The sequence below is a fragment of the Schistosoma haematobium genome, chromosome 4 (genome assembly GCF_000699445.3).
Source record: "Schistosoma haematobium chromosome 4, whole genome shotgun sequence".
Classification (NCBI taxonomy): Eukaryota; Metazoa; Platyhelminthes; class Trematoda; order Strigeidida; family Schistosomatidae; genus Schistosoma; species Schistosoma haematobium.
Window position 1 is genome coordinate 29,794,609 of NC_067199.1, and position 144,179 is coordinate 29,938,787.

The 144,179-nt window shown below is 34.5% G+C and overlaps 2 protein-coding genes across 5 annotated transcripts in view; both read left to right on the plus strand.

Annotated features, from left to right (window-relative positions):
• The first annotated feature begins 19,903 nt into the window (after positions 1 to 19,903).
• Positions 19,904 to 65,835, plus strand: RPS3 (40S ribosomal protein S3). 3 transcript variants are annotated; one of them, XM_051216165.1, is made up of 6 exons: positions 45,773 to 50,672; positions 52,757 to 53,363; positions 53,697 to 56,001; positions 56,149 to 56,895; positions 58,524 to 59,116; positions 63,767 to 65,835. In XM_051216165.1, exons 2-4 carry the CDS (start codon positions 53,078 to 53,080, stop codon positions 56,618 to 56,620), a joined length of 3,063 nt encoding a protein of 1,020 aa, XP_051066728.1. In that variant the 5' UTR covers positions 45,773 to 50,672; positions 52,757 to 53,077; the 3' UTR covers positions 56,621 to 56,895; positions 58,524 to 59,116; positions 63,767 to 65,835. The 3 variants fall into 3 exon arrangements, with proteins under 3 accessions (XP_051066726.1, XP_051066727.1, XP_051066728.1); XM_051216164.1 differs by lacking the exon at positions 45,773 to 50,672 and adding an exon at positions 37,951 to 40,382 and having other exon boundaries at positions 53,571 to 56,001; positions 56,149 to 56,594; positions 56,783 to 65,835; XM_051216166.1 differs by lacking the exons at positions 45,773 to 50,672; positions 52,757 to 53,363; positions 53,697 to 56,001; ... (1 more) ...; positions 58,524 to 59,116; positions 63,767 to 65,835 and adding exons at positions 19,904 to 19,993; positions 20,032 to 20,571; positions 20,643 to 22,982.
• A 74,628-nt stretch (positions 65,836 to 140,463) lies between these two features.
• The window catches only part of BARD1_1 (BRCA1-associated RING domain protein 1), a 16,076-nt gene continuing 12,360 nt past the window's right edge, over positions 140,464 to 144,179 (plus strand). Inside the window, exons 1-2 of one of the 2 annotated variants that reach the window (XM_035732959.2) lie at positions 140,464 to 140,692; positions 141,605 to 141,920. In XM_035732959.2, coding sequence (XP_035589945.2) covers positions 140,678 to 140,692; positions 141,605 to 141,920 — 331 coding nt within the window. In that variant the 5' untranslated portion in view covers positions 140,464 to 140,677. Of the gene's footprint in view, positions 140,693 to 141,556; positions 141,921 to 144,179 lie in introns of those variants that run through there. The other variant, XM_051216167.1, reaches the window with a different exon arrangement.

Consider the following 144,179-nt stretch of genomic DNA (forward strand, 5'->3'; position numbering starts at 1 on the left):
CGTGAACATGATTCTCAAAGAAGTTAAACCCTTCCTATCTTAATTATTTGGAATCTGGAGGAGTCGAAAGATAATTACTCTGCTAAAAGATGTGCACACGAACTGCAGTTAGTGAAATCTGTAATCAGAAATGTTTCAGGGGTTTCAGGGGTACATATCACGAAAATAATACGACTTGGCAAATGAGTTGAAGGCGAGACCTAACCTAGAAGAACCTTGTGGTTGATACTCAGAAGTTTTGAAGAAAGCGATGTGGTATTGAATAACGCACTCAAAACTCGTGATTCAAATGTTTGTATCCGACCAGATTGGCCGCTTGAGGATCGGATCAAGTGGAAGAACTCGAAAGCTAAATGGCGAGATGAACCTTACGAGTAAGGGTTTTCGAGTACTCAGGTCTTGGAAGCCAATGCTTCAGAGACTTGTATGGGTTGAACGAATAACTCCCAAAACACGTTAATTGTGTGCTACACAAACTCCCATAGTCTTCGAGACAAGACGTTCAAGCTAAGTTTGATGGTGGATGAATTAAATTCCAATATAATTGTCGTCACAGACTGTTCTGCCATCATTACAGGCTACATCTGTATTAGAAGTGATAGAGTTTTAAGTCGCAAGAGAGGAGGCATAGTGTTATACGTTTGGGATCACTTTCGTATACGACCAATCATATCGGAGGCGCATGTTAGTGGTGCATCTGAGATAACATGTTGTAAAATTAAGTCTAGAAACTGGTTAGTGACTATAGGAGGAATATACTGTAGTCCGTGTTGTCTTGCTGACGACTTTATCTTAAGACACATCTGTTCTTGGAGTAAGACAGGATGTTGTCTTATCATTGGAGACTTCAAAGCACCGCATATCAACTGGATGGAGCTTACAGCTTCAGATGAGGGTTTCGATAGCGACCTTCTGTCAACCCATGTTTGGTAAAAAATACTAAATCACTTGAGTGTATTCAGAGTGTTGGAACGAAATTAGTGAAGGGTCTTTCTAAACTCCCTTACGACAAGCGTTTAAAACACTTAAAACTTTTCCCGTTGTCGTATCGTAGGATGCATGGTGACCGTATACTGGTATGTTGTATCTTAAATTATGGTTTGGGTGTTAATATATCTGGTATTTTTGCTCCCTCCAGCACTAATAATCTCGGAGGTTATATCAAGAATGTTAACAAACCGCGATCTAATAAACTTAAAGTGGGGTCCTGTTTTTCACATCGAGTAGCCTATCACTGGAACTCCTTACCCGAACAAATCATATCAGCCCCATCAGAGAATATTTTCAAGAAGAAGCTGGACATTCACTAGAAGGCAATCTGTCAGTGTAACGATCGAACTGCCAATATTCGGTTTGAGCCCAAAACTAGACCAGACCGCGTTCTTCTGCATAGCGTACGAAGCTTTTTTGAGTGGCTTGTATTAGATTATACCAAAACACAAACTCTATGCTAGATTTAAGCGGTTATAATTCAGGAAATAGAACAAGGTATATCAAAAATACAAAATACCTCAAATGGTGCAGCCTGTACTATGCAGTCAAAAGTTTCTCTAACACAAAGCAGCGTGCTAAACAACAGAGGAAGCAGTTAATACGAAAGAGTTCAATATCTTAGAATCAATAAAAATAGTTCCAACAAGATGGGATCACATATCCATCTGCAGGGATTCCAGCACTCTTTCCAAGCAGACAGTCATAAGTTAACAGTCACACACTGAACCACGCCGTGACCTTGAGCCTAGACAAACACGACCTTATTGACAATGGTCCGGCAAAACGCAATAGAAAATTAGGAAACTAAAGGTAAGTCTTCAATCAAAACCACAAAATAAAGGTCAAACGAGGAGGGCTGAAGAACACAAAATGTGGTCGAAAGAGTTCTGAACAAAGGTTAAAATACACGACAGGGAGAAGAAACAAATAAATGACAGTTCTGCTCAACAAAAATGTTGTGGAGGGATTTTCAACGTTTTGCTTCCGTTACATTCACTATCGAGGAATATGGTGAGCTAATTGTTCTGCAAATTTCCATTTTCTGAATGTCAATGAATAAATTCATCGTTCCAAACGTTGTCTCCATGTAATATCACGTCATACTACCTAGTTTTAAGTTTGACTTGATCTAATTAAGCCTGATCAAATATTAACAACAAGTTGAGGTGATCATTACTAATCGAATTAGTTTTTGGCTTCTCGTGCTTTAAAGAGCCGAATGATCATTGGTTGGTCGACATCCATATTGGGCTGTTAACGATTAAGACAATCTGGCTCTTACTCTTCCCTTGGGTGTAGTCGAAACGAAACTGGTAAACTGAAAAAAATATTGCTTTAATATGCTAATATCTACTTCCAGCGAATAAAAAATATGCTGTTATTCAATTATGTAAACCTTTCCTTTATGTATATGTAGAATTATGGTCTGCTATGATACTAGTACTGCTCTAATAATAGACCTAATCCTAAAATTGTAGATTTGTCATGATATAACTGACTAATCTATAAGACCTTACGTGGAAGTTACATCATCGTCTACACCAACTCACTGCACCGTAACAATTGCCAATACATGATGGAGAACGAGCTTAGGCTAGAGACAGAACAATATATTTAATGTGAATAAAAGACATAAGGTAAAATTAAGCATGGAACACGCCTGCAAGTTCGAGCCATGACATCCGATCAACTCGAATCAATTCAATTCACTGTTTCCACCTTTTCCATCGTCAAGTTTTTCTCCGCGTTAAATACTGAATATCTATTTTCCCAGTTGTCTCGTGTTCAGCTGCGAGGATTGTGTGCTTATGGCCCAATGCCACTACATATATACACATATTTGAAAGTGTATTGCAATATACATATATATATATATACATATATGTATATATATATATATATCGTTAGACGTTTGCTTGGTATATACACGAATGGAAGTTTGACACAGCCAGGACCAATCTTTTGATCCTCATTAGTCACAGCCAATTTTGGTTTGACTTACTGATGTGTCAGAGGTTGGTAGAATGTTGTACTGTCGTACAACATCGCCTAGTGGATGAAAAATCGAAATTTGAATTAGGTATTTTCATTCGATGATAACCATTCGCCATATATCTATACGAGAAGGTACGTGAACATGTTATGTATTTAGAGCACGTAAGTATTGGGGACACACATCATGTACATACATACAACACTGCAAATTTTACTTGTGTTTGTCAAATATATAATACGTAGATACGGTTTGGGGTGTGGCCATAAAACGAAACGACTACGTTTGAGGCACATATCCGTTTATTCAAATACACCTAAGTATACTACATGCATTGTATCGAAACCTTTGCTGCAACACAATTATGGCGTAGTATGAGAGTACTACTCCCTTCAAAATTTCCAAACATTTTGACGATCTAATTTCTTAAAGTCTCGTATATCTTTGTTTCATTAATTTTGCCAGGTCGTTTGTAACTGAGTCAGTCTCAGCACTCGATACGTTCTGCGTTACCTTACACCCTTTCAGAGATTCATTTTATACGTGAGTGTTATATCTCATGATAATGCTGTTTTCGTTTCGCTTTTATCCGGTTTAGATATGCGAATACAAAGTGAGTGTAAACTGACTTATACCGACTTCAAGTAATAGACTCGATACTATTTTCAGGTTTGCCTATTTCAGTATCAAACAGTCATTAACACGTAATCAACATGACAGACTACCTTACCTAACTATAATACAAATGCTTGACGATGTCCTACTGGAATCCTTACTGACAGGAAGTCCTATTTCTACTTTATTTGTCATTAACCATTACCACCATAAATCAGGTGAGCCATATTATACAGACAATATCGATCTAAATCATTAAACACTGTTATAAAAACCCATATCCCTTCCCTTATGTGGCTCATAAATTTCCGTTTGATTTTGGTTACCTAAATTAAACGAACAAAAATGTGACGGATAGTTATCATATTAACAGACAGGTGGCTAGTTCGTTGGACGGTGAAAATACTCAGAATGTTACATGTCATTATCAATTCCTCCCGTAGCTCAGGAAAAAAAATCATAAGTATCTATATCTGTCCTCGTATGGCTTGTTCCTTAGCCACATCACAAACCTTGTTCCTTGTCCTTACACTAGTTTCAGAAGATTTTTGTCTAACATGAAAAGAAGGGAGCAACTGCATTTTAAGTATTGAGCTGAGTCTGTACATATGCTTTGTGGTGTCAAAACCAGCTCTTTTTCGATAGCGCCAAGTTGTCTTCGCAAAACTCGAGGAGTTGCATTTTTTGGCTGCTTTCTAGCTGTGGTTTTCACTGACATATAAGCTCAGCTTTAATGACCATATATATGACTTCCGATGCATCATTTCTGATTGCTAATGAGATATACATTACGCTAATCATCGTACATAATTATCGAATTAATTCGCGTTGGAAAATAACGGAATTGAATAAGTCAAATACGAAAATGAATCTTTGAATGTGTATATTTTGTACACTCAGTGATTGGAAAAGACAGAGGGGCGTAGCGGAGAGGAGAGAGAGGTGCGAAACGACGTGTAGTAGAGAAGTTGTGCGAGCCAACTTGATTTAATGAAGCGTTAACCAATAGTTATAGTCGGGAAAAAGTACTCCAAAGATATGTGATGGGTGGGATAAGCAATCACCAGATAAACAATCATATAAAATGTCAGAATAAATAAGTCAATAAGTGACATAACCAAAATGTAGTCTAAGAAGAATGAATAGTTTAGCTTGTCCAGAAGATGGAATAGGCTACATGGTCTTAACATAACTCATGACTTCACACTACCTCTTCTTGAAGACTAGCATGATGAACGTAACTCTTTTTTGCCTCGTAAAGTTTGAGATATGATATTTGAAAAGGTTGAATCTCGACTCATCGTTAACCATTCAATTTCATAGCACTGTGAGGATCTTTTGGAGCTCGAGTGTGTCGTTTTTGTTTGCTATTAGCTTTTATATCTTGAGCAAATCTTGTCTATAAGTTTGTCAATGAAAATCAAAAGCATGGGTGGTCCTAAAACAGCTCACCATGAAACACTTGATGTGGAGTCCATTCAGTTTACGTGCACTGTAATTAACATAGTGTGGAGAAGAGAAGTGAGTTGGTGAGGTCCCTATTTATAACCTTTATTAATGGGAGTTTGTGTTGTAGAGTCGACTGCGGAAGGATACCACGTGAACTGCTATTTTTTGGCTCCAGCAAGTTGTCACGTCATCCAGTGATAAAACTCTAAAAGTTCAGTACTTACCTATTTTAAATTTAGGTTCGGATACACACCAAAAGTGTTTTCAATTATATATTCTCAGATCTGTTCATTAACTACCCCAGTCATAACAATTGACAGAGAAGCCTGTTTTTGGTATTTCGAGAGCTGCAAAGATTCGGTTTAGCATCTAAACAGGCCATATGATAGTAAAATGATGGCCTTGCAGAATTATGGTCTACTATGATATTAGTGCTGCTCTAATAATAGACCTAATTCTAAATTTGTAGATTCGTCATGATATAACTGCCTAATCTATAAGATCTTACGTGGAAGTCACACCATCGACTACGCCAACTCACTGTATCGTACCAATTACCAATACATGATGTAGAGCAAGGTTAGGCTAGAGAAAGAACAATATATTTAATATGAATGGAAGAAATAAGATAACATTCAGCAGGGACCACGCCTGCATAGCCGAGCCATGCCGTTCGATCAACTCTAATTCACTCAACTCATTGTTCGCGCCTTCTCCATCGTTAGGTATTTCTCCGTGTTAAATATTGAATATCTATTTTCCGAGTTGTCTGATGTTCAGCTTTGCGGATTGTGTGATTATGGTCCAATGCCACTACACTACTCCCCCACCAGAATCAACGTGGTGTTAGTTCGATACCAAATCGGATGGGATCGTCGCGCGTCGGAGGTTACCAAGACTAGTAAGAATCCCCGGGTAATGATAAGCTGAATGATAAATCAAAAGAAGGCGGCAGCACCTGGTCGAGAAATACATGTTCTGATCTGCGGCAGACTATTTATTTGTATTTATACTTGCTGGCTGATTGGTCATACAAGTTAGTTGCAAGTATGCAGTTTACCATAAGGCGGGATACGATTTAATTGAGATATAGTGGTTATAAGTTATTAAAATCAGTTAGGCCTGTGTCATATTACGAAGTGATGTGGTACTGCAAGATGTATTTAGCTAAATACGTTTTTACAAGATGATTAATAGTGAGTGATGCTCATGTGATTATCAGAGAGAACATAAGTTGTAACCAAGGGAGTACACTCCCAACTCATGTCTATGATAATGGCTTGAACCTTAGTCAGTGTTGGAGTAAATTCGACATTGATGTTTTCAGTTTGCAGGAGATTTGCTCGACTGCTTATACTGATTATTTGCATGCATGATTGTGTCGCTAAACCATCAATTAGACTGACAAGGTTTTGAGATATTTACTGAATGAGCAACTGAGAGAGAAACATACTGTAATCATCTGTGATGGATGAAGATACCAAGAAAACAACACCATTTAATGGTAATTATAAGTCAATTTGTTGACCGATTACGTTAATAGTTTCATTAATTTTATCAGTCATATTACGTGATTGTCAAGTTATGACAATGCTTTATGACGATATCCTGAAACTATTAAATTTAACTAGTTATAGTGTTGATTGAAGATTAGTCAGTGGAAAAATAGGTATTGTTGCTTTAGGTGATTCGAGATTATCAGAAATTTGTAACGTTGAAGAATCCGAGACGTCTAATTTAATTATAAATTTTAATTCAGAAAGATTCGTTTAGTGTTAATTCTAGTAGGCTACGGAGTTTTGATTTTAAACGTTTGTTTAGCCAACAGCTACCTGGGGATTTAGTTATTTTACTAGTGCAGTTGATAGTACCTAAATTTTTAATCTTATTATCTAAACTATGTTCGCATTTTAGGCTGCTAATATGATAAACCAATCCATAAACCCAAATATGATTAGCAACAACGACTATGATGGGTTTATTGATAAATGTTAAAGTCGATTCAGATGATTCCTAAATTTAGAAGACATGAAGATATAGTGTAACGTATGTGCGGGCCAGGTTAACAAGCAGGTTGTCGACGTATATGACAATTTAAAAATAATAAACACGACCAGATAAATAATTTCAAAGTTAAGACTGCTTGTGAAACTCCAGGCAGGAATATGACGCGCTATGAACCGCATTTAGCCTAGGGACACTTACAAATATATGGCAAGAGCAACTGGAAAACATATACATGTTAAGTATAAAAAATCATTAAGTAAAATAACTGAACTCGCCTGGGTTATTTTTGAAAATTAAATTATTCAGTGTACGACATATATAACGCCATTCGTAAGGAGTAGTAATGATCCAAAAGTATCCAGAATAAAACATGCAGTATGGCAATTAATTCCAGGGTGCTTGATGCTGTCGAGGTTTTTGCCACTCGCTCGGATCAGAACAATCGAATGAATCCAGATAATTGTGCGGTTGTTATTGAACGAGCCATCGTATGTTTTTGGAGAAGTGTCATACTTGTTGTTTAGCAATGGAACTCGAGAATATGAAATTAGACAGGCAGTGGTCGGAAGAAAAGATATTACAGGATAGTACATAGTTTAAAACAGGATGAGGTGTTAAGCGAAGGAACACTAAGAATTAGATCCGGATAACTATTCAATCCTTGATTGCATTGTTAGTCAATGTATACTTACGCTATTTACAGGTCATATTTGCTAGAGCTTGATGTTTAAACAAGTCTATGTTGCTGAGGCAGGTAAATGCTATTAAAGCTTGTTAACGAACCATCAAAGCTAATTAGTTAATATAGACGACCAGTTTTCATTATCGATTGAGCTAGTATGTCATAAGAACTAATCAATATAACATCACGGTAATACATGTGAGCATTAATCAGGACTGTTAGAATATTGGGTTAACATTAATACAAAATAGATCGAGAAATTTAGAATGGAAGTAAGATTAACAATCTTAGGATGCGTTTCTCTAGTCGGGCTTACCAATGTAGAACTATGGTCTACTATGATATTAGTGCTGCTCTAATAATAGACCTAATTCTAAATTTGTAGATTCGTCATGATATAACTGCCTAATCTATAAGATCTTACGTGGAAGTCACACCATCGACTACGCCAACTCACTGTATCGTACCAATTACCAATACATGATGTAGAACAAGGTTAGGCTAGAGAAAGAACAATATATTTAATATGAATGGAAGAAATAAGATAACATTCAGCAGGGACCACGCCTGCATAGCCGAGCCATGCCGTTCGATCAACTCTAATTCACTCAACTCATTGTTCGCGCCTTCTCCATCGTTAGGTATTTCTCCGTGTTAAATATTGAATATCTATTTTCCGAGTTGTCTGATGTTCAGCTTTGCGGATTGTGTGATTATGGTCCAATGCCACTACACTACTCCCCCACCAGAATCAACGTGGTGTTGGTTCGATACCAAATCGGATGGGATCGTCGCGCGTCGGAGGTTACCAAGACTAGTAAGAATCCCCGGGTAATGATAAGCTGAATGATAAATCAAAAAGAAGGCGGCAGCACCTGGTCGAGAAATACATGTTCTGATCTGCGGCAGACTATTTATTTGTATTTATACTTGCTGGCTGATTGGTCATACAAGTTAGTTGCAAGTATGCAGTTTACCATAAGGCGGGATACGATTTAATTGAGATATAGTGGTTATAAGTTATTAAAATCAGTTAGGCCTGTGTCATATTACGAAGTGATGTGGTACTGCAAGATGTATTTAGCTAAATACGTTTTTACAAGATGATTAATAGTGAGTGATGCTCATGTGATTATCAGAGAGAACATAAGTTGTAACCAAGGGAGTACACTCCCAACTCATGTCTATGATAATGGCTTGAACCTTAGTCAGTGTTGGAGTAAATTCGACATTGATGTTTTCAGTTTGCAGGAGATTTGCTCGACTGCTTATACTGATTATTTGCATGCATGATTGTGTCGCTAAACCATCAATTAGACTGACAAGGTTTTGAGATATTTACTGAATGAGCAACTGAGAGAGAAACATACTGTAATCATCTGTGATGGATGAAGATACCAAGAAAACAACACCATTTAATGGTAATTATAAGTCAATTTGTTGACCGATTACGTTAATAGTTTCATTAATTTTATCAGTCATATTACGTGATTGTCAAGTTATGACAATGCTTTATGACGATATCCTGAAACTATTAAATTTAACTAGTTATAGTGTTGATTGAAGATTAGTCAGTGGAAAAATAGGTATTGTTGCTTTAGGTGATTCGAGATTATCAGAAATTTGTAACGTTGAAGAATCCGAGACGTCTAATTTAATTATAAATTTTAATTCAGAAAGATTCGTTTAGTGTTAATTCTAGTAGGCTACGGAGTTTTGATTTTAAACGTTTGTTTAGCCAACAGCTACCTGGGGATTTAGTTATTTTACTAGTGCAGTTGATAGTACCTAAATTTTTAATCTTATTATCTAAACTATGTTCGCATTTTAGGCTGCTAATATGATAAACCAATCCATAAACCCAAATATGATTAGCAACAACGACTATGATGGGTTTATTGATAAATGTTAAAGTCGATTCAGATGATTCCTAAATTTAGAAGACATGAAGATATAGTGTAACGTATGTGCGGGCCAGGTTAACAAGCAGGTTGTCGACGTATATGACAATTTAAAAATAATAAACACGACCAGATAAATAATTTCAAAGTTAAGACTGCTTGTGAAACTCCAGGCAGGAATATGACGCGCTATGAACCGCATTTAGCCTAGGGACACTTACAAATATATGGCAAGAGCAACTGGAAAACATATACATGTTAAGTATAAAAAATCATTAAGTAAAATAACTGAACTCGCCTGGGTTATTTTTGAAAATTAAATTATTCAGTGTACGACATATATAACGCCATTCGTAAGGAGTAGTAATGATCCAAAAGTATCCAGAATAAAACATGCAGTATGGCAATTAATTCCAGGGTGCTTGATGCTGTCGAGGTTTTTGCCACTCGCTCGGATCAGAACAATCGAATGAATCCAGATAATTGTGCGGTTGTTATTGAACGAGCCATCGTATGTTTTTGGAGAAGTGTCATACTTGTTGTTTAGCAATGGAACTCGAGAATATGAAATTAGACAGGCAGTGGTCGGAAGAAAAGATATTACAGGATAGTACATAGTTTAAAACAGGATGAGGTGTTAAGCGAAGGAACACTAAGAATTAGATCCAGATAACTATTCAATCCTTGATTGCATTGTTAGTCAATGTATACTTACGCTATTTACAGGTCATATTTGCTAGAGCTTGATGTTTAAACAAGTCTATGTTGCTGAGGCAGGTAAATGCTATTAAAGCTTGTTAACGAACCATCAAAGCTAATTAGTTAATATAGACGACCAGTTTTCATTATCGATTGAGCTAGTATGTCATAAGAACTAATCAATATAACATCACGGTAATACATGTGAGCATTAATCAGGACTGTTAGAATATTGGGTTAACATTAATACAAAATAGATCGAGAAATTTAGAATGGAAGTAAGATTAACAATCTTAGGATGCGTTTCTCTAGTCGGGCTTACCAATGTAGAACTATGGTCTACTATGATATTAGTGCTGCTCTAATAATAGACCTAATTCTAAATTTGTAGATTCGTCATGATATAACTGCCTAATCTATAAGATCTTACGTGGAAGTCACACCATCGACTACGCCAACTCACTGTATCGTACCAATTACCAATACATGATGTAGAACAAGGTTAGGCTAGAGAAAGAACAATATATTTAATATGAATGGAAGAAATAAGATAACATTCAGCAGGGACCACGCCTGCATAGCCGAGCCATGCCGTTCGATCAACTCTAATTCACTCAACTCATTGTTCGCGCCTTCTCCATCGTTAGGTATTTCTCCGTGTTAAATATTGAATATCTATTTTCCGAGTTGTCTGATGTTCAGCTTTGCGGATTGTGTGATTATGGTCCAATGCCACTACACTACTCCCCACCAGAATCAACGTGGTGTTAGTTCGATACCAAATCGGATGGGATCGTCGCGCGTCGGAGGTTACCAAGACTAGTAAGAATCCCCGGGTAATGATAAGCTGAATGATAAATCAAAAAGAAGGCGGCAGCACCTGGTCGAGAAATACATGTTCTGATCTGCGGCAGACTATTTATTTGTATTTATACTTGCTGGCTGATTGGTCATACAAGTTAGTTGCAAGTATGCAGTTTACCATAAGGCGGGATACGATTTAATTGAGATATAGTGGTTATAAGTTATTAAAATCAGTTAGGCCTGTGTCATATTACGAAGTGATGTGGTACTGCAAGATGTATTTAGCTAAATACGTTTTTACAAGATGATTAATAGTGAGTGATGCTCATGTGATTATCAGAGAGAACATAAGTTGTAACCAAGGGAGTACACTCCCAACTCATGTCTATGATAATGGCTTGAACCTTAGTCAGTGTTGGAGTAAATTCGACATTGATGTTTTCAGTTTGCAGGAGATTTGCTCGACTGCTTATACTGATTATTTGCATGCATGATTGTGTCGCTAAACCATCAATTAGACTGACAAGGTTTTGAGATATTTACTGAATGAGCAACTGAGAGAGAAACATACTGTAATCATCTGTGATGGATGAAGATACCAAGAAAACAACACCATTTAATGGTAATTATAAGTCAATTTGTTGACCGATTACGTTAATAGTTTCATTAATTTTATCAGTCATATTACGTGATTGTCAAGTTATGACAATGCTTTATGACGATATCCTGAAACTATTAAATTTAACTAGTTATAGTGTTGATTGAAGATTAGTCAGTGGAAAAATAGGTATTGTTGCTTTAGGTGATTCGAGATTATCAGAAATTTGTAACGTTGAAGAATCCGAGACGTCTAATTTAATTATAAATTTTAATTCAGAAAGATTCGTTTAGTGTTAATTCTAGTAGGCTACGGAGTTTTGATTTTAAACGTTTGTTTAGCCAACAGCTACCTGGGGATTTAGTTATTTTACTAGTGCAGTTGATAGTACCTAAATTTTTAATCTTATTATCTAAACTATGTTCGCATTTTAGGCTGCTAATATGATAAACCAATCCATAAACCCAAATATGATTAGCAACAACGACTATGATGGGTTTATTGATAAATGTTAAAGTCGATTCAGATGATTCCTAAATTTAGAAGACATGAAGATATAGTGTAACGTATGTGCGGGCCAGGTTAACAAGCAGGTTGTCGACGTATATGACAATTTAAAAATAATAAACACGACCAGATAAATAATTTCAAAGTTAAGACTGCTTGTGAAACTCCAGGCAGGAATATGACGCGCTATGAACCGCATTTAGCCTAGGGACACTTACAAATATATGGCAAGAGCAACTGGAAAACATATACATGTTAAGTATAAAAAATCATTAAGTAAAATAACTGAACTCGCCTGGGTTATTTTTGAAAATTAAATTATTCAGTGTACGACATATATAACGCCATTCGTAAGGAGTAGTAATGATCCAAAAGTATCCAGAATAAAACATGCAGTATGGCAATTAATTCCAGGGTGCTTGATGCTGTCGAGGTTTTTGCCACTCGCTCGGATCAGAACAATCGAATGAATCCAGATAATTGTGCGGTTGTTATTGAACGAGCCATCGTATGTTTTTGGAGAAGTGTCATACTTGTTGTTTAGCAATGGAACTCGAGAATATGAAATTAGACAGGCAGTGGTCGGAAGAAAAGATATTACAGGATAGTACATAGTTTAAAACAGGATGAGGTGTTAAGCGAAGGAACACTAAGAATTAGATCCGGATAACTATTCAATCCTTGATTGCATTGTTAGTCAATGTATACTTACGCTATTTACAGGTCATATTTGCTAGAGCTTGATGTTTAAACAAGTCTATGTTGCTGAGGCAGGTAAATGCTATTAAAGCTTGTTAACGAACCATCAAAGCTAATTAGTTAATATAGACGACCAGTTTTCATTATCGATTGAGCTAGTATGTCATAAGAACTAATCAATATAACATCACGGTAATACATGTGAGCATTAATCAGGACTGTTAGAATATTGGGTTAACATTAATACAAAATAGATCGAGAAATTTAGAATGGAAGTAAGATTAACAATCTTAGGATGCGTTTCTCTAGTCGGGCTTACCAATGTAGAACTATGGTCTACTATGATATTAGTGCTGCTCTAATAATAGACCTAATTCTAAATTTGTAGATTCGTCATGATATAACTGCCTAATCTATAAGATCTTACGTGGAAGTCACACCATCGACTACGCCAACTCACTGTATCGTACCAATTACCAATACATGATGTAGAACAAGGTTAGGCTAGAGAAAGAACAATATATTTAATATGAATGGAAGAAATAAGATAACATTCAGCAGGGACCACGCCTGCATAGCCGAGCCATGCCGTTCGATCAACTCTAATTCACTCAACTCATTGTTCGCGCCTTCTCCATCGTTAGGTATTTCTCCGTGTTAAATATTGAATATCTATTTTCCGAGTTGTCTGATGTTCAGCTTTGCGGATTGTGTGATTATGGTCCAATGCCACTACACTACTCCCCCACCAGAATCAACGTGGTGTTGGTTCGATACCAAATCGGATGGGATCGTCGCGCGTCGGAGGTTACCAAGACTAGTAAGAATCCCCGGGTAATGATAAGCTGAATGATAAATCAAAAAGAAGGCGGCAGCACCTGGTCGAGAAATACATGTTCTGATCTGCGGCAGACTATTTATTTGTATTTATACTTGCTGGCTGATTGGTCATACAAGTTAGTTGCAAGTATGCAGTTTACCATAAGGCGGGATACGATTTAATTGAGATATAGTGGTTATAAGTTATTAAAATCAGTTAGGCCTGTGTCATATTACGAAGTGATGTGGTACTGCAAGATGTATTTAGCTAAATACGTTTTTACAAGATGATTAATAGTGAGTGATGCTCATGTGATTATCAGAGAGAACATAAGTTGTAACCAAGGGAGTACACTCCCAACTCATGTCTATGATAATGGCTTGAACCTTAGTCAGTGTTGGAGTAAATTCGACATTGATGTTTTCAGTTTGCAGGAGATTTGCTCGACTGCTTATACTGATTATTTGCATGCATGATTGTGTCGCTAAACCATCAATTAGACTGACAAGGTTTTGAGATATTTACTGAATGAGCAACTGAGAGAGAAACATACTGTAATCATCTGTGATGGATGAAGATACCAAGAAAACAACACCATTTAATGGTAATTATAAGTCAATTTGTTGACCGATTACGTTAATAGTTTCATTAATTTTATCAGTCATATTACGTGATTGTCAAGTTATGACAATGCTTTATGACGATATCCTGAAACTATTAAATTTAACTAGTTATAGTGTTGATTGAAGATTAGTCAGTGGAAAAATAGGTATTGTTGCTTTAGGTGATTCGAGATTATCAGAAATTTGTAACGTTGAAGAATCCGAGACGTCTAATTTAATTATAAATTTTAATTCAGAAAGATTCGTTTAGTGTTAATTCTAGTAGGCTACGGAGTTTTGATTTTAAACGTTTGTTTAGCCAACAGCTACCTGGGGATTTAGTTATTTTACTAGTGCAGTTGATAGTACCTAAATTTTTAATCTTATTATCTAAACTATGTTCGCATTTTAGGCTGCTAATATGATAAACCAATCCATAAACCCAAATATGATTAGCAACAACGACTATGATGGGTTTATTGATAAATGTTAAAGTCGATTCAGATGATTCCTAAATTTAGAAGACATGAAGATATAGTGTAACGTATGTGCGGGCCAGGTTAACAAGCAGGTTGTCGACGTATATGACAATTTAAAAATAATAAACACGACCAGATAAATAATTTCAAAGTTAAGACTGCTTGTGAAACTCCAGGCAGGAATATGACGCGCTATGAACCGCATTTAGCCTAGGGACACTTACAAATATATGGCAAGAGCAACTGGAAAACATATACATGTTAAGTATAAAAAATCATTAAGTAAAATAACTGAACTCGCCTGGGTTATTTTTGAAAATTAAATTATTCAGTGTACGACATATATAACGCCATTCGTAAGGAGTAGTAATGATCCAAAAGTATCCAGAATAAAACATGCAGTATGGCAATTAATTCCAGGGTGCTTGATGCTGTCGAGGTTTTGCCACTCGCTCGGATCAGAACAATCGAATGAATCCAGATAATTGTGCGGTTGTTATTGAACGAGCCATCGTATGTTTTTGGAGAAGTGTCATACTTGTTGTTTAGCAATGGAACTCGAGAATATGAAATTAGACAGGCAGTGGTCGGAAGAAAAGATATTACAGGATAGTACATAGTTTAAAACAGGATGAGGTGTTAAGCGAAGGAACACTAAGAATTAGATCCGGATAACTATTCAATCCTTGATTGCATTGTTAGTCAATGTATACTTACGCTATTTACAGGTCATATTTGCTAGAGCTTGATGTTTAAACAAGTCTATGTTGCTGAGGCAGGTAAATGCTATTAAAGCTTGTTAACGAACCATCAAAGCTAATTAGTTAATATAGACGACCAGTTTTCATTATCGATTGAGCTAGTATGTCATAAGAACTAATCAATATAACATCACGGTAATACATGTGAGCATTAATCAGGACTGTTAGAATATTGGGTTAACATTAATACAAAATAGATCGAGAAATTTAGAATGGAAGTAAGATTAACAATCTTAGGATGCGTTTCTCTAGTCGGGCTTACCAATGTAGAACTATGGTCTACTATGATATTAGTGCTGCTCTAATAATAGACCTAATTCTAAATTTGTAGATTCGTCATGATATAACTGCCTAATCTATAAGATCTTACGTGGAAGTCACACCATCGACTACGCCAACTCACTGTATCGTACCAATTACCAATACATGATGTAGAACAAGGTTAGGCTAGAGAAAGAACAATATATTTAATATGAATGGAAGAAATAAGATAACATTCAGCAGGGACCACGCCTGCATAGCCGAGCCATGCCGTTCGATCAACTCTAATTCACTCAACTCATTGTTCGCGCCTTCTCCATCGTTAGGTATTTCTCCGTGTTAAATATTGAATATCTATTTTCCGAGTTGTCTGATGTTCAGCTTTGCGGATTGTGTGGTTATGGTCCAATGCCACTACAGCCTCAAGCACTTTCTCAGTGTTATAAATTGGCTATCCTCCCATCCTGATGGCTTTCAATATTCGCAGGGTTTTCCGTTTCCCTCATTCTATCCGAGAAGTTACGCCAATGTTTGTGCAGTATTTAATACAAACCTGTTAAGTGCACACAGCTATATACTCATCTTTAAATACGACATCTTACTGAGCATGTGACTGTCAAATACATCAATTCAATTCTAGAGGTTAACTTGTGCTCAGTTTTTTGACTACTTAGAATATCGTATATGTTAATTAAATTACCTAAACAAATATTCGGGAAACTTTGTACTGCAGCTATCTCTCGCTTCATTTGCCCTCGTCCATCTAGTACAAAAAAAAACGAATACGCAAGCTTCTTAGACCTCAAAGAAGATATGTATTTCTCGTTTATAATAGATTGACTTAAACGTGTAGTGAAAGATATCTACCACTTTTAGGTCAGTTAGACCTCCATGATTAGGCTCCTCGAGAGCACAAACCCTCCGGTTTGTAGTTTTCCGTTGAGTCAGGAATCACTGGCGATATTTCGTACCGTCTTGTAATTTGATAGCCAAGTTTGTCATGAAATACCTTTGAACTCAGGACTATGACTCCCATATATTAATGAATTTATGTTGATGGGTTTATAATCGCACCCTAACAAGTTTTGCTCGCCATAATGTGACTCTCTGATCCATATGACCTTACATCGGTGTTACATGATTTTGTCTTCTGATTAGTGAAACTTTGTAGCTAGTGTGCACTGTTTTGCAATAATCTCTGAAGAGAAAATCTAGTCCTTCTGACAAATGTGGTACAGACCATGAAAACCGAAAAGGTACATAAAGTGACCACGCCCTTATAGCTATTTCGTGCAGATAATGATCCTGCGTCGGCTTTTGTTGACTCACCGTTTTTCACACAGAATCCAACTTCTAAAAGAGAATGTTCTGAGGTGGGATATACTTTATGTAAGGGACCGTATGTCTATGGTCTCTTATTCCACTTTCACATCAATCTCAATAACACGGTTGGCTGATGAAGTTTGTTCGTCAACCGCTTTATTTTGAAGCGAAGCGAGAACCATGATAACATGTGAAAACTGATGTAAGACGAGATATTGTAACAAGTTTTCATCGAAAGTTCATTGACATATGACTTCCATCATTCGTAGCTACACTCTTGTTGCAAAACAATTCCCAGTATTACTCAAGGTTCAAATTTTATCTATAACAGGTTTATTATATAAGTGTTGTCCACTAGTCGGTGTTTTTCTCAGTTCCAGGGCATAAGTCTTCCGTCATATAAAAACGCATAGTTTCAAATAATCTGTCTCTTGTTTATTTCGGAGAAAGATAAATAGGAGAACGTTACCTCCAAACTTATGTAACTTTTAGTCTCTGTATCCTCTGCGTCTTCTGGTGAAACGTTAGATACGCGGTCACACGAAAATTCAAGACACAAAGTTTGAGTTTGGCATTGTTCTGGCTACAAGGATTACAATTATGAATTATACAGAATGCTCAGATGAATGGCCCCACTTATTCCTGTTACCTCTCATGGAGGAGTATAGACCGCTCACCGGAATTCTCCATCTAAGTCTATCTTGAGCCCTCCTTCTCAGTTGTTTTCAGTTGCTATTCGTTCCTTTGATGTCCGTCTCCAATCTCCGGCACAATGTGTTCTTTTGTCTGTCACTACTTTTCTCCTAGAGAACTTTAAGTTACGCCCTGCCTTTCCATCCAGTTTGGTGATTTCCACAGTGCATACACTACCCATCCCCAGTGAATTTTTCGACACAGTAGGTTGCTGCATATAGCAGACGGCTGTACGAGGTTATGCAGCCCGAAAAGTTATTCGACAAAATGTTCAGCGCACACATATCTGAAATACGTCAGGTAAGTAAATTGTTAGTGGGTTGAAAAAAATATTTACCAGTCGTAGAGTGAATAGTGTTCATGAAAATCAAGGAACCCACATAGTGAGTGCTTCGGTCGAACCCACTCACCGTATAAGCAACCAACGTTTTTAACAGCAACACATGTTTCCATCAACCAGAAAAGGTGGTTTATATCCATTATCCAAATGAATCAGTCATACAGCAACAGTCGAAAATACGGTCACGCAACGTAGCAACCACCGAAATACAGTGACAGAGAAAAAGGTCAGGAAAGATAGTGCAAAACTACATCTGGGCGAGTAGCAGACTAAAAGATAAAAGTAAAACAAAAGTGTATTATTCTACTTTTATAACATCCAAAAATAGATAAATTTACAATGATGAATACATGAGTATTGTTAGCCCTAGTTTAAAGTAAAATAACGAGCATTCGTCAGATCGCACCACAAGCGGACGGATCTAACTGATTGCTAAGACAAGTAGTGGGAATGTTTGATGAAGCACCATCCAAGTATTGGCGTGAGGTTAATCTCACTATTTTCATCAATAATACACAACAAGTATCTCACAGAAAATAGCTTAACAAATGCTAGGTTTCCTTTGGAGTTTTCCAGTATTTTTTATGGAATTACTTTGTGAGCCGTCGTTTTATTTTGAAAATACCACGTCAAACTCCATAATCAGTCCTTTTTTATAATTTTGTCAGAGTGTATATTCTTCGCTCGCCTTAGTCAGTTGGTGTGGAGACGATTTATTACGTTACTTAATTCTATAAGTTGATTATTCAGCAGGAAAAACTACGCGCAACTAGTTTTGTTCATTTCTGACTTTTAAACATGTCTAATATGTTCTCTGATGAATTATATTGAGACAAAAGTCATTTCTGAGAACTATGCGCACTTAAATCAACTCCTAATTCTTTACAAAAATAAACAGAGTTTACCTAGCTTTTCAAACTACCAAAAATGATAACCCACCAATTTCCGAAATCATGTAGATATTTACCTGTGTAATTTTTCTGTAAAACTCGAATCGTCTTTTTAACAATGCCTGGTGGTTTATGTAAAACTTCTCTTTTAGAAAGTCACTAGATCTATGTGAATTGGCAAATGCATATTTATATCTACTTGAGTGAACATTTACCCCATCGACCATGCAGTTCTAATACATCTGGTCTCAATCAAAAGACATTTAGCCGTGATCTTAATGTAATGACATATACTACCCCCAGAGAACTGTAGAAAAATTCTAATAACACTTGTCCATTAGCAATGTTGATGATCTCTGTCAAATGATTCGGGGCCGTATAACACAGTCCAATGATAGGTCGTGGTTTATTCATACAAAGCATATAAGTTGAAGGACTAAGAACGGAACTCAGTACTGGTCTCCTCAATGATCGTTTAAAATTTACTGCTTATATTTGTTGATGAAAACATACATATACCATTAATAACTACCTGGTTCAATTGAGGAAAAACAGATCAGCTAACCTCAATATTTAATAAGTCGTCAAAACGATGCTTCATCACTTAAACATTTTTTCGACAAAGGTTGAATCAGATTCATTGACATAATTAAGCTGTACGTAGGGAAACAATTTCAATAACATGTATATAAATCTACGTTATATCTGTGTTAATGCATCAAAAGCACTACTGTAAAAACATTGTATATTCATGTGTTTGTTCGTCCTCATGTTAATAATGCGCACCACAATTAACTTCGACGTGACGGCGCGAATCAGCAGAGCAAGTCGTGCTTGAAGAATGACGAATGTTCCGAAAATATCTCTCAAGCGGAAGGTTCGTTCGTTTCTCCATGTCTTTATTTACCGATAAAGTTTATAAAAGCTGGAGTGTTTAAGGCTGAATTGGATGAGTTCCTTAAACGTGAATTGGCTGACGATGGTTACAGTGGTTTTCAAGTTCGTGAAAGCCGTAAATACACGGAAGTCATCATATTAGCTACAAAAACCCAGAGTGTCCTTGGTGAGGGCTCACGCCGTATCCGAGAGCTCACCTCAGTCTTGCAAAAGCGCTTCGGATTTCCTGATGGTACCTTGGGACTGTTTGCCGAAAAGATGACTTTCCGTGGTTTAAGCGCTATTGCACAGGCGGAATCGCTTAGATACAAACTGACATACGGGTTGCCTGTACGGAAGTAAGTGTGCATCTTTACACAGACTTTTGTAGAGCATGCTATGGTATACTCCGATTCATCATGGAATCTGGAGCGAGAGGTGCTGAAGTGATCGTTTCTGGTAAAATTAAGGGTCAGAGAGCTAAAGCTATGAAGTTTTGTGATGGACTCATGATCCATTCTGGAGATCCAGTTAACAATTACATTGACAAGGCCGTACGTCATGTTCAGCTTCCACAAGGTAAGTCTTAAGAGTAGTATTAGCTGTTAAGTAGACGAGAAGAGGTCTTACTGATCTATGTTTTTCTTTAGGTATACTAGGAATCAAAGTCAAAATTATGTTGGATCACGATAGTTCCGGCAAAAAAGGTCCACGGAAACCTTTGCCTGACACCGTCACAATTTTGGCCGCTAAAGAAGAAGTTTTACCAACTGCTCCATATTCTGAAAACAAAATGTAATTAATTTCACAATAAAGCTTGTAGTGGATGCTTTTGCTGTTCTGTAACATTCGCTAGTCGTCTCATTCGATTTTACATCCCCCGAATATTTTAAGGTTACTGTTTATTGTAAAAATGCTCAGCTGATAAAATTTTGTTTATTGTCTTTAATGCCCAACGAAAGCATATGAAATTCCACCGAATGGTGCCGTAAATATTCACACACGTATGTATATAAACATTATACAAGATTAACATATTTGTTTTTTCAATCAGCTTGGAGAATGTGTCTCAAATTGTTAGGTTTGTCCTTAGTAGATTATGTTCATGCGATACGTATCAGTTCTTGTATCTAGGACGTATAACTCAGTGTTAAAACAAGTACGAATGGACGGCCATGCATAATGTATTATGTTCCAGGTTGTTATTCGCAACATATGACTGTAAAACTGGCTTACTATTTATTGCACATTAGTTACCACTGTCCATTTAAAGGTCGATTCGCCGTGCAGCTTTCTTGTATTTGCTAACTTCTCATTATTTAGAACTATTGCTTTTTGTTATGTATAAGTGCTAATATATAAGGTATTGATGGACACAGGACCACAAGTATATTATATCTACTCATGAAGTGTGCTGTTAGTAGACTAACATTTTGTAGTGTGTATGCTGTCGTGCAGAAACAACCCTGTGTTCTCTTGTTTAACTGGTCATGGTCACCAAAGACCATATCTTCACTTTAAATCTCTTACTACACATGAGGCTGATTTTATATGTATTTGATGAAACTATCGGTCGGTTATATTTTATTACGATGTGATGTTAGCTTCATTTCAGCAGTATTTTATGAGATTGAAAAAACATAAATTATATGCTTTATGTTGTTCATTAGTTACCAAAGTCCTGTAAGTATATGCCACTCTTATCACCAAAGAACTTGTTAGTACATTCGTGTAAACTTTTCTTAACGCTTGATAATGTCGAGTACTAATGATCTGTTATCAATGATGATTTCAAACCATTTTGTTAATAGTTAAATTGCGCTTCACATGCATGTTACTCTACAATCAGTAGCTAACATATAATAGATGTGGGCATCGATTACAATCTACTAATCTGTAAGCGAGTGTTCGTATCATCAGTCAGACCATACAATTCGAATCGAACAGTTAGAGCATTTCCTTTATTCTGCAAAGATTACCCATACTTTGTCCAAAATTACCGGATGTGTCGAGAAGTAACTTACCATCTCGGAGTTGCAATTTGGATCATCGGGATTCTTTGGAATCGAAGGCTTGCCCGCTAGTATAAACATATAAGATGTGTGGTACCATAAACCTAGCTTGACTGATAGGTCTAGTCGTAAACTGCAGTTAACTGACTCCTAAGTGCAATAGATCACGAGACATGTGTGAATTACGATTGATTGTCCCCTATCGATGGGATACTTTTGAGTTCATCCTCAAAAATATATAGTTCTATGAATCGAAGTACGGTTTGATTTACTTCTAATTGCTTGACCGAAAGAAGGTTATGAGATTACTCCGTGTTACTTGGTGCACTCAGGTTTGTTATTTGTCGTTTAGACCCATCAGAAGTCTTTCTCGATAGAACCACAGCTCTTGAGAATTAACAGTTTTGGGCTAGTGTGGTAATGAGCATCTCGTGGTTGTATGTGGTAGAATCTTGTGATTTGCATATTAGTCCTACTTAATTCTGAATAGTTCCCTGAGTGAAAGCGTAACAGAATTAGTACATTAGTTGCTGTTACTACTTATTCTATTACTTAGTGTAAATAAACTACATTTCAGTCTGTAATTTGTTCCTACAGTTCGTAAGGAAAACGTTGAAAAGTTACGAACCAAAATCTGTGTACAAATACTTTATCAAGGTTATAGAAGATCGTCGGTTAACTGGTTGCAATTGCTAATTTTCATTAAACCCAGATATGATATTCGTTAGCTGGGACAGTGTTTCTGTTTTCATGTGTCCATTATGCTGAATAGAGGTGTCCAAATTCTAATTTACATGAATCCAAGGAGGCTCATTTTCGGATGTTTTTTGTCGAGAAAGTATTTCTGTCCGACAATGTGACACCAAGGTGCTATCGACGTAAAATATTCACTCTTAGTCCTCAAGCGTGGAGTCATACCAAGTTAAGTCGGTGTGATATCTTAATTTACCACATCGGCGAACACAATAGCTAACTAAAGTAGGTCAATTTTAAGTTTATTGGTACCTTACCAATTATAAATATCACATTAGTTTTGTTAGTTGGTAAAGACATTATTAAGTATAATGCTATTTATTTTCATAAATTATATTGCTGACTTTAATTTCTTAAGTCAGTATCATGGAGTTCGCTCTTCACCTCTAGTAATTATTAAGTTGGTAACTAGTGCCAATGTAATATATTAGGTGTATTGATTGCTAAAAGTGTTGAAGTATACATTCGTCCTTTAAACTTATCTCAACCAAATATAGTTGGAAATCATTGCTTTATTATTTATTACTACCATAGAGAATATTATTTGAAAGGTTTGAAGACTCATATACATCACAATAATAACTCAGTTCATCCCCATGTATGTGGTTTTGTCGGATTGTTGATGAATCATTGTGTTATTCGTAATTTAGATTTTTTCAAGAATAGGCTGGACGAGTTAATTAGCATCTTTTTTATTCGGCTTTTATTTGGAATACTATTTATGCTTATACTCGTTTACTCTTCCTTCATTGTCGTAAGATTCGGGGTAGTGTGGCTCAAAATCGGTCACTGACGCAGGTTCGTCCACTCCTGGTATTTTCTAAGCACCGAGTGAGATAATCTCCCGTTACTTGATTTTTTCTATACCCACTCTTTTCTACTATAGAATTTATCTAGCTATCCTGATGTGATGTAGCAACCTGAACTGACACACAAGTGTCAGATTCTAAGTTTCGCATAATTAAACTGGCTTCGTTCTCATAACCTGAAGTCTGTTTGTCATTACTTAAAAGTGGTCAATCGAAGGTAATCAATCCTTAAAAGAATCTTTTATACCTAGTCAGTGTCCTGCTACACTATTCTGTAATTATTCACAACAACTTCATTCATGTCTATTGGCACTGTCAGTATGAAGATGACAAGTACATTGAGTGCATATTCGACGACTGGAAGTAGACAAAAGAAACCCCCAAATTTTCATGCTATTTGGTCCTCTTCACAAGGCTCAATTGTAACCTTGAGGGTAGTGATACTTTTTAGTGGGTTTGAATTCGCATCATCCAGCTTCACAGTTTGAGGCGTTACTACCGAGGTATTCGGGTCTCAAATAAATTGTAAGGTCGAGACATTTATAATTGACTAACCACGAAGTAGTGACCAACATCATGTCTAATTCTTACAATTTGCTAATCGACAGAATTCTATCAACACTAAAGGATTATTCAAATGTAATACTAGTCACTACTCAGTGATAAATCAGTTGTATATGTCGGGTACATATTGTAAATTAATGCTACCCAATCCATCAATTAATGTGAAGCTTCTATCTAGTTAAACATTTTTGTATTATAATCTCTCATTGATGAATATTATTTTTTTTAAACTGTCAGTTGTAGATATTAAGTTTTTGTTTTATATTATATGACATACTGTAAATATTAATCCGCCGTCAGTAAAAAGATCGGCGTAAGAACAGGATACGTTATAAGTATATTGTCTAATACTATTTAATAACTCTCGAAATCCATGCAATTTGTGACTGACTGGTTTGGTCATCGGCGTTTGCTACTAATAAGTAATATATTTCATTTTACAAAATAAATAAGCCATTTGAAATTCTAAAAGGCAACGCAAATGTTATTAAGTTGTAATTACACTTATCTCAGTTGTGTAGAAATTACTTTCGTACAAATTCTCACCAGTATGTCAAATACATATACATTAATAATTACTAGAGTTGAAATTATGTTTGAACTTCATATCAAAATATACCTTAATTTCAGAAATATTTGATGTATTTTATCACAATTATTTTATTTTTTGTATATTAGAACAACTCCCAGGTTGTGATGATGATAATACATTCTTATAGCCTGACTTTTTTGTCCCTGACCTCCATAAAAAAGTCTCTTACCATTCCCCGGTTCAGAAGGAAGATTCACAATTATTTAGGATGCTATAGTAAAGTAATAATTGTACGTTTAGTGTCTGGCAGGGTCCCTGTTGAGTTAGCTGACTTGTATGTTTTTGCACTTCACAGACTTTGTAATAAACTGAAGTATTTACTTCTAATTCTGTAGCTTAGAGAGAGCTTGTATGATAATTCATTAATGCGAAACCGACTATTAATCTAACGAGAGTAGTTATTGTCTTTATTCTCATTGCGTTCATGTGTATCACCCTTCAATGACAAATCAAAAAGCAGCTATGTACATTATTTTATTACGTATTATATAGCAACACTTACACCGTACTCTTATTTTTTCCTTAAATTTACACGTTTTCATATGTATATTTCACTAAAACCATCCGCATATTTTCCCTCAGTATTTGTTTTATGGGCGAATCAGATGATAAAAATCCTCATAATATTAAAATTAACATAGATGGTCTAGATATAAATTTGGACACTACCAATCATTTTTTTCACATTTCCAAGGTCCTTTATTTATTCTCTCCTGTGTTTAATTTCGGTCCACAAAAGCATGCTTGCCTCGTATTTTGCTAACCCATCTTTTACTTCATCTAGTCCATAGACCGTTCTAGGCTTAAGGCTGACTAGATGGATCACAATTTGTTTATTGTTTAGATTATGTGGCAAATGAAAAAGGTGACTCATCGTTTCCTGATTGGTCTAAAGAATTATATTTCAAAAAGTATAATATTTCTACCCCCATTCATTATAACAGGTCAATTTGTTAGGCCTTGCAACCCATTCACATTGGCTTGTTTGTAAGCCTTGGCTTTACTCTATAGATAACTCGGGAATATCGGTTGTTTAAGGGAGAAATTACAGCTATTTGCCTTCTACATTTATGTAATGTCGTTGTTTTAAAACTCTAGTCACATCGCGTGAAGTAAATGCAGTTGGTTAGACGATATGGCATCATCGATAAGTGTAAAAATATCCGCAATACAGAAGGTTAATCACGATACTAGCGTCCCTGACTTCGTCATTGGATGATCTATTTTAAGTCCCTAAAATTGAGTCAGTATCTTGAGGATCAGAGATACGTTTAGCTGAGAAGTACCAATCCATATGAAAACCCAGAATCGGCTTCTTGTTAGTATCCTCCAACCATTCTTAATTAATTAATAGAACGATCGTCCAGTAATTGAAGTACTCCACTTTTTAACTTGTCTAACGTCTTCCGTCTATAATTCTGTTTGAATAATTGGTTTGTGTCACTACCCTTCATACAAAAGTCTAGCTGAAAGACAAGCACATATGTATGTACTTGATGAGTTACTTCTATTTTCATTAATTAACAGGAAATTTTACACATTCATTAAATTTCGTACTATGACTCAATACTGTTTTAGACGTTTAATTTGATCATAACAATCAGTCCACATATTATTAAATAAAACTCAGTCCAGGTTTACATTTATTTTCCAACAGATTCATTTCAAATAGTAATACGGCTATTATGTCCAGATCAATGATTAATGCGATATTTTTGTAATGATGAACAAAATTGGATTTTGTAATTCCTTAGCTTTTTGTTTTCTCGTTTAAATCTTTCTCATAATCTAACGATTTCCTTTCAGTCTCAATCTTTCATTATTGTCGTTGTAATGGGAAAATTCAATCTGGGGATTGATGTTATCCCTTGTAGTCGAATTATTGTTAATACCTTGGTGTTTATGTCTGGTGTGTGCGTGTGTTATACTTGTATCCTGTAGTAATGTCATATACGATTTTTTTGTATTTCAGACTATTCATTCTCTGTCTAACGTATGATATGATATGGTTATTATTTTTAATTTATAATATGTAGATGCATGACTCAGGCTTTATATTAGTCATGTGATTTTGACAGTTGCTCCTGTTCTAGCAAATATTGTAGGAAGTTGTGTGTATTTATTTTTTCGAGAAAAAACAACTAATCAGTTGATTTTTCTCTTGTATTTAGAATTATTTTGACATCTTTCTACCCCTACTGCATATATAATTAAATATAGTACAAATTGCAAAAATGCAACAACTAACTAATTTGTTTAATACAGAAATACAAGAAACGAGTGTTATATTTTTGCTGAAATATCAACACTTATGAATTCATGTTAATCGATAATGATATCACAATATGGATCAATAAATATGATCTAGTTGAGGTAATTGTATTCTTCTAAATTCCATCAATACTTGGAATTAAATAAAATCTGAGGTACTGGCTGGTTGAAGGTAGCCAACAGGATGCTCGAACTTTAGGAGGTATTTTACTGGTTGGCACTCTATAGCATGATGTACTTACCATCTTAGTGGTATTGACGCTTCTCATATGATTCAATTTATAATCACTTTATTCAGTTAGTCCTAATCAACGAACACCCTATCACAAATTTATTTATTTATTTGAACACATAAATATTGGTACAAAGGGCACCGAATACGTATGCGTCACACAAGTCAGTTGATTTTTGTGTGGGCTGTGATACTGCCCAGGTGCTCAAACCGAAGTAGGTAGTTTTCTTAGGGGACCACACCCGGAGCCTTTGACCTAAACGTCTGATCCACAAGGTAGTAGAGCAACGTGAGCAGATGCAATCCCATGGTAGCCGGTTACCAATCATTGGTTCATACTCCATTTGTTCTCTCAGGATACTGGAACCCATGTGGACCATTGGTTTTGAATGAGGGTTTTTCAACTGCCCTAGGTGGACTCTCCATATCCACCAACCCGGTTAAAATGCCGGACATTCGCTTTTCTTCCTCTTGATTTCGTAAACAACACCCCTTCCACGAGAAGGCAGTGTCCTGACCGTCTGAAGCGACAAAGATTTACAATCTGATCATTTTCTCTGACCAATATTCAATCTTAATTCGCTATAACATTGAACTAGTATATACCCTGTAGTTTGCTAATATTTATAAATGTTAAATAATTCTTTGTGTTTCTCTAAAGTAAATAACTAAATTTTACTTCTCACATTGAATAATGTTCACTCCAGCTCGATATCTATGTTTTTATATATGGTTAATATAATCAATAATGTTGGAAATAAAAGTGTCCGCCTGAATTTTAGTTATCTGAAGTGATTTAATCCAAATTATTATAATACTATATTATTAAGTACAATACATATATGACATCATCTTTGGGTTCATTCTTTTCTTTACGCAACTTATGGAACGTGTTATCTATTTATTTTATTCAATCTGTTTAAATAATTGTCATTTACACAATGATAGAATAGGCATAGTCATAGTGATAGCAAGTTATTTCCTACTAAGCGTAAACACTAACTGATATCGTCAATAAAAGATTCTCTCTTCATATTTTAGGCTTGCTGTGTGTTTTTTCTTAACAAGGTAACTAAAAAAAGATGTTTAAGCACATAAGTTTACAGTAATTATCTTCTTAAATTGTAACTAATTTATTTTTATACACTAACATGTGTTGTTATACTCGCAGTGAAATTGAGTGAGTACGTATGCTGAACACATCATTTTATAACTTATAATTCTCTATAGATATGTTCACGCATAGCATAAATAATTTTTAATCATAATTCTTTGTTACATATTTAAAAGTTTATTTGATTATAAGTAACTAAAATTGATATATTGTGACCGATAAAAATAAATTGTTAGTTTATAGACTCGAATGTTAACCGAACTTGTACCGAAGAGCTAAAGACGTCGCTGATCAACTGTTTCAGCTAACTACTGTCAATGCATGATTGTAACCTAACTTTAAATTGAGCGTATATATAATAGCTTAGTCACACGTTAGTTTTCAGAATGTAATCAGTTTATTGGATTAGTATATACTAATCCACACAATTTAAATATTAAAGTTTTTTATATGATAATAATTACAATAATTTAGCATTATTTTGTATATATTTATGCATTTATTTCATTCATTATTGTACTACTACTGGTTAATATCAGGCGTTGTTATTGTTTTGCTTTATCTATCACTAATATAAAAAAAGTTTAGACTTGACAACAGAATTACGGACAGTAAATTTCTTAACATTAACATATAATTTATTAATATGTATATTATTCACTTAATAGATAGATAATCAATATAAGATATCATCTAATGGAAAAGAGATCAGATTGTGTTATCTCATACGATTTCATTTTTAATGAGTATAAAAATATGGAATGAAAATAGTAAATATTGATTAATTCACAACGAATATATTATTATAATGAATAGCCATGTTATTTTATTCTGTTCTAATGATCACCAATCTGTTTATCAATGATTAACTGCTAGAATTTATTATCATTATTATTACATAAGAACAGAAATTGAACAATCAAAACGAAATCCATAGATTGTTGTAGGGTTAATACAATTAAAACCCAATCATTAAACAGTTACTAACTGATCATATGCATTATTTTGATTATTCCTCAGAACTAATCGAATTCTATTGACCAAATCTGTTATATGACAGAACATTATAATGAACTGTTTTATATTAGAAGAAATAATCATATTGTGAAATTATCCAGTCATCAATGTAATACTGATGTAAGTTAGTAGTGAAAATTAACTTCTAATTAAATGATATCTCAATAGAAATACCTCACTTAATAGTGATAATTCTGTGCTCACTATTGACTAGTCTTTAGATGAAGGACGTGATCTGTGAAGTCGACGAAATTCCTAATGTAATTGTAACTCACTAATGAAATGAGATCAGAATTGAACTAAATCAAGGAAACTTGAACCACTGAACTCCTGACTTCCTGGTTGGAAGATATCATTTTACCAGTGAAATTTTAAAGCTATGAGTGTGACCAAATCTGTATATAATATACCCTATTTACTTGTGTAGATCAATGTCATACAGCCATAGTCGCAATCAACTATCTTGTTAATACATGGTAAATTCCAATAAACCACTTGAAAAAAATTGTGTTATAGTTCAAATATCTGTCTAGGCCTTGAGAGCCAGAATAGTTTCGGATGCATTAGGGGTACATCTCAGCACCCATCTCTACTACGTCTAAATTCATCCGCCGCTTAACAATCGGACTTGACAACCATCAGTTAAGAAGAGCTACGAGGAAACTTTTTCTACCCTAATCCATGTATTAAGAATTCGAGATATACTTTCTTGAACTAGGAGTTGATTTGCCGATCAAAACCATAAATGCCAAATTATTTCTCAAGACTACCAAATCAAGTAAATTATTCACTTAACCCTGGTCAGTCACTACATATTTCTGAACACCTGTTAATACGCAAGAGTTGTTAATCTTATTCTTCTCAATTTAGCCTCCCACTCAGTCATTGTATTCTCTCTTTGAACAGTTATATCGATCAAATGTCGAATATGTATTAACTAAACCTCACATCAGTTCATCACGAATACATTAGACAGTCTTGAAGTGCAACTAAGATTCATATTCTAATTTAATGTTTTTATGTTAAAGTTATTCAATAGACATTTGTTCGCCTTGAATAATTTTCCCCTACTTATAAATAATCAACATTCTACTGTACCACTTATACGTTTTATAATACATAGTTAATTTGAGTTGTATATTATTACCTAATACATATATCAATAACATTTTAATTATTCACTTTTAATTTACATAAATTTTAACTCAACATACAATAAATTATCAATTTAGGTGTTTGATAAATAAATTTATACATAGTATAAAAATTAGTTTCCCTTTCATCTTGAATGTCGGTAAACTAGAACAATAAAGAAAAGCCCAGACGACACTTGAAAAACTTCTCGTTTTCAACAGTACATACTTTTTACAACACATAATGATCAAAGTAAGGATTTTGAAGATCTACCAGTTACCATGATCGGTAATCTTACAGTCTATATTTTTAAATTCAGTCAATCTGTAATCCAACATAATCATCATTCAATTTTATCATTGAGTTAGTGCCTCATCTATTAACTCAATCAGTTAGAGGTTCTGATAATACATTATTATTACTATTGGCAAGAATAGTCTGCTTTAGGATTAAAAAGAAATTAAATGCGAACCATGAGTAACTCAGAAACTATGTAAAATTAATACATGCATCCGATTCCCAGTAATATTTTTAGCAATAGATCCCCAGTTTCGTCTTCCCATGGCTTCTTCACTCTCTAAAAGTTAGGTTAGAAATTTCAAGATTATCCTCAACTTCAGCAGTATGATTTTTTTTAACCATATTAATTTAATGCTCATAGCATATCATATCAAGAGAAATATTCAAATGCCTGAAAAACCATTAAAACACTTATTGATTTCAGTCTTCAATGGTCTCAAAACATATTAACTGTAGATAGTCTTGTTCTAGTAAATAGTTATTCATTTGTCAAGTTGACATTATTGTTTATTCAAATGAATAATAATAAGAAAAATGTTGTCTTTATTCCTTCCAGAATCATTTAAGTTATTTCCGCTGGTAGATTAGATGAATTAAACAAATTGATTACAAAATTTTTTTTAATAAATTCATGTAGTCATTGATAAATCATGTTGAATTGATTTCCATGAACTGATCAAAGTGAGAACACCATTGAAAAATTGGAAGCACTAGACGATTATTTCACTGGCAGTGCACCTTAAATCGGTTCACGAAATTCAATAATCTCCAAAATCCTGTACGGATAATCATAGTTGATTAACTAAGTTTCTGATTACGTAATACTGTCGGATTGTTGAAATTTAATCGATAGAATGAGATTTAACCATGTTGACAATGTATTACTTGTGACAGTCAGTTGTTTAAATCAACTTAAGTCATGCATTAGTGCCTAATGTTACACTTCTCCTTTTTTAAGTCTGTCAGTTGTGTTCACTCTTTCAACTGTGTTTATAGTAGAATAGTCTTACCCTAAATTAATCTAATAATTCATTTATATTATTTCAGTCATTTACTGTTATACATTAACACTTTTTAGACTGTATTACACAAGTTGAAATAAATGTTTCCTTTAAATTAAACCGCTTGTTAATTATGTCAGCATCTATTCGTCTTCCTTGTTATTATTATTATTATTATTATTATTATTAATGATGAATATTTCTTAATCAAATGATAGTCAAGAATATTTTCTGTAATCACAAAGTGAATATAACTGAAGAACTATTAAACACTAAAGAGCATTGAATGATTATTTTAAGCAAGTCAAGAACCACTCATTACCAGTCCATGATATTGTAGATCCAGTTAGACTGATGGCCTCCAATTCTAATGGTGAGTGTGATGTTCAGTAATAAAGTTGGCATTCTACAGTTCATACTTTATAGATTTAGTCAGTTCAAACTAAAGCACTGACATCCCCTAATCTCATCGTCGGTTTACTTCGTCAAATTCAACTTAATATACTTCTACAAATCACATCTAACCAGACACTTTAGGAAAACCCTCTTGAAGTTAGCCATCAGTCTATTGTAAACAATTTTCTATTTTAAACCAAGTCAATAGATCGATCCTGCTTCGGTTTGGGCACCCGGGCAGTATCCCAGCCCTCACTTAGATCGAATGATTTATGTGGCGCATATCTATTTGGTGCCTCCTTGTGCTAATGTTTATATGTTTAAGTAAATTATAATAGATTAATATCATCAATTAATTAATAGTTATTACTTTGATTATTTCCTTAAATATAAAAATAGGTAGCGAACTTTTTGCATATACAAACTTATTCTATTGTTTTTTTTCTGAAATATATTTTGGAGTTTAATTACATGATGAATTAAATTCGATTATAAACCAGAGAGTACTGGATAGCTACTTAATCCTAGTAGATGACTCTTCAACAATATGGATACATACCCATCAGGTTCGAAATCGAACATAAGACTTCAGAGGAACCGTTTTGGTTTTAGAAACAACGGGTTGATATCCAATCAAGTAAATTTTCAACTCTAGTCAATTGGCAATATGATACAATCATTATTCGTTACCACACCTAGTGACTAAGTTAAGGATGTATATCGCTGAAGTGTCTAGCAGAGCTAGGTGGTGGCTAGCAGCGTACAAACTACTAGCTATCTGGACTCAGTAGCTAAGTGGATAGTGTGGTGACATTTAAAACGAATGGTACTGGGTTCTAGTCTCGGGGTGAACATCAACTCTAGGATGTAGGTACATTCAACTGACGACCTCCGAATATGATAGAACGTGTGTCCTCTATTCCATTGCTAGCCACTATATATCTGCTTAGAATGATTGATCTGTGTAGTAAATGAACGATATGTTTGTTATCAATGTCTGTGTATGATTATTCCATTCAGTGATTTCATACGTTGTTTTTCTTTTTTCTTTCAACTCATACTTTTTCCCAGATTTACTCAACTATGATTATTGATATAAGTTTGGCTTAATTATTATTATTATCACTATGTTACGCGTCAGTACTATAATTTATAGATGAACCAATAAGAAGTCAGATAGCGCTTCTTAAATTTCGGCACAAATAGATTCATTCATTCCCCTATAGTTGAACAACATTCTGGCATTATAGTTAATATCAGTTCATGATGAGAAGTTTAACTTCTAACACTGGATTCTAATCGTAATTCTTCACATTCATTTATAGTCCTACTTTAAACTTACTGATTAGTTGAAGTTTCTCAACGTTACTTTTGCATCGCTCAAAGGCCGTCGTTGTCTAGAAACAATAGTCACTCTGGTAGCTGCTATTGTTTAGTGTTTATGTTGTTGTCATGGCTGAACCATTTGAAGAGAAAATTATTCTTTCCATGCTGATCAATATTACTGTTTATTAGAAATCCTTTCAATTAAGCTAATTATGACAAGTTTCTGAAATAATGATCAACTGACCTTAAATATGTCTAGATTGAAACAGTTGCTACCATGAATGCTGAATGATGGTCATTTCATATCACATATTAATTGAAGTTGGAATTATGTTTCGTTAGATTGGAAACCATTTGTTTAACAATTAAGTGTATTCATCGCAAGACTTAAAGGTTTTAGGTTGGTGTATACTGCTGAAGAGTTCTATACTTACACACGATAGCTGCCCAATCCTAGTTTTTAATATTACAAACAGCTAAGATCAATTTGTGATGCTTATCAACATAGTTGTTCTTCCCTACCCCTGTTACCACTACTCTACATAAATCTAAAATTAATGCTTACCAAATGCACTGATCTTTGCAATATTATTTGATTGATATCATTTGATAATGTTGCTAAATGACAATTTAAATTCATAATACTGAACATTGATATTTTGCATGTCAATTCAGTCTTGTTAAACTTTTTTTCAAAGTACTTTTCTTGAATGCTTATTTGAGTTAATAAATATTGATGGATAATATACTAATCTCTTTAAATAAATTATGGATTAAATTTCTGAAAAGAAAACGAAGAATCAATATTTTGCGATAATAAATCAGTCTCAGGTTAACTTATAGTATGATTACTTTGTTCAAATCATAGGAATTTTAATCAGTTACTTAGTTAAAACTAGTAGACGATTGGACATATTTTATGAATTTTTGACCTTAATATAGAAGTTTTTCAATCTGTTTGATGGTACGGCGGTTCATGTCTAACCAAAATGTACTTTATATGCTAAGAGAGCATGAAGAGTAAAGTGAGTGACGAAAGTTGGAAAAGCTGAGTCGATGACCCAACAGGCTCACACAATGCACTTACATTCATCAAGGAAAACAATAAACAACATTGAATAATAACACAAGCCTCAGATTAAGACAATGTTGAAATCGAGACTAGAAGCACATATTGTGAAGTCCTTAAGCCGCTACAGATGGCAATTTTCACAAGGGTAATTTCTCATAAATTTAATGAAATATCATGACAGCAATTTACAACATGATCTTAAGTATACGATTTGACAATGTTTCAAACTGTCAGCGAAATTAGGCAAAATTGTTGAATGTCACTACTGCATCGTAATTTTCCTCATAAGTAGCATTCTAAGAACAATCATAGAGGAAGTACATGATGATGATGTAAATCAGATTGTGAGTGAAAAAACCTTGGTATCATTAAGTATTTCGTTTTACTGTGTGGCAGCATGAAGTCTACGTGAATCTAACTTAATCAATTGGTGATAAGCAACTGAAATTATTGTGTGCTTCATATTATCAAAGTGAGAACTACATTTTCAAAAACTGGAAACAACCTATATTTTTACTCTTGATTATGGTAAATCGTTGAAAGTAGTCAAGAGATTGTTTGACAGTTGTTATCATTATGTTCATTTAAAGTAACTTACAATAATTCATGTCAATCTCGACCATATAGTCGTAACAGTTCTAATTCATACTCTTGCACTGGTAAGTTCTACATTAGTATTATAAAAACTCTCCAGCCATTGCCTTTAATTTGATGTTTAACAAGTTTGTATTAGAATAGTCTTATTGTTGTTTCTGAGTGAACACACATTCGTTGATAAAGGTATTTGAGTGATTTAAATTAACTCTTTGTGAATGTTTACCCCGATAAATATATTTTTGAGAATAGTACCGAGTGAAAATGATATTAATATTGTTATAATAATCCAATGAGAAGGTTTTCAGAACTATGCACTGAACACATGTCTAAATGAGTTCGTAAAAACAAATCAACTCGAGTGGTTCAATAATATTACAGGATAAAATATATCTTCGTCCATTCCGAAACATTTGATTGTGACCGGTTATAGGGTTGATATTAAGTCAGTCTTTATGGTGTTGTGTAAAAACGTTAAAGGACGTATATTAAAGGTTTATTGAAGCCTTGGGTATACGAAAACTGAAACCCCTTTTATGTGTTCATAAACAGTGTGTACTTATCCTTAATCTTTAATGATACTAGTGACTTATTATTCAGATTGGTTTTCACATTGTATACTTTATTATTAGTACTGTCTGTGTTTCTTTTTATATCCTAATTTGCCTAGTTAACCATTTATTTTTTCAGAATATAATGTCCCATGCATATGTGTGATCACAATGTTTGAAATGCATTGTAAAAATGTACCATATAGTTCTCATAGCCTTCGTCTTCTCATTGTACTATCCAAATTTGTCAAAGGAATTAACTGTTTTAAAAACTAATAATATTCGTGATCCTAGAATCTATAGGTCAATAAATTCTATTTCTACATGTTTAGTAACATTCAGCTAAACAAAGGAAAGGAAATTTATTTACATTTCGTTTTACACTATATTTCAAAAGAATAAATGTTAGTACACAGCAAAGATTGATTAATTATTGATGATTAAATACATATATTGTTTATTATTATTATTTTACAAGCGTTTATAATGACCCCCTTTCTAGAAATTCGCTAATACAGAAATGACGAAAGTCTATTTATCATTAGTTTATCGACCATCACATATTATTGTTGTGTAACCGAGTACATTTCAATTAATTGATCGAATTATTAACAATTGGCCAATTTAATTATTAAAATAATTTTTTAACCATTTGCTAAAGTTTATTGATTTTATTTCTGAGCATTATTGCCATCAGTATTATTATTATTACTATTGTTATGAATAGTAGTAGTAGCAATAGTGCAATGTAAAATGTTATGAACATGTATATATGTTTATTGGAGTTGTGTACAATGAGCTGGATGACTTAGTCGTGAACTTTTCATTACCTTTCTAAACAAATTTTTTAAAACATCATAGACTATCATGACATTTAAAACGTTATATATTTGTAAGTTTCTCTAAGCTCCTGGCTAGAAAACTTAAGCTCTTGAGAAAATCAAGTCGTGAATGGTGAAGTTACTAACCGAAGGCATCAGATGATAGTTGCAGCGTATTGCAAGTTGACTGAAGTTGTAAAATGTTGTAAACTATCATATCTCATCTAAGTGGTCGGATAAAATTCATGCTTCTAGACATCGAAGCTTAGAACGAAGAGCGATTTTTGGGGTATTTACTGATTATTGGCTTCAAATTAACATGAAACAGCTGTCCAATTTACCTATGCTCAAGAAGGAGGATTCGAACTCATGAACCATATGACCAATGAGAAAATAGTTGTAGTATTGTCTATTTCTAACCCATAATGAAAAGGAGCATTTCCAGGCTTAAAGTCCTCTATATAAAATCTGTAAAATAGATTTAAAATGTACTCTTATGGGTTCATTGATTTGTTTTTATCGACGAAGATTTGGAGTCTAAAAGGAATGTATTTTCTGTAATTCCTTATTGGTCCGGAAGTATTTAATGAAGTTTAACATATGCAACATGATTAGGTACATCAAACTATTCTACAAATTTTCTATGGGGGACCTTTATCACACATTTTTTTGATTTAGAACTAAACATAACCAGTGTTAAAATGCTTTTCATTTCTTTTTTTGCCTCATGTTTCGTGGGTTCGAACCCCCACCTTTTCAGGCAATGCGCTGTATCCTAATTACTACCTACCATGGTTATTATATTTCGTTCAGAGAAAAGCCTACTACAATTATTCTTATTTATAGTTCACTATGTTTTGCTTGTTCACAAATGCATCTTAGTGTTAGATTCAAATGTCACAGAGAATTTTTAATTTCCCTCATAACGTTATTATGAAGGGTGATGATATGTCATGTTTAGTCAGTAAGGTCAGAATTAGATGAACGAAATTTACCTCTCTTACCCAAGTGTGTGTGTGTGCGTAAAACGCGCAACTAAACTGTGGGTTTATTTGTTCTATTTTATCATGTATGCAAATGCTTACATGCACATACATATTAAACTTAAATACAAAGCTTTGTTTGGCTTTACGAGTAAAGGCTTACAGTACTGATCAAGTTTTCGCAAATCGGTTAAATTTTTTTCATATCTCCACTATTTATTTATAGCGCGTCTATCAATTTTTATTTTACTGCAGATAAGTTGATACAACTGATCATTGTACTTATACACATTGATGCCAAAAGCGAACATGCGCGAAATATTTCAGTTTGTCTGCATAGACAAAATATTGATTCATACTTTGCGTTATGTCAACCTCCCCCCCACTAAATTAATAGTAAGAGACGTATCTTAGCTTAATAGGCTTCTAGCGGAGGCTTTCAACTGCCAATGTAAAAATGACCTAGACAATGTGGGTCAGGAATGTAGGCTTTAAATACACTATCTTACTCTCCCCCAGTTGGTAGATCAATGAAAAGGCTTAGCTGAATGCGAAGGTCAAATCGACCCCCAGCTTTTTGACATCCGTTGTGATAGAGAGTGTCGCTTGTATACTATATTATCAACCAATCATGAAATAGCAATGAGAATTTTGGTTGGTCTATTCTCAATCCACCCTGCCTGTTATTCAAGGCTAATAGTATATTAATGTGTTAGGTATATGCGTTCGCTAGGTGTGGTCAGTATTACGATGTGTTTGTGTAGTATATGTTTATTTAATTTCATTAAATGAAATAGATAAACACACCAACGCACGGACAATTGTTTGGTTGTCGTACATACATCTTAATGCATGATCTAATACCACCCTGTCTAGCTTGACTCTCATTCGTTAGGTCATAGAATGAGCGAATACGTATCTCTTCCACTTATTTAATTTAATCGCGTTGTATGCGTCGGTTGTACGTTTAGACTACGATTTGGATTATTACATTGTATTAATCAACCAGATTTTGGGGTTTCTCTAGTATTTCACTATTCTGGTTTGCTGCATGTCATTTAGCCCCACTAATTTGACACAGTTTCCAGCTATGTTAGCAACCGCACAAACTGGAGGTCCGACCGCGTTTGTTGCAATTAACAACATGTTTCCTGCCTCTCCATCTTCGTTGCCAAATTCTCCAGGAACAATATTGTCAATGCCAACAAATATGATGCCTTCAAATATTAGTTCAACGCAAACGTTAAACCCAGGATCATTTCTACTGCCACCTACTAACTTCCCTCCAAATCCGGCAAACCTTACATGTACAGTTCCGCTTTCGAGTCCACCACAACTCCAGACACCGATTCTTCCATTCTTCGCACCTACTTCTGGTAATCTTATGTCATCCAACTCTTCATCTCTATCTATGCCATCACCATTCGGTACTCCCATGTCTCATTTTGTTCATCCAGGACATAATAATTCACTTTCCACGTTTTCTTCATCTGTGTCTACATCTGGGAACCCATCTACACTCCCTGTACCTTTATTTCCATCTAATAATCAGATATCATCTGGCATCTTGTCTTCTCAACCAATGATGCTACCTACACTTCCTGTAGCATTTAGTAATCAAGCTCAAACGAACTCTGTCAGTGTCTTACCTGTTCCCATAGGAATACCTCAATCCCTGCCATCTAACTCAATAACGGAGACAACAAATTCTTTTCTCGTATCATCCTCCAACTATACAACACCAATTTACACAGCAACCTTATTCCCTTTAAATAATCCTACTATTTTACCGATCACAACAGTTGCCACTCTGTCTTCCAATCCAAATGCAACCACTTATCTCCCATCAGTCAATGGTGATCATGCTTCGACATTATCGTTCAGAAATGAAAAACCTCTTGTTTCAGCCCCTGCAAAAGTTGGTAATGTTAGAAATCTACAGGCTTTAGAAGCAGTTGACTTTCATCGAGATGCCATTTTGGATGCTATTGATAAGTTGCGTGAACGAAAAGCTCGACCTGATTTTGAACGTATCTCTTGTCTCTTAAAAAGACATCAAAACATAAATTCAGAACAAACTCATTTATGCCTTCAACGTCTTGCTGATGCTGGAGCAGTTGTATGCGTCGATTACAAAGGTAATTTAAGCTATCGGAATCCATCAAAATGGCGTAAAACAGCAGCGACTTCCGGTACTGGTAATACTAATTTGCCTAGTGTAAGTCATAAACTAGTTGATGCTATTCGTAGTCTCATGGAAAGTAATTTGTCAAGTCAATCAACACAGTCATGTACTAATTTAATCCCATTTTCACAACCAGGACCAAATGGTGGTTACAGTCTTTTTCAAGTTGAACGAGCTTTACAATTTTTAAGTGATTTAAATGGTTCACCTAAATCAATACCGGAGTTAACCGGAGCAACTCTTCGTGTCTGTCTCGATCGTGAAGCTACTCATGGGAAACTGGCTAAAACATCAGATGGACGTTATATATTAGACGAGACAGGAGAACATAAAAAGGCCTATATGAATAATAGTAATATGCATACACCACTATTGTCTAATAAAAAGCTACTTCCACCAAATACTTCATCCGGTGCTTACCAAACCTCCAATGGATCATGCACTAAAGTGACTAGCAAATCCGGACCAACTGACCGTAATATTACACCTACACGACTTCATCCTCTAGCAGCTAAACAAACTCCTAACACCACTATTGGAAAACCTGTAAATTTATCGCTTACACCTAATTTTTCAATGCCTCCATTGAGTTCCGGTAGAAGAGGACGTCCACCGGGTTCAAAAGCTAAGAAAATTTCTAGTGAGATAAATTCATGTGAAAAAGTAAGCGATTGTTATACTCATATTTACTTATTTCGTTGAGCAATAGTTAGCCTAGTCGTTTGTTTATTTTTACCATTGTTATCCTTTTGTCTCATTAGTAGGTTGTCTATTTTAGCTCAAAGGTTCATGCTTAGCCAATCGTAATCTCTTTAGCTAAATATATATATATATATATATATATATATATATATATATATATATCTGTCTTGGTGTGATAGACATGTAACCACTGTCCCTTATTCTGTTACTTTATTTCGCAGTCAAAGGAATTTATCTGCTGTTAGATGTTTATATCCCATATTATCGCTGTACATATCTTGTATAACATTGTCGTATGCCATCATCATTGTAACTGTGATTAGGTCTATGATAAGATCATCAGCCTTTAATTTTTCTTACTGAGTCAACATGGGTTTTATTCTATTACAATCGGTCGCCATCTTATATTAGGTTATGTGAAATTATTAGCGATTAAATTTAGTATCAAATTTTGCTCGGTAGAAAACATGAACATTGTCTTCGTATTTTCGAATCGACAGACAGTATATGATATTTGTCATTATTACTATACACAAACTGAATAATTAATTGATCTTCATCTAAATGATGTATTCTTAATGCACAAGTTACTGATGTTCATCATCACTGCGCATTTGTTTTGTACAGTTTTGAATTAGATTGTATTGTGATTGATGTAACAAAAAATAATTACTCTTCGTTTGTCTACCCCTTTGTAGTGCGTAGGTGTTGCTGGTATCATTTAACGAATAGAGATTGACACTGGTTAATGTTTATGATATCAAGTTCTACCCTCTACTGGTCTGACTCACTTAATACATTTATTGATTTATAACATTGCCTGCATCTAGCTTACGTCTATGGCATCCCTTCTAACTACTTTTTTTATCTATCCAACCAGTCAAAGGAGCGCTATATCATCAAGTGTGATTGTTCTAATAAAGGTGAAGATTGTTCGTGTGTCTTATGTTTCTTACGTGGTTTGTGCAACCTTGTGTTTTTGACATTTATAGCGCGATTTCTTATTTTTCGTAGGAAAATTCATATTCACTTTTAATTATAGACAGCATTCAAATACAATATATTATTTCAGACATACGGCACGGTAATTTGATTTTGTCACTCAAATTACTGGTTATCTGATTCGATTGAGGGGGCGATTAGCTGATAGTTTTATAGAACAGATAGATTATGGCTACTTGTGAAAACTCGTTAAAAATGAGTCTACGCGAATTTTACATGCGTTTTAAATTATTTATTACCTGAGTGTATTGTAGACAGTATCTTGTATGGTGGACTTCCGGATTGTTGTCATTTTGCGATATCGATTGATGACTCATTCGTGTGATGGTTCGACATTTATGCACTACTGAAACTCATCTGAATCATGATCGATTGTCTAATCAACGAAGAAGCGTACATGCTGGTCCAAAGTATCGTATCTGTTAAGAGTTTATGGCCTAAACTTTCATTTAATGGGTCATAGATCCGAACTCTGTTGAATGTAAAACAGTACCAATAGTTGAATAATAGTTTCCGTCGTCACAGCAATGTTGAGTTCATTGCACGAATCCTTACTTGAGTATGTAGTGTCAGTTATTATGCCAAGCCCATATACCTTATTCTAACTTTCGGACATCCCATCTATTCATTCTACTTGAGCCATACTTTGACCTTGTTATTTATTCGCTTATCAATCTAGACTGTTTTTTATATGAGCGTATATGTGTGTGCCCTTCTTATCCCATTAATCACATGTCTGTAGCTTTATTTTGTCTGCCTATAAATATTGAGTAATGCTTGACTAAAAGGGAGTTGGCATCCTAGCCATCTTCCCTGCGTGCCATTTTGCTTTGCTCTGTTTCATTCGCTTCATATACAAAATATATGTATTCTCAAGTCAATTCTCGTTATTCGACTTATTTAATTCCGTTATTGACTAACGCGATTTAAGTCGACGATTATATACGAGAATAGGCGATAACAAACATTCGTACGATCTAAATAGGAGTCAGATCCATCGGGCCACTAACAGTATTAAGTTGCATTGTCACTGCCCAGCTGTTCAAACATGATTTTGTAAAGTGGGATTCGAACGCGCAACTCAATAGCTATAAGCAATTCACTTCCAAGCTACCACTCCATGTGTTATATAATCTCAGACTTATTGTCCGACTGATTCGCTCACTAAGTTATATTTACCATATTCTTGTTTAAATATGTATTTGTGACCTCACCTTTACTTTATAAGGATAGTTTTCCCACTTAAATATACGTAAATTTATACCAGTATGTAATGTCAATTCTTCTTTTATTCTTTTTACTGTCTCGTCCCAAACTTTCGGCCTGAATTTAACTGGAGTATGTCTATCCTTTATTTTTAGTCTTATTTTTCGTTGTAAATTTAGTCTGCTATAAGTAGCATTGAAATAGAATGATGAATTCAATTCGTTCAGTTAATCATCTTATTTTTACTTTTTTTTAAATCTTCAAGAGAACCAGATGTGTGAAATTACTAACATAGTCTTCAGTGTTTTGGGTTCCACGAATTAAACATAACAATAGAATCAGGTTTTTCTAATTTATTATTTCATTTGACTGGGTTTGCATAACTGATTGATATTTGACACCTATCGTCACGACATTAATCAAATTACTGAGGAATTTATTATAAAAAGTATTGGTCCTCACTATGTAGGTTTTTTTACAGACTTATTCATTCTCAGAAAAAAATTATATGTAACTTGAACAAGATCATAATTAAGCTAAATAATCTAGTTACTTCATTTATTTGGGTGAAATGTCAGAAAAGCTTTATAAGCTATTTGGTTTTCGTCTAGATAGATACGTATAATTTAAGCAAACGGTTGTTTCGTAAAACGATACTTAATGTAAAGGCTTTTTCATCTTCCAAATCTTCTCCGTCAATTGTGACTGGATTGGTGCATGCTGTCTTGTATCGGAGAATCTTGCTTTTCTCTTTGTGTATGTTGAAATCTACTGCTGCTGAGGCTGCTGCTACACTGGCTGTCTTCTCCTGCATTTGCTGTTGCGTGTGCGATAGAAGAGCCAGATCATCTGCTATGTCTAGATCGTCCAGCTGCATCCTAGCTGTCCACTATATTCCATGCTTCCCTCAGATGTTGACGTCTTCATGATCCAGTCGATCACCAGGAGAAAGAGAAAGGGTGAGAGTAAGCAACCTTACCTGACACCGGTCTTTACCTCGAACGAGTCTGTCAATTGTCCTCCATGCACGATTTTGCAGTGTAATCCATCATAGGAATTCTGTATGATATTGACTATCTTCTGAGGCACCTCGTAGTGTCGAAGAAGCCTTCATAGTGTTGTCCTGTCCATGCTATTAAATGCTTTCTAGTAGTCAATGAAGTTGATGTAGAGTGATGAATTCCATTCAATTGATTGTTCCACAATGATCCTTACTTTTCCGATTTGGTCTGTACACGATCGATCCTTACGGAATCCTGCCTGTTGGTCTCGAAGTTGGGCGTCTACGAAGTTCTTCATCCTGTTTAACAATACCTTGTTGAAGACTTTTCCTGGTATTGGAGGAAGAGTGATGCCCGTGTAGTTATCACAGTTGCTGAGATTGCCTATCTTTGGTATTTTGATGATGTGTCCTTCTTTCCAGTCTGTTGGTACTTGTTCTTCATCCCAAATCTTGCTGAAGAGAATGTGGAGTATCCTTTCAGTTACTGCTACGTCTGCTTTCAGTGCCTCTGCTGGAATTTTGTCTGGTCCCGCTGCTCTGCCACTCTTGATTTGTCTGATGGCCATGCTGATCTCTTCAATTGTTGGTGGGTCAACATCGATTGGGAGGTCCGTGGGTGCTTCTTCGATGTTGGGTGGGTTCAGTGGGGCTGGTCGATTCAAGAGTTCTTTGAAGTGTCCTACCCACCTGTTTCTCTGGTTTTCGATGTTGGTGATTATCTTGCCATCCTTGCTTTTCACTGGTCGCTCCGGTTTACAGTGATTTCCAGAGAGTTTCTTTGTCGTGTCATACAGTTGTCTCATGTTTCCTTCTCTTGCAGCCTTTTCCTCCACACACTTACGTTTGTCGGTTCTGATATCCTTCTCCACCTGCTTGTCTACTTCTGTGTATTCAGCTTGTGGTTTGGCTTTCTCTGCTCTTGTTCGGCTGATATTGATTGCTGCCTTCTTGTTCCTCCTTTTCTGAATCTTATCCAGTGTATCAACAGTGATCCATTCCTTGTGATGGTGCTTCTTGTGTCCCAGAACCTCATGACATGTTGAATTGGTCGCCCCTTTTATCCCTTTCCAGTTGCTCTCCATAGTAGTTCTCTCTCCATTGAGTAGATCATGAAAGGCCTGGAACTTATTGCTGGGGACTGTCGTGAATTTGTTGTGTTTGTCAGTATCCCGAAGAAAAGCCGTATTATACTTTTGTGCTGTTGTCTGGTGCTTCTTGAGTTTCAATTTCATCTTGGCGACCAGCAAGTGATGGTCTGATGCTGTATCAACTCCGCTCTTGGTTCTCACATCCGCCATTGTCCCCTTGAATTTTTTGTTGATGCAGATATGGTCGATTTGGTTCTGCGTAGTGTGATCCGGTGAAGTCCACGTGATTTCGTGAATGCGTTTATGTGGGAATATAGTGTCGCCTATGACCAGTTTATTGAAAGCACATAGGTTTGCAAATCTCCCACCATTTTCGTTTCTTTCTCCCAGTCCGTGTCGTCCCATGATGTCTTCATATCCGGTGTTGTCCATTCCAACCTAGACATTTAGGTCTCCCATCAGAATGGTCAAGTCCTTTGTTGGGCACTTCTCGACGATTGACTGCAGCCTATCTTAGGATTGATCTTTAGCGTCTTCATTGTAGTCGTTGGTAGGCGCATAGCATTGGGTGATGTTCATTGAAATGCCTTCTTTCTTTGTTTTGAGGGGGGCTTTGATGATCTTTGGTCCATGAGATTCCCATCGTATAAGTGCATTTTGTGCTAGTTTTTATAGCATCAATGCAACTCCTTGTGTATGTGGAGCATTTTCTTCTTTGTGGCCGGAGTATAACAGGAGCTCTCCTGAAGTTAGTCGTTGTTGTCCAACTTGCGTCCAATGTATTTCACTGATCCCAAGCACCTCCAGGTTGTATCTCCTCATTTCTGCAGCAATTTGGAAGGCTCTCCCGGTGTCCCACATTGTACGAGCATCCCATGTACCTAAATAAATGGTTGCTCTGGTTGTCAGAAGGGGCATCGACCTCGTGACTTCTGAAGGAACTCGGCTTTCATCATGAGGCGTCATAACTCTTCTAAATGAAGACCTGACTCCCAGGGCAGAGTTTAAAAGGTGTGAATAATTTTTTCTGGTTAGCGTTTTTTAGCGAGTTAGTTTTCTATGGGATGGGGTCGCTAACCCCATACCCAACGCTCCTCTTTTATCCGGGCTTGGGACCGGCAGTAGCCTCAGAGGGGCTCCAGGAGGAGTTATCGAGAAGTGTGGGTGATTAAAATTTATGAAGTAATGGTACCTTTCCACTTAATAGAAAACCTAGTAAGGAAGCTGGTTTAGTCATGGGGGCTTTGTTGACTTAGGAGATAGGTAACAAGTGGTAATGTTGGCTCCGTATCTCTCTTTACCTCCACCATGTGTATCATAATTTCCTAGCGAGATAGCTAGGGGTTTTTTGATGTCTTCCTCTTGTATCCTTGAATATTTTAGTTGAACAGTAGACCGTTTGAATCTTGTTCATACAAAAATCGTAATAGTTTTTAGTCGATCCCCTATTGTCACCTATAGTCGTTTTTTATAGATTGGAGATCTGGACGACGAATCGTAGCACATGTTTCGTTTTGGTTGTGTACGCATGCCTATCGTTTGTTGGATGCTGTTACATCTTACACACCGATTTTTAATGTCTGAAATGTCTTCCACCAAATAGGCGACGGCCATCTCTGGAACCACAAAGCGAACGACTCTAGCTCACAGTAGTTTGTAGGATTAATTAATTGAAAGCAGTCCTGGATACTGTTTTTTTTTTCTCTCCCAATAGTTCTATGAATTGTGGCCTAGATATGGATCTCAACCTTTTTTTTAAAGCTTGTTTGATAGACCTGTGACTAACTAATTCGCTGACTGTCTAGGCATGTTGGGGAATCGTTTGTGGGGTTTGTAAGGACCGATATGTAGTAGGTCGAATAGCTAACTATCATTCGCAGCCTCAAATAGATTAAAAGCAGTTTCTAATCTGTTTCAACTTTGGACACAGTCAAGTTCTACGCCATGTCTTCCTGCTTCAAGTTAAGCTGTACTCACGCAGATCATATTTCAACTGACGATCGATGATGCTGATTTTTATGATACCCTATCTTCATTTCGCGAACCTGTTTGGACTTTGGCCATATTTCAGTATGCATATAACCTGTCTTGATTTCTGTAGTCATTTAGTTTTTCACCATGAATGGTTTGATGTTATCGAATATATCCCACTTACCACTACAGAATATAAAATAGCTAGGTTTAAGGTTAGTAGTTGTTGCTCGACATGATGTACATAAGCACTGACTAGATCATTAAAATAATGAATAAAGTTGCTCATGGTCTCTCAACGGCCTGCGTATATAGCCTCACACAATGTTTTGATGCTTATTAGTTTATTCAGGCCAACTATAAGTATAATAATGTGCGTAACACATATTATCTCATCTCTTAGATCACCATCCCATGGTTAGTTTAGCCACAGAAGGTAGGGTGCATGTACATCGTCGATGTGTGAGCAGTGTATATGCAGTTGTTAAACTTGGCCCCACATATGAGGAGATTTGAAGACTGTGTTCATTCATCGTTGTTGTCAAAAGACTGCTCGCATTCCGTGGTAACGCTGAGTTCACGCATTTTTATCAGTATTTGGTCGGTTCGTCACGTTTTTCCGCATATAGTTTCACAGGCCTCCGTTCTACTGATGTGGAGACTTGGTGGATAGACGAGGTGGTGATCAGTTTGTGACATGACGCCGAGGAATGGAAGACAGTTGTGTCGACATCTTTTGATTTTTAAGGACCCCTTGGATACAGTCACGAGGCAAACCCTAACTTGGGAACGGAAATGAGGAAGGCCGAAGGACACATTATGTCGGGAATTGGAAACAGACATCAAAAGGATGAATAGCAACTGGAAAAAATCCGGAAAGGATTGCCCTGGGCAGGGTTAGGTGGAGAGTGCTGGTGCGTGGCCTATGCTTCTTCATGAGCAGTACCAGGCGTAAGTAATTATGGTTTTATGCAGTCCCGAAAACTGTGTCCGCAGTGGCCTGGAACGTTAACTGAAATGAAATCCAGTACCGATTCTGGTGTAGTTCTCTTTCGCATTTCTCACAAATTATTTTAAACTAATGGAAATTACCTGCTTCTATTCAATCTTTGTTCTTTGATATTATTCTTATTTTTTACCACTTAATTTACCTTTCTGCGATGCTGTTATTTTGTCTTATATAACTCGTTTCCGTTTGCACTTTCAGAAATCCGTTTTATGTAATAAATAACGTAAAGAATCGTAAGGACGCCTCTGATTTCGATTTAATGTGTTCACACCCTAACAAGGGTTTTACTAAACTATAAAAAGATCCGTGTTTAAACATCGTAGATTAGCACGAAACGAACTGTTGTGCAGTACACTCGGTATTCGATAACTGATCAAATGTCATTTACTTCTACTTAACGGATGTCTTCAATCATGACAATTTGCTGGGAAGTCCAGTTTCTGAGTGCTTTGTCAATAGGATGTCGCAAGTAAGACTACTACTCAAATAAAAGAGAAATCAATTTATCCTTTCTACGTCTGGACTACTTTTGGAGAAATCTGACATTTTTCGCTAGTTATGCAAAACGTTGGTTCACTTAATGCTGTTTTATGCTTACAAAGCTTGGCCTTCATGAGTCGAGGTTGATTAGTGTTTTATCGTCGATGATTCCAAAGTTTTTTTTAAACCTGGTAGCAATATCGGTTACGTAATATAGGACTTTCTCAAAGTATGTTCAAGCATTAAATAGCATTATACGACCAGCAGTTCCATCCTCAAGACATTGTGACTGTTGTTTCCATCCCGTGTGATGCGTGATTTTTCAGGGTCTTACATATGAAGTACTAAACGGTCCTGCTAGGATTAGTTGAGAGGAACTTCACTGAATGAAGGGTCATCATAGTCTTCTAATGATTGCTGACACCGATTGGCAACACCGTGTTAGTAATCCTGAGGTCCAGGTACAATAACGATTATCCAGTCAGCGTCACTATCTTGAAACATTGACCTCGGTGTCTTGGATATGTGTTACGAATATCGTCGCTGTGACTTCCACAGCGTGCATCAATTATCGACTCTGGGACGGTTTGGAGAAAGTGGAGGTGGTCAGTCTATCATACGACTTTGTGGTTGTCATCTCTTAACCTGTCATGACTCTTGTCGGGGTCCTAGAAATGGCGCTAATCAGTGGCTTGAAATGCTAACAGACATTGTTCAAAATAGAAGTCAGTAGTGGTCCTACCATAGTTTACTTTTACATTCTCCATAAAACTGAAAGGAACTCTCCTAACTTAAAGAGGTCTTTCCGGGTTTTATTTTTACCTGGACTATACTTTTTAACACAATATTCTTGTTCACTTTTTCAACGTTACTCCCACTCCCTTCTTTATTTCTGCTCTATTTTATCTTTTTATTTGTGTTGCGTATAGGCTTTTGGTTTCCAGTTGTATCAGATTGTGTATCAAATAAAAATAAGTAAAATAACACGTGTGATCTAGAAACAAAACCATTGTTAATTGGGGTGAAGTTTTATATTCTTGTTTGCCGTAAGTAAGGATGGATGCTTTTTGAATACGTCTCGCACGACTGCTCTTACTCTTACTTTCGTCATAATCTTTTCCTACTATTTTTACCTGATATTCCGTTCTATGTGGCTCCTCTTTTTCCTATATTTAAGTAAGCTAGAAAAGCACTGTATTCTCAAACAAATCCCATCGATGTTTTAATAACTTGTGAGACGCGAGATGTTAGACTATTTAGTGGGTATAAACCATGAATATCTTTTCTTCATAGCGATCGTTTTGTTTTTCAGATATCCATACGTGGTCACATTATTTACATACTTATAATCTGCTTTTGTGTTGCTGATGAACAATTGTTAGAGTACCCCTAAGTTGGATGTAACACTCCATTCCATCATCACGAGATCATAGGGAATAAATAAATAGGTACAGACCAGTTGGTACGTCACATAAAATAAAAGCAACCAGGAAGTTTACCAAGTATAACAAGAATAGAGTAACCTGGACGAGTGATTTTGATATGTTAACTGTTTCCGGCCAATCAGGAGGTGGGAATGACAGGTGGATGACTTATTGTGATGTGTTTAGGATTTTCCTATGATTGCTGTTGCTAGTTTGTGTTGGAAACCCTAACATTAATTGCTAATTCTATTTCGGTGTATGTGCCATAACATTTCTCGTTTCTCATCAGTCCGGCTGTATACTTTAGGTTAACCACGTAGATACCTGGAGTCTCAACTAAATATACCTCTTTACTGTCAAGACTTGTGTAGTTTTTTCTATAGTTGAACCAGCGTATTTCGAAAACTATCAAATGGCACGTAGTGTAACGTAGAAATCGTCGCATCAACGAGAACAAGATGGTTTTCTTCAGTACGTTTCTTTCAGTGGTTAGTCCGTCAAAAGAATACATCGTCCTGCTTTTCGCGCACTTATTCTGAGGCTAATACGCTTACTGTATGTCATTATCCGATTTATATCTGTCCTCCTACGTTTATTATCTTATCGACTTTTTGACCAATCAGAATTAAAATATGTCATATGAACCGTTGATTCACGTTTTCTAGGCCACAAACAAGAAAATATCGATCGTTTGGTTTTTTCTAGTCTTTATTAGGTTTTAAACCAAGACTTAACCTATCCTGTCTTAAAATTCTGGTAACTTTCCAGGTCACATGTTTTGATTGGTTTATCGATTAGGTATATATTATTTATTCTAAATAATAAGTTTCTCCGGAAGTAGGGCGCTTCTCGAACCGTTGGAACGGTCCAAGTCTGTTGATAAGGTATCCTGTGTGTATATTCACTGTGATGCTTGCATTTACTGACAACAAACACATGTAAAAATTACTTGATATATTGCCAAACATCTACTTTCTGTAAACTGTTAGTTTTCTTCCAAATGTAGTCAATTACTACTTAAATGATTTAAAGATCTACGGGCTTATAATCGGAATAACATGCTTGTCGGTAAGTGTTAGTTTTTTCCGTAAGGATATCATTTTTGCGGTTTTACCACTGTTGTTATATCTCAGAAAATTTTCAGACATCTATAACTGCTGCCATGACCATCATACAAGGGTTGCCTAATTTTAATATCTTGAAGACAATGTACACAACAAATCTGGCTGTAAATTTTTCTTAGGTCTTCACACTTTTGTCATTCATGTTTAAGTAGACAGCTGTAAAATGTGTTTTCACATGTCAATACTGGGCTGTACTAATGTTTTTGGTACTGCGATGCACGGATTCTAGAATTTAAGTTATTTACAACTTATGGATTTCCTTTGGTCTATTTTCCATATTTATATAATTACTGATTCAGAAACGTCTAGTTTAGTTCATTATTCACAGAACATTTAGTATATACATGTTTTTTCCTAATATTCAACAATGGATCGATGAGGTTTCAAAAAGAATGGACAGTATTATGTGTACTTGATTTGTTTTGATATTGACTTTTACCTTTGGTTTTATTCTTCTCCTGGATCTTAGAATACCTTCGGCACCATCGATAACTTTATGGATAATATATTCACAATTTTTGTTCGGTCTTCAGACTATTCTTTGGGGTGTCAGTTCAGTAATAACTGAACTTAGTTTTTGGAAGATTACTCATTCAACCTTCTTTAAACTTCATAGACTAAAATCAGTTTATGGATTTTAACAATTTGTTAATTTTTCAGGACTTTCCAAACATCGATCCGAAGTAGACTTTATGGTAATGTTATTAAGAAGGAGAAATAGAAATTGGTTATTTTTGTTAGTGACTCGGGCTATAGAAATTCGTCTTCAGTCTTTATGATGCCCATTTAAAGCTTACTGCTGTTGTGAACGAAACACAGCTGGGGTCAACCAATGTATTTTGATACAAAGTTACAGAATATCTTGGTAAAATATGTGAACCGTACATTGAGTGACTTTTCTACAAATGTCTATCATTTGTCCTTCACATTTTGTATGATTCTTCCTATTCGCGATTCCTTTCCAATCCCTTCGATTTGATCTTCCCAGCCTTCTGCTGCCAGGGGTTCCACATCTGATTGGTATGCCCCAATTGGTGCCCCATTGTACCAATATTAACGTATTCAAATAAAGATGAATAAATAATAAATACATCTGATTGGTGTTACAAACTTATTTATTATTTAAACAAACATTGGTACAAGGAGGCATCAAATATATATGTGCCACATAAATCATTCAATTTGTGTGCGGGCTGGGATACTGCCCGTGTGGTCTTTCTTAGGGGTCCACACCAGCAGTCTTCGACCTAAAGGTCTGGTCCACAAGGCAGTGGAGCGACGTGAGGAGATACAGTCCCATGGTAGCCAGTGGCCAATAATTGGTTCATACTCCATTTGTTCCTTCAGGATGCTGGAGTCCATGTGGACCATTGGTTTGGAATGAGGTTTTTCAACTGCCCTAGGTGGACTCTCCATATCCACCAACCCGGTTAAAGCGCCGGACATTTGCTTTTCGTCCTCTCGATTTCGTAAACAACACTCCCGCCGCGAGAGTTCAGTGGGTGGGACTTCCCTGGAAGTAATTGTATGCACGTGGCCATGTGAGAGCATTTGAAGAGGGGGAACAGACTCCTCACTCTCGACTGTACCAGGGCATCTGGGAAATTTATGTCTGTCGACACAAATAGTATACACTACACTATGATGGTTGAACTTTTACAATAGAATTCTAATAGTGCATTAATTCGTATTGATGTTTTAGCGAACTTTACCCAATTTATCCCTGAGAACTTTAGTAATTTTAGTTGTAATAATACAGAAAAAACTCGTTATTTAACATCTTTCTCTTTCGTCTGTACATACTTGATAGGGTTTAGAAATCAAACAAAAATTTCTTACATAAGTAATGGAAAATTAGTGAATAATTTGAAGTCCGATTTTGTCTTTTTTCCATCTCATCTCCACCTTTCAGACCACTTGTAATGGGTTAGTTACAATCTATGTTAGTTCTGTCTTTAAGGGGTTTGAATTCTTGTAAATCGTTTAATATAAAAGTCTCAATATTCATTTTAAATATATTATTTTCAGAAAATAAGAGTTGAAAATTCTTCGACTGCATACGGAAACACAACTATTTCAGGTGGAGTAGATTCCAATACATGTAATGGTTTAAATAATTCTTCCTTATATATATCTGATACAAATTCAAGTAACCTAGTCCCAACATCATGTTTTACTTCGCATACAACAAATGAACTTCCATTCTCTTCAACAATTCCAGTTCTACCTTCTAGTTCTTTTATCACTGTAATTGCTTCTTCCAGCAGTAATTGTCCAAATATCTTACCTGGAACTATTCTACCTACCCATTTTTCTGCAGCATCAAGTATACCTATCGATTCTTCTCTTATGACGACTATTTCATCTCCGTTTTTGTCTTTTCCATTATCTCAAAGCTTATCATTACCACCGTTGTTTTCTAATACGTCGAATTTATCGCATGATTTTACCAATCCTCAGTTAACTATGCCTTTAAAACCTGATAATGTATTAACACCTGATTCATTCATGTCTGACACGAACTGTGATACAGTCGACAAACAGGAAGAGAAAGATGGTCCTATTTGTTATTGTTGTGGTGGTCCACCAACATGTGAAGAAGCCTTTCTTTTATGTAAGGACTGTGGCCTTAACGGTGAGTTAATATTTTGAATGATGATTATACTGTATGTTTATCGGTTTTGCTGTTAATGTTGTGTTTATATATATATATATATATATATATATATATATATATATATATATATATATATATATATATATTAGGAGTTTGGGATCCATTCCCACCAACTTTGACGTTAATCGTTAATAATCAATAATTTGAATTTAAATATTAATTCAGTCAATAAGTGAATTTGAGGATTAATTCAGTCTATACCATACATTAATTTAAATTTTTCATTATTTCGGTTCGTTATGAATAATAATGGCTTGTCAAAATCAAATTCTGTAATCGTATGTCCTCCAGTCAGTGTTCTAGAAGAGGAACATTCTACAAGTTCTACAGCTAAGAAATGTATTGGAGACGAAATTCCAATTTCAAGTACATTAACAGCATCAACTAGTGTTCAGAAGAGAGCTTACTGTTCAACTACTTTTATGTCTCTTCCTTCGAAAATTCATTTACCACACTTTGCTGGTTATGATCTTAGTTGTTCTAGTATTTTTGAGCATTCTCATGAAAAGAAGAAAAGTCGACTGGTAAACCCGACAAGTTTAGTCCCTTTACTTCGTTTTGACCACAAGCTGGTGCGTTCACATCCCCAAATTGATTATGTTAATTTATTTAGTGCTGGGAACCAGGTGAATGTGACTCCCTCCATAAATTACACTCATCAAAATATTAGATCTCGTTTTATGGCAGATAAACCTGATCAGTATGTTCAGGCTTTTTGTTCATCTACTAAACCTTACGTGTCATCCTCTAATTTTTCTGGGAATTCTGAACTTTCTTCCAATGTACCTTGGAGACCTGAGCCTTTCCCTTTGGATTATATATGTGGGGAGAACCTATTAAACACCTCATTTAGTTCGAGTGTTGGTTTGACTAAACCAACTAAGACTCCAGAGACGTCCACAATCGTTGTCTCAAAGCTTCCTGAGTCAGTCGATGTAATATTTCCAAACCCAAATGCTACACAAAGCTCATCTTCAGAATGTAACAGCTACGCTTCTGTATCGGCCCACACTTCTTGTAGTGATATAGTACAAGTGTCTGGAAATTATCCGTTACCATTTACACATTCGTCGACAAAGAGTTCAAAAGATTCTAAAAATGTCAGTCAAGTTGAGGAGGAAACTCAAAATAATCTAAAAACTACCGTTTTTAAGCATGAACCACGGAAACGCAAGTCACAAAATCACACTAGTACAGTAATGGTGGAAGTAAATACAACCGATCACACAAATTCGTCATTTTTCCATTCGAATAATAATATAATAACCAAATGTGATGCTAAAAGTACTTTAAACTCAGTTCAGGAACATCAATCTTCTTCCTGTGCGACGACTGTACTTACTCAACTAACTCATTCTTTAGGGTTTACGCCTAGTACTATCTGTGAACAATTATCTTATCCTTTCAGTCATGGTGTAATCACTCATGCCGCGTCGTCTGTTTTAAGTCGACCACAGTGTACGACAAATCACGCTCCACGTTCATCGAATGCAGTCCGAAGGTCAGTGGGTACATCACGCAGACCAATATTACCAAATCATCTACGGAAGTATCCAAACACTTTATTACTTAACACCAGGTTAGGTTTCAAATCTGTCTGTAATACAGCTGCAATACAATCAATTCATCACATCAGGTCAGATATCAAGCCTATACCCTACCATGATAGACCACCATTCACACAGTATCATCGACAAAATGTTTCCTCTACTATATATGAATCCTCTAGTAGGAAACAGGTCACTTCAATTTGTGAAAACAAACCACCAATTCTTAATTCTTTCATCATTGCTTCAAAAACTGGTATTGTTACCAGTACCAATACAAGTGTAATCACTCCATCTTTTAAAATAGACGTTTTACCAAACTATATTACTGCAAACCTTATTCCAACGAATCTAACGTATATGAATACGGTTTATTATTCATCTCCTGAAGAAGACTTCTTGTGGAAATCACAATTTTTCGGTAAGAAGAACGCTCAACAACTGATTTACACATTAATTTACTTATTTGCTAAATTACTTCACTTACGTAACAGTCATCAATTGCATCAGTTACGCTTTGGATTGAATAGTCAATTAAAAGTGGTTTATTTCAATGATAATAACGACGACGAGATCAATAACAATCAAATTAAACCGGACACTTCACATTTAACTCTGAAAGACGATCCAATAATGTCATCTAAAAAGTGTATAAATGATAAAAATGGAAATTCTGGCTTAATATATAGACCAGATCCAAGCTGTTCTTTACTCGCGAAATCAATCACTTCAATGTCTTCTTCATCTTCGTTATCATCACCAATACCAAGAACAACTGTGACGAATGTGTCTGATCAAAACATTCATTCATATTTCGATTATTTAGATGAGAATACACCACGAGATTATACAGTGAAACAAAATGCTAAATTACAGAATAAAATAAATCGTTATAGTAGTATTTTATTGCCTCGATCAGGTACAAACGAACAACAACTACTGACTACTACTAGTTCAGGAATCAATTTTATATTTGATCATAATTCATTGAATAATCATGAGCGTTGTATTGTTTGTTATCATGAATTTTATGTGTCCAAAAGACTTAGGTAAGTGATATATACTGTTTGTTCTAAATTTTTCATTTGCACAATCGATGAATTTATCACTGATCAGTTTTCGTCACTTTTCACTTGACGTTATACTACATCAATACATACAATATATATTGTAATGATAATTGGTTTTGTTGACAGTTCAATAGGTCAATCACTAAAGAATAACTATTTTCTAACATGGCAAACAAATTGTTCAACAAAGAATTCATGGTTTAATTGCCGTCCAATTGAACCAGATCTACTGGCTACAATTCTTCGTAAAATTGAGTCGACTTTAGCATATACTGCTGTACAAATAAAACAACGGAGACAATCTAGAGTCAATTCATTATCAAATGAGCTGGGATCAAATCAAAATCTTATTATCAAGTCAACTTCATCAAGATTGTCGAGAGTGAAAAACAATCTGCAATCTAACTATCATTTACAAATTAAACAACTGAATTCATGTTATAGTGCTAGTAGTAATTCTCCACTGAATTTAGTAACAAAAAAACATAAAAATCAAAATGGTGCTGATGTCAATGATTGGATATTCAAGACAAGTGGTTGTAAACAGTCCAACTTTCAAGATAATGTAGTTGGTGGGACTTTGGAATCAGAGTTTTGAAAGTTCTTATGTTTATTTATTTGTTTTCCCATTGTAAATTGTCTTACTTTATTCTAGTTATCTTTTTAGTTATTTTCAGTTCTGAAGTTCTTTTTTTTTAATATCGTTGCAAAGTGATACTCACATCATTATCTCTTCTGTTTTTAAAATTTTACTTTACAGCTCACCCAACCTGCTTAGATTATTGGCCAGAATTAACAGAACGTGCACGTCAATCTCCATGGCAGTGTTCAGATTGTAAAACTTGTACAGTTTGTAATAGTAGTGAATACAAAGTGAGTTTCATCGTTTTGTCATTTAGGAAAAATGTATTTTTCTACTGTTGAGAGTGTTTTATATTATAACAATAGTGACATCATTTAGTCACAAATGACGTTTTAAAATTTCTGAAGTGATTTGATTTATCATAATATGATCCAATGACACGCCGAACATTTATTGAGGTTTTATCAAAAACCTGCAATGTGAACGATTAACTCGCGTTTTCAATATTATTTAAACTATATGGAAGAAAATTTATTGAGTTTGGCTCTCCAAATCTTTGTTACTTTCTTAAAAAGAGGTGAATTTAGTCGTTTTTCCTAAAGCTCTCCTACTAAAAACACTTATGATAATCTTATTGTATCCTGTTTTTGTTATTTTGAGATTGATATAAGTTCTTTGTGAACAGTGACTGATAGTTTCTACCCAATGACCCTATCCTTAATACCTCGAAAATTCTAAATTTTCTTTTGTCTCAGACCATGAAAGAATTTAAGAACACTGATAAAAATGAGTGATACTCTTATTATGTCAATGATTGTGTTATAAAAGATAATATTAACTGTTGTTGATATCTATAATAGATTTTTATGGTTTTTTCTGCGATCTTATGTTGCTTGAGTATCGAGGACAGTTAATTGGAATAATTATGGAAACAGATTGCATGGTTACGGTATTACCCAAAATTTACATTCATAGTTTATCAATTGCCGAATATTACCCATTCCATTTTATTCTCCATTAGTCTTTCATAAACTTTTGGTAAATGTGTTATGTTGCGTATATACTTCAGTTGTGAGCTTACATAATTTTTTCCGTAAATTTGCATAAGTATTATACAAAATAACAATTTCCATTATCTTACATTGATCACAAATGTGATTCATTTATTAATACATCACATATACTTTATACTTAATTTATCACACATGATATTTGTATAATTGCATAGATTTTTTATCATAATATTTATACTTAGCGACATTGTTCATATGGATAACTATTATATTTTGATAGCACATTCTTTTATCAGAAATCCAGTTAAACATAGTTTAGTCATACTGGCATATTATAGCTTAAGGATTAGGGCATGTAGCTTCCATCAACTAGATCTCCGATCCAAGTTGTGATAAGTCTGCCAAATGAACTCTCGATCCGACTTACTGGCCGCTTCTAATAACGCCAGGCTCAATCTACATTCCAACTTCAACACGAGAGGAGAGTCGTGAAGTGTCAAAAACACTCTGCTCCAATGTTAGTTTATGTACAGATAAACGAGGGTATTTATGGGGCTACCTTCGGCTTGAAATTTCTGGAGTCATAATAAATATAATATCAGTATAAATAAACATCCAATCAGAAAACTAACACGTAACTTTTCACTTTCTAAATGTTTCTGAGAATCGTCTATTTAACCCTGATTTGTGATAGTGTTTCCAAGCTTTTCCTATGCCCCTATGGAATTTTCCGAGGGATATTTTGGAACTCTTTAACAGTTTGGGAAGCCGGGTAGTATCACTAACCCTCACATGTAAAGTGTAACTCAAAGCCGAGTACCTGAATCTGTACTCGGTAAATTATATTTCCATGATTACTCTGTACATATCAGATACAGCTTTAAAAATTTTTTTCTCTTTAATAGAGTGACTTAATTATCTGTGATGCATGTGACAAAGGCTTTCATATTGAGTGTCATCGACCGAAGCTTGAAGAGTCTATAGATCGTAGTCTTCCTTGGGTTTGTGCAAATTGTCAGGATGAAGGTTATCGTGTAGCTATTGGTACACTACCATCTAGTATTAATAATCAAAATTATTCGTCACCTAACAAAACTGAAGAATGTAATGATGATCTTATGAAAACCCCGTTGAAAGAGATTAATTCGTCTTATGAATATATTAAAACTGAATCAAAACAGGAAATGGATGAGTCCGGTATGGAAGAAAATGTTATTAAATCTGTTGAATCTTCACCACATTCCACAGTTGGCCAGAATTTCACAACGACTACTTCCACTACAATTTGTAAAGAAAATTTTCCAGCGGATATAAATTCCACAGATCATTCGTCGATTGCATTGACACCAACTAAAAGTTGTTATTCTACATCGCCTAAATTAAATGAATCAAATAATAGTAATAATAATAGTACTACTATTTCTACAAATAATAATAGTACTACTACGTGTGAAGTAAATTCTGTCCAGTTAGATAGCGATTGTCTGCATGAAAACAAGTAAGTTTATTAGTCTTGGGATAATGTTTTATGTTTTGATATTTTCCTGATTTTCTCTGTCTTTCATCCTCCATAATGTTCAGATGTTTACAGTGTTACGTAAAATTTGTATCTTATTGGCTATTCTAAACAGTCGATCAGTCAGTCATATGTAATATGGAACCTAGCAGACGTACGTCAGTTCAAATTGCTGCACTACATTAGTATAGTGAGATAAAATTATCACCAGTAACAGTATAAGCCCTAATATTAGAGAAGATCGGTTATATGGATATGATTCAGGAAGAAAATATGACGTCGTGAAATAAAATGTATTCTATAATTTTGAAACTCGAGATCTAAGGAAAGATATGAAGTGAATGGATTTGTGCCACTGCAGCCTATGCTGAACCATGTCATTCAAAGTCTAATCTACGGTTGCAATAACATAGCTAACCCCTGTTATAACTTGTGAACCGCCAATCAGAGAGCAGCGAATTATCGACCGAACCAGTGACGCATAAAACACTTGCGAACAGCCTAGAGCCCTGGTTGGTCTCGCTTCCTGTCTAGCCCAGCCAGTCAAGTCCAGAACACCAATCTCAGCCTCTGCAATATGAATCATTTATTTCAAACATACGGGGTTTATATATTAATCAAACAGACCACAACGTACCATAAAATACAAAATAACATTTGTACAATATTTAGCGAAAAGTGGCTGTGAATGAGGGAGGTAGTGATTAACAGACAGGGAATAATTCAAGAATGGTAAATCGTATAATAATAGTTCATAGGTCAAAATAAAACTCATAATAAGATGGACATGAATATGAACAGTTTAGTTACATAACAATTATACGATAAAAATATACTCATAGCATTGGTCCATAAATGGATCCCAAGAATTACCATTCATTATTCTTATCGGGATATAACAACCCCAATCAGATAGTCTGTACCTACCTACACGTACATGGCTTAGTTCAATTATCGGTGTTTTCATAGACTAACGTCACGCCTTGGCCTGACGGCCTCTGACCTTCTTCCAACCTACTGCTACATCATCCGTCATTGTGCATCGAGGTAGTCGGTAGATGGTCAGACCAAGACTCAATACCAACCGATTAATTCAACAGATGTTGGTTTAACTCGTGTTTGAAAGTGCAAACCTCTTAGTCTAGGTCTTCAAGTAATCAGTAGTTTGCATTTGATGATCCTAAGTAACGGTTCAGAATCGACCACAACGGCTCATAAGCATTAATTCAGCCAGTGATGTGTTAGGTGGGGCTACTCAGTATTACTGTTTCTTTTCTATTCTGATATCGATGACATTTTGCAAACAGTTATGATGAATCTAACTAGTGGTAGTATGGCTCTATACCTATAGAGAGACTTCGGCATTGAGTATACGAATGATAGTTTTACTGTGCTGTGATACATATAAATATTGGTACGAAGGGACACCGAATATATATGCGCCACACAAGTCAATTGATTTGTGTGTGGGCTGTGATACTGCTCAGGTCCCCAGACCGAAGCAGTTGGTTTTCTTGGGGGACCACACCCGGAGCCTTTGACCTAAAGGTCTGGTCCACAAGGCAGTGGAGCGACGTGAGGAGATGCAGTCCCGTGGTAGCCGGTTACCAGTACTTGGTTCATACTCCATTTGTTCTCTCAGGATACTGGAACCCATGTGGACCATTGGTTTTGAATGAGGGTTTTTCAACTGCCCTAGGTGGACTCTCCATATCCACCAACCCGGTTAAAGCGCCAGATATTCGCTTTTCGTCCTCTCGATTTCGTAAACAATACCCCTTCCACGAGAAGGCGGTGAGCAGGACTTCCCTTGCAGTGGCTGTATACGCGTGGCCATGTGAGAGCATTTGGAGAGGGGGTGCTAACTCTTTTCACCCAGGGCGTTTGGCGGCACTTAATCAGTTGGCGACTAGTGTCCGTAGGTATGATATTTGCTTTGTACCTTCTAATTACAAAGTACTTTTACATTACTGGCAGGATACTGTCTCCACTTATTCTTCATAGTGAGTCATCAGAAGTCAAAATGTTCGTTTATCGGTGTGTGAGTGATTAGAACAGTCTACGTATAGTGAAATCCAAAGCAAGATAACCCGATTTGTTTCATTTTTGATGCCATCGTGATACCAGTCTGGTTCCAAAAGTTGGGATTTGCAACGCGTCAGTGATAACAATAGCACTCTATTTTTATGACAACTAGTCTCTCCGAGTAGAATACGTTGGATAACTCTCTGTTCGGCCGTCGTTGTCTCTGAAGGATTGCTAACATGCAGTGACAGCTTTATGTTAGTAATGCGAAAGTTTAGAAATGTGTGTTCTGACACAGCGACGATAAATCAAGTGGTGACACCATCATGAAACACGAATTTTGGTGTCTTGGACATTTAAGAATGTCATCCAAGCGACTACCGCATCATGCATTATTCGTCGACTCTGGGACTGACTGGAAGAAGCGAAATGGTCATTTTATGACATCTCCGGGGGATAAGAAAAAGCTGTTTGGAACTGCTTTTAATCGGTCTTCCACAACTTCCTGCTTGGGATTCGGGAGATGGTGACTGATTTGTCATATTTGTGATTTTAGCTAAATATGGATTATTACCTTCATCACTGGATTATATATTTGGTTTATTACTGACGAACTTCTATCGTACACCACTCTAATCCACTTATTTCTACTCATTTAATTATTTTTGATTATGTTATATATTATTATTGGGTTCGATAATTATCTAACACCCATAGTGAACTATGGTAAAATCAAACTCAATAAAATCAAGCTAATTTCAGACGTTCACTCAACTGTAATCGTAACAATCGGGCCGTTGGTTTTATCTGACTTCACCTGAAGAATTGCTCACAGTATCAATTACGACAGCTTATCTGCACCAAACAACGTGTTTATTTCTCTCTAAACAAGTGTTTAGAAAGCGGAAGGACACTAGAATAAACTTTTTTATCCCATCAATTCGAAGTATTCTGAGAAAAGTTATATCCGTATTAACTAGATTTTTTTCCAGATACCTTCATGAAGTGTTTTCACTAGTGAAACTTCGTTCGCTCCACTACTAGACAATTTGCTTATTCTCAATTTAAACGAAACTTCTGCCCGTCAATATAAAATTCTAAAAGTCAATTTCTTCATGGATTGTCTGTTTTTCGAAACAACAAAGTTTATTGACTCATCAACCGGCGCTTTACCTGTTTGTTCTCAATTTGTCCTTAGGTACCTTATCTCTTGTATCGATGATTTGTAAATCGATTAATTAATATTCATTAGAATTAGTTTCACTTACTAATCTCGTTGATCATTACAGCCGGGTCATACATCCATGCGAATAGAGTAGGTAGTTGTAAGTGAGGTCGGGTTTCGTCTTTTTTTTCTAAAAAAGAAATAAGTATGTAGTAAAATGTAATAGTTTTAGTCATATTCATAGTCTTTCACTGAATGTGGGTTGTACAATCCCATGAATATCACAATAATGATTACTGATTTTTTTAAATCATAGCAATACTGTTTTTTCATTCACTGATGTTGACAACAATTGCTTTATTATTATTATTATCGTCTAAAAAAGTTTCGTTTTTCACCTTGACTACTATTACTACTACCACAAACACACCTGAAGTCATAAATTCTAGTTAACTTGTTTGAACGTGTTTTCTTAACTACATTGTGTTGTGATGCATCTTAAGTGTTGGATTTATTTAAGCATTAGATTTCTACAATGTTTCATCATGTTTGTTGATTGTATCGTAGTATGATGATATACAGTAGTTTGGTTAGTCTAAGAAAAGAAAATATCAGGGATTTTTTGTTACACTGGTCAAACAAATTAACCTATCATTTAAATTCATTTGACTTCTTTCCAATGGGGCTTAAATCTGAAATCTTGAATAATAGACAAATTATATTATTGTAAATGAATTTTTGTGGAACAATTTTGACTGACTGACTTCTTATACCTCATAAGGGATTATTTTCAACAGTACTCAATATATTCTGTGTAAATTTATCATGTTGACGTGTTGTCATTTATTTACAGATGGCTTAAAATTAACGTTACATGAATAATTTCCTAATTAAATTTTACATATTCACTACTAGTGTTGAACCTAACAATAGAATAACTTAATTGTTCTTCTAATTTTGTTACACATTAAAGCCCGTGTCGTTTCGCCATGTCATTCCTCGTTGCAATATTTTCGATTTATATATGATGTATGGTTTACTAAACATCTTGAACATAAAACATTTAATAATTATATAATCAAAGGATCATAATGATTGACAATTGCGTAACAGTATATTGCGTTCTAACAATCATGATGTACTCCTTGATTGATAGGCTTGTTATTTTATACATTTTACATACAGCAAATTTATATTTTCTTGCTGAACTAGTATCGTCTATGCCTAGTTTTTCCTACTACTACTGCTGACACAGTTACCACATCTAGTATACTGGCATCTCGCTTTGCTGGTGTTTTGTGGCAGCTTAAACCGATGCACAAATACACCATGCTCTACATTACATATGACTCATTAACAGAAGCATCTATGAGTTTGCAATTTGTATATCGATTATCACTAATTAATTGATTCGTATTCATTTGTATTTTTCTAAAATTTAGATCTTCTATATCAATACAAGATGCTGCAGACAATGACGATAAAACATCACCAATTTTATCTAATTCTACATCAGATCTTCATCTTAAATCATGTTTAGAAGATAATAATAATAATAATAACACTAGCAATATTAAAGAAATTAAAAATGAGATTGAAAATACTAGTGAATCGAATATAATTATAAATGGTGAAAATCAAGAAATATCATCAAATACTAATCGTCCAACAGATGTAAGTATATGGTCAGTTGATCATGTTCAACAATGGTTATTAGAAGAAGGCTTTCCACGTGAAGCTGAAGCATTTTATCAACAAGAAATTGATGGTACTTGTTTGTTATTAATGAAGCGTATGGATGTGCTAACGGAACTTGGGATTAAATTAGGTCCAGCAGTTAAGATTTATGAAAGAATAAAACGTTTTCAATCACAATGTGGTTCACCAACCTAGGAAACAAGCAGAAGGAACGATTATTCCTTTTTTGTATATACATATATATATATACCTATTTGCCTAATTACATTAATCTCTTTACAGGTTTTTTTTAAAATAAACTTGCTAATATTATTATTGTTTAAATTTGATTATTAAAATAGGTTCTTTAATTTTAATTAAACATTTGTACAAGTTGTTATAATTTTAAGAGGAAAACAAGTGCTTCCATACAATAAGTTTTTTGTTATTTGGGAAGTAAATCTTATGCGTTGTCAAGATTCATACGTTGTTTTGCTCTCAAACGCTAAAAAAAACCCATTTTTATGTATTGTTAAACAATGAGATATAAGCTTACACATAATCTCGGACAGTCGGGTGTCTAGATATCTGTGAGTCATAGTTTTCTCAACAAAAGACCTTGGATTTGACTTTCGTATATATTCACATTATAAATCCCAAGGAAAAGTTTGCTCTAATCTTGGAGTTATCAAAAAGGCCGAAAATATGTATATGGACTGATTAATTACATATGCATCGACCTTAGCAGGTTTATTATTTGTTCATAATTCGAGGTTCGACATCATTAACAGTTATGCATATGGTCACTTCGGATAACCGGTCATCTGTTACTTGTCTGTCCATCAAGTCCTTCGTCGTAAGTGGTCATCAATAATTGTTGTCAAAGAGCTGTTTTTCCCTATCACAATTGTCGAAGGTCGTCTTGTTAGAATCGTTTCCCTCCAATTATTTATTGATATTCAAAGGAGAGTCACGGTAGCCCGATTTTGCGATTATGTTCATAAAGTTTCATTCAGTAAAGTCTATTTATTTAAAACTGTTGTGTTAGCGTATTCGTACTATTGTTATACTGTGTATGACAATATTTAAGCATTAGTTGAGTATAATCTAGCCAACACTACCAGTCCAGTATTTTGGCAAGTCCCTAACTCTTTTATGCACTGTTGATCACTAACCCGTCGTAAATATTGTTTTACACCTGTATTCAGTTTTTCTTTTGAATCTTATCCATGCCTCAACTAAACCGCTCAGTATGGTTAAGGACAAATTACCTGTGGAGATGAGTGTTCGTGAATTTGTATCGCATCCGTTTAATTTGTGTGTGGCGCCAATCATTTCCGGTTATTGTTCCGTTCATTTAGTGGAAGGATACTGCATGTAAAAGCATAATTCTTCCTAAGGATTTCATTTCAAGCTCGAACTTCCATTTTATTTGCTTTCTTTAGTCAGCAGGTTGTGATGTGCTACAATGGCATGTTCATAGGGTACAGACTAATAAAAGATACTGGAATTAATAAGTCAAGTGTAAGTCAGACTATTTCGAAAAAAGACGACACCCTCATCTGCTCTCAGTCCAGACGTTGAGAACGATGGGCAGAACACTTCAGAGAACAGTTCAGCTGGCCTTCAGCTACTCTACAACTACCCTCCATTCCCAGACAGTGTGAATAGAACATTGAAGTAGGCCCCCTAACTCTAGCAGAAGTTCAAAAGGCTATAGCTAACCTGAGACGACGAAAGGCAACTGGTCCAGACGGATTGGCTCCAGAAGTCTTTAAGTGTGGTGGTCCAATTTTAGCGATTAGGTTGACTAATATTTTAGCTGAGATCTGGGAGTTAGACGTTATTCCATCTAACTGGTCACAATCACTTATCGTCCCAATATATAAGAGAGGGTTAAAATCATCCTGTGACAACCATAGAGGGATTAGTTTAACTAATATAGTATCTAAAATACTAGCCTCGATAATTATCAAACGCCTAACTAAGACTCGTGAACTGCAAACACGAGAACCAAGCTGGCTTCAGACCTGGTCGTGACTGCATCGACCACATATTAACTAATCGTCAGGTTCTAGAATATGGGCATGCTTATCGGCGTCCGACAATGGTGGTCTTTCTTGACTTAAGAGCAGCATTTGACTCCGTAGACCGCGAGATTCTGTGGTAGTGTCTGTCATTGAAAGGCGTACTTCAGAAGTACATAAGCCGTGTTTAGGCTCTTTGCTTGAACACTACCAGTCGAGTCAGAGCTTATGGCGAATTGTCATCTGCTTTTGCAACCTCAAGTGGTGTCCGTCAAGGCTGTCCACTTTCTCCATTTTTGTTTAACTTCGTCATAGACCTATTGATGGAAGTAACATTCTCGGGTATTGATCTCCTTCCAGGAGGTCCACCTATCGACTTAGAATACGCAGATGACATAGCCCTGTTTGGTGAAGACGCTGATAAAATGCAGAGTCTTTTGGTGGCACTAAGTAACAATGCCAGAATGTTTGGAATGCGCTTCTCTCCCTCTAAATGCAAGTTGTTGCTTCAGGACTGGTCTGCGTCAACATCTGAACTAAGGATAGGGAGTGAAGTAGTCGAACGCGTTGACAACTTCACTGATCTCGGAAGTCTGATCAGCCCTATTGGGTTGGTGTCTGAAGAAATCTCAGTACAGATTCGAAAAGCTCGTCTGGCTTTTGCCAACTTACGTCACCTATGGCGAAGGCGAGATATTCGTCTATCAATAAAAGGACGAGTATACTGAGCGGCAGTCCGTTCTGTTTTAATTTACGGCAGCGAAACATGGCCATTAAGAGTAGAAGGCACTCGTAAGTTACTAGTATTTGACCACAGATGCCTTAGAAATATTGCTGGCGTCTTCTGGGATCACCGGGTAAGTAATAGTGAGGTTAAACGCAGGGTGTTAGGGAATTATGGTAAATCAGTTGGTGAGGTTGTGAATCTTCATCGACTGAGATGGTTGGACCACGTGTTACGTATGCCCGAACACCGATTACCACAACGTGCAATGCTAACCGGTGTTGAAGATGGTTGGAAGAAAGTTAGGGGCGGCCAAACCAAAACGTGGCACCAGTGCTTGAAGTCACTAACTTCTAATCTTAGCCATTTTGGTAGATGCAGACTACTTGGTTGAGGTCCGCGTGACTGTCGTAACCAATGGTTGGAGACTCTTGGTGACATGGCTCAGGATCGATCACAATGGCGTCGGTGTATACACTCTTTGTCCTCCCTTAAACCGTAAGATTAAAATCACTTCATATCTTTCTTTCTACGAACTAGTTCTTTCTTCCTGTACTATATCTTTATATTGCAATCTTTCTTTTATATATTACCACCTCTGAATTAACTACTTTATGAATCCGGTGTCCATCTTGTTGTGTTAATGAAGTATGTCAACTTGGACCGATGCATATGTGTGCCTGGTCCTACGTTGTAGCTGACTAACTGACTGACACATAGGATACATTTAGATGATTAAAATTAAGTATTCGTTGAAAACCATGCTTTTATGTTCATCATTCATCCACAAATGTTAGCTATAGCACTTTTATTGGACATTAGAAATAATTTGGAGACAATCATGTTGTACTTCAAATATCCGCTGATGCAGAGAGAACCAGATATATACCTGACGAAAGCTGCATATATCATGGAGTCTTCGGCTGTTACTATGTGACCCCACCAGCTGGTCTTAGCTGTCGAGCAGAATAGTCACAAGATGAAAATAACTACAAGAAAATATTGTCCATCTGAAGTAGTTGATTTACTGTTACCATGAATCAAGATAAAGGTAGGGATTTTTCGGGAGACTGGGCATATTTAGACATATGACACCATTTCACAAATCCAGATAGTCATGTCATTTATTAGGAGACATGCTATTTGTTGAGGTAAATTACTCCCTAGTCATTGTCAGCCCAGTTGTTCTTAACTGCGACAAGGGGAAAATATATACACTTGTAATCTACATACACAACCATTCGATCTTACTACTCATCTCAGTAGCATAGTGGATTTGGGTTGCCGTAGGAAGTGTGCATCACAACTGAATTAGATTGCAGAACACAACACGACAGCACTTAATAAACATCGCGCTATATTGTAAGCTGACTGAAGTGTTTACTCAAGGGTTGAGCAGATAACATGCTTGTCAAAAAATTTCAAACCTCTAGATTGTTGCACAATTAATGTTATGTTCGTGCACTTATTGAGTAGTTTTCTCAAGCTAAGATGAAACAGTTCCTTCTGATGAAAAGTATATCAACATTCATCAACTTCACAAACCATTGCACAAAATTACTATTTTATTTAAGGTGAATTATAAAAAGTGATATTTGACAATTTAGAGATCAAAAGTGCTTAACAAGATATCAACTCAAACCAGTAATTATTATTCGGTTGACTAGTTCTGCACACATAGCAACTTGACTAGATCTAGCACAAACTCAGTTTTATTTCAGTTATTAGATAGCTTAGCTGATGATATTGCCATTTTAGGAAAATCTAACAGTCAAGTAAGCTATAGACTGATAATTCCACTAATAGCACTAAATTATTGTTGATAATATGATTGGGCTTTCATCGGTCTTTGTTGGCATATGTACATCCGGGACGCGCGTTTCGTCGTTTTTGATACTCGTCAACTAAACGTACCTATGTCCCAGTTTTGATAGTCACAACGTAACTCCAAGCGTCCAACGAGCTAATGAATCCTTATAACAACTAATATGTTCAATGGGTACGAATTTAATTTCTTTAAACACTTGTAATTTCCTATTTTCGATATTCAGGATAGTAACTGTTCATTTGATGCTTGCGTATATATATTCCGAGTTAACTGATTCGAGATAACCTTCAGTCACAAATTCCGGTCCTGGATTCCACCGTAAGTCAATAACCAATTTTAATAATAGCATTAATAGTCTTATCTAAGATTATAATAAGAAATTTTTCTTCTTGAAGTCGTCCGAGTTTGTACGAGTTTCATTCATATCTACTTAAAGTTGATTGGTTGCTATCGGTAGTTCATATACAATTCTATTTCTTGTCTTAATGTAACTCACTTATATTATCTACTTTATTTGCGTAAATCCAATTCAGATTATTTGTTATCTACATACTGACAATAGCTGAGTAAAAATCCTAATCAATGAATGGATTTAGAAGATAAAACAACTACCCAGTAAATTTTACGATACTCTTTTCTTAACAAACAAGTACAACTTTTTGTTGGTATTTAGTATATAACATACACACGTATAACATAAATATAATTTAAAATCATTTAAATGGTAAATGAAATGAAAACTTCAATAGTTGAAATCATGAGTTAATTGAAGCTAGACCACCATACAAAACTTGGAAGCACCGGACGGCAGTTTTGGTCCTGGGTTCGAATCTCGCAGGGGGCGGGGTCATGGATGCGCACTACTGAGGAGTCCCATACTGGGACGAAAAGGCCGTCCAGTGCTTCCAGGCTTTCTATGATGGTCTAGCTTCAATTAACTCATGATTTCAACTATTGAAATTTCTAAAATCTCCACAAAACCCATTCCGAAATGAAATGGACAAATATATTTGTAAATCAAGTTTAATTTCTAATATATAAATAAGATTAAAAATGTCATACATATAGGAAGCACAAAACATTAATAATGCTATGTGAGCTAACGGCTTTTCTTAGTCTACAGGTCAACGATTAGAGATCTACAGGTAACTCGATCCTTTGCTCTCTTTGTCAGTTGTTGGCAAGTGATATTCATGATCAGGATTTCTACCTCCAATTCTTAGTGCCATCTGTTCTTTGATTTGTATTTCTACATTTCGCCTAGAGGATTCCAAGTTAGCGCTTGGCTCGTGACACAGTTTGATGATTTCCAAATTGTATGTCCTATTCACTTCCAACATCTTCTCCTAATTTCATCTTCAATCGGAAGTTGATTTGTTCTCTCCCACACTAGGCTGTTTTTGTTCATTGAATCCAACCAATGGACATTGAGTATCTTGAGTACATAATTGTTTAGAAATACTTGTACATTTTTGATGATGGTTGTGGTAGTTCTCCAAGTTTCAGCTCCGTACAAGTAAGAAAGGGAGAGAGTAAGCATCCTTGTATGACACCGGTCCTCACTCGGAATGTATCCGTCAGCTGTTCTCCATACACCAATTTACAGTGTAGTCCGTCGTATGGATTCCGTATGATGCACCATAGTGTAGAAGAAGTTTCCATAAGGTTCTCGTATCTACACTGTCAAATGCTTCCTCATTGTCAAGGAGGTTGATGAATAGTGGTATTTTAGTGAGGTATCCATCTTTCCTGTCTGTTGATACTTGTTCTACCTCTCAAATCTTTCTAAAGAAAATGTGGGACATCTCTGCACTTACCTGTATATCTGGCTTCAATACATCGAGTGGTATGTTATCTGGTTTTGGTGCATTGCCATTCTCGATTTGTTTGATACCTTTTCCGGTTTCTTCGATTATTTGTGTGGTAACATGTTTAAGGAGGTCTATGTGTTCCCCCTCAATGTTCGTTGGATTCAGTGGAGCTAATGTATTCAAAACCCATTTATAGTATACTACGCACCTGTTCCGCTGCTCTCGATCCTCAGTATCTGGCTTACATTCTTTGTTGCAGTTTTGTCACTCTGTTTACATTATTTACCTGCAAGCTTCTTGATTGCATTATATAATTCCCTAATATTTCCTCTTATAACGTTTCTTCTACCGTTGCTAGATCAAGTTACCGCTCCTTTCCTTCAGGTTCCGCTGTGAGCGCTTAGCTATTAGACCAGTGGTTATGTGTGATAAAGTGAGCTCAACTAATATTCAGCATAAACTAATGAATTGGTATCTCTTATTGTACACTGATTGTATCTAAGAGTATTCTACTAAGTACACTCAAGTTCATCTGTTTAAAAATTAATTGGAGCTCGAAATATAAATCATCGAATACTAGTGGTATAAGGGTTAATTGGTTCCTATAAGATCTGAATGTCCTGGATTCAGTCTCCGTTAGCGTCAAGAAGAAACCACAGGAAAATGCTATTCAAAGTTAAAATAACCATCCAGTGTTTTCAAGTTTTAAATGGTTGTTTTACCAAGATCAGTTAATGGTGTAAACTATATTTATAAATAGTTGTTATTGAATGTAGGTTTCACGCAACTGGATATGATTTCTTAAATCCATAATATGAATCAAGTGAAGACAGAAGTTAACTCTCAAAACGCAATAATAATCATATTTATTACAATTTGATTTATTCTTTTTTTTTCATTGTAAACTTTCGTTGTTTGACACATTAATTATTGAATTTATTTACTGGATTTATGAATACGATATATAAATGTGTCAAACTAGCTTTTTGTGATTTTACGGTCAAATAAATATTTAGAGTACGGTGTCTCCACCCTTCACTAGTAATACATTCTATAGCACTATTGCTATCGTTATTATTATTATTATTATTATTATTATTATTATTATTATTATTAGTATTGGTAGTAGTAGTAGTAGTAGTAGTGTGATCACTCGTGAGCAAATAGTACATCACTTTAATGTATTAAAAATGAAAATTGACATGATTGAGAAAAATGGACAAGACTGCTATACGGTGTAAACGACAGACAAGAACTGTGCACAGTTTTAATATAAGACATTCTACTTGACTCCTCATAGTTAATTTAATCAAAGTGATTGGTAATTAAACACGATAGTGATAAACTTATCATACTTTAATCATTGTTTCTTTGTTTGTTTCTCATCTGAATTCATTTAATGTATGTTGATATGTATTCATACAATATTGATTAACTAATATCCCTCAGTACGGTTATATACTAATAACAAAAGAAATAATCTTCGATATCTTTATCATATCAATATTTAATAAACAGAGGACAGAATTTGATGTCATGAAAAGAAACAAGCGAAGTGAGCAATTAATTGATGAACAGCATACATATACAAATATGATACTAATTGAATTATTAATTAGTGGTATTTTCTTACATTAGGGTTTGTTTCTAAATCATAATTGTATTTACATTTACTTACCATTTATTTTTATCTTAAGTTCCAAAGATTATTTGAAAATCTGAATATTCGTTTTAATCTACTAACTTGCAGCTTCCACTGCTCACGCTTTCTCTTGCTCTTTCCTCTTTCGGTCTCTCTCCCCCCTTCAAGTGCTCCTACATGGCCACTCGTATACAGCCACTGCCAGGGAAGTCTTATTCACTGCCTTCTCGCGGAGAGGGTGTTGTTCACAAAATTAAGAGGATGATAAGTGAATGTCTGGTACTTCAGTCAGGTTGGTGGGTACAGAGGGTTCATTTAGGAGAGTTTGGAAACCAGTAGTGAACATTGGCTTCAGGATCATGAGGGAACAAATGGCGTATCAACCTATTGTTAGTCACAGGCTACTATGAAACTGCATCTTCTAACGTTGTTCCATTGCCTTGTGGATTGGACCTCTAGATCAAAGGCTAAGGGTTTGACCTCCTAAGGAAACCACTTGCTTCAGTTTCGGCGCTCAGGAAGTATTCCAGCCCTAACACATCGAATGATTCGTGTGGCGCATATGTATTTTGTACATTCTTGTACCAATGTTTATGTTTAGATAAATAAATAAATGAACTAATAACTTCCCCTCTCAGCAAACAAAATACTTTCAGGTTAGACACAAACTTGCCGAAGTTTGAATGTTATATCCTATTTAATGATATATGCTGACAGCTAATCAAACAAATCAATGATTTCTAAATAAAATCATGAACTAAATGCAGTTAATTGATCAAATGTCCCATAATATTTATCAGTATAACTTTATTGAATTTAAAGCTGTTTGAAGTTTGTTATTCATTAAACAATTAAATAAAATGAGGGAATAATTTATTAATTATTGTTGAATAGTACAGTTAATGCAGGATTTCATAGTATTTACAATATGAATTTATCTACCATGAAACTGATAGATCAAATTAGCCTACCAGTGAACAAACTGATTTACTTCACTTTGTGTTATTCGTTTGAATCTTCCCATTGATGTTTAGGACTGCAATTGATCAGTCTCTTATTGGCATATGTGCATCCTGTGCGGATTGCATCGATATTGCCTTAAGTCACAAGCATTATAAGCGAAAATGGATGGTGGCTAGCAGTGGAACCCAGGACACGCGTTTCGTCCTATTTGGGACTCGTCAGCTGGATGTATCTGCATCCCAGAGTTGATGTTTATTCCGGGACTGAACATCAACTATACCTTTAATAGACTTCGATAGTGCAATGAGAAGCCTTGGCTATACGAAAACCGAAACTCCTTTTATATGTTCAAAAACCATTTGTTCTAACTATTAACCTACCCTGGGAATACTGATTTATTATCCAGTGTTTTTCACGTTGTTTTTGTGTACTTTATTATTATATTTGTTTCTGCTTACGTTTTAAGTTGTCTGGTTGACCTTTTATTTTTCATACAAAGTGTCTTAACAAGTATATATGTGATCAGATTGTTCGAAATGTACTGCGCAAATGTATCACATAATTCTGATAACATTCGTCTTCTCATTAAATTATCAGAATCCACTATACCGTTAAATATTTAAACTATATCTTATTGATTTAAACTCAATAATTAATTATTCAGTATTTTCTTTTCAGTTAACAGTTATATTCCGACTATTTGAATTGTCCTTAATAATGGAATTCAGGGCTCAGATCTTGTTCCATCTGAGACATATCAAACCCAAATGTTATTAAAAATCATGTAAGGTGATTGGAGGCGGTAGACTGGAAACTCCGGACCTAGGTTTCGCGTTATTTGACACTTGTCAATCTCGTGACATTTGCTGCTTCCTGGTGGATTCTACCTCGTATCATTCAGCTTCATAATCAGAGGTATTACAACTGAGTTCTTCAAACCACGACTGACATCCTGTAGAACTCAGATGCAATTGGTTGATCATTAAGTAGTGAATGATCAATGTTATCTATGTCAAGTCTTTTTTAGGCTTGACCAAATTCTATAGATCAAGTTGTTATGTGACCATTAGTCTACGTGACGTGACATCGCGTGCAATACGTTGAGATCTAATCTCAACATAGTTTCATGCCGATAGCCTTCAAACACCTTGTCGCATTCCAACTTGGTCTATAGAATTCGGTGAACACTCGGAAGGACTTGGGATACATGACACTGATCAATCATTCAGTAATCAATCAACTGTAAATAATAAAATTCATACATAATCTATTGAATAAAATTATACTAAATAATTTGAAACAGTCATAAACCATGTAAAGTGTATGCAAATGAGACATGTATCTGATCTCCTAATGTGACCGGTGTACACCTTTTCTCTTACTAATTGCAGTACTATGTATACTTCACCTGAATAAAGTGTGTAGATGAGATAAGTATGAATAGCAAGCATGAAGACTTAAATAAAATATTCTATTCCACATTAATATATTGTGCTAGTTTTTTATGATAAAAATTTGTTTATTCAAATCAAAAAGAAAGTGTACATAGTTTAATTTCTTAGTCACATGTTTCAAAAAATGGTTTTGTGTAATGTCACGTGATTCGACTACCTATATTGAATTACTCAATTAGTAGAATTCTATTGTAACTTGGATATAAAATATATCATTATTATTCATTATCTAGTGACCATTTTTTTTCTCTTAATGTCGATTACAGTTCTGGATACTAAATGTAATGACCATAATTATGATCCGTTCTGTCTCTTTGTCTAATGATAAAAGACAGTTTATACTGTCAAGATAAAATGTCTAGTAACATTACATGAACTCATTTCGTAACTATTAGCAGACTAGATAGGATTTCCAGTAGAATTTACCGCACTTTTCTACGGAATAATAATTAATTTAATGGTGTTGTTTTCTCTGAGCATGATAATTTTACTTTGATTAATGAAACACCATCAAAAGCCTACTTCTTAGCTATATAATCTATCATACTATTAAAAAAAATCAGTTTAGCGTTTATACTGGTCAGGATGATAGACAGTGAAGCCAAGTAATTGATGAAAATAATTCTACTTAATGATTATAAATAATTCGCATCGAAAGCTAGATAAATAATGAAGACATTTACGTTAGAGAGTACTAGAAAACTGTTCAGACTTTTTAATGGTTGAAACAATCAAATATCAGCAGGAATATTTTTTGAAAAAGAATAGGACATTTTTCCACTGTTAGAGTGCGAAACTGGAATGATGAGAGAAATATTTTAAGGAAGCACTTGAATGGCTTAATTTGATTATAGCTTTCAGAAATAACCAGTAAATTTGAGGCAAAAGAGAAAAAGAAAATAGCATCTACTGATTGATTGTGGAGGTTTTCAAAAATGATTGTAGTTGAATATTAGTGATTATATACAAAAAGTATTAGTGTAGTACTTCCAAAGTAATATTATTCTACCAAGAAACAATTATATAGTGACCTGTGATTTCTAACCATTCTTCAAATAATGTTACTTCAAAATAAACATTTTATGAGACAGTTACTAACTGAAGACAATGGTGGACGGTCGCGCAATATCGTGGATCGGTTAGAGTTAGACATTAACACCGTTGGACGCCGGATCAGTGGTCTAGAGGTTAATCATCCGCGGCCGTGAGTTTGAATTCCGTGTGCAGGATCGTGGATGAGCACTGCTCACCAATCTCATAGTAGGACGGAACGGCCGTCCAATGCTTTCAGGTTTACAAATGGCGGTCTAACACTGATCTATTCATGATATCAACCTAAACATTTTATTCATATTTCTACTTAGAATTTATTTTTCCATGTTAAAACTTTTTTTTAAATGTAAAAAATGAAATTGATCAACTCTTACACAATCCGTTTTGCATTTTAAAAATTAATTTATTCTCCAGAATTTAGTTGTATAGTTGTAAATACCAGTAAGCAAACACTGATTGTAATTATTTTTAATCAAATGCACTCGATTTCATTTATACTAGACGAGTGAACTATGTGACTGGGATATGTCCAAATTATTAACTGTAGTTGATATGACCGATAAATCAATATGTATAAAAACAAAAAGAAACGTCATCAATTTTTAGCATATCAATCAATAAGCAGAATATTTTTCTATCTATTTATCAATGATTATACCTACAAAAAATCAATAATTAGTCGAATAATATTGATTTTTTTTATCATAAGAACTATTTGAAAATGGATTTAATCGCATTTCACTCAAATATAAACATTGGTAATACTCTAGTCATTACTATATCATCTCAGAGAAAATCTTTTGATTATGTGGAACTCATTAGATGGTTGTTTAGTTGATGGTATGTTCATGAGTTGACATTATTAGTGATATAGTTTATAATGATAATGGTGAGACTACAATTTATGGACGAACCAATCAGATATAAAACAATAGATCTTGGATTTTGGAGCAAAATTGATCTATGCATTTGGTTTAATAACGTTTTGGCATTATATCTGATGTTAGTTCGTGATGAAAACCCTAAATCTAATTCCTAATTTTAACCATCAACTGTAAATCCTAATTCTAATTCATCACACTAGTTTATAACCCTCATTTAGTCCTAGTTATTAGGTGGACACTCCCAAGGTCACCTTAGCGTCACTCAAAGATCGTCCAGAAGTTATAGTCCCACCAATATTCCAAAACCTGATATATATATTCATGCTAAACTTGGTATACAAATGTAATTATTTTATTAATGAAATTTAAGATATTTTTATTTTAATGATATCAGTAGAAAATATTATTTCATAAATCTGTCCCTGATTTAAAAACTATTTCATATATTGTGATCTATTGATAAGATTCATTATATCTTGAGACATTTTATTATTTGAGAAAAGCCTAAAGTTACGATTTGTGTTAGCTTGACGTATCTTAATCAGTGAAATACAAAGTGTAATACAAAGGTCAAGTCGAAACTGTATAGTACAAATGGCCATTTCAAAATGGATTAAAAGCCAGGTTCTCTGTTTGTTGATTACTTCAAATTCCCTTGTAGTATCTAGTTATCACACTAATTTCTTTCAAGTACCCCAAATGGTGACTCCATAGCCACTTCATCAATTTTTCTGTATAACTGGTTACTGAATTTGAATTGGATTCCTTCTGAACTTAGTAGTAATAATTTTGTCATTTCATTCTGCATGAAGGCAGCGATTTGAGAATACTGACATAGTGGCACTGAAATGCAGAGATATCCAGGTTAAAACGGTAACCCTGAATTCCATTGTTAGCCAAAATCCAACTTTACTTAAAAAGATATTTACGAAAATTAAAAAAAAGCTAAGAGTCAATAATTTAATTTTATCAGAAGGGATTTTGTAGAGATTCTAGAAATTTCAATAGTTGAGATCATGAGTCAATTGAGACTAGACCACTATGGAAAACCTGGAAGCACTGAACGCCCGTTCCGTCCTACTATGGGACTCCTCAGCAGCTCACTGAAGACAATGGTGTACGGTGGCGCAATTTCGTTGATTGACTGAAGTTAAACATTAACACTGTTGGATGACGGCTCACAGGTCTAGTGGTTAAGCGTTCGCGCTCGAGACTGATAGGTCCTGGTTTCGGATTTCGCGGGAGGGATCGCGAATGCGCACTGCTGAGGAGTACCATACTAGGACGAAACGGCCGTCCAGTGCTTACAAGTTTTGCATGGTGGTATGGCTTCAAGTGACTCATGATTTCAACTATTGAAATTCATTTTAATTGTTTAATTGAACCGTCACTGGAATTTATCACGTAATTTGCAAATATTTATTTGTGTTTTTAAATTAGTGAACAAACATAATCCCTTAGATGTTGTGAACAATGTTGATAATATTAAATATTGTATTTTTTTAAGGGTCTAATTTAAATGATAATATACATTTTCTCGGTTCGGGGTATTTTACAACGGGAGGCTCCATTGGATAAACGTTGTTTATTCGTTTTTAAACTTAAAATTCTACCTATTTTTAAATTTCTATATTATTATATTCACGAAACTGCATATTTTTTTAATGTAATAATTTTCCTAATTAGTTTACTACTTATAATTAACTAAGAAATTTTAATTGAATATTCAAAATAATGTTTGATATTATAATTATTTTCAATGACTTTCTTCACAGACTATACAGTTACAAGTCAATAAATAATGTTTTACATCAACTAGTGTAAAATATACACAAACGTTTCCTTTAATTTAGTTTATACTGTTCATATATTTATAAGGTTAACCTGTTCTGAACTTATATGGAAAAAATGATAAACTCGACATTAACTGTCATTGTAAATGACTTGAAAGGCCAGTAAAATTATGAGTTCAATTCAGTAAAATATATCAATGTTTCTGTGTATGTTAAGATTCTAGAGTTTAGTGAGTTGTAATCATAGGAACAAATTTTATTTTATAGATTATAAATGAGAAGAAATCATATTAGAAATCACATTAGTAATCATACCATGTAAACTGAGAATATAAAATGTAATTTGAATGTTTCAAATTAAAGGAACGATTGAAGTGATAGTTAAAATGAAAAAAAAAGGATTAGGAAGTCATTAATATGAAGAGTAGATTGATTAGGGAAGATTTAATATGTATAAATGTTGAAGTGAAATGAAATGCTAGTTCAGTACTGCTTAATCATTAACAGTCGCTAATGCGAAATTTACAGTGATTGAAATCTGTCTTTAATTGTATCCGAAGATATATATATATCTGACACATCAAGACACTCTTATCAGTCAGTTGGTTTGATAGAGAGATACAATAAGTATAAACTTGGATGAAGTTAAATCGACTCAAGTTATCGTTGTTTGTGACAAAGTGTAGAATGATAGTTTTTGATGATGATATGGTGTAGAATGATAAAATAATATTCACGAATGAACCATTCATCTTCAAGTAAGTAATGTAACTAAAAAGTTTTACCTGATCTAAAAAAAACCTCTTCATCATGTCCACAAGTAAAAATGGGTAGGAAAACGATTGCATTATTTAAAGTGAACAACAAACTTCGAAGTAAGTAATGTGATAGAACATGTAATAATAAATATTGACAAGTAAATCCATTATTAAATAGCTTCCTTCTTCTATCCGTAACCGATAGAGTTCAACCATGTCCGGTTTAATGCAGTTACCTACAAACAGATTTAAAAGATAATTACTCAATATCGTGAACTGATTCAACTTGGAAATATAAACTAACGAATACTGATGCAGTGGTGAAAACTTTAAGGATTCGTAACGAGACCTGAATGTCTTGAGTTCGGTCATTAATTATGTCTTGGATATAAACTGATGAGGAGTTCCACAGTCAAATGAAACAGCTACTCAACGTTTCCTAGTCTCTAGTAGTTGTCTAGCTAAAATCAATTTGTGTTTAAAACTACGAATTTTATTATTTAACCAATCATATATATATATATATAATCAGAAAATCTTAGTTTTCAAAAAATTAATTAGAAAGTAAATAGATCTAATGACGTGTGTGCATTCTAGATAGTCCTTTGATCTTAATTATATTGATCTGTTGGATGGAAGAAAATTTTACTTAATTTGATTTTAAAATAATCAGAATCAGCTGATTACCAAATGCTCTTTAAAATGTGAAAACTCTATCATTTGGCATCAGGTATCTGCATAGAAAGAAATTAACTGATATTCATCATAAATTGGTTGGTACCAGCTGGTTAATGGTCAGGAATCTGGTGTGTTTTTTTCTAGAAAAAATATTGAAAGCACAAAAATTCATTTCAATATGTGTCAGATTTAAAATTTAACATTACCAACGTTTTTCTAGGTTATAGGATTGTCTTAGTTTCAAATGTGTCATTGTTAATTGTTGTCGATTAATTTTGTCATGAAATGTAAGTGTATCTTATGCACTTACTGAATTCTTTACTCACCTTTATTCTCCGATACTTCAGATTCTCTCATCCATCCAACTCTTCCCACTTTTCAAACATACAACTTACGGTCAGGTTAAACACAAATCTACCAAACGCTGAATGTTACAGTTTCAAATATTTCTCATGGGAATTTATAGTATCGAGTAGAATTCATCTAAGTGCTTTTTATTATTATTGAACAACTTTGAATTTGCATGAAAAATATTATATGATGCCAGGTGACTTACTACGGTTGAGATTTTCTTTACAAAATCTGTCAAACAATCTGCTTTATTTGTGTTACAACCAATCATAACGACCATCCTTACCAAAATTCACTTTGATTCATACAAATAATGACGATAAAAAAATCATTTCAAGCACCTCAAAACAAACTTCAATAATATTTATTTCAGGAGCTCAGTTTAACTTTAGTGTGTTACATTGAGTACTCTTCAAAAGAAAACAAGATTCTGATGTTATTTTCAATTTTCCTTCTGACTAACACAATCGAAATGGATAAAATTCGACTGTTATCTGATAAAAACAATTTTTTCTAAATCTTTTTTTAATGGTCATAGTAAAAAGATCAAAAAGTCATTGGGCAAGTAAATTTTGTACAAATTTGAATAAAATTCAATCAGGGTAACTAAATATAAGTCTCTGAGTGTAGCACGAAATACCTAAGCTCCACATAATTAAGTGTTATCTAGTCTTTAAAAATTTTCAGCATACGTTACTAGTAAACACCTACTTTCCTGCATTCAATTGATTAAAATCATATCCTGCCGGTGAAATGGAATACACATTAATGAATATCATATTTAGTAAGAGTTTGATATTAAAGACCTAATTTTAAACAATCTATGTTGGTATATCTGCATCCTGTGAGAATTCCCTTAATATTATCATTTTATTACAAGTTAATTAGAATAGATGGATTGTAGCAAGCAATTAAATTCAGGATATGAGTTTCATCCCTTTTTAGTTCTCACAAGTTAGATGTACCTGATCCAATGATACTAGTCAAAATTCACTTATAAGTATAAAAAAGAATGATATCATAAATTCATACTTATTGAGCAAGATGTTAGCGTGTTGCCCGAACTCAGTAGCTCAATGAATAACAAATTAGCGTTTAAAGACAAAGTTACTGGGTTTAAGTCTCGGTGTGAAACTCAACACTAAGATTTAGATATATCCAACTAATAAGTGATAAACGATATACGCGTGTTCTGGATTTCACTGCTGGACATAATTCATCTACCGAAAGTGGCATATTATTTAGTTGCTTTTTTATCATATACTAAAAAATTAGAACGGGGAAAAGGTAGGGTGATTTTTACATTTCTTCACTATCAGTCGAAACGTCTCACAAAATAAAATGTGATGTAATCACTACCTCATACTTCATTGTATAGTGTTACCAATATTTTAATCATAGGTTATCCATTTTACTTGCTATGGTTGTCATCAGTCAGTTACATTTAGTTGATTTCACATTTTGTTATCTACGTAATCACTGGAATTTAAACAAAAAGCTGTTAGCTCATTATATTATCATAAAAGGGTTAATAGTTACGTAACTAAAATTGGGTCAAATTGCTCTGTTCAGTCGGTTAAATCAAATACGAAAAGAAAATTCAATCATATTCATACTTTAAAAGCTCTTGTTAATCACCAAATGTGTTTTGCTAGTGTAATTGATTTGAAACTTTACCATTACTAAGTCATAGTTACAATTACAAAATTTTCTAAATTTCAAGCATATATTTTGCAAACTGTTGTCGAGTCCATTGACTTGTATGTTTTATTCTTTACAAATTGATCTAATTTGAGGTACCGCTGATAATGAGAGAGCGATGGACGGCTATTTTGTACTAGTAAAGGAGCTCTAAGAAGTAGTGAATAAAAACTACAAATTAAACCAATCTACACAAAAACTTCAACCTGCCACTAATTATTAAATTCAAGTGAATCTCATGTGTTCTCAAAATCTCTAATTTCTTCTCGCTTTTCGATTCTCAGATGCGTGTTACTTCCAAAACAAGTAAGTCTATGATGGATACAAATCTATAAACAGTTGAAAGTCACTCAGTACTTTATTTAACTTCTGATTTGAGTTTATACTTGTCTTCACTGAAGTGAAAAAAGTCTCTTGTTTTAGGGTCACTGTATTAATAAAGTATACATACTAATATCCCTAGGCATCAAGTAAGTAATGGAAGCTTTCTTTAGGTTCTTTGAACTAAAATGTGGTAAACACAGTGTAATCATTTAAAAGTAAACGGAATTTCACACTTTGATCACTATCATTTGATGTCAAATATACGGAACAATTTGACAAATTTTTTTGAAATCACATATTTTACCTACTGATGATTTTTAATTTGTGGGTAAATTGCGTGAGGAATATGTCTTATTTCACAAACACCAGGATTTTGTATGAAATCAAAGAGTAAAACTTTCGAAAAATCATAATTATTATCATTTTTAGGACGTTAACAAAGTTTCAAATACTGAATTTTTCGAAACCTGAAACCTCGTGATTTGGATGTAATTGGGAGGTTTTCATTAGTATATGATCAGTCAACAGTTCATCAGTGTGTATCAATCAATACGGTTTGCCACAAAGTAAGTGAAATAGTTCATTATTTACATTTAAGATTGTATTTTAAACACGTCATCAGTGAAAAACAGGTTGGTTGTTGTTTATTTTGGTACAGGAAAAAATATTGATTGGAAGTCAATATTATATTAATTATAAAACATCTGTTCAGACGTAAAACTCCGCCTGTAGTTCTTCTAAGGTTACTGCCGGCATCAAACCAGTATAAAGAAGGGGGGCTGAATATATGGTCAGCACCCCAATCCCGTAGAAAACAACCTTGCTATAAAAAACACTAACCAAAATAAACAAATTAAATCATTTATACTCTGACCTCCGAGTTGAAGGATCTCCATTCAGAAGAATTATGACGTCTCACGATCAAAGCCGAGAGTCTTCAATAGTCACAAGGACGAACCTCGTCTAACAACCAGAAGAACAATTATTATGGGTACATGGAATGTCTGGACAATGTAGAAAACCGAGTGGATCAACCAAATAGCTACGAGAATGGGTAGATATGACTTAGCGGTGTTCTAAATCAGCGAAACCCATTGTACCCTAGTTGGATAGAAGAGGATAGATTTGGGAGAGATGCTGCTGTACTCCAGTCACGAATAGGAAAATGCTCTGCACACTCACGAGATTGCTCGGATGCTGTCCGAAGAAGCACGTAATGCACTGATTGAATGAGAATCATCAAAGTACCCTTCAAAACAAAAAAGGAGGGAATCACAATTTATATTATGCAATGTTATGCACCCACCAGTGATAGCAACGATGATGAGAAAGATCAGTTCTTCCAGAAGCTGCAATTAATCATGGCGAAGTGCCCAAGAAAGAACCTGGCAATCCTGATGGGAGATCTAAACGCCAAAGTCGGAATGGACAACACCGGGTATAAAGATATCGTGGAACGACATGGACTAGGGATTGGGAGAAAGGGACGAGAATGGTGACAGATTTACCAATTGTATGTGTATTCGACAAAATGGTTTTAGGTGGCACTATATTCCACCACAAACGCATACACAAAGCTACATGGGGCTCACCGAACCACACCACGAAGAACCAGATAGATCATATTCGCATCAGTAAAAAATTCACAGGGTCAATGGAAGACGTGCGAACCAGGAGGGGTGCTGATATAGCTTCATATCGTCATCTACTTGGTGGTTGCCAAGATGAAACTGAAGCTAACGAAGTATTGGACAACTCGACGAACAGCATTACGAAGGTTCAATACAGCCTTTCTTCTACATACTGAAAAACTCAATGAATTCAAGTTAGTTCTCAACAACAGATTCCAATCCTTACAGGATCTACTGAAGGAAGAAAATACAATGGAGGACGACTGGAAAGTAATCAAAGAAGTACTAAATTCAACGTATCAGAAGGTTTTGGGCCGCAAGAAGCGTCATCATAAGTAAACTTCAAGCGAAGGAAACATGAGACAACTACATGATATAACGAAGAAGCTAACAGAAAAATATGGTAAACAAGAGAGACCGGTCAGAGATAATGAAGTCAAGCCAATCACCGAGATTTAAGAACAGAGGAACATATAGGCATAACAATTTAAAGAACTTTTGATTAAGCCAGATCCGTTGAATCCACCGGACATCAAGGAAGAACATATGCTGAAGAAACCAGCAATGGTATCAAACAAATCGAGAATGGCAATGCATCAAAACCAGATAACATACCACTCGATGTATTGAAGCCAGATATACAGGTAAGTGCAGAGATGTCCCACATTTTCTTTAGAAAGATTTGAGAGGTAGAACAAGTATCAACAGACAGGAAAGATGGATACCTCACTAAAATACCACTATTCATCAACCTCCTTGACAATGAGGAAGCATTTGACAGTGTAGATACGAGAACCTTATGGAAACTTCTTCTACACTATGGTGCATCATACGGAATCCATACGACGGACTACACTGTAAATTGGTGTATGGAGAACAGCTGACGGATACATTCCGAGTGAGGACCGGTGTCATACAAGGATGCTTACTCTCTCCCTTTCTTACTTGTACGGAGCTGAAACTTGGAGAACTACCACAACCATCATCAAAAATGTACAAGTATTTCTAAACAATTATGTACTCAAGATACTCAATGTCCATTGGTTGGATTCAATGAACAAAAACAGCCTAGTGTGGGAGAGAACAAATCAACTTCCGATTGAAGATGAAATTAGGAGAAGATGTTGGAAGTGAATAGGACATACAATTTGGAAATCATCAAACTGTGTCACGAGCCAAGCGCTAACTTGGAATGCTGAAGAGGGACGGAAAAGTGGAAGACCAAAGAACACACTGCGTGGAGAATCGGAAGTAGACATGAAAAGGATGAATAGCAACTGAAAAGAACTGGAAATGATTTTTCAGGACAAAGTTGGTTGGAGAATGCTAGTGGTTGGCCTTTACTCCTCCATCAGGGGTATCAGGTATAGTTAATTAATTAAGTAAATATTCAAACGTATCTGTTTTTCACCTGACATTATAATCAGGTATAAATTAATTTGTAGTATAAACTCCGGCTCAAACTATAGCTATTGTTTGAACGATAAATTTAGATCATATAAACACAGAAGTTCAAAATAAACTGTTGAACACGGACGAAATTCCTGCTAGCATCGCTTTCCGTTTCCTAACATTATTTCGTATGTTCTAAGATTTGTCCAGACAAAAATGAAGCCAACTAGTTTTTTTCAGGACATCAACTTAGAGAATCGGTAGTAACTATTGTTTCCAATAGTTTTTGGATTTCTTGTTGGCAATTTACCTGTACTTATTGGCAATGAGGACAGGATTGTGTTAAGCTTTCCCTATACACATATATAAAAGAATATTAGTGAAGACTATGAAAGTTTTAATTGTTCTCAGAGTATTCTGTCAATGGTATTCATAAAGAAAGTATAATTTCATTTCATGTGAATATTTGCTTCTTACTAAAATTCTAGTTTTACAACGACGAGAATAATGTTAGTCTCCTATGATTTCGAAACCGTCAGGGTTTTTTTTAGTTCAACACTGAGACTTTTATGATGTTTCACATTCTTTGTAACGAATCGTTTTAATCGAGCAGCTTTTGCTCTTTTTTCCTAAACTACAATGAAAATTAACAGCCAACTGTGTTCATGATAATAAATATTGAATATTTATTTATCAGAATGCAGATTGTTTACATTGATAACTATTTTGCTTTAGGGATGGTTGATTATTCATGTCAGTGGTTAATCAATAAGTAAAACTTACTCCAAAGTTCGTAATTAACTCACTTCATGTTTCATTTGAATTGAATTTTTTTCAGTTACTATTGGTTATTCTTTTTTGTGGGTGGCTAAGGGGCCTCAAACAACTGGATGCACTTTCTTTTTTTTTCGATTCCACAAATATTCTCTTCAATATATACTTCGGTACAAGAATTCTTTCCATTGGCGTTTTGAAATTTCTATTCACCGTTTTTTTGTGACCAATTTGTAGACTATAACTGATTCTTTGGATTTACTGTAAAATACTCTATGTAAATGTTATCAGCATTGTATCATTTGAATTGAATAGTTAATTATGAACGTTTGATTATCTTTCTATATCACATCAGAAATGTCAAAAACTTTAGAGGAAGTGAACTAAGCAAAACTAGCCTCAAATTTAGTTAGAAGTACATATTTTCCATTCCCGAATTAGTAAAAATCAAAACACGTCACTAGATAAACATTACAAAAACATACTCATATATCTATACGGGGTGGTACTGTGTCAAGCCCATATAGGTTATTCTATTCTGGACAGATCAGTCTATTCATTCTTCTCAAGCCATATTTTTACCGTCACTTATTCTCTTATCAATTTTGATTGTTTTTATGTAGGCGTATATGTGTGCATTTCGTATCTTGCTGATAACATGTTTGACTATAAATATCGGTTCGCGCTTGGTTAAATTGAGTTGGTTGACTCACCTTCTCGATTGCGCATCATTCTGTTTTGCTTCGCTATCCGATCGACGATTGTACGAAATATATATATGCAAAAATTCATCCTCATATTTGACTTATTTAATTCCGTTATTCACCAACGCGATTTAAGTCGATTATTATATACGAAGGCAGCCAGGATGTATATTTTGACAGTCATCATTTGATAACGATCATTCGTCTGATTCAATTAGAGTCAGATATTCGGGACCACAAAATATCTAGTCTTACTAACTAATTGTGTTCAATGAATTAAGGAGTAGATGATAAAGTGACTGAATATTTTAACAGAGAAAAACATATCACATGAATATGAGTTATTGTATTTTTTTCTTTCAGATATTTTTATATTATTACCAGTAATGGTATTTTACTGGTGGTGAAGTATGCTTTATAGTAAAAGTGATATTACGTTAAACTCATTTAACTTGGAAAAAATAAAAAAAATTGTTATTATTTGCTACTTTTATCTAGAATTTCAGGGTGAAAGTCGACAGGGTTGGCTTTATACATTAAAAATTATACCATTCAGGACTGGAAAAAATCGATAGTTTTATAGGTAGGATTGTACATCAATGTTTTTCTACATATAATCTAAGAATCATAGGTTTCAAATGAAAACTCCTATACTTTGTAATTACATCACTAAGCATAAATCATTACAGTAGATCACTTTTTCATGATTTGTCTGTAGAATGAATAGACTGATCTGTCCAGAATAGAATAACCTATATGGGCTTGACACAGTACCACCCCGTATAGATATATGAGTATGTTTTTGTAATGTTTATCTAGTGACGTGTTTTGATTTTTACTAATTCGGGAATGGAAAATATGTACTTCTAACTAAATTTGAGGCTAGTTTTGCTTAGTTCACTTCCTCTAAAGTTTATGCTCACAGTACATGGAATGAATTAGTGAGTCGCTTGCAAATATAACCAAGTCTAATGATCTTCTTGATCGTAGTAAAGGGATACCAATGCCGATTGTGGTGAATACCTTGGAGAAGTACACTGACAACCAGACCATCACGCATCCAATGAATTAGGGAAATGTTAAGTGCTTTGAACATACCTATAGAATGATAATCACCTCCTATTAGACAGATCCTATCTAAAATTGGTGTTGTCAAACACAAATTATACTTTGTATGAACATTCGTCAAAATTTTAAAGAACAGTTTAACAGAAATTGAATAATCTCAGTGGTTAAAATTTAAATGTTTCACCAAAAAAATGAGAGTTTCGTTAGGGAAATGGTTCCCGGAGCTTGTAGTTCAACTTCATCTGTTTACTTTTGGTTTCACTCATTAATTTCTTTCTCTTCAAATTGATTTTCAACTTTCCTTAGTGTTGCCTGCCGATTTGCGTACATACTTGTGAACAAAAATGACAGCAGAGGTAGATTTTGCTAACCCTTTGAAAGAATCCCAACAACTGTTTAATCATAATACACTAATTATTACATAAATTGTATGGACATTTGATAATTAGTTAATGAATATCACACATAACCGAAATCGAGGAATATATAAATAGATCTTACACGAAATTATCACATAGTTGTTGTACGTTTTACCGGATGAATTTCACACTTAGCCAACACAAAGAATATTATATTAAATAAATGTCACATTGCAATAGGACGAATTTTATGCTGAGTAATTAACACACTGAGCAAAAAAGTGATGTAGCGTTTTGATCCTACTTTGACGCAATACTACATGTCATACTCAGTGCCTCAAAGGCCTAATGAAATCTATTCTGACGCTGCTCTGGTGGTGAGGATCTAAAGAAAATTTAAAGCATCAGTCTCCCAATTGCTCCAAGGTCAATTTTATGTTTTTGATGAGATGACCGATATATATCGTGATTGATTATGTGTTGAAATTATTCGTCCCAAAGTTTTCTTAACAAAACTTTAAAATTCTACCATAGGAATTCCTAATAATGTCAAAAAATCTAGGATAATTTCGTAAAATAGCGTAAGTCAACCCTTTCTCAAGACTTTCTTGAACTGTTTAAAAGTTCAAGATTATTCACTATCGAGCCTAAAACAAAAGTGATGCACAATATTAAGTCATAACTTGCACATTTCAATTGTATAACTGATACTTATTGGTTGGAATGAAAATAATTCATCTGACAACACCATCCAACTATGCATTATCCAGATATTTTGATTACAGTTATATGATTATATCAATCTATTGGGTATCATTATATTTTAACAAACGGATTTTTTTTGGCTCAATGTTTGATTATATAACTTGTTATACTTAAAACTATATCTACATATGTTATACTAATAATTATTCTAAGATACACTTTACATTTATTAGTCATAAATTAAAATGGGAATTAGTTAGTAATCTATTAGAATAAAAGTGACATTATTAATATAGATGATAAAATATGACAATAGCCATATTATATAATTATAACAGTTATTAATACGACAATTATAATAATAGTAGTTATGTCTAATAAAAGAACAGAACGAGTATTGAAAATAAAAAAGTACTAGTAGTGAACTGTTCTAATTTTATGGATGAGAACATTTTATGATGATTCGATTGAAAACAAACTTGAAAAACGTTGAGTAAGCTTTTTAATAATTTTTAGATTATCACTATAGGGCTGTGGAGATCGTTGAGTTTTGACTGAGATCATGAATGCATCAATATTACACCAACATTGAAAAACTGGAAGCACTGAACATCCATTTCGTCCTAGTATGAGACACCTCAGCAATGTACATCCATGACCCCACACATGGAATTCGAACCCAGGACCTTCGGTCTCACCGGCGAACGCTTAACCTGTAGACCACTGAACCGGGATCCAGCGGTGTTAAAGTCTAACCTCAACCGAGGGTCCTGGGTTCGAATTCCATGTGTGAGGTCGTGGATGCGCACTCATCAGGAGTTCCATACTAGGACGAAACGACCGTTCAGTAATTCCAGGTTTTCGATAGTGGTAAAACATTGATTCATTCACGATTTCAGTCAAAAATTTTAAATTATCAAATATTAAAAAAATATCACTCGATAAAAGGTTATTATTGGTTTGACTAATAAATAAAAGTAGGAAGGTTTAACTAAATAAAAATTCAAGACGGAAATTTGATGAAGACAACTGTTTTACTTAATTAAATAGACTAATGTAAGACGATAGAAAATTTTTGTATTTTATACGGTATTGGTTACAGGTCTTCAGTACGACTAGAATGAAATATAATTAACTTTTGAGTTTTATTGTCTTTATAAACAAAATAATAATAATAGTAACATAGTGAGTTATAATATACTTTAAGGATTAAAAGTTATCATGATCTGGTGTCATTTTAAAGAATTCTTCGAAATCCAAGAAACAACGAAGAGGAAATTTGTGGAAATTGCAGAATTTTCATGGATTACATTACGACTCAGTAATTTAGAGGTCAGGCATACTAAAATGAAATATATGTTTTGTGTTCGTTGGTTTCTAGTAATTGTTGGGCTAAATTCGGTTCATGATGTAAACTATGGAAACGTCAGATATTTGTTTTACCATAGATTTTATAGTTGACATTCCTTCTCCGACCACAAAGGATGATTATATCTTTGTATCGTGGATTGATTGGTATTGAAAATACGGATCATTTGGATTCAGACTCACCCGTTTACAATTGATTGAAAATGAGTGACACAGGTTTGGATCCACCAGGAAACATAAGTTCCTTCAAGATTATAGATAATGACTTAATCACTAGAGTGAAATTACACAAAATTTAAGTTCAGGAGTTCCTGTTGATTATTTGTAACCACACAACACTCATTTATTTGAAGGTAAAATGACAGATACTATGTTTAAAGGTTCCGTATTATATTGGTCGCATAATGTTGACTAATGCTATATAATGATTCAATGGTTGTCATGTGTACCATGATTATCGATGACTCTTCAACTGGGGCCAATCGGTCGTAAAGATGGCATCCAATCAATGTTGATATGAATCTTTTCAATTTCGGTTATTTCAATAATAGTTATTAAATAAATATTGTGATGTAAGTTTTATCTCATTTCAAAATGATCAATAAGCATTAGACAATAATAATAAATTCAAGATTAAACCCACTGAATATGATTCATTGAGTAAATTTTTTGCACTGTTAAAGATCTCTTGTTTCCTACTACTAATTTAGTGAATTTTCCCCAATTTTTTTGTTATTAAATAAACAAGGTTTTACGTAAGATATAATTTACTATGAGATATTGGAGAAAATTTATATTACAGGTGAAACATTACAATAATTTTGAGTTAGATCAATTTTTTACGTTTTCTGATAGTTTTAACTGATCATTTATATTTTCAAAGTTGAATTCACGAGTCAATCTAAGATAGACCACTATTGAAAACCTGAAAGCACTGAACGTCCATTTCGTCCTCAGCAGTGCGCATCCATGATCGCACACCAAAGGGACTCAAACCCAAGACTCTAGGTCTCACGGGCGAACGCTTAACCTGTAGACCAATGAACCGGCATCCGACGGTGTTAATATATAACTTGAATCGATCCATGATCTATGATCATTTAAATCTGTTAACCGTCTGATGTACTCAAGTAATTTTGTAGAAAGTTTACAGATAATCGTTACTAAATTCAAGCTCATTTAGATAAATATGAGTAGAATGAATCGAAATTCATTTATTATATTTATCATTAGATAAAAAAAATTATGTCAGTGATGTGAAATAGGTCAAAAAGAGACGAAATCGGATGGTAATTTAAGCCAGCTAATTATTGTTGGCAAACATGTTGGGTTTTTTTTTCTGACATACACATTTTAAATATGAACAAGTTAATTGGATATTAAGTGGAAATTAGCTGCAATACTTTTTAGTTGTATTATAAATTCTCTTCTGTGATCAAACACATCATATGGAATAAAGTGACCACTACTATTATTATCATCAACATTATTATTTCTGGTTTACAGCCTTTATTATTCTGTCTGAACGTGTTTCTTGTTTGTATTTTATTTTTTTCAAATGACAACTACAACTGGATACACAGTACAAATTTTATCATATAAAAAAACTCTTCAACTAAATGTATGTTAATTGCAACGGTTGTTCACTGTTTATAATTTCTGAGGCCTAATCTGTCAAGACATTGAATTGAGACTTTCGTTGCATTTACAATGACAATCAATATTATGGTGAGTTACCTGTCATTTGCTGAATATTTGATGGAGTTAGTGATTTTCGTTAACATTTACATTCACTTATATTGTTTTCTACAGTAACGTTTTTTTAAGAGATGTGTGTCATCATAGATACATGTAATTCAGACTTGTATATATGATTTGTCTGTTTTGTTTATTAAGTATTTAATCTCCCGTCAATGATAACGTTCAACTCAATACTTAGTCTTCGTATATGTGTATGTCAATTAAAACAAAATAACTGAGGTATAAATTCAATGATAAATAGATTGTAATGACTTCGTTTTATAGTGAGTATGTATTTTTTTTCAAGATATAAATAATACTGATCAGCGCACCATTGACCAATCACATCTTGTACAATGGTGGTACATCTTACTGGCTTTCGTGTTTTATATAAAAATCTATTTATTTATCTATATTGGGTAACTGAGTACGAATAATTTTGTTAAAAAATGAGTAAGTAGATCATATTTTCGTATACTTGATTTATTATAATATATCTACTGATCCACTCTTGCCTTCTTTCACTATACTATTACTGTAGGACTGACATGAAGGATGAAATTTTTCTACCACTAGTTAACTGGCTATATTAATAAGTAATCAAAGCCATTGTTGATGTTGGTTTAATTACGAAGAATTCATTGTCATAGTCTATTCCTTGTAAAAGTAACATTTTCATTTGTTTCATAAGAGGTAAACCAATTCGTTCTGATGTATGTATTTGTGATTGGTTACCTTCGTCCTGTTCTGTTGAGCTTTGACCATGCGGTTCTCTATATGGGTTGGTAAATGTTATCTATGATATTGTGTTTACTGACTACCGATTGATCTGAAGCTTATACTTTTGAGAATTCTTAGACAATTTATGTACTAGCCACATTGTCATAAATATAAAGGCAAATAAAGTAAATGGAACTTATTAAGGCAACAAATCACAAATAAATTCATCAGGACAAATTGATGTAATACTTGTGGATTGGCTGAAAATATTACTTCTTACAGAAGTAGGGCTAGATGATGCTGTTCGAAACGATAATAAAAGCTTTACAGTGAAAGTACCTAGATCAGTGAACACATCACCAAAAGGATCCACAAGAGTTGGTATTTTCTGTTATTTCAAAGTCAAAACAATGTTGGTATTCTCGGATTTGATCTATTCTTTCCTTGTGTAATCAGGAGATGCTATTCAACGTTTTATCCAGAAATAATTAGAACAGTGTTCAAACCTAATAATTTATAGTTCCTGGTCAAAAGAAGTATTGCAATCCTAGGACATGTTAGAGAATGATTGTTAGGTGGTTGGAAGTAGTTTACAGGAAATTCTGAACCTAGGTTTCATGCTATTTGACACGTATCAGTTAGGTGATACCTATAATCTTGCATGGACTGATGCTTCCTAGTGGAGTCGAACCCACATCACCCATCTACGTGGTCCAAGACATTACCAGAAAGATATTAGAGTAACGATTGACCTACTGTACGGCCGATATATTTATAACTAACGAATCACTAAGTACTAACCATTTTTATGCTATCTAGTCCTTTAGTGCTGGCTAAATTCTATCGATTATATTGTAATAAGGTCATTTGTTTAAGTGACCCAACATATAGTAGAATATGTTGAGATATCATATGGTTGGAAGTATTCTACAAGAAACCCTAGACATAGGTTTCGTGCCATTTTGACAACCTACCACTATTTATGTTCACGAATGTATGCATGAAATATGTAACACATTCATGAATATTGACTACAGTTTTCGTCCATAAAACATGTTTTTAGAACAGACAGTTCTCGACTAGCAGTGAAACCTAGAATTGATTTTTATTTCGATTTGGGGTTCGTCAGTTAGATATACCTACATCCCAGTGATGATTTTCACACTGAGACTCGAACCTAGAACCACAACCCACTTATTTTAAACACTTTTTGAGAGTTGGTTATGTCTAGGCAATCCTCTCAGAATGCAAATATAGTGCCTAAGATTGATAATAACTCATTCCAGAATTTAGTAACGGGATAATTAAGACCTTTCTCTGTAGAACACGGTTATGGACATTTTAATCTATGGTGCAGTGGCCTCGCTCATACAGTTGGAGAACATATAGAACTCAAAACAACTGTCAACCAATATCAAAGTCACAATCTTTAATAAGAATGTCGAGAAAGTTAGTTCTATTGTATGGAGCTGAAACTTGGAGAACTACCACAACCATCATCAAAAATGTACAAGTATTTCTAAACAATTATGTACTCAAGATACTCAATGTCCATTGGTTGGATTCAATGAACAAAAACAGCCTAGTGTGGGAGAGAACAAATCAACTTCCGATTGAAGATGAAATTAGGAGAAGATGTTGGAAGTGAATAGGACATACAATTTGGAAATCATCAAACTGTGTCACGAGCCAAGCGCTAACTTGGAATGCTGAAGAGGGACGGAAAAGTGGAAGACCAAAGAACACACTGCGTGGAGAATCGGAAGTAGACATGAAAAGGATGAATAGCAACTGGAAAGAACCGGAAGTAGGTAAATAATATATAGTGTGAATCGATTGTTTAATTAATGAGTTTGTAATTGTCTTTGGCTATTTTTAACTTAGACCTAATAAGATGGTGTATTCAGTGATTGATCAAAATCAAGCTGTGCACGGTTGAGGAGTTTCAAAGTGGGACAAAACACATTTCTCCTTTAACCAGATTTCTTTTTGACAATTTTCCAAATGATGGAAATTCGTGATGCAAAGAAATTTTAAAATGGATTTATTTCTCCTTCATCTCATGATAGACATCCGTGGATAATATGATGCAAACATTTTGTTTAGTTATAGCATGTTAGCTTAGTGAGTTGCATAAAATTTGCATCAAGTATACGACTGATTATGTAACCCACATACAATCTGAGTTTAAGAAAAGAAAATCAGTACAATTATATATATATCAAAAGAAAAAACCATACAAGACAACCGAACAAAGTTATCGATCAACAAACTTAACTAGCATTCATTGATTTTACTCGACAAGATCAATAAATAGTTTAATATTGTAAGTTGGTCTGTCATAATTTATTTCTTAAACAGATGCATATGACACTTAAGATCACTCCAGTACTCAGTTTTTTTTTCAAGTAAATAACTATTGGTTGTTTATATATAGTTCAGATAAATATATACACAGTGTTAATGGCATCTATGTAATTCGTAAGCAGTCCATCAGTTTAGATATTATGGTATTAAATATAAGACAAGTGATAATGTTTAAAATTCATTTCATTAAAAGTTAGTTGTAACTCGACCTAAATATTTTTAAGAGATGCTTGAATGTAAACCATACAGCAATGGATACCAAACTACTATTCACTGTCATTTACGAATTGCCCAGTCCGTCATAGGATATATATATATATATTATTAATGTACATAACTATTTAGTTTATGATATTTGAACTTATATACCTTCCTAGTCCTTTCACTTATGTACACCAGGTTGGATTAAGCACTAGGAAAGTCGTATATCATTACCGAGTCTGAATCTCAGAGCATAACAGCCACAATAACTTTCGTGAGGATGATTGATATTACATGGCTGTCTACACCGAAGTAGGCGTTGCGCCGTTTGAACCTCACGAATGTTGTAGTTACCTAGTCACCGAGTTTTCTCAGAGGCATACAACACTGCAACACTAAATAATGGTTAACCTTTGAATAAATGTCGCAACCTAGGATTTCTCTGAGAATTACCAAATGATATTATTTGACACTAGTAAATATAACACGGAATGTAACGACCAAAAATAATATCAAACAGGATTATTTCTACTATTACTTCAGATCTTTTTTACATATCTCTACGATTCTGTAATTTATAATTATCGTTCATACAGTAAACAGGATTGTGTTGAAATTTCTTTGTAATAAGCTTTAAAATGGATGAAACATTAGCTATTTGCAACTCCAATTTGAATAACAGTCTTTACATTTGATAAACTGCTAAAATGTTAACTGTATATTATCATTTTTATTTATTTCATTCAAATTGTTAGTTTTCCATATATACCCATCGACATACAGCCATGGAATTGACAAATATCTCCTTTGATTATTTTGTTTTCTTACTTCATTTTAGAGAAGAAAATTCAAAGAGAAGCATCATTTCAAATTTAATCCCTAATGCTTCCACTTAAAACTGTGTGGACTGTATATTCAGTTCCTTAAGTTAAAAAAATTACCAAAAATTTCTTTCCATTTACCCTACATAATATCAGTCGTTTCTTTTATGGATGAATGAATATGCGTGATGTGTTGTGTAGACGTATGTACGTTTATATGTATATATATATACATATACATATATATATATTACTTGCGTGCGTGCGTAGATAAGAATGAGAGAGAAGAAACGGCGGGTTATTGAGTGAGAATGGCTATATAGTTTAGGAAATAAGGCCAGATGTTCACCAAAACAAAAAAAGAATTCAATCATTATCACATTGACTAATCATACCTGTGAAGTACAGGAGATAACATGAGAATATGCCCCTATTCAAAGAAATAAACACAAACACACATATACACACACTTTACTGTGACAAAAAAATAAAATATTCAAATGAACCATTCATAATCTTTCAAAACTAATATATACAAAAAGCGTATATACATATACATGATGTATGTATATAAAGCATCCAATGAGACGTTTCGATGAGTCATGATGCTTTAGGTTATAAGTGGGTTTGAATAGAATTCAATTTTCACTTCCCGATTTCTATTTACTTAAATTGTTAACTAAATGAAAAAAGTAGAATTGAGTTTTTATCAATTTCGAGACTTAGCAACTGTAAATTCACCCATATACTTTGCATATATCTATTTCAGATTATTATTAATATTCACTTAAGTTATATATTATTCAGCATATGCTCACTAGTGACTGGCTTCAAGAGGTATATCCTGGAGTTCTAGTGAGAAGCAGTGACCAGTGGAGTTCAACCAGGTCTGTTGTGAAATAGTAACTCACTGAAGACAATGGTGAATGTGTCGCTCAATTTCGTGGATTAGTTGAAGTTAGACATTAACACCGTTGGATGCCGACTCAGTGATCTAGTGATTAAGCGCTCGCGCAAGAGACCGATAGGTCCTGGGTTCGAATCTCGCAGGGGGCGAGGTCATGGATGCGCGCTGCTGAGGAGTCCCACAATAGGACGAAACGGCCGTCCAGTGCTTCCAGGTTTTCTATGATGGTCTAGCTTCAACTGACTCATGATCTTAACCATTGAAATAGTTATATATGTAATTAATGGTCAAATCAAACCAAAATAGTGGGATCGCAGATGCTCACTGCTGAAGAGTCTCATACTAGGACGAAATGGCCGTCCAGTGCTTCCAGTTTTCCAATAGGGGTCTAACTTCAATCAGTTCGTGATTTTAATGAAATCTCCACACCCCTATTCTGGAAAATAGCTAATAATTATACATAACCTATAACAAGATCTTGAAACCTAATTCTTTTTTGTTGGTTGTTTAGATCCTCCCATTAATGTTGCGATCTGCAAATGACCAGTCTCTTATAGCATATGTACATCCTGTGCGTATTACTTTGATATCCCCATTAAGTTACAAGTATTTTAACCTAGGGTGATCCCATTGTTTGGTACTATTCAAGTTTGAAAAATAGTTTAATAAATCGTGTTATGCACGGATATGTGAATATGTAAGTAATATTATTATATAATTAATTATATTGTAATGAGTGTACTGATGATTCCTCATAAAAAATTTTGAATGGGTAAAGGTTAAGTCACATATGTGTTCTGTTTCACCCGAAATTAATTTGAATCTAGTTTGTAACTGATCAGATTTTAGGATAGGGGTTTAGCGATTGAAATAACTGAATATGATAGAAGTAAACCGTTTTGGACGATAAACAAATTTGGAACGCGAATGAATTTGTGAAAAACAAAACTGATAATTAATTAACTTCATAAAATGCATTAAGGGATAAAATAAAACGGGGATAAGCAATGCACTGTAATCCATGTTCGTAAATGTCAGATAGTCTTGAAATTGAACATGAAGATAGGTTTTAGAAGTACTATGTAATTTGATTTATTATTTTCATACGAAAAAAAAAATTCAGCCAAGAAATTTTTATTTTCGACGAAATTGTTTACTTAAGCTGTATATTTGTATTGGCTGTTTAACTTTCTACCCAATGCTTAATTTACCTGGAACTGTCAAGTCTAATCTTGACATTGATACCCACATATCATTGGTATTTAAGACTGAAATCGATCAGCACGCATAATGCGTGCGCGCAATGCTTATGACTTGATGGTGATATTGAGGCAATCCGCAGTAGATGTAAGTATGCTTAAGAGAGACTGATCAATTGCAATCCTGAACTCTAATGAGGAGATTCAAACCATAAACACAAACGAATTAAACTCCCCCCCATCTCACGAGCTAGTAGCTATCTGTACTCGGTATCTTAGTGGACAACACGATGGAGTTTGAGTTGAACGGTATGGGATTCGAGTCCCAGAGTGAGCATCAACTCTGAGATGTAGAGACACCCAGCTGACGTGTTTCATGTAGGACAAAATGTGGATCCTGGATTGCACTGATAGTCACAATCTATCTTTGCTTACAATGTGACATATTATTCATTGTTAAGAGAAGGACTTAGTAGCGAAAAAAAAACAATTTCAAATTACGGTGGATATTAGTTACAACTATTTTCCTCTCCAAAGTACAACATATTTTCAGACTTACATGACCTTTAGGCAGTAATTCAGACAGCTGAATTATCATTATTGGCCAATAATATTGAAGAGACATCCCTATTGCCTGATTGGCTAATATTATTTAAATTCTTTTCTGGATTTTACACTCAGCAGGGAGATAGTATCATTAGTAGTATAATTTTAATAAGATAAAGATTACTGCTTTGTTGTATGACCGATTTGGTTAGTGGGTGATATTTATTGTTGACGCGTTAGGGATAATTATCGGGCGATAAAAATTATAAGCTTTAAATATATTTTTCAATAAAACATCAGAATAAATTATCCACACATGATTTCACGTAGATACATATTTTAAACTAAGTATATGGTATCAAATATTTTAAATTGCTTTGTTATATCGTTTGAAAGACAGTGAATTCGAGCTTAAGAATGAGGCTTACAATATGACGAATAAAAGCAATTCACAAGAGCTTGAATAGTTTTAAAGTAAAGTAACTAAACACTGGATTTTCAACTAGTATCATAACAACAGCAAGAGTATATTGTGGGGACGGCCTAATTTTCAGCCAGTTCTCAACCAATCAGAAAACGACTTTGTAAATGGATGGTTTATTGGAAAGAAAACTATAATATTTCAAGAAGTAAACAGATTTTACATGATTAATATATTTATTAATGTCTTCTGCAGGTTACTCCGCCTGAAAATTGAAGAAACGACGACAAATAATCTCGTCACTGTGGACATAGTTTGTCCATATTTTTGAGCCCTTAAAAGTACTTGGACGGATTTCTGAGTTTTACATTAATCCTAGTTCGGGTTATGTATTTATGGTTAGGATTAGGGGTTTAAAGTAAATATTTTCATCACTAACTGGCATCAGGTATAGTTTGAAGATTCACTGTAGCCGCATAGGTGAATAAATAACGTTGAAAAACATAAGAGATGCTATCTAATTAGTCCACCCATAAAATATAGTCGCACTATGTTAAGGTTTTTTCAGGATTAACGGTTTAGGGTTAGGAATTAGGAATAATGTAGATTTGCCTGTCATATACAACCAGGTATTTGATGCATTTAAAAATATTATTTTTTTCTCCATTGCTCAAAAATAATTTTCTGCTATCATTTTAAAAGTTTTGAGAAGTGTACAAAGGTATTTTTAATGCTTGTCGGACGCGATATTCGGGTCTTGTGCAAAGACAAAAAACAATAAGACCTTAGTTCTGATTTGAAATTCCTTATGACAACTAGATATCTAACGAGAGCTGAAGGTTATTTTTAATAATATTCCCAGACCAATCACAGTCGAGAAACCGAATTCAAGGTCATGGCACATACACCAAACCAAAATACTGATCTTCAAGCTTGTGATGAATAATTCTTGTGAGAAAATCTTCATCAAATACTTACACGTTGTCTTTTGACTGAGAAAGATACTTATCTTCGAGCACAGGAACGAAATGAACTTAAACGAATGTACGTATGAGTGAGATGGATTGATATTTCAGGACAATGCTTGTTAGGGTTAGGTTTCAAGTTTAGAATTAGTCATTAGGGGTGGGGTTATTCCATATAAACAACACCGAATTCAAGATAGACAAATATATATTGAACCTATACAAGTTTATTAATATGAAAACATTGTATTCTTTGTAAATCCTCTCATTATTTTATTACATATTATTCATTTATATTTACTGATTTTCGACTGCCTGAAAAAGGTCAGAACGATTTTAGGGTCATTTTGGAAATCACTTACGTTTGAAACTATAATTAAACTTTGTCTTCCTGGAGTCTTTATGCCGATTAGTAATTCTTATTTCTCAATCTAGAAGTCTTCAGTACATACACTAATATAACGCTTATATAATTGACCTGATAGTGATGGAGATGAAATAACGTGCAACTAGGAGAATGATCATTTAATTTGCTGATATAAAATATTTAAATTTAAAATGAAAATTTCGACAGTTAGTAAATAAACTGAAAGTTTTTGCGCTTCATAAAACCGTTGTATGAGAAGTCTTAATTTTATCTCTGGTTGCTTAGTTAAGTTGGCTTCTGAGCATGTTATTCACTGACCTTTTTTAAATTGAATATAATATTGGTGTGTCTGTTTCTAAAGCGTTCCATGGCCTTCTTGATATTTCTTCGATCCTAAATTTTGACATTTTCTCAATTAAATCGTATAAACTCCTTAATGATGAATACTAGTCGACACTAAGCCGAGATCTAAATCTTTCTATATATCGCTATTGACAACAGATCTTATATGAAAGCTATTATAAAAAAAAAGATAAAATATTATTTTGATATGTAAGTTAATAAAATAGTGATAGACAGTCACAGTTCAGCACATTGCAAATTAAAAATCTAATACATCCAAGGGTATAATTGATGTAACATAATCATTTGGTATTTCTTATCAAAATCTTTCATGTATAGTGCCCAGAAAACAAAAAAAAAGGAAATAAATGTTGTTCAGCTGAGTGTATTTTTGACAGTATGCACAGTTTAACATATATGGGACGATAAAGCTGACTATCTAGAAGAGGGAAAGCGTTCCCGATAGGCTCTGCTGGGATGTGGCTATTGAATGTCTTCAGTTAATAATGTTCATTATCACTAACGTGGTTAATATCAATATTCAATGATTTACTATAAATGTATCCATTTTGGGAAGTTCTTTACTATTACATTATCTTTTTACACTCTTTCAAGTATTTCATCATATTAGGTATTCATAAAGTATGAACATTTGTGAAATACTTGATGATCAAATTTAGTTGCAATCTAATAATAGCCCGTTTATTGATCCACAGAATTCCTACAACTTTTATGAATTATCATATTTTTTAATGTATCGAAAAATGTTGATAATGTTTTTATGTTACCTTCATTAGTACATGTTTTTTGACACTATATATTGAAATTTGTTGAAGAAAAGATTCATCAATAATAATAATGTCCTGAAGAATAATTGAATTAACTTGTAATTGTTACATGTCACGACAAACGATCAGTTTGAATTTAATCCATATATGTAAAGGTTATAAGTTCATTCATTTAGTAGTGTTATTATATGTTACTATAAATTTAAAAAAAACTTAAGTTGTATTCCTTTGTATGTATGATGTAATTATCACTGAGTGATAATTTGTATTGTGAATGGTGTTAATATGTAATTGATCGAATGAATTATTATTAAATCAGTCTGTCAAATTGCGCTAAAATGGTATATATATGATGATTGTTGAACTATAAATCAAGATTACACAACACAAAATGCAACGTAACTAATTAGAATTTAAAATAATCACTTATACAGAATGAATTGTTAATACATTTGAACTATTCAACTATAATTATAAAGATATTAATAATAATAGATTTCTGTATGAGCAGGTGCACGCCATTTTTACAGGCATGATCTACAAATTACAACATTTGTTGGAGCACAGCATGCTCCCCAAATTATTAAGTTTATAGATATTATAAAGTAGACTAGTAGAGCGCTTGCTGTAAACCATTACCTTGAGGAGACGTCAAGTTTGCTCCAGACATCAGAAGTTCCATAGCTGTGCCCTCAGAGCAAGATTCTGAAGAAAAAAAAGAGTTGTAGTTGATATCACAGACTGAGCTTGGTTAAGCAACCATAAAAACAAGAAAACACGAGGCAACCCCCTAGTTCTATTATGATATTCCTCAGAAGCTTGTATTTGTAAAACCACCAAGGATTGAACCCAGAATCTTGGCGTTGATTTATGGTTGCACAGTATAGCTAACTGTTTAGAGTTAAAAGTGCTAACTACTAGATGCTGACTTAGTGGTATAAATTTTAAGTATTCACCACAACACCTGAAGGTCCTAGGTTTGATCTTTAGTGGAGAGGTATATGTTCGCTGACGATGTGTGTCACATTAGGATGAAATATCTGACTAATGCTTATCGGTTTTTAATCTTTGTGTAACCAAGACCAACCAGTGATATGGACAGTAAAATTTGGCTATAAGTGTTTATGTTAACTTTTCTGGTAGACATTAATTTATTTTAAAGATAGCTTTTCTTATATGAGCTCGGAAGTCATTCAAAAAAAAAATAAGAGTTCTAGATAATTATTTCGTTGTAGTTAGGAGTACCTTAACCATAAGTGCTGGAGACTCCATAGGAGATCGAGTTTAGAAAGGTAATTTGTTTTCTTTATGAAAAGCCTGAAATCGTGCAATGATATATTGGTAAACCAGCAATGTTTCCTGTTCGTGTTTCAGGAAAAATACCAACATATATATCAATTAAACTATTGAAATAAGTTTGTAAGTAATATAATAAATACAAGAAAATTATTTTGAAATATATTATTTTCTAGGATTGATAACATTTATTGTGCTTATGGTATGTCAGTGTTTGTCTTTTAGTGCTGGGAAATTATATATATATATATGCATATCAATGAAAATCAATATCATAAACTATGTAGATTTATCTGTTTATGAATCAATTTGACACACCATATGGATACGTCGGAGAATATGAGAATGTATCTAATTAAATCTTCAGTTTATGGTATAAGGAATAAGAAACAATTAATTAAATGTGCGGAAGAGTATTGTTTATTGCTCATATGCTGTGAATCTACCAAATAATAAGTATCATACTGACACTAAAATAGGAGGCATTTTAAGTTCTGTCAACAATTATAGATGTTTGTAGAAACACGTAAATCCTTTAGGATGTAAGTCCACTTTTTTGACTTATTAAATACCATAAGTAGACCATTAAACTTTTTATCAGCCTAGGATCAGTTATTGTCTACTCGATAGGTATATATATATATATATATATATATATATATATATATATATATATATATGGAGAATATAAGTCGGTTAAATGAATGTAAACATTTTTTAAATATAAATGACTAGATTCACAAAATAAATAGCATTTTGGATGACAAACTAGCATTTCAAAAGTCAAATTACTAGATTAATTTCAGAAGTTCGTGGAAGGGAATGATCTTATTGCATCCTTAAGGTAGTTGGTTCACTGACTGACACATACTTTCATCAGATTTATATGAAACTGTAATATCGATTGAATATTATTCTACAATGATGCGTTGCTTGTAGAAGGTGCCTAAAGCGAAAGTCTAGTTAAGTATAACTTTAGACATGCAATTTTCACCTTATTTATACTGCAGATAAGTGGTTGGTGATTGTTTTCGAGACCGCTTCACGAAAAACAGGTGGAGCACAATGGGAAATAATTCAATAAAATTTATAAACAAGGTCGAAGTTACAAATATCAGGATATAAAACTGTTATTAACAAATGATTAACTCTATGTAAACATTCAGTTATCTTTATGTTCTTTAGTATAAGGGGTTTTCAGAGACTATATGATTTTACAGTTTTTGCCATAAACTGACCTTAGTTAGATGGCTACTGGAAACTTAGGAAGAACTGGGCAACTGTTTTATTCTAGTGAGGAGTTGTGACTAGTAAAGTCCAATCATTTCGGGCTTGAGGCAGTTACTCACCAAGAGCATTGGAAGATGATTGTGCAATATCATGAATGGATTGAAAGTAGAAGTGTAAACCTATGGAAGTTAAATGATCTTTAAGAGACGTGAAGGTTGCGGGCTCAATCTCTCGATGGGGTCATTTCACAAAAGGATTAATCAGCTGTTCAATGTTTTCTGGATTTTAATGACTGTCCAGCTAAGATTATTTAGTGGTGTAAACTAATTATGAGTTTAATTTCGAGAACACGATGTACATATAAAAATGATGGCTTTTAAAAAAGTAACTACTAAAATATACATTTAGTATGAATCTAGTGTTCAGCAGCCCACAACTGGGTTAGCTTTAAATTGATGTTTTTCTAGCTAATTCAGTAGTTCGATTGAACAATTTATCAAAAATTTAAAATTTAACCATTGATATATGGACGATATACTCATTCAGAATGAGTTAAAGATTTTTAGTGAATTTAATGAGGTATATTCGGTCATTAAGCTTACAAATGAAAAATAATGTGAAAGTATGATAACGTTATAGATATGTTCTACCTAAAAAAACCTTATTGGATCGATAAAAAGAGACTAATAAATTTACCTATAGATTTAATTTGTTAATTTTGTACTTTTGTAGTACAATCTAGATTCAGAAAAAGAACACTTCATTATAGAACAGAATAGTCATACACATTCTAGGGATATAACTGAAGCAAAATTAAATGGTTTAGGTAATACTTTCATGAAATACCATAGGAAGTTTATAAACAAATAAAAAGTGAATTATGTCAGAAAAGTAAGCAATAAATTGTTATTTATGTACCGACAATTTAAATATGATACAATTGAGGAACTTTCAATTGGGAGATTACAACGAACAGTTCAAAAAATATGCAATACACAAAAACTATTATGAATTGTTTTTTTCCTATACACCCAGTGATGATATTAAGACTGTAAAATAAATTACATCAATTGAACAGTTCTTTTTGTATTAATCAGTTCAAAATTCATGAACACTTTCTAGTTTGTCTATGAAGATGTGTCGTTAAAATTGTCAACAGTTTAATGCCGGCTCAGTGGTTTAGTTGGTTAAGCGCCTGGCGCGAGACCGACAGGTCCTGGGTTCGAATCCCGCGGGATGCGGGATCGTGGATTCACATTGCTAAGGAGTCCCATACTAGGACGAAACGGCCGTCCAGTGCTTCCAGGTTTCCCATGGTGGTCTAGCTTCAATTGACTCATGATTTCAACAAGTGAGGTTTAATCATTAGTCTATTTTACTAATCTACCAATTTTCCGAACTATGGAAGTGTCTACTATATTAATTAAAAATTCTAATATATGCATTCAAAAAAAGCAAACCCAATCTCTTTCATTCTTTGGTCTGCTTAATGCCTAAGAAGATAATAGTAAACCCTTTTATAAGTTGACTTATTATTTCTGATATATATGTCCTCTTCCGTTCTATATTTTCATAACTTACATAAAAATAATGTAAACTTGGTTATTTTTTAGAATCATTAATTTAAATTTATAACTGTAGGACTAGATAAGAAATTATTGAAAAGAATATTCTTCGTTCAGAATTCTGTATATTAAAAAAGGAGAAAAAAAGATCTATGCATTTTTTGATGTGAGGGCTAGGGATACTATCCTGTTGCTCTAAAAAAAGTATCTGGAAGGGAAAGTTCTAATCTATCACATACACAGTTCATTGATGTATCTTCTGTATTACTGATCGAAACAAGTTGGAATCTAAAAAAAAATCGAACTGAAGTTAGTCATTTTTTTAGTGTATGCGAATTTCATTTACAAGTGTAGATCAGTTTCTGATAAACGCTTGATAAACCAGTGGAAATTTTAATTTCATTTTTAATTAATTAACAGGTTAGTCTTTTAATTACTTTAATTGAATATTGAATGGTATACAGATTGATGTTTGTTATATTTAAAATGTTTCTAGTGATTTAGTAACTAGTTGTTCTATCTTCTTATATTGATCTATTGTGTGCGCCCTAGTGACTAGCTTCAAGATGGATTTACTGGAGTTCTAGTCAGAAGCTGTGACCAGTGGAAACCAATCCATGCCAGGTGAAAACAGTTATCCACCTCAGGCAAAGGATGAAGGGTTGTGCAGGATCATGGATCGATTGAAGTTAGACATTGACCCCGTTGGATGCCGGCTCGGTGATCTACAGGTCAAGCGTTCACGCGTGAAACCGGGGGTCCTGGTTTCGCTTTCCTTTGGTGTGCGATCGTGGATGCGCACTGCTGAAGAGTCCCATACTAGGACGAACAGACCGTTCAGTGCTTCCAGGTATTTAATGGTGATCTAGCTTAGATCGACTAATGAATTCAACTATTACGTAACGATTTATGGAGGTCTTTCAATTAGTCGTTATATTAATTTCAACCATTTCGTAAACATCTTTCATCACTTTTATAAAGCGATTGCGTGCTGTACAATGAATTGTCAATTTCGATTAAAACTAACACTTGTTTTATTTATTTATGTAACCCGAATTATGTTTAGCCAACAAAATGAATTATATCTAAGATTGTAAATCGAGAAACATGTTTCGGAGAGATCGGGTCTGGATTTTCAGTTAAAAATGATATTAAATAACAATAATGTCTTTAATACTAAGTTTTCATCTAATTAACTTAACACTACATCTTCCGTATAATGGTTAGTGATAAAACTAGATTGTTTAAACTGAATTCGTTCTAAGCTTCAGTTTACTATTTGAGAACCAAATTCGTCACTTCAGTAGATAATTAGGAAAAAAAGATTTATTCTGATAATCATACAATAGGCAATAATCAATAATCAGTAAACAGTACAAAATAAATGTTTTTATTATCATGATTCATTGTCCTCTGTACTTTGCTGTAGGGAATAGAAATTCATTATTTCTCTGAAATCAATATAAATAAACAATAGTGTATTACATTTCTAGTTAACTAACTTACCTAGAGAAATGTAAAGACGAATTCCCTAGTGGACGGTATATAGAGAAAGAATTTTAAAAAAATGTCACAAATAAACAATCTATGTATTCTTTAATTTACTGATTGTTTTTTCAGGTTAAATAAACAAATATCACATTTACGTTTTTGCGGATAGTTTAAATGTGTGGAACATGATAATTTCTCTGTCATTTTCATAGAAAAATCTCCCTATTTTGATGAGTTACGAAGTTTTATTGTAATTTACATTTAATCATTTAATTTACAGATTAATTTTCCCTCAAGGGATGAATAGGTGTAGAATAAATATGGAGCTGTAGGAAATTCTTATTCTTGAATACAATTTAAGTCGATAATTACCAAGTTACGTTTAGAAAAAATATATATTAATACAGTCATATTTGATAATCGATTACACTTATCTTAGAGTTTATCGATATTACGCTTTATGATAATCAAACAGATAAATTAGAACAAATAGATTAAGATTCATTTTGTAAATTCTCCTCTTCAACTGCTTACAACCTAAAACTATAATATTCATTATCAAAATGAAACTAGGGTACATACTTTATGTAGGAAACGTTTAGGATAAATTGAGTTAATACGTGGAGATAGAATAATATTGAGGGATATAATATGAAAGGATTAACATTGTTCAAACGTTTGCTTATTAATAAGTTAAATATAAATAAATAAATATGTACAGTTCACATACCAAAAAGAAAATACTTTAAAGATTTCGTAATGTTATAAACAGGTGTTTTATTACTCAGTTCCAAATATTACCACAGTAGTGTATGATTGCAATTATTCTTCAAGTATACACCTCTCAATATTCTTGACCGGGCTCACAACTATTAAGAAAACATAGAACATAAGCTTTGGCTTAAATAGTCAGTCACTTGATATAAGATACATCACCACTGGAAATCCGGAAACACTGGACGTCCGTTTCGTCCTAGAATATCCAACGCGTTATGCACTTATCTACTGATTTCAGACAGCCACTGGTTTAAGGGCGTTCGAAGAGAAAGCCGAACGAGAATGATCAATTGCAGTCCTTAATATTTGACAACAGGAAGATTCAGACAAACCTTACTGATGAATTGTCATCAGCCCCGAAAATCCACAACACTAGATTTTGTATATGAGCTGTCCATCATATCATAACTAATCTCATCGTAAAATTATTGATTTATATTGAAGGCGTTAAACATGATTATTACGTGAAGTTATTTAACATCGATAGGTACAATCTTCATTTGATTTACCAAAACAATCCAATGAAATTTTAACCAAGTTTTTTTTCATGAAAAAACAGAAGGGATTTAAACTTTACAACTATTCATTGTCCTTGCTAATATTTACTGTCCATAAAAATAAGGCTAATTCAATCAACTCTGTGTAAACTTCGGTTTCTTGTTGAATAATAAGTAAAATCACTTCATATACAATCTATTCATTAAATTATACAAATATCATCATAAATCATTTTGAAAGGTCAAGAGACGATTAATCAGTCGGTGCTAAATGATATTTTCTTCTTATCACGGAGGATTCAGTGAGAAAAGAAGATCGTAATCCGTTTTTGCCTCATCTAATACTTTACCACATTAGAACTTTCTATTGATTGTAAGTATTATAACGAGGGTAAATGAATTAGTCAGGAAGTACTTGACCTTGAAAAGCGGCAAATTTATACGTAATTCAGAACTGTACAATGTCTCACCACAAATGTGCTTTCATTCCACTCTATAGGAAATGATTCTGTGTTAGCCTATATTACTTACTCTTGCCATATAAAGAGTGAAAAGTCACTTTCAGTTTACTGAAGCGTATCTGTTATTCTAATAATTAACTGGGAAGTTTCATCGTACGTAGTTTAATCCAATGTGTTTAGACAAAGAAATAGTCTCTATAAGAACTCGTTGATCCTTATACTCAAGTTCATGACCTCTGGTAAGTTTAGCTAATGACTGACACCCATACGTACATGACAGGATGTAAAAAAAATTTATTCTTAATATTTTGCACGAGATAATCAATGAGTAATATTGATAATAATAATTATTATGCATGACTTCATTTGAAATCTAACTAATCAGTTAATTTATGGTATTGGAAATTAACAGGAAATCATTGAGCAGAAATTACACAATAGGGAAAAGTCAATAGTATATTGATTGTACCCAGTGGGAATCGCTAGTTTCTATTAATCCCTTACTCTCATTGCATCGATTATTTATATTTACAATGAGTACTGACCTATCTGCAGGGTGAAACATATGCCTAAGTTGTAATTTATCATGTTGTAACGATATATTATTTTAAAAACGAAAAAATTGTTAAATATTCAATATATGATGAAATCCAGCGGATGGTACTTATTATTTACAACTGTATTAAAGTGCTATAAATCTTTTTTTAAGTTGTTCAGCTAACATCAGTCAACAGGAATCCCTGAATCTGCATCTCACACTGTTTGGAACTTTTCAGCAAGGTTTTTCTATAATATTAGATTTTACACTCCTTCTAGGATTTGAATCCGCATCATATAGTGCTTCAGTCAGAGACATAATCACAAAACCCTTGACCATTTTATAGGAATAATCTGTTACCATATAATTAATCACACACATGTTGTTGAATCTTTAGCTATGATTACATTCTTATTAAATACGCAAATAATTTTAGTCATTTAAATGTTTATTCAACTGAACTGATTTTAAAGAAAGACTAAATGTTCATTTTAAATTTCACAGAAAATGGTCATTTTCAACAACAAAAAAAATAGTCACCATAACAACTATCAACTAATTTGACCCTTTCTCTTTTGTATTCTATAGTCTACTTTATCAAACTCAATTCAATGAAAAAAATCAATAAATTGTTCAGTGCAAATATCTGTCTATACATATACCTACAAGTATTAAATACATATGTAGTTGAATAGGCATATATATATATATATATATATATATATATATATATACCTAAACAGATAACAACCATTATTGATTTTAAAAGAATTATATACACTTGTAATTCACAATTGGTGTATAGATATTAATTTTTTTATGTATTTTGTTGGTGTTTACAAATTGATGATATATTGTATATTATCTAACAAAATGATCTAGACTAGATATTTTGTTCTAATTGAACTATCGTATGAATAGTGTCATTTGAGATAACTAATGAGCTTGAATTTCAATAAAAATATTTATATCAAGATTCGAATATATCTTTAATTATATAAATATAAATCAGAAGGGGTTTTGTGGAAATTGTAGTAATTTCAACAGTTGAGATCATGAGTCAATTGAAGCTAGACCACCATGGAAGACCTGGAAGCACTGGTCTGGCTTCAATTAAATTATGATCTCAACTGTCGAAATTACTACAATCTCCACAAAACCCCTTTTTATACTAATCAACATATGCTCACTAGTGACTGGCTTCAAGAGGTATATCCTGGAGTTCTAGTGAGAAGCAGTGATCAGTGGAGTTCAACCGGGTCAGTTGTGAGGTAGTAACTCACTTAAGAAGATGGTGGATGCGTCACTCAATTTCGTCGATTAGTGGAAGTTAGACATTAACATTGTTGGATGCCGGCTCAGTGGTCCTGGGTTCGAATCACACGGGGGGCGGGATCGTGGATGCGCACTGCTGAGGAGTCTCACAATAGGACGAAACGGCCGTCCAGTGCCTCCAGATTTTCCATAGTGGTCTAGCTTCAATCGACTCATGATCTCAACTGTTGAAATATAATTCATTTTAGTAACTTGGAAAGAATATAAGCAACAATTTGAAGAGAATAACATGAATTGATTTTATTTCGTTAGATTCTCTTTAACTGGTTACAGTCTGTAATAGTTTGGAATTAAGATTTTCAATAAAGTTTAAAATACTTATGGGATATGATGTTGATTCTTAGATAAAGTGAACATGTATTAGTAATCTGTCATGTAATCGAATGCTTAATAGTGACTGCAAAAATACTCACTGGTTCCCCAGGATTCTTCTAATTTTAGCCCTGAATGGGAGGTAAAATGTAGTAAACGTGAACAGAAACTTTACTTACAAGGTTTGTTTGTGTACAAAAAGTAGGGGTATTTATAAATTCGTGAGTGTCCTTAATATTCTCGAAGCTCTTGGAAGCATAGTAATTTTATCAACTAATTAGATAATTATCCTGTCATAGTGCAACACATAACCCGTCGTTTTCTTATAAATGCTTTTAGTAAGTTTCTGATGTATACTGATCGGACGAAATATTTTCAACCTTTTCTTGGATTCAGAAGACTTTTTCGAGGAATTCTCGAAGGCTCCCAATAATCAGCTAAAATCCAAACAAAGTTTTGAATATTTCAGTAGAATGCCTTTTAAAAGTGACATATAAAGAAGAATGTTTAAAAAAAACGCCGATTTAAGCAACTGAAAAATCCCATAGGACTGAAACTAAAGGAATACGTAATAATATTTAAGAGTAGGATGAATTAAACTTACTTTGTTTGAAAAAAATGTGATTATAAACTGGATAAGAAACTACATGTTAACGTAATTATTTAAAAGAAAGAGTTAGACAGAATTGTTACGATAAAATGAAAGTTATTAAGGGAAATAAAGACTGATAATTGTTTCCTTTTGAGTAAACAAATCAGGCTTCAGATGTTTGATAGCCATGGTTTCAGCAAATTATAGAAGATCAGAGTCTGATTGTTTACTAACCAGCTTAAAAGATTCGATGGTGTCTAGCTGAATTTCTATATCAAAAATATGTTTATAAATTCCTCTTCTGAACGTCCTTATTTCTTTTGAGAAAATACACACAAAATTATATACACAACTGGAGGTAACTAGGTAAGACCTCCCATCAACCATTATTTACTTACCTACTCCTGTTACTCCCAGTGGAAAATAGACCGCCGACCAGCACTCTCCAACCCATTAAACCAATCAAAACAATTCACAGATAATTGATAAAAATGAAAAGGGAGCACATCACTAATCACTACACCGGGAATATTTCCATTAAGATGACAAGTGTTGTGGTAGGAATAATAATAATAAAAGATAGAAGGATAGAATAAACAAGTAAATCTCAACACTATCAATACATTAGAACTTAAAATATCGTTCATTACAAGTCAAATAATGCTGAAATGTGAAGATCATAAATAAGTGTAGTTTAAATCCCGAAAAAGAATTTAATGGAGGAAAAGTATAAAAAAATGAAGAAAAAAAGGTGATTAAAAATTGATAAAATAGTTTACGGGATTTTTTTTTTTTGAGGGGAGAAGAAATTAACAATATTAGATACTAAAAATATTTAAAAATTAATTCATTTTAACCGTCTTTTACGAAGTTTGGTCGTTTGTGTACTTTGTGATTATGTCAAAGTTATCAATGGAGAAGAAGAATTATTCAAACTTTGACAATATAAATTATTCATTCAAGTATTTTATTATTTGAGTAATTTCAATAGTTGAGATCATGAGTGAATTGAATCTAGACCACCATGGAAAACCTGGAAGCACTGAACAGCCCTTTCGTTCTATTTGAGTAATTGTTATGTTTTAAAAACAATCTGTTTTGTTGATTCAAGATTATTATGCGTTTGATTTATTGTATATTTTCAAGAGGTTGGAAATGATCGACAAGAAGCCCCTCAACTCAGACTATATTCTGGGTGATGTTTGTCAATGGAATGTTTCTGTGATATCTATATGAATGAGATTATCCTATGGTTTTTTTAACCATTAGCACTCAATATCATAATGTTACTGAGGATGTTGTGTGATACATATTTATACGTATATTTCATTAAATCTATCAATATTGTAGATAAGAGTTTGTGATTAGGAATAATTGCTATATTTAATGTTATCAATTCTGCAACAGTAGGGAGTTTCGAACACCATTTTTGTAGTACTACAACAGATTTCTCTTCATTATACATTCAAATTGTAATTATTGAAAATTATAGCCGATAAATGTTTTTAAATAGTTGATAACTGCAATCGTGAAGGTTTTTCACCAGTTCATCTGCAAAAACCATTCTGTTTATCCGTGATAAAAGAATTCTAAAACAATTCTTTCACGTTTCTCGAAGAGTATTGAAGAAGGAAAATGTGTTAATAATTGTGGTATCTACGTTTGAGTTTCACAGTGTTTAGCATTTCAATAATCTGTAAGCTTCTTATTACACTGTGAGAGTGTGCATAGTTAGTATTCACAATTATTTAGTTGAAACAAATATGAAAGAAGGTCTGTTATAGTATTTGTACAGTTTCGAAATAAATATCCCATAATTTTGAGTAAGCCACCAGAAAGTATGTTAAAACCGGAAACTACGATAAAATACATTGTCACTTGCCTCCAGACACCTGATATAAACACAAAATGCACTACAATTTCAAGCCAGTCAGAATAATAGACCTATTGTGAATTGGTCAATACAATCCAACCAAGATTAAGGATTAGACAAATATGACAGTGGTTATTAATAAGTGATAAAATAGTATATTTTATTATACCCAGACTGTGTTATTTGTCATTAAAATCATTACAATAAAGTTTCAACACATTTCATAGAGCATTTACTGATCTCAAAGAACTTCGATGATATGAATAGAGTACATATTTTTACAATTTCTAGTATTCACTTATATATAAGTCATTGTTGACACACTTTACGTAAACGAATCAGTTGAAGACTAATTACAAGTAATAAAAAATTACTGAATTGATTGATGTAATTTCTATCAGCAGTGGTGATAACGCTGGTAATATTGATTTTTCTGAAAATCGATAAATCATTTAATCAAGATTACTTAATCACCCTTTCTTACTACAATACATTCTTGATACATATATGAATTGATGTATAATATCTAGGCACATTAAAGAGCATTTAATCGTCGTATGAATTAGAAGATACTTCTTTAATTGTAGGCCTCAACTGCGTAAACTGAATTCTTCGATGAAGAGTATGCTGAAGATACAACTTACTCATAAATAGTATAAATTCTGTATATTGAGCATATCTATGTATCATATAAAAATCACACAAAATAATAATTAAGATAAACGAGAAAGAGTTTTAAGGGTATGCTTCATATGATAATTTTATACGAATATCTCTTCACCTATTCATATCTTTCAAGAAATTAAGCTTTTACATTTAGGCAAATGTAGAAATGTTTTTACTACTATTTCTAAACCCCAAGTTCAAGATAAATATCTCACAATTTATATCAAAAATTTAATCGTAACTTTTATAGTTTTTATTTGCTTTATTTCATGTGTTTATTTCAAATAGAAACAGTTTAGTTAATGGTGCGATCCCCATAGGAAAATAGATATATGCTGTATTAGTTTTCAGATTTACCAGTACTGAGTCCATTTCAGTGAAAGGACAGTTAGTTAAGCTTCAATTTATTGATTATTATAACAAGTTTTATAATTTATAATTGTAACTTGATTATTGCATAACTTGAGTATGCATAAACAGTATAAAAAGGGAAGAAAATCATTATTTATCCCTAATTTAGAAGTTACGCTTTAATGATTTATGGAACAAATTTTCCATTGTTAAAGTGAAAGTAAACAATGCTGATCGATATCTGAAATGTAATGGGACCATATGGTCGAATGATGGCTGTTCATGAAATTGACTTATTTGCGTAAGCTCCCAAATGATTGGATGTAGAACAAAAAAACACAGATTTTTCCCTACAAGATAACATATTTATCCATAAGTGCTTGAACGATAGCAGTCTTGTAGTCCCATTACTCTCAAATGAATTCAATCCTAACTATTAGGTCTAAATTTTGCCTATCACTTAACCTAATCCTTTCATTGTTTAGGGTGATTCAGCTCGTGGATGCACACTACTAAGGAGCTCATACTAAGATGAAACAGCGGTTCAGTACTTCCAGGTTTTTAGCGGTAATCTAGCTCATATAGACTAGTGATTTCAACTGTGAAAATACTATAATCTCCACAAATCCTCCATAACAAGATTGTTCAGTTGTTAAGTAAGGGAAGGACACCTGTATAAAAACTTCTTATAATTTAGAAGTAGTTTCGTCGGAAAATTACTGTAAGATAGAGAAAATGGGAACTATAGAATTTTAATTCACTAATTTAAAAGTATCGTAATCGCTACAAGAAGCCAATATCCTGATTGTTATTCTTTTATCTGAGGTTTGCAATTCTAGGAGGTTTCAGTTTGGAAATATAACAAGTGTAAAGTGATTTCTAGCTTTCATATGATTGTTTGACTTATGATGAAACCGACTTTGTTAAAAAATATATATATGTATTTTATAAATACACTATCTATTAAATACTTATGTGGCCTTGCTATTGTTTTGTGTTTTAGCATTTTCTAATTAGTTAGTGAGTGGTACGAGGATTTTACAAAATAATCTTTATCAGAATGGATTTTGTGGAGATTTTTAGAAATTTTACTGGTTGAAATCATGAGTCAATTGAAGCTAAACCACCATGGAAAACCCGGAAGCACTGGACGGCCGTTTCGTCCTGGTATGGGACTCCTCAGCAGTGCGCATCCACGATCCGGCACCCCGCGGGATTCGAACTCAGGACCTACTGGTTTCGCGCGCGAGCACTTAACCATTAGACCACTGAGCCGGCATCCAACGGTGTTAATAATAATCTTTAACAAAATTGTTTTTGACAAGGTAGGAAAAGAAACATCTACTGATGATTGTAAACTTTGAAAATGGTTTATATGTCTATGTGCATGTATAGTCAATTATTAACATATGCTTCATCAACTGTTTTAAATTTTAGTAATCAGCTGATTGGTTTAACTGTTAATCATCAAGATTAACACAAGTTAACAAATATGCAGGTTTTAATTTTCAGGTAAACATGTATTCAACGTGTATAGACAGTTTAAGGACATAGATATTGAATCAAAATTATGCAGGTTTCTGTTTCTTTTTTCTTTCTATATTGAAATAGAAAATGGATAATTTTCAGCATGAAACAATTTCTTCAAGATAATTGGTTGTCGGTTGGTAACTATTGTTATAATATTTATCGATTAATGCTAACCAGACACGGCAGATCAATTTTCTATTATGGATACCAAGTTAATTGGCTCTATAACCTTTCTGGTATATAGTACCACAGTTTTGGTCAGCTGTATTGTACATGATAATGAGTTTAATATTATGAGAGAATATGAGTATCTTCAAAGTTTCAGATATGTTTTATTGGTCACATTTAACTGAATGAACACTGAAATATAATGTTTTCTAATGAGTATCCTAAGAAAACCAATAAACAGATGAATCAGTTGTGTTCAACTGCTGAATGTTGATCAAAAGTCTATTCATATAATTATTTAATAGAATAATTTATTTTACAAAATTGTTTCTCATCAAGAACTGACATGAAGTGTAAACTATTCATTACTGACTGGTTGTTTCATCATAGTTTAGGGTTTGTCAACAATGTTTAAACATGACTTTATTAGGGATTGAATCGATAGCTTTTAGGTCATTTGGTTGTCATGATAATTTTAAGCTATAGATTAAATATTAGCTGATCTATATTCCTAATTTTATTTGATTTTTAAATACTGCATTATTTATCGTGATTTACTTTTACTCTCAAAACATCGCAATATATATATGTATGTATTTAGTTGAAAATAGACTTTTCAAATTTAATGCAAAATTGTTTAATGAAAGCTATCATTTATCTTTTTATCAATTAAGACTGCTTAATCGAAGTTTTGATAAGTTATCTTCGTTTGGGAAGTTTAGCATAATTTTAAAAGTGATTAGTGAAAAGCAAAACTTTCTGGAAATTGGACGCTTAAAACAAACGAAAGCATTGTTAGTTATTAATTAATCAGTTAGTTAACTCATAATGTGTCATGGTAAACAGAAAAAAAACCTATTTAAGTGAATGCGAAATTTATTGCTCGTAAAAACAACCATTTGAATAGTTTATTCGTGTACTCAATCACTTCTGACATTAGTACGAAACATGTTTTTTTTACGGGGAATCAGTGGATTGATTGATAGACTTCCTCAGTTCATCTGAACACTTGAAATATATTGGCGATGCTATTATTATTGGCTTTATTCAATATTATATTTCTGGTACAATATAGAATTCTTAGCATAAAGTATTTCAACAAGTTTCCTTTTCTTATTTCTTGATCGATCCTTGAGATAAATATTGAGTGGTCACCGGTTAGATGTTAGAAGTTCGGAAATCGACATTTGAATAATATACATTCTTTTCGATGCATATTGCCAGCAACCACGATGTCTCGAATTGGGCTCTTGTGTAACTTGTACAGCGAAATGTCGTAAACGTGTCACAAACGCTCCTGAATAGATTATGTGACTAATCGACATAGTGATGTGTTAAAATAAATAAGAAAACAGATGACTTGTTGAAATATCTAGATGGAAGGAACAGGTAGCCCAGATCTTCAAACAGGCCGCTTAGAATTTTCAGTGAAAATATCAGTCCAAGTGTTCGGTTAATGGAAATAACCTCAAAGGAACCTATTTTTTCATTTTAATAATTTTTTTAAGTACAGTCGATAAAACTTAAGAAGACATTAAATGAATACCTATTTCTTATAAAATTTCTTCAGATTTTATTCAAACAACTGAACATCCTACAGTAATAGACTTGTGTATACAACTATATGGAACAATAGCTGCTTTTAAAAGCTTGGTAAATGTAAGATTAAGGAAAAGTTTCTAACAAAATATATACCTTGAAACTTTTAATGATGAAAAGGTAGAGAGATGAACAATTCATTTTGTATGGTTTGTTTGAATCTTCTCATCGATGTTTAGGGCTGCAACTGATGACTGCTCGATACTATCCTTCTCTGCTTATAATGGTTGTGGTTTGGGGCAATTTCGGGGCAATCCTCGCGGGATGCACATGTGCCAATAAGAGACTCATCAATTACAGTCCTAAACATCAACGAGAAGATTCAAGCAACCAATACAAAGATGAATTAAACTTCACTCCATTTCACAAGCTAGTGACTATCTGGATTCAGTAGATAAGTGGATGGCGCAATGGCGTTTGAAGTGAACGGTATTGGATTCGAGTCACGGAGTAAACATCAACTCTGGGATTCGGGACATCCAGCTGACGAGTCCCAAAGCGATCGAAACGCGCGTCTTGGATTCCACTGCTATCCATCATCCGTTTTTGCTTATAAAGAAATTAACAGATATAGAAAAATTATCAGAGTGGAAAAAGTGCGGATTAAATGATAATATCAAACTGAGTGTTGAATATGAAATAAAATTGACGCTAAAGCTATTTATCTGGATAGTTTCGTAGATATATTATTTAATTTGAAGTGGATCTTTGTAATAGCCTTATGTCAGTCAAAGAATATTTGGAAAAATCAAGAAGCAGTGGATATATGAAACTTTTAAACAATCAAAGCATTTTATCAACCAATTATGATAACAAAATAGATTGCATAACCAAATATATTCAGTAGAAAGCACAAATTGATGGTATGATTACAGGTATACTAGTTGTAATAAGAACAATAGGGGCTTTAATCGATGTCTCATAATAGGAAGTAGGACAAATATTTGGAAAAGGAGACATTGAAATAATACCTATTTAGAATTACGCAAAAAGAAGTATTCAAGCAATTAGATAATGAAGAATATATCTGGAAAGAAGGGTAAAGAAAAATGAACGAACAAACAGTAGGGAAGATCATAATAACAAAATCGTTTGTTAAGCCTAATTCGACTCAAGAGATGATAAAAGTATTACAAATTTCTTATATATAGATTTGGTGGAAGTAGATAGAAGCTTTGTACGTCTCTAATTACTCTTCTAATACTCATATTGGTAGACGTTCATAAACACCAAAATAATATGAACACTGGGTTGTGTTTTTATCATACTTGAAATAATTAATGGGAAACTAAATAGAGCATAAAGTTGGAAGTTTTAGTTGTTATTCTAACAAATATTATACCTTTGTTGCATAGTTAGGAGTGGAATCTAGGACATACGTTTTGTCTCATTTATCAGCTGGATTTATGTGAACCTCAGTGTTGATGTTCACACTGAAACTTGAATCCATCACCTTTCGCTTCGAACACTGGCTCAGTGTCCACTGATTTAGTGAGTCTATATTTACCACAACTTATGATCAAATGTCCATATCAAGACATATACTTACTTACTTACTTACGCCTGTTACTACCAAAAGAGCATAGGCTGCCATTCAGCATTCTCCAACCCACTATGTCCTGGCCCTTCTTTTCTAGTTCCATCCAATTCTTGTTCATTTTTCTCATGTCTGTCTCCATTTCCGGGCGTAATGTGTTCTTTGGTCTCCTTCTTTTCCTTTGGCCTTGAGGATTCCAAGTGAGGGCTTGTCTATATCAAGACACATGGCTTATGGTATATGGTAACGGAAACTGATAAGTTACAGTTCTGAGTATGAGAAATGAAAAATTAAAAAGCTTAACATATATTATGCCTTGTTACGGAACAACGGTCTTCAAACTAATGAGAGTATTCAGAATATATGAATTCATTCTACTTGTAGCGATTTATCTAACTTCCATGAGTTTTATCTATACAAGTGATAATTATCATATCGAATTCATTTCTGGGACGTTTCACTACAAAGGATAAATTCATCATTGACATAATTAATATGAAGTATTCAGTTTGATAGTTGTTTGGCTAAATTATTAAGTTTCTGAATTGGTTTTTTTGATAATTAATTTTAAGATCATTACATATTATGATATTATCATGACTGATTTCAGTAGTATTTGTACTTCGATCTAGATAAGGAGTTAAAATAATGTTTAACAGTTAAACTAATTAACAAGAGCAAGTGTTCTTTTGGTAGACTAGAACGGATCTCTAGAACTAACAATGAATGAGATCTTGTAAGAGCTACTATGAAACATCCCGTTTTCTAATATGCTACAGTGAAACGTAAACCAACATTTCAACTGTAATCTTGATTCAATATTTTAATGTCAGAAGTAAAACATAAGAGTCATCAGACTCCAAATCTTTCGTCCCAAAGAATCAAGTTCATAGTGCAATCCAAAAGTGCGGGTTTCTAATTTGTGTAGAATAGTGCGTATACACTAGTAATAGATAATAATTTAGTTAGAAATACATGACCACTCTGTCATAGGTCCTAATGGTTTCGAAGTTGATTTCACTTTGAGACGAAAATCACCATCAAAATATTTGTCGATTGAGAATTAAGTGAATATTATTTTTGTTAATACGGTTGAAAATTTGCATGTATTAAATTTTCTTTTCATTTAGAGACTTAATTCTACGAGTATCCACTCTGAATTATCATCGAGGAAAATATTCCTACTTTTTCACAAATTAATTTTTAAATTTAACTATCAAGTTATAAATTTCAAATATCTGAACTACGTGTTCTCTCTTCTCTTACATTATTACAATTATGAGAAATTTGATCAGTCGTCAAACAGATACATACATGTCAATGCGGGTTTTTAGAGATTATTGAATTTGATGAAACCACGAACTGATCTAAGTTAGACAACTATCAGGGCTGAACAGCCGTTTCGTCCTACCATGGGACACCTTAGCATTGCCAATCCACGACCCGAAAGCCGGGAGTCGAACCATGGACCTTTGGTCCGAAGCACTAATGCTTAAACTTTAGACTACTGAGCCGGTACCCAGAGGTGTACAACTTCACCTTTAATCAGTCCACGATACTGAGCGACCATCTATTGTCTTCGGTGGTTACCTTTCTCACATTATATATATATATATATATATATATATATATATATATAAAGTTGTTGTTGCCCGCCATAAAATATCTGTAATCTTTATAGTTTTGTTTGTGTACTTAATGGTTGATATCCTGCGGTGAATCAAACTTTTTATTAGTATTGCACTGAATCAGACAATAATAACAACTGATGTAATTTATTCGATTTCCTTTTACAATAAATCTTGATAAACAGTAGGCTGGGTAACTTATTATTCAGTAACTTCTTAAGATATGACATAATAATGTATGTACTTTTTGTGAAATATGCTGACATTTATGAGTGTCCGACAGTTTAAATAGCCTTGACCTAATTTATGATTTATATTATTCATTATCCTATGGTCGATCAACTCAATAAGTAAACAGAACAAGACGTAAATAAATTAAATGTTACTTACTATGGTGGATTTATGGAGGTTTTCTGAATTTTCCGGACTGATTTTAATAAAATAACCATTGAAAATCAGGAAGCACTGGACAGCTATTTCATCGTAGTATGAAACTCCTCAGCAATGCTCATTAAAGACTTCGCGCAATACACAGTAATCAAATTGAATGTTAATCGGTGCTCACGGATTCTGTTCCTTGATTTATAGCGAACTTGAGGATATACTGTTTACCTGGATTGAAGGGCATGTGTGTCCATTCATTGTACTCAGTAAAGGGTGTCCATTAATTAAGTAAAATTTATTCAATGGCTGTGGGTTTTATGGTTAGTATCATCCTCTTCATGTCAAAAATGTACATTTTAATTAATCAGTTCTCTGTTGAACATTTACAGAAAATAATTCAACCAATTCATAAAGCTCTTGTGATTAACACATCTATTATTTAAAAAGAAAGTATAATCAATTTTCTAAGTTAAATGATGAGATTAAGAAGTAAAACTGCATTCTTTTACTCATTGTAGTTTTTTGTTCAAAATTACTTCCGTTTTCTTCTTAAATCCAATATGATGATTATTCAGGGTAATATTTGTTTTTCTTTTCCAGTGTGATATTTTATTCGGGATAACATTAATTTATCTGAGTCTCATGTTTATTCAAGATACGATATTCTTACATTAAATTAAAAAGAATCATGCTCAGCATGACACCCAGCATGTAACTGGTTATAGCTCTGGGTATATGTGATTTAATCATAATTATTAATCAAAATGAATATACAATCAATATATAAATGAGTGTATTTAGGGTCATCATCGTGTTTTAAGGTTAATAAACCTTCAATTATACCAGTCTTGGTGTTCTTACTTCATATCGTTGGAATTATAGTGGTTTCTTGCTTTACAAGCAGAAGTAATAAGTAATTCCGACATGACAATCAGCGATGACCAGATACAACAATTGGCGATGCAGTCATAACAAGTGATGACCAGCCATAACACTGAGTTAAATGAAGCTATGGTTCCTGGTATCTAGGGTAGTTTCAGGTGTCACTTACTTCAGCGATATATATATATATATATATATATATAAGTGGATGTTAAAATGAGGAGTAAATTTGGTATTTACCTGTTCTCAAGCAAAATTGTGTGTGGACTACTTGTTTCATGATGTAACAATTAACTAGTAAATGAATTTGATCTTTAACAGCAAATTAATATTTAAGTTATATAGCAGTATTTTTTCCTGAAGATCTCTTGGATTTCAAAACTATTCTTTAAAACTAATTTTAAATGGAAATGACTGTATTAAACTGAAGATCTCATAAAGTTTAGAATGCATTTAATGAGCATTATGATAGTCACCTACAGATAACATCAGACAGTATTCATGCTATGTTATGATTTGAATGAAAATGGAAAATCTAAACCATTGAATTTAAACTCAATATTCTAACAAGAAATCTCATGATCATTAGTTCATAGCAATGATGGATTATTGATGTGCTCAAATGTATGAACAATTGAGAGCCACCTAGTCTCTAGTGGTTTTTCAGCTAATTTAATTTCGTAATGAAAACTATCGTCAGATTACTTCAATCTTGTGTGCTTTTGGCAAGTCGATTCATTATTCAATTTGAATTCCCTTAGCTTTTTGTTTAAATTGATCAAAACATCAGAATTCATATATTCTTAAGGATATTATTTCAAAATACAACAAATAACTAGTTGAAAATAGTGTTGATATATAAAATAAAAAGACTAGATTTGTACGCTGTCTATTACAAATATATTTCAATCACTACATGAACGAATGCATTTATTTAAGTTTATCTTGAATCTCTACGACATTGCAAAAGTGAAACGTGGCGTGGATACATTTGATCGAAATACACTCTAAAGATGAAAGTCAATGAACATGATATGTACAAATGCATCCACCGAGAAAAAGAATGTGTACTGCTGTGACTGTTTCTTTTTAAAAAAATTAAGTAAGTATGTAGTGATGGAGAACGCCAGTGAGAACAATTGAATGTATGTGAATACAAAATTACAGAATCACCTAGTAAAATCTGAGAACCATACAGCACATACTTCATTTGCAAAATATCCATCAATTGTTTTATACTTCGCTGTCCCTTCATTTTCATATCAATCACTCTCTGTTCTCGTTCTTTTCTCCTCAATCTTCTCAACCTTCTGCCTCCAGGCGTTCCACTTTGAGCTGCTGATACATACTACTTATATCTGTTGAAATCAGTAGCACACACCACAATTATAGAGAATATTACTCGTTTTAAATATCTGCTAGCAGTGAACATTATGGACAGTATCTATAGAGATTTTGATTTGGTATTGATAAATTTGAAAAACAGCCTATTTTAACTTGATCCTTTTTGATTTCTATTGAACGTAATATATATGGTGATTCATTTGGTTATAGACATGTTCTGTGCAACGTTTGAAGGTCTTGTGTTCAGGCATACTTGCTATTGTTGTATAGTAGCAGTCATTAAGTTTTAAATATAGTATTTTTAAATTACCTATATTGTTGTCTCATTCCATACACTCTTGAATAATGTACTCCATGTTTGTTTATGTAGATTGATTATATACACTTTTTCCAACACTTTTAAAGTTAAAAACACGAAGTTCGGCGAAGGGATCTCTTTTCAACATATTTACTGCCAAGCTGTACAGTTGTATGCACATGAAAAATCTTTTTCGTTAAAGTCATAGTTCCGTGAGGATATATGAACAAGAAATAACCAAGATGATGTAATAGAAAGATTATAATACTAGATTGAGTAATACGAATAATAACAATAGACTTAATAAGTTAATAACGAATTATAACGTGAATGTAGTAAGATGATTAAAATGTTTTTGTTACAATAATTGTTGGTAATTAAAGATAATGAAGGTACGAAATAAATGAAGTGATATAATGAACAACTATGAATTAAATAATGAGAATATGAGACATAAGTAGAGGGAGAAATGGGGTAGTAATAAAAATAAAAATTAAGACCAAGGTAACGATAACGACAGGACGTACTTCTTTTGTACTCATAATTCTGGCTTAAGCTCATGGATGGTACGAGCTTCAACTATCTTTAGGAGTTGAATACGAAGAAACTGAAGTAGATTTGGACGAATTGTATGTACAACCTTAAAATCAAACTGTGAATCATTAAAATGGTTACAGTCGACTGGATGTTCAGGTATGCAACTCATAATTGCTTTCCACTCATCATTGTAGAATCATACCGGGGCATGTTCCCGTATCGGAGTTGGAAGCGAGCGCCGGCTACGGCCAATGTACCTTGCTCCACAAGAGCAGGTGAACTGGTAGATGGAAATGGAGGCGACCAGACGAAAGTGCTTATTATTTATGGATACAAAAAACAAGCCCCTACTGGTGAACGTTATTCGCAGTTTTGTCGCACAGAATGTTCTTTTTATCACTGTCGTCAAACGATTTTTGATTGCATCAGATGTTCGATCACCTTTAAATTCCAAAACTATATAAAGGTTTTTCTTTGGGACGGAACAACTTGATTCCTTCATATTCTTATCTATGAAGCCATTAGGATAGCCATTTTTCATCAGTTTTCTTGAGGAATGCGAGTTCTTCATCAATGCATTCCGTACTACATATCCGATGTATTCGGTAAAATATACAGTGAATAAGATTTATCTTTCTGCTTAAAGGAACCCAGATATGGAAGTTGGTCAGTGGGCCATTCCATTTTTGTCTTTTTGAGGAATCGTTACTCCCTCTCATCAGAAGCACATCGAGAAAAGAGATTGACTGGTCTCGCTCACTTTCTAACGTGAAGTTTATGGAAGGGTGACATGTATTGAAGGCGTGTAAGATATTTTCTAATTCAATATTATCGTCATAAATTACTAATGTGTCGTCCATGTATTTTATATATAGATGAAATCGACTAATCATCGAACTAAATTGATCGTTTTCCAGTTTTAACATAAAGTAGTCTGCTAAAATTGGACGCAATGGAGACCCCATTGCGATCCCACCTCCTTGTTTACATATTTCATTGTTGAGACTGAACTGGACATTAAAGGTACAATGTGACAATAGTTCTTTCAAGTGGTCAGTCGGCAGACCTAGATCTATGTTGTTAGAATCAATATACTCACATATATAGTATGTCGTTTCGGTTAGAGGTACACAAGTGAATAAAGAGTTAACTTCAAGCGAGAACATGTGTTTTTCGGAAGTATTAACGTCCTTAACACGATCAATAAATTGGAAAGTATCATGAATGGAATATTTAGATTTTGATTGATTACATAATATTCTCGTTGTTCCGTTGTACCATCTGAACCTGGATTAATTTCGGTTTGGTTATTTATTCTCTGAAGAAGTGGCTTACACTGAGTCACGAAACGTCAGAAAATCTAATTTTTCTACTCATTGGGATATGCCAATCTATACAATGCTCAGTATATTCGAAATTATCAAGTCAAACCTTAGTTTCGATTACTTTGTTATTTTAGTTAGATTGCGTGACTTCCAGCCTGGACTGGTTATTGAGTTTTTGTCAACGTTTTGGCCCCATCAAAAGATGAAAAATCACAATCAAATGGATCTGTTTCGTCTCATAGGTTCTTCGAGATTTGAAGTCGTGCTCTGACTTACTTATTGATTGACTGTCTTACTCGCACGCCTAGTGTTAGCAACGTTGTTCCATACATTTTCATATATGGTTATAGATTTTGAACCATCTGACAGCAGTGTTTGAGTCTTTGAGCATGACGAAGTCATTCTGAATGTTGGTATTTTGGAGTCATACTTAAATGGGCTTTAACTATGATTAATGATTACCAATAATTTAGTTACCACCTCAAGATAACTAATATTCATTTAGATCTTGAGTTTCAGTTTGACGTAAAATAATGATCTCAATTTTCTGCTTGTTAAGTAAATATGAGAGAACAGTTTCTTTATGGATAGGATAATGTTGTCCGAAGTACAATAATGAAACCTTGGTCGACTTCTGAGTAGTTAGTCAAGTCGTATTTACTTTTAAATGATGAGTAAGTTATCTCTACTAGATATCCATTTGGGCACTGTAATAAGTAGGTCGAATTTGTTTAACTTTAGATGGCTAAAGATATATCTCAGAAAGCCCTAGGTTAAAGTCTCATTGTAAGCGGAACTCATACATACAAACTAGGGGAATTACTAAAAAACTACTCAGGTCAACGACAATATGACAATAAAGAGCTGTTGATCAGCTGAAAGCCTGTGGTCTTTGGTGTTTATCTTCTACACCACAGCTGGTATGCGTGGAACATCACTTAAACTAAGTATAATGAGGATTCACATTTCGTCATTTAGTACAAAGGACGAATAGGGAGAAGAAATAATACCCACAGAGTGGTTGAGTCACATTGTAGTTATATAATGTCACAGTGATTATAAAATAGTTTTCAGTAATCGAACCGAAGAGAATTATGGTAATCAAAATAACTAACAGTAAAATCTAACAGTTGTTTTATTGTATAAAATATAAAAAGGATTAGAAATCGTTTCAGTTGTGAGACACTACCCACAGAAGACAATGGAAGATGGTCGTTCACTATCGTTGATTAGCTGATGTTAGACATTAACACCATTTGGTGCTGACCCAGTGGTCTAGAGGTTGAGCGCTGGTGCGCGAGACAAAAGGTCCTAGGTTTGAGTTCCGCGTGTGGTGTTTGCGCGCTTAATACGAATTACAAGTATAATAAGTCCAGTTGTGTCCATCTATACCTACCTGCCTTAAATTGCACTATTCCGAGAAATCTTAATTAGCAAACTAATTCAAATACAACTAATCATCGTACCTATGCTGATAATTAGCAAAATATTTTGATGGAAGATCAGTAATATAGTAGCTATGTCAGAGTAGAGAGACAGATTTTGAGAACATGTAGAGATGAAAGTAAAAGAAATTAGAAGATTGTATGCATAATCAAAGTCCAGATAAAATACTCCTATACCGGTGGCTAAGTTAGCAAGAGTGGTTGTACAGTCTTCTTTTGAGTTCAAAAGTTATGCTTGTGAACGTGGATTTTGATAAGCTGTCAACTGAACATCTAAATAAATGGCATGGGATCTGATTAATTTTTCGTGAAACTGGTTTAATCATTTAGTACTGACTGTATTTAGACAGATTAATTTTAATAAGTACGCGTTTAAATTCATTGGTCGAAATATTGATGGCAACTACCAAATTTTCGATTTTTTATTCTTTTAACAAAGACATAGTTAGTATATTAGAGAGTTATGTAAATGAAACGGGAGTGCTGGAACCATTCACGTTTGTTCGTATGTACGGACGTCCGATGTTCTGGAGCTTATTTGTCCATTTTAGCTGGTTTGTTTGGATTTTCCCCCGTTCAAAAGTTCGTAAGCATGTCACTGTTAAAGCAAAGGACTCTAGGACTACATCATTCGGAAGTAAAAATGTTGTTTATAATTGTGACTGGTCAACAGAATTTTCCCGTAATTTATTTACTGAAGACAATTGTCATACTATGCTAGCAGTGGTCTCTCGTAAATACTAACGAAATTGAATCTTGTGTCGGCAGACGTTCTCACTGGTCTCAGCGGTCGATGGTTAAGTTCTAGAATACTTTTCTGAAGCTGATCTCTGTCCATCAATATATTAAATGTGACAAGTTAGATATTTTGTACTCGAATACGGAAACCACTGATTTCTAGTTATTAATGAGAGGCCTTAAATGACATGTTAAGTTCAAGTTATTTGGAAGACTTTGATATAGGCTATAGACATAAGGCTTTAGGAATGTAATATCTATGAGGTGACAAGTGACAAGACAAGGCTGTGAAAAGCTAATAAAAACACATGACAGGAAGATTAATAAACCGGCTAAAAAAGACAAGAAAGAACTCGCTATAGTCTGAGGTTATATATGTTTCTGAATGCCAACTCCTGTATGTTTCATATTATGAATTTAATAGAGCTCTTTGTGAAGTTGTACCTTTTTATCAGATAAGAATGAATATGAACAATTCTGGATGTGTATCAATAGGAGTTGCAAAATTAATTCATATTCATAGGCTCAAAACATATAAAGATTCCACAAGTATTTCAAATATGACAACACCATAACCAGCAACACCTTCTGTAATGGAAACGTGCTAAAGGTTGTAGGAGACGTTGAGCACAACGTACCCACTAGTGATCTTGTGCAGAAGTATGACCGAGCGCCTTCACCTAGGCGAGTCCATTAAAACTAATGCGGTCGGCATCAAAGGTCGAAGACTTAGGGAGGCATTAATTTTGAAGATTTATTTACCGCTATACATATAAGGAATGGATAGTTCCTCTTGATGTTCACCATTTTGAATACAAAGACCTGGAAGAAGTGTAGTTTTTTCCCGTGAAGTTGACAAATCAGACAGTGCTCACTCAGTAGGGCTCGTTTGTATGGTGATTTGAGAGGAACATATATTGTTAGGAATGTTGGCATAATTTACACTTCTCAGCAGTATTGAAACTTTTGAGCAGTATGCTGAGATAGTTCAGGTGGTCATTATGATACATAGAAGTATTTGAACTAGTGTGCCTGTAGCGGTAAATAAATCCCCAAAATAAATAGCACTAAGTTTTCGACATTGGATGCTGACCATATGTTTTAGTGGACTCACCTAGCTGAAGGCGCTCGGTCAGGCATCCGCACCAGATCACGTGTGGTAACGCCGTGCTCAACATCAACCGCAATCGCTAGCCAGATTAGACCAGAGAATTCCGGTATATTGGTCTCGTTCCAGAACAACGCCTTAGACGAGCTAGCTGCATCTGCCGACCGCATTCTAGAAATTACGAAACCTTCTACTACCGAGGTATCTTCAGTCAAAGAAAAGCCTCAAACGACTCAGAATGATATAACCGACTTATGTCACACACTCACGCGTTATCTTAGTCTTCGTACCGACCGTAAGAGATCGCGCACACCACGTAGAAGCATTTCACGTAAGCGATCTGTCTCTAGACCACGAGAGACAGATAACCCCGACTGGTGCTGGTATCATAACCAGTATGGAAAGCTTTCCAGAAATTGCAGAAAACCCTGCAATTTTCCCAACACGAAACCGACTGATTCGAAAAACAATTCGGGAAACTTCCAGGCCGGCACGCGTTAACGGCAACCGTAGCCGGCGAACAAAGCCGTCTGTTATTCGTCACAGATGTGACAACGAGAGTTCGCTACCTCGTCGACACTGGCGCAGAAGTTAGCGTTCTCCCAGCAAATCCTAACGACCGGCTTCACGAATCGACCCTAAACTTACAGGCGGCAAACGGAAAACCGATCGCTACGTATGGCAAAAGGTACGTTTACCTTAACGTGGGTTTACGCAAACCCATACACTGGATTTTCGTTGTTGCAGATGTTTCTATACCAATCATTGGTATGGACCTTCTACAACACCACAACCTGATCATCGATACGCGCAAACGGAGGCTAGTAGACGGGAACACTAATTTATCCGTTTGCGTAACTTCTTTTACTGGTTGCAAATTATCCCCAGTCACAATTAAACATGTGATAGACCCACTCTATCAGCCACTTCTCGATAAGTATCCTGGGATACAACAAACGCAACCGAGATTACCGTGTGTAACCAGCAACGTTACACATCACCTCACGACTACAGGACCACCTGTATTCTCTAAAGCACGACGACTAGCTCCTGAAAAGCCAAGGTTAGCGAAAAACGAATTCGATCACATGATGGACTTAGGAATCATACGACCGTCAAGTAGCCCATATGCATCTCCGTTGCACATGGTCCCTAAAAAGGACAGCAACGATTGGCGTCCAACTGGTGACTATCGGCGATTGAACGCGAAAACCATTCCCGATCGTTACCCGTTGCCTCACATTCACGATTTGACAGCTACCTTGAAAGGTACAACTGTCTTTTCGAAAATCGACTTGGTTAAAGCGTATAACCAAATCCCTATGGCTACTGACGACATACCGAAAACAGCTATCACAACTCCTTTCGGACTCTATGAATTTTTGCGAATGCCTTTCGGTCTAAGGAACGCTGCTCAAACATTCCAAAGATTCATAGACGACGTTTTTCGAGGTCTCAACTTCGTACACGCGTATGTTGATGACTGTCTAATCGCAAGTCCGGACAGAGAAACACATCTCAAGCATCTGGATCTTGTTTTCGAACGACTTCAAAAACATGGCATTACTGTAAACGTTCAGAAATGCCAATTCGGAACCGACTCGTTAGACTTTCTGGGACACACTATCGATGCTCAAGGCATTCGACCTTTTAGGACCAAAGTGGCGGCCATTCTGGATTACCCAGAACCGACCACCGTCAAGCAATTACGCACGTTCAACGGCCTCGTAAGTTTCTATAGACGTTTCATACCCAAATGCGCATTACTTATGAAACCTCTGACCGACCAACTTCGTGGAAATGCGAAATCCATTAATTTGGACGACACCGCACGAAAAGCATTCTCCACAGTTAAGGAACTGATTGCTAAAGCAACAATGCTCGCACATCAGGACACCGAAGCACCCATTAGCATCGCAGTAGACGCCTCCGACTCGGCAATCGGAGGAGTCTTACAACAATGGGTTAACAACTCCTGGCAACCCTTGGCATTTTTCTCTAGAAGGTTGCTAGACACCGAATCTAGGTACAGCACATTCGGTAGGGAACTCCTAGCTATGTATTGTGCTGTACGGCATTTCCAACACTATATCGAAGGCCGTGAATTCACTCTTTTCACGGATCATAAACCGCTCACTTTCTCGCTAAGCTCTCCTTCTGACAAGTACTCTCCCCGTGAGTCTCGACAACTGGACTACATTTCGCAGTTTACTTCGGATATTCAACACATCTCTGGAGCAAACAATGTAGTTGCAGACGCTTTATCTCGTATAACTTCCTTGAACAGTTTCCAAGGAATCGACCTTCTTAAACTCGCCGAGCTTCAAAAAGAAGACAGTGATCTTCAGCACGAGTTATCGTCCACAACACTTAAACTACGAATCAAACAGATGGGAACAGGTAAAGAAACCTTACTTTGTGACACATCCACAGGTAGGGATCGCCCAATCGTGCCGAAACATTATCGACGCAATGTCTTCAACACATTGCACAAACTTTCGCATCCAGGTGTTCGTGCAACCATCAAGCTTATAGCAGAACGGTTTTGCTGGCCTGGCATGAATAAAGACGTGAGGGAGTGGGCACGCTCCTGTGTAAGCTGGCAAAAATCTAAGGTTATCAGACACAATAAATGTCCCCTAGGCTCGTTTAAAACTCCCGATGCTCGTTTCGACCATGTTCATCTGGATTTGGTAGGACCTTTACCAGATTCAAATGGATACTCTTATCTTTTAACCTGCGTAGACCGTTTCACTCGATGGCCAGAAGCAGTACCTATCAAGGACATCACTGCTGAAACAGTGGCTCGCACCTTCGTCGAACGATGGGTAGCAAACTTCGGTTGCCCTTCAACCATCACTACAGACCGCGGACGTCAGTTTGAATCTGATCTTTTCCGTCGTCTGACCACACTTTTAGGAATCACTCGCTTCCGAACGACCGCCTACCATCCACAAGCAAACGGGTTGATAGAACGTTTTCACCGACAACTAAAAGCTTCACTATCAGCTTCAAACGTTTCACAGTGGACCGACGCTCTTCCACTAGTCTTACTAGGTATCCGCAATGCAGTGAAAGCTGACATTGGATACACTGCGTCTCAACTCGTTTATGGAACGACACTTCGACTTCCAGGAGAATTCGTGGATCCTTCATCCTCTTCAATGAACATGGATCTAACCTCCTACACGAACAGGCTTACAAACGCAATGCGTTCAGTTAAACCTGCTTTCACTCGACCTCAATCAACTGATGTTTTCGTTCAACCTGGCTTACGATATAGTACACACGTTTTCATTCGTCGAGACTCGCATCGACGACCATTCGAATCAGCATACGAAGGACCCTTCAAAGTTCTTCAACGTGAATCTAAGTACTATATAGTCGATAAGAACGGAACAAACGATAGCATCAGCATCGATCGCCTCAAAGCAGCGTATTTAGAAGGAAATCCTATCCAAGTCGATTTTCCTTCGGTACAATCGAACGACACGACTCCGACACAATACCTCATCCGACAACCAACACACACGATGATACTTCGACAGTATCCGAAAATAAACTTAAAACGACGCGTTCTGGAAGGGTGAGATTTCCAGAACATTTAAACGACTATTGCACGTAAGGCACTTCTCGACATTTTATATTATTTTAAAAAAAACAATTTTAATATGCTTATATATTTTTATTTCTATTTAAAAAAAACAAAACAAAAAAACAATTTTTTTAATGCTATACGTGTTCATGAGTTTATTTTCCATTTTTTCCGCCGACATTGTGTTTTTACGCACATACGAGTGTATTTCGACATGCACTTACATTTTCTTTTTTCTTTTCCAGGACAGCTGGAAAAGAACGATGACGTTTATGAGGATCCGAAATTTTCATTGTACATTTTCTTTTTTTACTATGTTGTACCTCCGTCCCATATAGTAAGGAAAGACGACCAGACGCTGCTACACTTAGTAAGCTATCAGAAGAGTGTTTACCAACGACAAACTCGTTGGGTTTAAACTTCTGGCTGGCCACGTCTTAGGGTCGTCACTGCCCCGCTCGTGGGGGGGGAGTGATCTGTAGCGGTAAATAAATCCCCAAAATAAATAGCACTAAGTTTTCGACATTGGATGCTGACCATATGTTTTAGTGGACTCATCTAGCTGAAGGCGCTCGGTCAGGCATCCGCACCAGATCACGTGTGGTAACGCCGTGCTCAACATCAACCGCAATCGCTAGCCAGATTAGATCAGAGAATTCCGGTATGTTGGTCATCGCCAAATATACTCTTCCAATCTCCTTGACTCTGTCTTTTGATTTCTCTTCGTGGGAACGAAATATATTAGAAGGTGTTACTGGTAGAAGCGTCGTCAAACACTGAATACCTGTGACATCATCATGCCTATTAAGATTTCTCGGAATAGTAAAATTTAAGGCAGGTAGAAATAAATGAACACAACTGAACGTATAATATTTGTAATTCGTAATAAGCGCGCAGTCAAGTACAAAGGGATCACCAGTTAGTACAAACAGCATAATTACCACAGTTTAAATGGGGATCCATATTTCTGAAGTCTATCGTGCGTCTTCCCCATGAGTCCATCAAGTATCTATCTGCAACTCATACAATTCAACCAGGTAGTAACTCCACTTGCAGTAAAGTGAGAGGCATTATAAACCACCAATACCATGGGGACCTCTTCCCGACTGAACACTTTTCTCGATTCTTGGATTTGTTTGTCAGAATTAGGTGAAGTCGCGAAAAAACCTTGGGTCACTTAGAAAAAGAATCAACGACAATAAATGCATAGTATTTGCTGCGAAATGGACCACAATAATCTGCATAATGCACACTTTCAGACCTCAGACGATACTGACCAAGGAGTCCACTTCGAAGGATGATTTTTCGACCTATGACATCTTCCAAAACTGTTTGATATATGATATATATCTGCATTTATCTCTCACCACCAACATGTAATCCTCTCCAAGGATCTCATTTTCCCAACACCTAAATATCCACTGTGAAGTTCTTCAGGGACAAATTTACGTGATGAAGGAGGGATAACAACACGATCATTTAAACACAAAATACCATCAGAGGTAGTGGAAAACTTATCTCACTCTGAAAAATAGCCTGGAAATCTTACGGCACCTAGAGCAAAACTTGATCATTGAATCGCAGCATCTGGGAAGTGAATTTAGGACTTCTTATGATGAAAAATCAATTTTAAAGCATCATAATCTGTACTTATAGTGAATTTATTTCAAATAAATATTTATGAGGACTTTTAATGGCTCGAAACGCAGCTAGTGCTTCTCAATGAGTATGTGAATAACCTTATTCAGTAACAGTAAGTTTGCGTGAAACGCAAATTACTGGTCTACCTTTTTGCTCCAAAGCTTTACCAATACCTATAGGGAGTGGATCAGTAATAATTACAGAATGTAGACTGAGGGAGTTAGTTCGAAGAACGATATTGCTTTGAAGAAACTTTAGTATGCTCCGTTTGTATGACTCTTGTTCCCTATCCCATTTAAATGATTTGGATCGCGAGATTTGAAATAAACGGTTAGCACAACGAGAAAAATGAGGAATAAAGCGGGAATAATACTGAGGACCACTCAATAGTGAACGTAGTCCTGCGAGATTTTTCGGGAATTGTACATTCCTAAGTGTAGCTGTTGGCTTCATAGCCAGTTTTAAATAGTTGCCATCAACTGGGTATCCAAAACAGTCGAAACTAGATGCACGGCATGAATAACTATTTTGATCACCAGCAACATTGTTGTGAAGATCAAATAATATAACGAGATGGAACCAATCTCAATAAGTCCAGAACTTCACCAAGATATAATCGAGAACTCAAATTCGAAGTACACAGTATGAGATTACACTGTTTTGTTATAGGTTTAGACACAGCATAAATTATTCAACTGTATGGTAAATATGTTGGTTATTGACAATAACTCCTTTCAATTAAATGACTCAAAAAAGCAATAAGCCTCTGATCATAGGCTACCTCATCAGAAACCTGGATAAAATGGTCACATTGAACACTTCAACAACTTCGAGATCATTAATAAGATCATTTATCATTTTCTGAAATAAAGCTGAGGAACAAAGTAAACGAAGTGGAGGGCAATTGCGTTCTGACAGACCAAAAGAAGTTCTATTGTTGTCAAAACGGATGAAGATCGATCTCAAGGAATTTGAGGTTAAGCATTTTTTAAGTCAACACTCGAGAATACCTTAGAACCATCAGGCCAGCTAAAAATATTTTTGGCTGTCAACGTGTCGTTAGTTTGCTTCAACAAGCAAAAGTTTAGTATTAATCTGTAATCATTACATATTCTAAGGGTCTTGCTATCAGACTTAAAGGGCGTGACGATGGGATCGCCCAACGCTCAAGACTGAGTCGGCTCAATCATTCTTTTCGCGCACAAATAATTCAGTGTCTTGTGTATAGTTTCTCAGATGCCTAAGGAATTACTCGTCTCTTAAAAACGACTGGATCACCCCGTACTTGCAAAATACAGTGAATATATTGTGGATGTAATGATGATGTCTAGTATTTTTGCTATTAGATTATATAAGTTAATTTTGGTTTATCTTTATCATAGTCTTGGTTGATATACGGTTAAATATTTAACTTAATGCTTAAATAATGCTCACTGTTTGTTCAAAATTTTGATCGAATATGTACATATTTACACCTGCCTAAAACGGTAAGCTGAGTGGATGTGCTTGCTTTAATAATCTATAGTAACTACAGAGGACAAAACATTCCCTTAATATTCGTAGTCAATTTTCGAATTCACACTGACCAACAGAAGGTTGCTACAGAAACCAACTACTGTGCAGGAATTTCGGAAGATAGCGAATGGAAGTCAGATTGACCATTCTAAATGCCAGCAGCCTCTTATACTTAAATTCTTATGCATTTCAAAATTGTGGTTTCAGAAAGTAACACGCACAGATCGCAAATCCCCCAAACCACCATCATCAGTTGTCAAGGTGGAGTTGGCGAAATATATCTGACTTGTGACCAGGTCAGATGCGTTTATTTTTCAAAGAATCACATGTCATGGGTATTCAGTTACCGTAAATATACTGGCTTAGGTCATATTAAAAATGGGTATTTACCACTTGGGTAAACTACCTATTGTTTTGGAACAGAGAATGTTCTAGAAAGGTCCACTAAAATACGGTACTAGGACCTTTTGATTCATATAAACGAACTTCTGTAACAGGCATGTTCCCAAATACGTCTTTCGCCAGTGATATAAATCTTTGTAGAAAAGCTCATAACCAGAAGAGTAGGTTATCACCTCGTTAGGACTTGACTCGACTTGAACGTCAGAAGGAAAGCAACCGACGTTTTAGCTCTGAAATGCATAGAGCAGTTCATCTACAACATCATACAGTCAACATAGAAAGCCAAAGTGAGTCTTCATATGTGTCATTTGCTGAAAAATATTCAGACCTAGAATTTATATGCAAACGGTGGCAGGATGCCTTTAGAATTGAACTGGTATCCGTAACTCGATGGGTATTTTGCTCCGAATCACAGAGGGATTTCCCACTCTATTTTTTACTAGTATTTTCAGTCATAAATAGAGGAGTAAAACATCGTGTCTGCTCCTTCGCTCCAGGAGGAATAAGTATACATGAAGACATAGTTAGTTACGGGGCAAAAGATTGTCCAGTGGTCTTGAGTTCCAATTCTACGATGAATTTGAGAAAATACTGGATTTATGCCTCTGAGAAAGTAAAAGCCTCGGAACCAAACCCATAATGATCAACAAGATAAAAGGCTCTGTGTGTCTTTTGAAATAATTAAGCTTATTTTTTAATGCATATCTTACATAGAATTTTCAATGGTTACCAGAGCAGTGCAGCAGGCTTGGTTTTGTAGGTCGTTTCTACTCTTTACACACCTTCAATACCAGATATTCCACAGATACCGAAATGGCACATAAAATCCACGAAAATGCCTGCAGATGAATCAAAAAGCATGTCATTTCGCACATTACTAAAAAGTCCACAGAAATATAACTAGGGTTTTTTGAAAGGGAATTTGACAAATTATTGAAAACAAATATGACGTCTCATATTCTTTAATGACTGTCTTCTTACTTCCACTTGTTTCCCTATGTGGACATGTTTCTTCTATAGTCACTAGCCTACGTCTTGACTTGATTTTACTTTCAGCTGCCTCATATGCGTCACTGCTGTGTGCCTCTGATGTGCCCGAGTGTACGGGAAAGCAACAACTAACACATGGTATCATAGAAACCACAGCTCCCAATACCTTGTGGTAGCATTAGTTCCCAAAAACACGATCCTTGGAGCCAAACATTTATCAAGTGAGAAGACTTGCGTTAGTAGTTGAACCGTTGGAGAAGGTCAGGGAACGTGAAAACTGGATAAGTGAACCCAGATAAGTTCAATAATACCGATATAGACATGCGTTTGTAGTGGCGTTGGTCGTAATCACACGATCCTCGAACATGGACATGAGATAAATGAGAAGATCCGCATTCAGCATTTAACATGGAGAAAAGGTAAGTAATGATGAATGCTGGGGAAATCGGTCGAAATAGGATGGCTCAGCCATACAGGCGTGGTCACTGCATAATTTCTTGCATTTCGTATTGATATGTACCAATCACTTACCAACCCAAATGTGTTCTTCATAAGTGCTAGACGTCATGTGCTGATCATCACGGTGGGAAGAGCCAGTGTACACTATAATGTGACTTCCACGTAAGGCTCTATAGATTAGGTAGCTACCTCATGACGTATCTACAACTTTGAGATTAGGTATATTATAATAGTAGCAAAGATAAATGTGCTAGTACCAAAATAGACCACAATTCTACAAGTCCTGTAAACTCGCTAACGAAAAATCCTCGATCTTAAGGTTTGCTTCACTATCTTGCTTTCGAAATTTTAACTCCGTTGGAATGTCCTTCCACTTAATTTGAACTTTAAAAAATTTGGTTGAAAACGATTAGTTGAGTCACGGATTTTGCATATGTTATTTGCTTAAATTTTCATGTCTTCGTTACTTTCGAGGACCAACTTAACTACCCTCCTTGTCTGGGTTTCACCTCAAACCTACTCACCAAGTTTGGTTATTTCGTTGCTATGTGCTGTCAAACACGTTTCTGTCAATAAATTTTTGATGGCAGATTGTACTAAATATATGCCATGTGCATGCGGCCTAGAAAGCCTGTTGATTTTCGACTCATCCTCATTTCGAATAATTGAGCTAGGAACGAACTCGACTTCTTTGAATGTCGTGCTCAAGGCTTTTCATTGTGTTATCATCCTCTTCTACTAACTGCCAGAACCTCTTCAATTGTCCTCTCTGATTTGACCTTCGGATCAATCCACCCGTTTATACTATCCAATTTGTCGTGTGAGAGAGTTTTACTCTCCCATTGCAACTTTTTCATCGGATTAAAAAGTTCTAAAGCTTCATATAGGAAAATCGTTTAGGCTTGTCAGCAAATATTCTATAAAAAACCATAATGATGACAACCTGCAGCAACATCAATACATTGTCGGTGTTGGTACGGTGCACAATCAAAGAATCATCTCTTACAGTTTTCATACTGCTTGACATTGTAGATCACCAACCTTGATGATCTATTCCGAATGATTGGGGGCCTACTAGAGTTAGACAGGAACGATGTGACAGATCAGAGAACGTCGAAGTCACACCTCGCGATCAGCACTTTGTGTGGATTACCCCATCGACGTATTAAGGCACTATAGATGCTTCGAAGACTGTACAACACAAAGGACGTTATATTAGTTGAAACAGATACAAGCCGAAGTAAGACCACCGCCTCATGAGCCAGTCCATGGCGTACGACTATTTGATACGCGTTGGTTGCCCTTGACCTTGACGATGATCGATGATCTGTTCGATATTCAGCGATCCAACTACCGTATGATTTGGCTAGGGCTCAGTGACATTTCAGTGGCCATACAGCATCAACAGGAAAGAGACACAATGTTCGGCCACACTGATGATCTTGAACGATCATTTCAGCCAGTACGATGTGAATAAAATGAGAAAAATCCCGTACAGTTAACCACAATGTGTGGAAAATGATAACATTACTAGTTTTTATAACTGTGTTCTGAAACAGTACATTGAACTAATGATCAACAAAACGTCAGACAGATGAGGGAAGCCGATCTTAGGAAAAAGTGGGAAGACGACAGATATGATAAACAGATGCATTTCAACAAAATACTTCAACCAGATAAAGATGTAATATCAAATATATGTAAAGGTGTTTCACAAACCTAAATATCACTAAAAGAGTTAAATATAATTTAAAATCCAAGTTTTTGGCACGAAAAACATGACAGACGTTAAATATTTCAAAACATGAAATAATTCACCCATATTTTTTTCAAATTCCGAGTTTTAAATGATCACGCTTAGTTTACGATCGTCAAGAGAGGCAAGTTTGGTTTCGAGGTATTTGGCCGCCGTTTGTTGTTAAAATATTTGCTAATTTTAATTAAGTAGATAATTAAGCACACGTGTGTTCATATCGCTCTTTCCTAGTTGTAATATACAAGTGATAATATGTGGGTACCAACTTACTTGTCTTTGTGACATCTCATATGATCATATGAGATTGATATATATGTGTTGATATATATCAACTTCCCCTCCATAGAAAAAGAGAGGAAAAAATGAAAGCAGGGGAGATGCGCCGAAGCATCTCAACGTTAAAAAATAGTCAGAATTTTCCCCGTAGCGTTTACGTAGAGGGAAATGTCTCAAAATTCGTACCTCAATTTGTACCTGAATGTCCGTAAAATGGTCTTCTCTCACTAAAGTTTCCACCAAATAAATCCACACAAGATTATCTGCTCTTAGCCTAAATAAAAAACTTGTAGGCTGGAATCTCTAAATAAGAAGTCAGCTTCTGAATCTCAAAGTCCCACCATTGTAAACAGGAAAATTAGGAGTTTATTGACAAAGGTATACATAACTATTGAATTAGTACTACATTATTTATATACTTAAAGGATATACATTTATAGGAGACACATTGGAGTCCATATGCTTATGACTAATTAATGTGCAAATGAATACATATCTACATCAGCCAAGAAATCAAGAGTTAATTTGAAGGATTAAATTTAATTAATCGACTACCACCTACATCAGTTATTAGCCAGGTTAATTATGAACTATTGCTACACCGTTCGGCTTAAAGGAAGTTAACCCAATATCTCTGCAAAACGCCGTGCTTGCCCAGCTTCAGCATGTTCGCTGTACACTATTATTTATTTGTATTATATACAAATCCAAATGAGGTATGAAATCGAAATTTGAAGCTTCATGTCTCCCCCGAATTTATACCGAAATTCCCCATAAAATATAGCCTTTATTTCTTTCGAGTTCAATCTTATCTCCATATTTTTTTTTACTTACTGGAATTAATTAAAGGCCTGTCATTAACTTCACTATGTACTTCATAGGTGTATTGACATAATTATTATCTTCTAGGAGAGAATTAGGCATTATGACGTATTATCTTTCATTGTCAGCATCCGTTTGTTTATAATTAGTGGTTTGTTTTAGGGAACTGACGCTGGTTGAAATGTTGGTGGTACTGAATACACCATTTTCGTCTGACTTCATTAAAACCGATTGAACAGCATGTACAGTTCCACCTGGTATCATGTTCTGGTGTCACTGACAAGGACCCAGTAGCTCAATGGATATGAATTACGTTTTGGTCTCTGGAATTTAAGGAATGTTCATCCTACAAGTAAAAACGTTAATGCATATCAAGCCCGTTCTGTATGCTTTATGTGCTTGTCTAAGTTTGAGCTTTCACGTACTTTTTAAGGTACATCAAGAACAGATATTGATTCGGAATTAGGGGTTCATCTGGACCAAGTTTCGGATCCAGCATTACTTGTTTCGCCAATCTTATCTCTCACTAGATCAATATTATTGATCATTGCCAAGTTTTGTTCCCCCACAGTTTCTACAGCTGATGACATTTTATTGCGAAATCGAACCCGTCTTTTATAGTGTAAAATCATTCTTATAGTCCCTGACGGCTAAAGTGATTAAATAAATTAATAAACCGCCATATATTAAACTCATGCTTTATCCTACTTTTGACTTATTAGGTTGATGTACTTGTATTTTACAATTATTAATCGATCTGGGTCTCTGAACCTTTAGTCTGATATCAGGATTTTATCCACTTTGCTACTGAGTCACTAAGTAGTAGATAGTGTTGTGTCTGTTTATTAGTTCTGGTTGTTTCTCCGATTGGGTTTTTGTTACTATATGTTGGTTAGGTAGTATTTGCATCTTAATTCCACAGACGCTTAGTCTCCTTCTGAATAGCTTTATGACGTCTCTGGTTGTAACATTGGGTAATTTTGGTTCTGATTCTAGGGAAGATAATCAGTTCCATCAAGATTTAACTCGGCAAATTAATGTACTAGATCTTACATTGATTTCGCGAGGTATCTTTTGTTGTTCTATAAAATGTAACAATTTTTTTACATTCACGAATATATTCACGAAAGTATATATTGGTATTTTCCTTTCTGAAATAAAGCCCACTGTAGCAACGTAATTAAGATTAAATTATCTGTGGTCAGGTTTTTCTATCTTTCCCACTTGCTCTAGTTGAACATTTATTTTTATGAAATAATTTTAGATGATTAGTTTGTCTCAAACTCACCGTGCCATCATTGAACTGTTGGAGTTGATGCGATGTGATAATTGCGCCTCCACTCTCCACCAGCCATTCACGACTGGAGTATGTGAACATCTGCTATGTTCTTCATGTATTCCAAGCCGAGGTAATGTAAAGGCTGCAAGTTGCTGTCCGGTTTGCTCAGTTCCCGTACATGCACGCGATTTCCAAGTCCATCCACAGTTTACATCACTCGTATTGGTTGCACGTCGACTAAAAAAATTAACGATGAATACTTCTCAAGAGAAAATAAAAGATTCTCAGAATTCCGTAATTGGTATGTTCTGATAACTTGTAGGGTCGATTTTGCTTACACAAAACTAAGATCAGTTATCACTGAAGTAGTTTAGTCTAAATATATTGTAAAGGTCTCATGTCACAAATTTACTGCTTAGAACTTTTCAAATGGTTAATATTAAAGTAGCTTTGGAATCTTATTTCGTATTTGATATTACATTAGTTTTGTACTACATCAACACCTCAGTATGGTAAGACACCTTAAATTCAATTCTATAAGTTACAGTACTGTGCACTGAATCTTTTCTCATTCATCTTATAGTGGTTTTTTGTACGCCATATACTAGATATATTCACTTAGTGAGTTAGGGATCAAAAATATTCCACTCAGCTTCCTTTATGGATATTTTAACTACGTAGCCAGGTTTTTTAAATGGGAAATCCCGTTCTGCCTAGAAAAGAGTTGTAATGTAGAGCGTCGAAATTAATTTTATTATTAACATTACCAAATTTGAGGTTATTAGGGAACTGAACGCTTTCGTATGTGTTCGCGCCATTATGGGATGTAGCAATAAATGGGCCACACCAAGTAGAAGAAAGATGTGCAACAAAAATGTTATCAAAATATTTAAGGAAAAATTGCAAATGTGGGCGAAACGAACAAAAGATTCCACTTATTTCAGTATTACAGCTGCATCACGATCATCACCGGTTTTGATTTTAAATCTGGAATCTTAAAAGATCAAATTAATTTGTTAATATCGCCTCTGTAATAACATCTATAGAGTCCAAATGGGCAAGACGTCAGTTCGATACAACTGTCCTTCACACCACTGCTTCTTGGCCAGTATTGAGATCTTCAAATAGTGCTCTGTATGGAAGTCGTAATGCTGTATATAAAATATTTCTAAATCACTCAGACCGGTGTTTTAAGATGACTTTTGATTGAAAGGTAGTCCATATTACTAAAACGCGGAATTGCTCACATGACGTTGTTAGAGGGTACAAGCAATACTGTCAAATAGAACTATTAAGTATACAATGCTCATAAAAGCCATTTTATACAAACGTTGGACTGATTTACTTGGACCGTGGGCGTTTTATATCTGGCCTTTTGTAGTCAACAGAAACGTCAAGCTTACTGACCATGATAAATATTAAAAGTTAAGTGAAGAATAATTCATGCCATATGAAAATAAAACAGTAGGTAGGAAGTAAACGGTGTAATAGTATAATCAGATTTTGAGTGCTTATCAAATTATTTTTGTTGTGACTTTAAACTTGGATCGCTTTTTACCCCGTGCCAATTGTTGTGTCCTTGACTGCAGATAAGAGTGGAGTGCTTTATCGATCGATTCAGTGACACGTAAACCACGTACAGACGGCCTAGAGTCTCGATTGGTCCCGCTTCCCTGTCTAGCCCAGCCAGTTGAGTCCAGAACACAAGTCTCAGCCTCTGAGTTATGAATCATTATATTTCAGACATACTCTATTTATATACCAATCAACCAGACCACATCGTACCATAAAATAGAAAACAACATTTGTACAATATTTGACAAGTGAAATAAATATTGACCAATAGGAAATGTCCATTTAAAGTCCAAGGACACCATTAGACTTAACATGATAATTATTGGTATATTCCTCTGCATCCCTAACAATTTTTAATCCCTCGTCTTTGGGTGCTAATAATTTGTATCAATGTAGTAGTACCCATCCGGTTTATTGGCTAAAGTACCTAGTCTTTGCAGATCACCCGCAAGCTTTGGATCGGAGGATCTAGTTCACAAAATAGTAATGTGAAGAAATGAACTGCAATGGGACGTAGTGATCGGAACAGATCTAGATACTATTCAGTTCTTCAAGTTCCTAAAGCCTATTTCAACTCCATCATGTTAACCCTCTTATCTGCTTATTTTGTCCAAACGCTATGGCTTAGCTTTTATCCTCTAAATTCTATAGTAACTATTTTCTAGGAGTACCTGTAAACATGCGGGGACTTAAGGAGAACAGATCGACTTCTCACTTTATCTGTGCGTGAATATTTATGGTCAACTGGTATCTGTAACCTAGAAAAACCTATTGTTCAAAGATCGAATAGTGTTGCAGCCAAATATATATTGCTTTTGAAATGTTCCGGTGTAGTATTGTGTTTGCTTTTATTTCTCATCAGTTTTTTCATAACTAGCGGTTTATGACTTAATAGAAAAGCATACGTTTTAAATACAGTCAAATTTGACTCTAAAACACTTTCATGAGTGGAAAGTCATTGTACAAACATCGGTTCATTCTTCGT

Bases quoted from the DNA above. Each gene is read 5' to 3' on its own strand.
- RPS3 (XM_051216165.1), top strand. From the start codon at position 53,078: ATGACGACTATTTCATCTCCGTTTTTGTCTTTTCCATTATCTCAAAGC. The intron at 53,364-53,696 runs GTGAGTTAATAT...TATGTCCTCCAG, and splicing joins TAAGGACTGTGGCCTTAACG to TCAGTGTTCTAGAAGAGGAA. The intron at 56,002-56,148 runs GTAAGTGATATA...TTTTGTTGACAG, and splicing joins TATGTGTCCAAAAGACTTAG to TTCAATAGGTCAATCACTAA.